The following is a 108,739-nucleotide window of genomic DNA, read 5'->3' on the forward strand; positions in this document are numbered from 1 at the left end:
AGGGCAAGTTAGCGCTAAGTCGAGGGCTTCCTGACATGCCTTGGGGAGTCCGTATAAGTCATTTGCGGAGTATTTCTTATGAAATTCTCGCATGTATTCCATGGATGCACCGAGGAATGGAGGGTGTAAGTTGCGCCGTATTTTGATAAACGGCTCGCGCGGTGGTAATGGAGAAAGTTTCCTTTCGGCCTCTTGTGTAAAGTACTCTAGACGAGCTCTCGTTTCCCCAGGCCGGAGAAGGATCTTAATACGTTTCTCAACCTCCTCAATGGTGGTTTCGAAATCAGCATCCGCTACTTTCTTCCCTTCAGCTAACTCGGTCATGATAGTCGGGGTTGGCCGTTCGCTACTATCTTCCACGGCCTTTTTTGGTTGCCATTGATTGGCCGGGCTGGCCTGCGCTTCTCGTCGCCGAGCCATGCAATCTATCCGTTGACGACGACGTTTTTGGGATTTGGACAGTGCCGTATACAAACCAGTCGGAGAATTGTAACTGTACCAGCGTTGATCCGATGTCCTTGGTGGTTTGAAAGTTTTGCGATCGGCTGGTAATCCCGAACTGTTGGTATTGCGCGAGTAATAATCCTCATTATAGAAAGGTGCGTCGAAATCAAGACGCCGCCTGACCGAGGTCTGGTCTTTCGGCTGTACTTGTGGGCCGAGTCGATCAAACACTTGACGTCGTGGACCTAATCCCTTTGATGATGTTGTAGGGGCCGTGGGTGGTGTTGAAGATTTCTTCCCAGGTTCGACTGGTGTTTTACAATGGTCACATAACACCTTCGATCCACAAGTTCCGTCGGATTTTGACCTTGTCATCGGCTCATCGGCGGGTTGCGCCGATTGTTCCGTTGGTGGTGCATTTGAAAAGATATCAAGCTTTAGTCTTGTTTGACCATTTTGTCGACGGATATGCTGCACCGGGACATATTCGGCCTTCCCTTTGTTTTTGGGAAGGTGAGCATCCACCATACCAATCGTTGTTGAAGGGAAATGATTAACGTCGACCGCCATCTTTTCCGGAAATTTCAACTTTCCTTTTTCAATCCAGCTTTGAATTGTGTCCCGGAACACAACACAATTATTGGTTGCATGCTTATTAGAATTATGATATTTGCAGTATATCCTTCCTTTTAATTCATCGGCCTTAGGGATAGTATGCCCCGGCCGAAGCTTGATGATTTTTGCTGCCAATAACTGATCGAAAATTGCGTCAGCTTTGGTGATATCAAAAGTGTATACTTTTGATGACTTAGCCGTTTCCTCGGCGGTCAAACGTGTTTTGGCGTCTTTGGTATTTACTTGTGCCAAAGCCTTGCAAACATAAGGTTTGTCTATTATGATCTCGGCCGCATCCACACTAGCATACTGAGGGTCTTCACTTTCGGCCGATGCATAGCTCACCGTGGGGTTTTTATACAACGTCCCCCGGGATGGTGACTTTGATATCTTTTCTTCTCGGAGCAGATACTCATATTGTTCGACGTGTTGAGCAAGTTCGTACATATCTCGAATATTTGCCCCCAAAAACTTCTTTTTGTACTCCACGTCTAATCCGTTGAGGGCGATCCTGACGAATTCCACTTCGGGTAGCGGCACTCGGCACCAGTTCCTGGCCGATTTAAACCTTGTTAGGTATTCCATTGGAGATTCATCAGATGCTTGAGCCATCCTGGCCAAGGATGATACGGACATCTCCATCCCTGGCCGATAGAATTGTTCATGGAATTTTTCGACCAACTCTTCCCAACTCTGCACGGAGTTGGGTGGAAGATTAATGTACCAGGCGAAAGCTAAGCCTGTCAGTGAAAAGTTAAACAGTCGTAGTTTGTAGAAATCACTATTGACGTCCCCACACTGCGCTGTGAACCGAGCCACATGTTCTAGTGAGGATAATGATGATTCCCCGGCGAAGAGGCTGAAATCGGGGATCTTAAATCCTCGTGGGTATTCAAACATTTCCACATAAGCCGGGTATGGGTGAATGAATTTTGGAAACTTCGGCCCTTTCTTTAGGGCCGAATCAATCATCCTCTGGACTTCGGTCACGTTTATGGAAGCGACTTCTTCTCCCTGGCTTGGTCCCTCGGATCTATTTCCTGGTCCTCTTCTTTCTAAGGGGACTGGTTGCGGCCGAGCGGACCCTCTCTCGGCTGGTATGGGCACATTCGTCGGGAGCTGCCGCGGTTGGCCGACCTGGCCATCTTCGAAAGCTTTACTGACTAGTAGTTCAAGCATTCTGGTCTGTGTATCGCTGTTACTACGTATTGCGTCTAGCAAATCATTCATCTTCTGACCAATCGACTGCTCGACCTGACGATATTGTTCATCCAGTCGTCTTCGAAGGAATGTCCTAGTTGGTGGATCGGAACCTTCCCCACCATCGTCATCGCAATCTTCCACAATCCCTTCCATGAACATTCCAGCTGTTTGGTTCGTGACTGCGGGGTTGTAAGGTTGCCCGCCGAGACAGACTTCATTCTCTCGGCGTGTTACATTTGTGGCCTCGGGCGGCGCAATTATGATCGGATTTTTTGTAGAGTGCAAATCCTGCCCAAGGCCTTGTACTGGTAAGTCAGTTGTTGACTTTCCCATGGTTGTTTTCTGCTTCGTAGACCGTGTCTCAATGGTCATGAACTCCGAAGGTTTAGCACAATGGTCCCACTGGGCGTGCCAAAATGTTGACCCTAAAAATTACAAAACCTACGTGGCGCGCAGGCCGAGTAACTAATAAGCCAACTACGTCCTTCGGTCGAATGCGGGGCGTGCCAACTCGTCGGCCGAGCCTGGCCGAGGAGTAAAATTTGTTGATGTAGCTTTGAGCGCGTTGCTGACTTCTTTAACTTGCGATTGCGACCGAGGAAGGAACACTCTCGGTCTCTGGGTTCTACAGCCTGAAGACAAGGCTGCTAATTCTGCGGAGTTCACAAATCGTCCGAGCCCGATTCGGTCACTGTGATTATATTCGTGAGAGTATAAGCACGTCGAATCGAGACCAAGGTGTATGGGCACAGGTACTCGAACGTGATATATGTCTTGATGGTAAACGTAGTTCGGCCGTCGGAATGCCGAACCCTGAAACTCACCTGTGAGTATCCAATCATAAAACCACTCGGCGACCAGTACGCCGAGCAATGTAATTCGTAACACCTAACTATGCCGAGAAAGCTTAGTAAGGTGACCTCTGCCAACAAAGGTTCGAAAACCTTTCTCGACCGAGACTTGGATAGATAATCGGTCGACCTCGACGCAGTGTTGTTTATCCAAACTGAAGATGCTTCTCGGTCGGCTGATTCTGCAGCAGCAGTGCTGTTTATCCAAACTGAAGGTGCTCGCTGGGCGCTTCCACAGTGCTGTTTATCCAAACTGAAGGTGTGTCGGCAGAAAAAGAAAAGGAAAAAATCTCAAGATGTTGAGAGGTTTTGCGCAGGGCAATTGTATGCTGATTTTGGAGGTCCTTGAATGTTGCATGATCTCGTGTATTTATAGTACCCCATTCCTTGAAACCTCATCTGATTTGGATTGGGAGTCCTTGTCCCATTTCGATTCTGGTTCGAACAAACCTACTCCCACTGGGATTCTGAATCTTCCTCCTTTTGAGGCTTTATTTCTTGCTGGTCGAGAATCCTGGTCGCACCAGGATTTCCTCAATCCTTCCTACTTATCTGGACCTCTTGAGATAGGATTCGGCTGACCCTGCCAGCTGGCCCGGGTTTTATTATTCGGCCCATAGCATCTGTTATTACCTTGGGCCGAGCACATCTGACTGCTCAGCCTAACCAAAATATTTTGGGCCCAAACAAACATGTAATCGATAAGGTCACTAATTAATGGTTACAAGTTATATGCTTCATGGATTTGATTCCTGTCACTAATGCTCTACCACTTACTTGAACCTCCAGTTTGATTTATGTAATGCATTCATGGCTTGTGACGGGAAATAATATGAGGGCATTGATCTATCATAACTAAAGGAAATCCCCGATACTTGGCGGGGATAAATATGTACTCATGCTGCGCATCAATGTTGAGCAAATGAGCAAGTGATATATATTTGAAGGGTGAAAGCGTTAAAACACAAAATGAAACAAATTGGAATATTTGCTAAGGATCCTTTTGCAGCGAACAGATTCGTCGAGAAGTTCACCGCAGGAATCTTAAGCAGCGAAGAGTTCCCTCTCCCAAAAGTGTCCGACGAGGGACTTTATTATTATTTCACGTTTCACCAAAAAAGGCTCTTGTTGGAAATATTCCAACTTTTTCTTTGTCGTCCCATTCTCGACGTGGATTTTCAACTACGTTAAAAGTCCAAAAAAGGTTTATCCTGGTGCATATGGGTTTAGGAATTTCTACTTATTAAAGGATATTGAATTAGGGTCTGCCTAGGAATCCTTGGTAGAGGAGGGTGTGCAAACCTCTATATAAACAGATACCCTGCACATATGCCAGAACACACCACAACATACTCTCTCGAGTTTTATCAAGGCCTGTGAGAGGACATTTAACTCTCTCTCTCTCTCTCTCTCTGTGCAGTCTTTCGCTCTTGAGGAAAAACCAACCAAAACCGAGCAATGGCAGTCACATTATTTGGCCTTAACTCGGCTGCTGGCCTGAAAAAACTGGATGACTACTTGCTTGATTGCAGTTACATCACCGGCTACTTGCTTGATCGCAGTTACATCGCCGGCTCTCAGGCTTCCAAGGATGATCTCACTGTACATGCAGGTCTTTCTAAGCCACCATCTTCGGAATTTGTGAATGTGTCTAGGTGGTACAACCACATCGCTGCTATTTTTTCTGCTGTTTTTGGAGAAGGATATGGTGTCATTATTGAGACCAGGGACGCAGCTTCTACTTATACTCCTCCTGTAGGCTGCAGCTGAAACAAAGGCAGCTGACGATGATGATGATGATGTTGATCTCTTTGGCGAAGAGTTCGTCGATGTTGATCTCTTTGGCGAAGAGACCGAAGAGGAGAAGAAGGTTGCTGAAGAATGTGTGGCGGCTTTCAAGGCATATACAGAGAAGAAAGAGTCTGGCAAGTCATCAGTTCTGTTGGACGTGAAGCCATGGGATGATGAAACTGACATGAAAGTTCTTGAGGAGGTAATAAGAACCTTGTTCTAACCTTCAACGCATGGCACATAAACTCTCTGTCTGTATTATTACTCAATAATATACTTTTCTCATCATAACCTGCCTTGCACATTTAGTATACTATATATATCTATTTCAGACTTGCAGGCTAAGTTTCTACAATCAATAACCACCCAACTAACCATCCAATCCAATGACAAGTGTCAAGCATCTAATAAGGGTTCCATGAGCTAACAGAATATACACATACCTATTAATTTGGATAACCCTTCTTAGTATCCTATCATTACCCCACCCAAAGAAACAGACCTTGTCCTCAAGGTTGAAAACTAGGAAATCGATGCTTGAAATCTTCATATTCTTCCCAAGTTGCATCGTCCTTAGAATGATTTTTCCAATGAACAGGAACTTCAAGAATCTGAGAGTTGGCCTTAGTGACCACCCGATGCTGAAGAATGGCTAATGGAGTTGATTGTAACAAACCTTCATTAGTGACATCAGGGAGCATAGTAGTAGGGGCCATACCCGCACCCAACTGCTTCTTCAAACATGGCACATTAAAAACAGGATGTAATTTAGAATGAACTAGAAGTTTGATTTTGTAAGCTACTGTCCCAATCTTTTCCAACACCTCAAAAGGCCCATAAAACTTCGGTCGTAGCTTGTGAAATGGATGACAAGCCAAAGACTAGTGCTGGTAAGGAACAAGTCTGAGGTAAACCATATCACCGACTACAAAAGTGCGTTCAGTACGATGTTTATCAGACTATTGCTTCATCCGCACCTGAGCAGCTTCCAAATTGGTCTTGAGTTGAGATAAAATCTGTGATCGAGTTTGCAAACACTTATTGACCATATCCAATTTGGTGGTGCCAGATTTATACGTTGGAACCGCAGGAGGAAGTTGGCCATACACAATTTCATATGGTGTGAGCCTTGAAGAAGAGTGATAAGAGGTATTGTAACTCCATTCAACCCATGATAACCACTGGAGCCAACTCTTTGGTTGCAGGCTACAAAAACAGCGCAGGTATATTTCTAGACATCTGTTGATTACCTCGGTTTACCCATCAGATTGGGGATGATACCCAGAGCTTAGACACAATTTAGACCCTTGTAATACAAAGAATTCCTTCCAGAAAGCGTTGAGGATCACAGGGTCTCGGTCACTAACAATTGTTGCAGGCATACCATGTAGCTTGAAAATGTGATCTACAAAAATCTGAGCAACTGAACGGGCTATGTAGGGATGAGAGAGCGCCACAAAATGTGCATATTTAGAGAACCGATCAACAACCAAAAAAAGAATAGTCTTCCTTTTGCAAGGTGGCAACCCAACAATAAAATCCATGGAAATGTCTGTCCAAATAGTTTGAGGGATTGGCAATGGGTTCAATAGACCTGGAGAAGCCAATGTTTCATATTTATTTTGTTGACAGACTTGACATTCAGCAACCATTCTTCTAATATCAACCTTCATGCCTAGCCAATAAAAAGAGTGAGAGATACTTTTATATGTCTTTAGAAAATCGGAGTGTCCTGCCATCAAGGTGCTATAATGTTCATGAAATATCTTATCCCTCCAATTGGTAGTCGGACTCAACACAATTCTGCCCCTATGCTTAAGAAAACCATTATCATAATGGTAGTTAGAAGAAAATGTATTAGTAGCACCATTCAAAACAGAGGGCTCCTTGAGCTTAGAAATAATCCAAGGCTTCTGCTCCAAGTGTCGGTGCAAGTCGTCTAACCAACCCATGTAAGGATAGGAAATAACACATAATTGAGCCTCTGAATGCAATCAAGATAGTGCATCAGCAGCCTGATTTTCAATGCCTTACTTCTTCTGGATTTCGTAATCGAATCCCAAAAGTTTAGAAATCCATTTTTGTTGGAATGGAGTATGGGCCCTATTTTGCCAAAAAATAAATATATAAATAAAAAATTCGGACTATGATGGTCTGTTCGTATAATAAAATGGTTGCCTTGAAGATAATTTTGCCATTTTTTAATAGCATGAACGATTCCAAGCATTTCCCTTTCATAAGCTGACATAGCTTGAGATCAAGGCCCAAGAGCTTTACTTGTAAAAGCTATAGGTTTGCCTTCTTGTTGTAGTACAGCACCAATGCCCATGTTAGATGCATCTGTCTCGATAACAAATGTCTTCAAAAAATCTGGAAGAGCTAGAACTGCTAGGGACAACATCACTTCTTTAAGCTTATTGAAAGAAGCCGTAACCTCAGAATTCCAGTGGAAGGCATCCTTTTTAGTCAAGGAAGTTAATGGCCCACAAATCCTTCCATATCCTGGTATAAACTTTCGGTAATACCCAGTCAAACCCAAAAATCCCCGCAAACCTTTAATTGAAGCATGTAAGGGCCAATCTTGAATAACTTGGAGTTTTGAAGGGTCCGCTGCAACTCCTTTTCGAGATACCACATGCCCCAAGTGCTCGATATGTGATTTACCAAAATCACATTTTGATTTACCAAAATCACATTTTGATTTCTAAACAAACAACTTATGCTGCTGCAAGACTTGAAAAATTGTAGTGAGATGTAGCAGATGCTCTTCCCAAGTAGAACTGTAAATCAAAATATCATAAAATAAAAAACACCAGAACAAAGGGGCACAAAAAGGGTCGAAAACGCTCATTCATTAAACTTTGAAAGGTTGTTGGAGCATTTGTGAGTCCAAACGGCATCACAAGGAACTCATAATGTCCATTATGAGTGCGGAATGTTGTTTTTTTCTATATTTGCAGGGTGAACTTGAATCTGATGATAACTGGCCCTTAAATCCAACTTGGAGAAGAATTGAGTACCCAACAATTCGTTAATTAATGGAATGGGATATTTATCCTGGATGGTCAACAAATTTAAAGCTCGATAGTCCATACACATCCTCTAACTATTATATCTCTTTCGAACCATCAAAACAGGGGAAGAAAAAAGACTATTACTGGCTTGGATAAAACCAGAATCTAATAACTCCTGAACACATTTCTCGATCTCAAACTTTTGCATAGGATTGTATCGATAAGGTCTTGCACTAGGTGGTTTACTTCCTTCCATAAGTGTGATCTTATGGTTATGAGACCTTGATGAAGGTAAAGTGGTGGGTGACGGAAGATTGATTCAAACTGAGACAATAAATCATCCAATTCAGCTTGTTGAATGTGAGATAAATCTCCCATTACAGTCACTTCAATGTTCGGAGCAATAAGAAACAAGACTACACCAAAAGAACCTTGATTCAGCAGCCGTTCTTGTGAAATCCCGTCCCCAAAATTTCACTATTCATTACGTATCTCGTAATTTAAATTCGTATTTTATGTTTACATTATCTTTATTAGTTAATTTTAATTCCGTAAATTTTGGGAATTAAATCAAATAGTTATCGGGTTTGAATTTTTGTAATTTATCTTTAAAATTTGTTGACCTTTCAAGGATTAATGTTTTTGAATAGATTTCAAAACCATGAGCAATAGGTGTAGGCCATTTGTGAATCGGGCCGAGAAAAAAGACGTTACAGACATTTAGAAGTCTCTTAACTAAAATAGGATTTAATATTTTTAGGGGTTCCTAGTAATTTGGGGAAGAGAATAATTTAAATAAAAAAAAAAACAAAAAAACAAATTAGACGTTGTCTAGATGGCAGCATGAAGATGAGGGGGAAGGAAGGTAGTTGCGGAAAAAGGAGGGAACAGGGGGACGAATCAGAGGAGCAAAGAGGAAGGAAGGAGGCCAATCAGAAACAAGAGAAGGGAGAGAGGTGTGGAACACCGGATCCCGTCGACCCGTACACCCATACACTCAACCCGTTGGACCCGATTAGATTCTGGTGGTTCCTAGCATTTTTTAGGTGAATTGCACTCAACCATCACCTGAAATCACCACCACACTTCTTCTCCTTCATTGTTCAATCAAGATTGGACATAAATTGGGCCAATTTGTGGCGTTTTACGACGGGACACTGAAGGCTTCATCGGTTTTGATCCGCAAATTGTGAAGTTAACTTTGCCAATTACCTCAACCTTAAGAACAAAGCCCAAGTAGTGGTGGTGGCATCTGAGCGAGTATGGAGGTCGAATTGAAGCACACCCAATTCTAGGGTTCCAGCAGTTCGTGGGTGATTTCAGCCGTTTCCCGGCTGAATTGGACTTCAGCCCAAGTATGAAAATTCCTCCCCTCACTGAGATCTACTTGGCTGTAAAATTTAGTAATTTTTGGAAATAGTTGAATTTTCCGGCGAGTCGGGGCTGTCAGCCGCCACGTGCGGCGGCGCGTGGGCCGAGACCCCACCTGTCCTTCCTAGAATAATTTGGATACCATGGTTCCATATGTGACGTTCAATTGACGAAAACCCATCGTATGATTATAGTTTTGACAGAGACCGCCATTCTGACATTATATGAATTGACGATCCGATCGTTGGATCGGCACCAAACTTAAATAAGTTATAGAACATAATATTTGAGGATATTAGGAACTGAAAGATTGGGAATCCAAGTATGGATCTTCCCGGATTGGTTTCCTAAGTTTGTAAAGCTAAACGTTGGCAGCCACGTAATTTTAGCGATTGGCAGAGATCCGACCGTTGGATTTCGATGAAATTTTAGTATGTTATTCCAGAAGCATAATGTGGACTTTGGAAAGTTACGGATCAGAAATCTGATAGGCGGATCTTTCGGTTTATATTCTAGGTTTGTGGACCCTACTCTCGATCTTGATCGACAGTTGAGTTTTTAATGAACTAGATCGAGTTATTATAGCATATCGTTTATCTTAGAGTGTTGTTGAGAACTCATGGAGCTTAGTGGGCTCATTGTGTTGACGTGTCTTTCTTGGTTGACGTGCGTCTCGATTTATGTCCTAGTGGCACCATATTGAGTTATACATGTTTATTAAATGTGATTTCTATTGAATTGTTATTTTTATTTTTAGCCATCGATCTATGTTTATTGATTGTGATTCAACTGTAGCTTGGCAACATTTATGAGATGTGGTTTGATTTGTAAGCTTGGTATAATGTGTATGATTGATTTTATGATGATGTGAACCTAGAATTTTATTAGCAGTATTATGTAGCATTTTTATGCCTGTATGACAAGATAGTTAGTGGTTATGAAAAGTTGATAGTGCAGGTGCCTACGTTGTAAATCATAGGGATTGAGGTAAGGGTAGATTGTGTGCTGAACTGATTACACTAAGTAGCAGTGGTACTTAGATGGTCCTGCTTGGTATATTCGCGATGAGGGACCATACATATTTCAAGGGTGATCATGCTTGGTATATCCGCGATGGGGGACCATAAGTATTCAAGGGTGATCATGCTTAATATATCCGCGATGGGTGATCACTGCCTGCACGATGAGATTATGCCTAGGTTATGTTTGATATATCCATGATGGGGGACCATACGCATTCTAGGGGAGATGATGATTAGTTGTACTTGGTACATTTGATAGGCGATTATATTTTTGTTTTGTTTAGTTAAGTGGTCCGGAACCCGATGTTGATCGATTTTGTTGAGTGGTTTGAAATCCCATTCTTTGGAGAAGTAGACTTGGCTTAACTGTGTCACTCTAGCCTTAGTTTTAGTATATTTGTGAACAATGGTTTTGAGAATCTTGTCAATCGAATTAGAAAAACTGTTGGACGTCTAAGTGACTTCTTTGGGATTTTTTACGATTCGATTATGATTTCATAAAGTATGAATTTAGAAGATATGGATATGATTGTTATTATTGGTATTGTGCTTTGTCGGTTCTTTGATATGATATATGTTGTGAATTGTGGTATTATGTTGGGACATAGTGGTTTATGTGATGAATACTTAAGTGTAGTGAATGGTGAACTACAAATGGCTTGATCCCTATTGAGGGTACGTAGGCAGTTTAACGAGAATGTCAGATGCAGCCATAAAGTATACAAAAAATTACTATGCAATTCGATTCTCGAGTTATGCTTTGCCATATCCCAGGGGCGAGGTATGTTAGACATACGGGTATTTGGTGACGTCACGTGTCAATCCTGGACGTAAGTCGGGATCGAGGTGTGACAATTCTACTTGACAAGCTATTACTAACCTTGGTGCAGGAGGAGGAGAACTATATAAACAATATTGTTGTTGGCCCAAAGTAAATTCCATCTTTAATTTCTTGATTTCCCAGAGAATGGGTCCCAAAATTCTCACCCATTGAGATCCTTAGACAACATCACAACCCTGTAACTGCAAAACATACAAATCTAAGATGTATTCATAGTCTTGAATATTAATTTTGACCTGAGAACAACACCCTATACTGGCAATTGTACCCCCATTGGCAATTATGACATCAAATTTCTTAAGTGGATCTATCATCCAACCCATCTTCTTGGCCAAAGCAAAGTTAATGAAATTGTGAGAGTTGCCCGAGTAAAAAAGAATCATTGTAGGACAATGTTTAATAGACCTTAGGACCTTCATAGTTGGAATACTATCATAAGCAGAGACACCATACATAGCACAAGCAGTAATATGAGCATTCGATAATTCATCATCCCCATCTACCATATGATTAACATCAAGAACCTCTTCAGATCTATCAGACAAATCAAGTAGTAAAAGTTGCTGATTTTGGCAAACACGTCATTTAAACCATTTCAAAGGACAATAATCACAAAGACCATTTTTCCAGCGTTCCCTAATTTCCTCAAATGTCATCTTCTTAACATTGCTCTGCTTAGGAAAATTAACAAAAGAATTGGGAGTATCTGGATCTGTATAGGTTGGTGTAGCCTTATTGCCATCTGAATTATGCCAAGAAATAATTGGGGCTTTCGAGAATGATCTTAGAATCAGCAAGTTTGGCATCGATTTGTAAGGCAATAGCCTGAGCCTCATAAACATCCAGTGGCCACATAAGCTTCACATTGTGACAGAGCTCCGGCTTCAATCCCCTGATGAAAAAACTTTTAAGCACATTGGAGCAATCTTATGGGTCCGATTGGCCAAACGTCTGAACTCTGTGATGTAATCCCTAACCAACCCAGTTTGCTTCAATTGAACCAAAGCTTTCGAAAAATCCTCAAACTTCGAAGGGCCGAACTCTCCACAGAAAATCATAACAAAATTAGACCAATGGGGAAAAATCTTGAGGCAATTCCACCACTGAAACCATTGAAGGGCTTCACGATCAAGATGAAAGGATGCCAATTAAACCTTGCGAGCGTCGACGACTGAGAAATAGTAAAAAAAATGTTTCGCTTTGTACACCGAAGCTAAATGATCGTCACCGTCAACAAATCTTGGAAATTCAAGCTTGATCGGCGGTTGGCGAAACTGAAATCAAGAATTTTGATGGTGAAATCGGGGATCTTGACGTTGGAATTGAAAATTGGGATCAAGATTCTGATCGCTGAAGGTTTCGTTTGAATAAATGGGATTGCCCCCTAATTCCAACGGACCCACACGGTCGCGGCCTTGTTCTTCCATGGTAGCAGAATGAGATTCGACCAACAAGAGACGAGTATCCATTGACTCCATGAATTTGGACATTTGGACTGCGATATTTTGGACCGATTCTTCGATTCTGGAGTTCGAAGCTTCAAGGGCAGTGACGCAAGCATCCATCTTTGTGGCATAAGTGGTTCATCTCGGCATACGCAAGGGAAACGTGGGATCTTACAATTGGCTGATACCAATAATAAGAACCTTGTTCTAACCTTCAACGCGTGGCACATAAATTTTGTAAGTATTATTACTCAACAATATACTTTTCTCATCATGACCTGCCTTGCACATTTAGTTTGCTATATATATCCATTTCAGACTTGTAGGCTAAGTTTCTACAATCAATAACCACCCAACTAACCATCCAATCTAATGACAAGTGTCAAGCATCTAATAAGGGTTCCATGAGCTAACATAATATACACATACCTATTAATTTGGATAACCTTTCTTAGTATATCCTATTAGGAGGCTGTAAGAAGTGTCAACATGGAAGGGTTGCATTGGGGAGCATCCAAACTTGTAGATGTTGGGTATGGGATAAAGAAGTTGCAAATAATGCTTACAATTGTTGACCTGGTCTTTGTCGACACTCTTATTGAGGAACAGCTTATTGTTGAACCAATTAATGAGTATGTGCAGAGCTATGATATCGTCGCCTTCAACAAAATATGATTGGAGATTGCAGATCTATGGCGAGAGACGATAAATATATGCTAGGATTGAATTAGATTGAATTAGGGTTTATGTTGCTAGGATATTTTGTGTCTTGTTTGTTCTTGCTGCAAGATTTGAGACATATTATCTTTGGTTTTGATCAAAATATTTACTCGGTTTTATATGCTTACCGTTTCCTTTTAATATGCATGAAAGGAGCAAGTTCTTGTTCTTGTCGACAAGCAATAATTGAAAATCGACTTAATTAATCGCACTGTAGAAACAAAGCGTAAAATTTTCGAACGTAAAGCTTGATTAGATCGAAAGGTTTGAGCATAAGTAGGGTTTTGAGGAAGAAGGAAAAACTTCCTTGATATGCAAGGGAGTCCAACACTACTGTATATATATATATTAAAAAATAAAAATAAAAAAAAGGAAAAAAACACACTAACTTTGGTTCTATCAACGCTATTGGCGTCAGATAATGTGGTGGTGGCATTGGAAGATTTCATTCTCAGTGGTGATGCGATAGAACCAAATTGTTCTGTACAATCTTCCCTTGCTTCTTGATTGTCTCGATTTTCCAAATTGTTGTAAGCCATTCGACGGTCGTGATCTGTCGGTGGTTCTGAAAAAGCAACCAAAGTTTTTGCCACGTGGCTTGCTGTTTCTTTATTCTCAAGAAGAACAGGCTGATTAGTGCCACTTTTATATCTTTTTTCGTATTTGTTGAGCAAAAAATTTAGGATAAATTACATTTTACCTTTTCAGATTTGGGATCGATTTCAATTCCTTACAGCATCTTTAAAATATTTCAATTTCATACACTTACTATCATTTTATTTCAATTTCATACATCCTCATACATCCATTAGAAAATCCGTTAAGTAAACTGTTAAGTGATGAGTGGCAAATATAGAATCCACATTTGTGCTGACATGACTGCCAAATTTGTCTCACGTAGCAAATATTTTTTTTATATACTTTTAAAATATTATAATAATTTACCCTATTATAAAAAAAAAAATAAATAAAAAAAAATAAAAAAAACCCATCTTCCCCAAGCCCTTCCCCTACCCTGCAACCCAAATACCCCATGCCACCCCACCCCCGCCACCAAGCCTATTCCCCATCCCCAAAACCTAGCCCATTCCCCTTCCCCAAAATTCCATCCCTCCCGCCTACCCAACCCTCCCTCCATTCTCTCTCCATGGTTGCCGCTCAAAATGCAAACCCGGATTGAAAAACCAGATATGGCGCAAGCTCTTGTTCGAGCCATCGTTTACGCCGCTGGTCTCTCCAGAGAAGATGACCGTGTTTCTCGAACTGGATGACACCTTGGTGCACGCACAGGCCGATCCGCTGCTCGAGAAATTCAATTTCATATAGCGACCGAGGATCGATGGAAGTTAGGGGCGAAGAGTGGGTGCAAAGGAGAGAAGAAAGGCAGGGAATTTTAGGGGTTTTGGGAAGGTGAAAAGGCTTAGTGGCGGGGTGGGTATTAGGAAGGGGAAGGTGGGTTGGTTAATCACATTCAAGGGCAACAGTAGAGCAGCAAAAGCACACAAACCTTCGAACCCAAGACCATGACACACTCTCAAACCCAAGACCAAGAGGTATGATGCAGGAGCACTTTCCATCACGGTGGGAAGAGGGTTGGTGGGAACGTGGGTGGGTGAGGGAGGGTGGGTCGGGGGGAAGATGGGTTATGGGTTTGGTTTTTTTTTTCTCTTTTTTTTTTTTTTTTAATAAAAAATTATTTTATTTGCCATTGTCAGCCACGTGGCATATATGTGGTAACCATGTCAGCATTTAACAGATCAATAGATGAAAAATGTAACGTATGTATTATTTTGAAATAAAATAGTACTTAAGGTATGAAAGCGAAATGTTTTGAAGATGTTGTAAGAAATTGAAATAGATCCCAAACCTAAGGTATGAAAGTATAATTTATCCAAAAATTTATGATGATTTGGAGTACTCCAAGCTTTTTTTAAGCCTTAAATTTTAAACGGTTAAAAACATCTGAAGTATGCTATGACATCCAGCGTATATAGAATACCATAGAAAATGCTCAAGTTGTAACTATAAATGACCTCAATATCTCATTTAGAACCAGAAGAAAGCCTCACTGTGCAATTTACTCACTTTAGTTTTGAAGGGGTTTGATTGATTTTCTTTCATTTGGATCACTTTTTTTCCTGTGGCAGATAAACACGGAGTATAACCAATCCACTCATGTTATAATACCGAGCGATTTTGAATCCCTCCCAATTACAGAACCTGACTTTATTTTGATATGGGTGAGCTTTATTTTGAATTTTTTAAAGGAGTGGGAGTCGAATCAATCAAGTTGTGGATGTATGGCTCTACTGTTCTAAAAATTCTCATCTAAGTGTTAACGCCCCATTTATTTTCTAGGCATTTTAAAATTAAGAAAGAACGTCTAGATTGGCTCAAGTGGCCCACCTAAACGCTCGTCTAGGTCGCGATTTTCACTTAAACAGAAAATCGATAACTTTCATTTTGTATTTTATTTATTTCAATAAAATGTAAAAGACTTGTTTAATACTTGGATAACACTCATTATATACTTGTTCTTCATATTTTCAATATGTTCTAATACTATGTAATCTATATGTCAATTTATTTTGCAATTTATATATCCAATACAATTATGTATCTTTTTAAGTATAAATAGACATTTATTTATACGATATTAATAAATTTACTTAAATTCACCTATGCCCCCGTCTAAGCCCTGCCAACCGTCTAGGCGCTGGGCTCTAGCCCACTGCCCGATTGGTGCTTAGCGTGTTTGAGAACATTGGATGGATCATTTGAATATGTGATCAACAGGAACTCCAGTGATGCCACATCTTCCATCGACTTCCAACCAAAAAGAAAAAACAATCCAATTGAATTCGTCATCCAACCAGTCAGTTAGTAATAGCAGCCCCAACATGTGGTCATACATATTCTTGGTGTCTACTTAACAGAGTGGATGTATGAAATGTATAACTGAAAATCATTAACTCACTTGGTGGTCCTGAAGGCCAAGGACAAACACCGGCGTAAAAAGGAAAGGACCGTCAATATTTATCTACTCTTCAATAACAAAGAATCAGTTCTGAACAACCTCATAATTCTCCGCTCCATAAAGCCGCCTGGGAATAACAAAAAACAGGAAGAAATTGTACAATTAGGAAATTAGCAGCAAAATCGGTACCAAAGACCTTAACTCCTACGCACATAATTGACACACTCTTTTGACCAATTAAAATGACACTTACGCAAGATCTATCAAGGATTCTGATTTAATCACAGCCTTTCCTTCTGCAAGTTCAAGGGACGAATGATGCGTTATCATTTCCCTCAGTGTGTGCTTTGTGCTTTTAATGTCATTATCCCACAAGATGCTCTGCGGTCAGAAGTTCAAGAACACGTCAGCATGCCTAGCTCCAGTCAATCATAACATGAAACACTTTGATTGCACCAAAGGGAGCAAGAAAAGAAAACGAAAAAAGGTGGTCAAGAAGACGACCAAACATGAAGGCAAAGGACAACAGAACTCTCTTGAGCCAGAAACAATAATAAAAGATTACACCACCAAGGAGACCCAATCCCGCCAAATGCTACAGAAAGGAATTAGTCTAAACTCTATAGAAAGTTAGAAACAGAAGCCCAAAGGGCTTCCCAGAACTGAATTTCATCCCAAGCTCATAGTCTTCAAGAACTCTCTTATTTCTTTCTGTCCTTTGTGTACTTCCACAAAGAAATCCGTTAACTAGGGAAAATGACCACTAGCTAATTCCATCATGCACAACTAATAAAACACAGCACTAGGAGACACTTACCTTCCTAACATATTCCCTCTTCACGTCTTCCCATGGTAATTTACCTTTTGGACAGAAAATTGAAGCATTCCAAAGTGCTCCTCTTGCAACCATCACAGTTGAAGTACCTTTAGCAATTGTGTGCACCATCAATAATCGTATTCAAGAATACACAGCACATACGCGCTCCTAATCTTTAGTTCCGTTAGGGATGTGAGATTTCAAATCTAAATTTTTGGTTAAGGCTTATTCAAATTACACTAGTATAATCTTAACACTGCATAAAATTTGCATAGGAAGACAGAAGAAATATACGGATTAATTCAACTGAACCTAGGTATCTCAAATAAATTGCATATAGTATTTTTAGGGTATTCTAACTCACGTCAAGCTTACTGTCAAAATCCAAACCCATCTATTACACCTTTGTATCCGAATTGAGCCTTTCTAGATTTTACCATTTTACAGAAATTAGTGCCATTTTTACCATTTTAATGACAAAAAAAATACATAAAGTGCATGGTCACATATGTTGCAGGCTTCTAAGATACTCATGTGATAACAAATCGTATAGATTAAACCCTGACACAAATGATATAAACCCAGCTAGTATAAATAACATGAAGGCTACTTGATCTAAAATCTCAGCTCGGGTATTTCTTTAGGACCAGGATATAAGTATTGTGGTGCAAGAAAGGAAATAACAGAGGTAAGATTTTGTCTCCCCAACATGAAATATGATATGGTCCTAAAGAAATTCTAATATCTTAAGATTACTTGAATAGTCTTATTGCTACCTGTAGCAACTTTGATACGCTGAAAATCTTCATACTCCAAAACATCGCCATTTGCTATAACTGGAATGGATAAGGATGCTACAACATCAGCAATTTCGCTCCACTTAGCTGGATCCCGCGGCCTATCCTCAACTTTTCTGCATTTTATTGAACAGAAACACGTTAGACCAAGAATCATGCAATTGAGACAAGAATATTGATGTTATTTTACTTTTATAGAAGCTGGCAACAAACCCTCCTGCATTAAATAATGTTATGGAATGGAAATATTTCTTATTTCCTTTTATTTTTGGTGACTCAATATGACAGGAAAACCCTATTATCATCACGCAGTCTAATTTTTCCATTCTTTATAATGTGACATGCAAAGCCATAGTGTACATAGACATGCCTTTCTATTTTGTTTAACATTTGTTATATCCAACTTTGAAGCTTGTTTTTATTTCCCTCTGTTGCTACGTATATCATCCCCTCTGCTAATACACTTGTTTTTCATGACCCACTTGAAATTTATGGTTGTCAAAAAGTAGAATTAGGGTAGGCCATAAATGTTCGGTCATAAGTGTTCAGTTCAAAACGTAGGCCCTAGGTGTTCTCATTTTACTTCACTCTCACAAACTCCACAGTTGATACTTTCACTTCCTCACCTACTCCAAAAATTTCTCCTCACTTATGTTAGCAATGTCTCATCCTGAACTTCGCATCCTTCTCCCACAATCCCGGAACCAAATGTTGTCAAAAGACTCAAAGCTAAAAGCACAGGACTAGAATGGTGTTAGTCTCCTAATGATGGACCCCCAACAAAAACTACCATGAAATTTCTTCTTCCTCAAATACGCGCAAATGTTATCCGCCTTTTCCTGTTCTTTTCACTAAGCATTTTTCCTTTTCTTTGTTGGGCCCAATTTTATTAAGCTGTTACAACTCAAGATCTAATCACTTACATACTAACATGTTAGAATGACAACCTCTACGTAGGACAGCAAAGCAGATGTAAATCTTGAGATCTAAAGGAATTTTATTTATATATTTATCCAGGACCCGAAACGAACAGTAACCGCGGGTAAGGATGGCTTGTTTGTTGGTTTCCAATGTTGTTGATATGGTGAGCTTAAATATGGTTCTATTACAGTTCAACTATGGCTTGCATGTTACGGTTAGGAGATAATAAGGCAGGGAAATCATAACAGAAGAGATAGTTAATCAGAGTGCAATTTCATGCATTTATATAGATTCCATCCATAACCATACAGTTGGGCAAGGGCGTAATTAAAATGATAATGTAGAAATGTACTAGACAAAGAGCCAAACTTTACCAACAGGGTATATGAGAGATTACCTTCCATGGACAGCAAGAGCAGTAACTCCAGTTTTTTCAATTCTCCTAGCCAATTCAACAGTATCCTGAGATGATTTTAGTAGTCGAATCTTACAAGTTACCGGTATACTTAGGTTTCGCAATAATGTAGTCAAAATCTGAACTTAGAAAGGAAAAGAGGAAGTTAGAAATTAACTGCAAGCACTCTGCAGATGGTAAGAAAAAGAATCTTAAGTGGATAAGATTATTTACATCATGAATAAGATCTGGTTTGGTCAACAGTGCAGCACCCATTCCTCCACTCACAGAAAATGACTTTGGACAACCCATGTTTATATCCACTGCTGCGACATCTTTACACCTAAAAGAAAAAGGTCCATAAGTATACTAGCCACAGTTGAGACAAGCATTACATTGAGATGGACACAGACCCATATCACACATATGGGTGTTTTGTCCAAAATGAGTATGAAGAATCAGATTGGACATGAGAAGAAACAGATACGCAACAGGTTCCTGTGGGAAGAGAAGATACCAGACCACTGCTATATGAATGAAACCCAAACAAAGATATAGTCACATTTTGAAAACCAATTGTCTGCTCAAACCTGATACTTTCAAAGAAACTAGATCCAAGGTTGATCCAATTCTATCCAAATCTTTGGAGGATTACCATTAAAAACAACCTTATTTATGACAAATCTTGGTAGACCTACCACGGTTATATACATTCTCCCATTTAGTCACATGCATGCATGAGTATGACAAATAAACCAGGCTCAAGCTAACAGAAAACAACCCTAATAACGCTTGCATTGACTACTCATTCACACATTTAGTACTTTTTGGCACCCGCATTTACTAAATAAGGTAGAATAAGGAAAAATAAAATGTGGGTGAAGTTTCCTCTCCACCTGTACAGATTTAGACCATTTCCATATCTTTACCATCAAAATGACAATCTGTTTTCTAGGTGAACAAACACAATATTTTAAAACAAAGGAATATCACTTTTTCTTTCAAATGCATACACAATTCTCATTAATGTATCACTTTCATAAATTTCCTTAATACTACCATGTCCAACATACAACAAAATATGTGGAAGAATCAATAAATGAAAGGTCAAAATCGAAACATATAACTTAGAAACATGATATAGTTATAGCATTTTTCTTCCTTTTTAAGAAAGCATGTTAACGTATAATAACTTAAGCAAAAGTTGTGCAAATACAGCTACTCGATTACTAAATGCTTTAACTTGTTGATTTATAGGCTTGTATGCTGAAATCCATGTATTCATGCAACTACATCCTGATCTACTTCTAAACTTTGCACTGTCTACACAAGTAATAAGTGATTCAATATGAACCCCAAACTCAAATAGCAAACCAATCAAGTCAACACTGAGTGTATGGAGAGCACAGGTGCATACAGTCACTTCCCATACCGATCGCGTGATCCTAATAACTTAGATTGATACCATATTGATCACAAGGCCATTGATCTAAGTTCCACAACCAAAAGACGACAGACTTTCAAGTTAAAGTTCCAACATAATAACTCTGTCTACTAGTACCTAATTACATTTTTACGATAAACACATAAAAATACGAACTTCGAAAGAAAAAGAGAATGACGCAATGCAACAATCAACTCACACGATCTCAGCAGCTTTGAGAGCCCTTACGGCGTTGGAAGTACCAATCTGAAACACCACTCGATTCTTTTCCGCATCGCATGTCCTGAAAACAACACTTCCAGTACCTCTCTCCACAAAATCAACGGATCCTAATTTCTCTAAGCAACAAACATTACACAAAAATTCCCAAAATTAAGCACCCCACAACCAAAATGGGTCAAATTCTTTGCTCCATAAATCTTCAGGAAACAAATATATATATATATATATATATATATAGTAATTTGTGAACAAGTGAGAAAAATGAAAAAGGTTATCATACCATTGAATCTGCGGTCGCATTTGACAAGTTTATGGTCTATAATTTCTTCACCGTAGGTTATATCAGCTCCATATTCAGCAGCTAGTAATCGAAACGGCAAAGTCCCCTAGCCAATTTTGAAGAAATTTGTACGTAAATAACATGAATTAGAAGGTTAATTTTTCACTGAAATTCAAGCAAAAAATAGAAAAGGAAAAAGGGTTTAGGGTTTAGAAGTACTGACGACGCGAACCATGGGAGCGAGGACAAGTTTGTTGCGGTACTCCATCTTCGTCGGCCCCGTCGGATGAGTGGATGGTCTGGATGGCCTTGACCAGGAGAGGAGACCCTGCTCCTCTTTGCAGGAGAATCCGGAGGACCAAATTTGATAAGTGCGCCATTTAACACACAATCTTCCCCCGAATTATTCATTTTCTAAAATTATTCTTTATATATATATATATATATATATATATATATATTTCATTATTTCTTATTGTCCAAAATATTATGGGTAAATTACACTTTATCATCTCATGTTTGGAGTCTATTGTAATCTCATACAACGTCTTCAAAACATTTCACTTTCATATCTCAAGTACTATTTTATTTCAATAAAATACATTTGTTACATTTTTCATCCATTGATCTGTTAAGAGCTGACGTGGCTGCCACATTCTGATCTGGATCAATTCCACACTATCGGATTCTCCGATCCCTTACACTGTTGGTGTTACCTCTGCTTGTGATCTATGGGAAAAATTGGAGTATCGCTTTGCGACGGCATCTCAATCACACATTCATGAACTTTGTTCTCGCCTTCGAACAATTGCTAAAGGCGATTCCACTGCGACTACTTATCTTCAACAAATTGAAGAAATCGTTGATGCTTTTACGACTGCTGGTGCTCCGATTGATGATTCGGAACTCATCTCTGTTATTCTTCAAGGATTACCGCCTGAATATGATGCTTTTGTTGATACTCTTCAGTTTCGTCGTGGTTCAACCACTATTGATAAGTTACACGGCTTGCTGCTCAGCAAGGAGATTCAATTGGCAAATCACAAGAAGGTTTCTCCATCAACACCATTTTAAGCTTACAATTCCTCTGTCGGCATTCTTCCTACACCACTCGGCGACTCCAATTCTCAGGCGTATTATGTTCAACAAAGCTTCAATTTCAATTCTTCACAAGGACGTGGCATAGATCAGAATTTTTCTAACCCTAGAAATTTTCAGCATCGCCACAATAACTCTCGATCCTACAATTCTTGCCAGAATTTCTCTCGTCCAGGTCAACAGAAGAATAATTGTGGCTTCATATCCAATTTCAATAATTTCAACAGAAGAAATTCATGTCAAATTTGTCGTCAATTTGATCATGAGACTATTGATTGTCCGCATCATATGAATGCTAGTTATGGCAACAAGAATTCACAGACAGCATTTCATGCTCACACTTCTTCCACTGCTCCAACATGGCTTCTTGATATTGGTGCCAATTCTCATATGACCAATTCTTACACAAATCTTCAAAGTCCTGAATCCTACAATGGTCCTAAGCAGGTCTATATTGGCGATGGCAAAGGTTTACCTATTACTCACTTTGGTTTTTCTAGTCTTCATACTTCTACTCATACATTTGATTTGAACAATGTGTTGCATGTTCCTGATTTGAAACAAGATTTGATTTCTGCAAATCGATTTATAGTTGATCATTGGTGCTCCATTCATCTATATCCCTTTCACTTCATTGTGAAAGATCTCACTTCGGGAATGAGCCTTTTAAAGGCCCTGTCAAAGCTAGATTTTATCCTTTTCTGGCACCTTCTGTTGCTGGCCATCATCATGCTTATGTGGCCAGTACTAAAGTTTCTCAGGGCATCTGGCATAAACTTTTAGGCCATCCTTCATTCAAGATTTTAAATAAATTAACTTCAAAGTCTAGTATCTCTCTTTCAGATAGGATCAATAAAGTTGTGTGCTCCAGTTGTGCTTTAGGTAAATGTTCTCGAAAATCATTTACCTATGTTTCTTGTAACGCAAGTAAACCTCTTGAGCTATTGCACATTGATGTATGGGGTCCTACACCCATTTCTTCTGTCAATGGATATCGGTATTATCTTCTCTTGGTTGATGATTTTACTAAGTATTCTTGGTTCTTTCCATTGAAGTACAAATCTGAAGTTTTCAGTACATTTGTTCATTTCAAATCTGTGGTTGAAAACATGTTGGGATTCAAGGTTATTACTGTGCGATCTGACTCTAGTGGTGAATTTGTCAATAACAACTTCTCTGATTTCTTTAAAACACATGAGATCTCTCATCAACTCAAATACCCTTATACTCTAGAACAAAATGGTTGTGCTGAAAGAAAGCACAGGCATTTGGTTGAAACTGCCCGGACTATTCTAGCAACATCTCAAGTTCCTCACATCTATTGGGTTGAAACATGTTCAACAGCATTTAATCTCATCAATCGAATGCCCACTGCTGGTAAACCATCTCCTTGGGAACTATTATTTCATAAACCACCAAATTACACAACTCTTAGGGTCTTTGGTTGTAGGTGTTTTCCTTGGTTAAAACCTTACACATCCTCTAAGCTTGATCCTAAAAGCAAACCTTGTGTATTTTTGGGATATAGCCTCAATCATAAATGCTATAGATGTTTGGATGCTCACACTAGAAAACTTTATATTTCCAGACATGTAATCTTTGATGAACACACATTTCCATTTCATCATCACCAATGCACTGTGAATCATTTTCCTCTAATTCAACCTATTTCCAATTCCCCATCCATCCCAACCTCATTAACCTTCACACATTCCTTTAATCCTTCTTCATCATCTGCTTTATTAAACCCACCCCCATAATCCAATCCCTTACCTACTTAACCTACTCCTTCACTCTCAGATTCCTTACCTCACTCCTCACCTATTCACCCTCATCCTCCTATAACTAATATTCATCCTATGACAACTAAGTCTGAGTCTGGTATTTTCAAACCTAAGGCTCTTTTAGCAACCAAACATCCTCTCCCATCTCATCTATCTCCTGATTACACACTTTCCACATATCTTCAAACATCTAAACACTTGCACTGGAGGCAAGCTATACAGGAAGAGTTCAATGCTCTACTTCAAACTAGTACATAGTCTTTGGTACCTCATGATTCCTCTCAAAACTTGGTAGGGTGTAAATGGGTTTTTTGTATTAAAAGAAAGCCTAATGGTTTAATTGACAAGTACAAAGCCCGTCTTGTTGCTAAAGGATTTCATCAGCAACAAGGTCTGGATTACAATGAAACCTTCAGTCCGGTTGCAAAACCTATTACCATTCGCCTTCTCTTAACTCTAGCAACTAAATTTGATTGGTTTATCAATGAGTTTGATGTTAGTAATGCATTTTTGCATGGTAATCTCACTGAGTCTGTTTTCATGGTTCAAACTCCTGGGTTTGAAGATCTTGCTCAACCACATCATGTTTGTAAATTGCACAAGTCGCTGTATGGCCTCAAACAGACTCCCTGAGCTTGGTATGCCAAATTAACAGCTGCATTACACTCTATTGGATTCTCTGGCTCCTAAAATGACCATTCTTTATTGGTCAAGAAAGATGCTTCAGTGGTATATGTCTTAGTGCATGTTGATGATATTTTAGTTACTGGACCATATTCTGCAGCATGTAAAACTGTGATTTCTCAACTCTGTGAGCTATTTCTTGTTAAGGATTTGGGATCACTTCATTACTTTTTAGGCATTAAGGTTAAGAGATCTTCCAAGGGTATATTCATCTCTCAAACTAAATATATTTTGGATCTTCTCAAGAAGGCACACATGAAGGGTGCTAAACCATGTGTCACTCCATTAAGCACAGCTAAATTGGATCACTCTTCTCCATTACTGTCCAATCCAGAAGAATATAGATCCTTAGTTGGAGGGCTTCAATACTTAACCTAGACTCGACTAGACTTGTCTTTTGTAGTAAATCTCGTCTGTCGGTTCATGCAATGTCCACGAGAATCTCATTTCCAGGCTATCAAACGCATTTTTAGATATTTGAAGGGCACTATTTCCCTTGGTCTCTGGTTTCCAAAATGCTCTGCACCTCTCAGTATTCATAGTTTTTCATATGCAGATCAGCGATCCACAGGTGGTTTCTGTATTTTTCTGGGTGATTCACTTATAAGTTAGAGTGCCAAGAAACAACCTACCATGGCTAGATCATCAACTGAAGCGGAATACCTATCTTTAGCTACCACTGCTGATGAGTTAACTTGGATTTGCAAATTATTAGTCGATATTGGTCTTGTTCTTCCTTGTCCTCCTAAACTTTGGTGTGACAACATATCTACTATTTCTCTTGCTAAGAATCCCTTTTTTCATGCTCGAACCAAGCATGTGGAGATTGACCACCACTTCATTCGGGAGAAAGTCTTGGCAAATTCTATAACAGTGCACTTTGTCTGTACAAAGGATCAAACTGCAAATATTTGCACTAAAGCATTATCCAAGGATCGGTTCCTTCTTCTCCGAGACAAACTTTCTCTTCGGCTACCTTAGCTTAGTTTGAAGGGGGATATTAAGGGTAGTAATGTAAAATGATGCTAAGTAGTGTTGTTAGAGTTGTTGTGAGAAGTTTGCCATACCTTACTTAGTCAATAAGGTAGGTAGTTATCCTATATGTAAATGATGGTATATATACCAAAGTGTAACTTTATTCAAGTAATGAAAACATACAACTTCATTTCTCTCTTCTCTCTCTATCTTTCTTATTGAATCTCTCTTTAGATTCTAACACCACCCCCATAAACCCATTTCCCAGAAACCCCTTCACTCATTCATTTCTCCCAACAAAACCACCACACACCCCCATTTTCGATTCCTGAAAGCCTGAGCCTCCATCAATGGTGATTGCATCTTCATCCTTTTCGACCTTCTCCGCCTCCTTCTACCACACCTTCACTCGCATCCCTTCTATTTTCTTCTACTGCCGGAGGCTTAGTCTCGCCGGACAATGGCAACCTCCAATAGGACCTCTTCCACGGCTTCTCGCATCAGCATTGCCGAAAAGGATCGTCGGTGTTCGTCATGCTGCTTGTGGATTCCGTGGGGTCACAAGGCGTAGTCCAAAGGCCCAAGACCATGGTTCAATCGTTGAAGGGGGAGGTGGGGGTGGGTTTTTGGATGAGAGGGGAGGTGAAGAGAGTGGAGGAGAGGGAAGTGGTCGGGGGAATGGGTTTTTGTGTTTTTAGTTTTTTTTTTTTTTTAATTGGGTAAATTATTATAATATTTTAAATGAATAAAAATATTATATTTTTTTGCCACGTGGCATAAATTTGGCAACCACGTGGCATAAATGTGGTAGCCACGTCAGCTCTTAACGGATTAATAGATGGAAAATGTAACGGATGTATTATATTGAAATAAAATAATACTGGAGGTATGAAAGTGAAATGTTTTAAAGATGTTGTATGAGGTTACAATAGATCCCAAACCTGAGGTGGTAAAGTGTAATTTACCCAAATATTATTCATTGTTTTATTTTGGTCCAGAGTATTAGGGCTTTTTACATTTAAGCCCCTTCATAAGGCATTCATACGAGGTTGCAATAAACCCCAAACCTGAAGTGGTAAAGTGTAATTTACCCAAATATTATTCATTGTTTTATTTTGGTCCAGAGTATTAGGGCTTTTAACATGTAAGCCACTTCATAAGGCATTCATACTCTAATACTTTGGAAAAATTAACTGCCTTTGTAACGGGAAAGATATTAGAAATATTATGAGTTTTGATATGTAAGCTCTTGACTGCTTAGAACTCAATGATTGATAGAAGCATGGAGTTTTCCTTATGTTTTTAATTTATTTTGATGGAGCAACTGTTACTCGCAAGAATGTATTTATCTCATTATGAGGTTGTTCATTTGTCTCGCAGCTCATGTCGTCCTATTCTGCTCTAAATAAGATAAGTAAGTTTCACTTCTATCTAATAGAACATGAGAATCTTTGCCCTTGGCTTCTCAAATTTTCCATGTTATCCTCATTTAATAAATTTCTAGTCTCTTGTCATCTTCTTAATTAAGAGCATTTGTTGAGTTTTTAAAATGTTAACCCAAGATAAATTTGCAAAATATATAATGTGTCACCAATAGAAAATAAACTTGTTAGTCAACACCAAAATAATAATACGATCATCAACAATCACATCATATGATTACAAAATTATTTTAAAAAGTTGGTTTCTAGCATTACCCAATTGAAAAAAGAAAAAAAAAATCCAAGGGATGAACTGCTTATTTTATTAGTAGCGAAGAAATTGGATCCATGACGTAAAAATTACTGAAATTAAATAAAAAACAACATCCTTCTAGTCTACTTACTTAAAAAAAAAAACAAAAACAAAAAGCAAAAAAGTCTCCCTGTGTTTGATCTCAAAAGAAACCTGCGTAAAAGAAATGACATAATTATTAAAAAAAAAACTACAAAATTAACTCCCTGTGTAGTTCATATCACAAGAAAACTGAACAATACGCCGACGTTCAAGGGTGAAATGGATTAGACCACATAGCATGGTGGTTCTAACTCCCAAACTGCAGAAATTCGTCCCCAGTGTTTGCTCCAAGCCCCGCCATCTGCTCTTGCGGCTGCTGGTCTTGTGGAGTCATTATCTCCATCGGTGCAGCCGACTGAGCTTGTTGCATGTGCATTATTCTGCCACTAGTCGCTGCTGGTGGTGGTGGTGGTGTTGGTACTACTTGGACATGATTGTTCTCGTTTTGAGCCAGCTCTTTCTGCACTTTCTTCACTTTTCTGTTTATCTCCTCCACTTTGTGGTCAACCACCCACCCTAGGTCATTCAGATCCCCCATATTCAGATCTTGCAGGGACCTCCCAGTTAGACACTGACTCATCAGGATTGACATTTCTTTCTCCCGATTCTCCTTCTTCTGTTTCCTCAGCTGGTCCTTTGCCTTCTCGATCTGCTGCCTCAGAAAAGCCTCCATGTTCAGCTGCTTTTTGGTCTGCTCCATTGACGGCATTGTCCTGAACTTGGCGTATGTGCTTTGTACTCCCGAAGGAGATGGCCAAACCTCAGGCTGAGTATCGTTCTGTCCGTAAACGACAGCACAGGCCTCAACATCACAAAGGGTAGTGATTTCACTCATCTTTTTCATGAAACCCTTCTTTCTTTTTTTGAATGTTAGATTTCGAGTCGGGTGGTTTTGGATGTAGGCAAGCTTCACCTTCTTTCGAGACATCGTGGCTATCTAGGGCACAAGTACGTGCCCTAGGGTTTGCTTAAGGAGGAGCTTTACAGTTTGCTTAATTGCTTGCCTAACCCCAACTCCACTGACCGGTATTTATACTACTTGCAAGGAACCTCCTCATAAATTTTCTTAGATTTACTCCACGTTAGAAAGTTAATGCTCTTAGGTTGCATGATATACAAAAATCAGTATAGACCATTTTGATATATATACATTGGATGTGAAATTTATGACTGCCAACAAATTTACAATGTGAAATTTGGTGGAGGGAATCATATTAGCAAATTAAATTAAGAAAAAATTGTAAAACGTGAGTTTGTTGGATGAGTATTTGATATTATCCACCCTTGGTTTTATATGGAAAGCTTTTCTATTAGTTTCCATGCATGCATGAATATTCATGAATCTGGACATAGATTTTTTCGTGGCTCATTCATTTATTGAAAGAATATTATTATGTCTAACTTTGGTAATTATCATTAACAAGGTAAATCTATCACCATCTTTCTTGTTGATAAGGATGAGAGTTCAATTACAAAGAACACAACAACATACTTATACCAATAACTATTCTAAAAATCCCCGCCTAGTGTCGGCTAGGCGTTAGGCGATTGGTCACCGTTCCGATTAATGCATAGGCGTTTGAAAATTTAGAAAGGGCGCTTAGACCTACTGAGGCGCCCGCTTATACCGCCTAGGCACCTGCCTAGCCCATCCAAACACGCCTAGACACCCACCTACGTTGCAACTCGCTTAGACAGAAAATAGATAACTTTCATTTTGCATTATTTTTTTAATACATTGTAAGAAACTTATTGAATACTAAAATGAACACAAATTATATGTTTGTTCCCCATCTTTTCATTATGTTTCAATACTTCATAATATATATGTCATTCTATTTTATAATTTATGATGTAATTATATATATTTTAAGTATAAACAGACACTTATTTACATAAAATATAACAGATTTACTTAAATCTGCCTAGACGCCCACCTAGGCACCTAAGCGCTAAGCCCCAACCCATTGCCCAACTAGTGCCTAACGTCTTTTAAAACCTTATTAACAAACAAATATAAAAACGTTATTTTGATGCAAACTGTCCCTAAAATACAAGTTCGTGAATAAGTAGCCAAGATTAGTAATAGCACCCACAAGAATATTGACTAATTCTCAAAAAATGTGGCAGCGTGAAAACCGATCGGAAGCTGAGTGCAAAATAGCAGATAATGTTAGAAATAATTAATTTAAGCCTCAAAGAAATTGAGCAACGATCATTCTTTTTTAGAAATTTGTTTTGTTCTGTCACTTCTCTCTAATGATTCTCTCTTTTGTTAACTTGCAAAACCTTAAAACATATCTTTGGATTTTTTTTAATAACAAAAAGTTCTTTTGGTAACCATTGGATTTGACCTCAAGGGTGGAGATAAATTGACATGCTTTTCATGTGTGTTTTTTTTTTTTTTTTGAAGAAGGACGATATATATTTCATAAAGCCAGAAGGCTAACGAGTACAAGGTAGAGAAACATCCTCTAAAAGAAGATCACTAATTATAAGAGGAGGTTCATTGAACCAAGTAAAATCCCCTCCAGTATGGAGGGCATAACGAGCCAGTCGGTGTGCTACCGAATTTGCTTGACGGCGGATGTGGGCAACAGAAGCTTCAGCGATCAGAGTCAGCAAGAACTTGACGTCTTCAATGATAGGTCCCATGGGAGACCGATTCACCGAGGATTCCAACACTGCCAAAACGATCTGAAGCGCATCACTCTCGATATCCATCTTGATTAAACCCCTCTCAACCACCAGTTCAAGATCCATTCTTAAGGCCAAGGCTTCTACCTGTGCCGGAGCAAACACTTCCTCAAGCACACGGGTAGCCGCACCAACAAAGATTCCTTCAGCATTTCTAATCATAATCTCTACACCACCAATGCAATGCTCCTTGTCGCAAGCCCCATCGACATTTAGCTTCATTCTACCAGACGGAGGGCAGAACCCCGAGGGGGAGCCCCCAGATTATTTGGTTGGGAGGGAGAGCAAGTCACCCGTAGGAAGTCTTGTCACCAATCCACGGCTCAACTCATAACGTTCGAGGGTCCGGACTCGGAGTCTTACTCCACAGCTTTGAATTTCTTGCCGTCCAAATAGCCCAAAGAAGCATAAGGACACACTCAAAATCTGTCCGCTTAGAATTCTGCACCACAGTTAAAGCCCATTCCTTGAGGGAGCCACTGTTCCGGTGCGGAAGCCGGCAAGATAATGGTGCTGCTCATCACACGCCAACAGCAAAAGGGCACTCCATCATGAGATGGTAAGTCGATTCCAGTGCCGAATCACATAGAATACACATCTAGTCTGTTGGAACTCTCCGCTGACGGAGGTTGTCAGTCGTTGGGACGATATCCGAAATGATTCTCCATGCCATCATCTTCACTTTGGGAGGAACATTGACCTGCCATAAATTATTGCACATAGTAGAAAATGGGCTAGTAGAGGATGAGGAAGATGCCGAGAGGGCGGGAGGGAGGATCCACAGCCGAGCCACATGATAGGCACTTTTAACAGTAAATTTGCCCTTCTTATCAAAATGCCATATGAGGTTATCACTTTTCATGTCTTAATCGTAACCAATGATATAAAATCTAATGGTGAATAATTATGAATCCTTTGTTACCTGCAGGTGGCCATTATACTTGCATGTTAAATAGCTCAACGAAATACGAGTTAATTAACAGAAGACATCGTAAAACGAGCGACATTGATCAAAATACCATATTGAACTACAAGGCCATTGATCTAAGTTTCACAACCAAAAGACGAAAGACTATCAAGTTAAAGTTGCAACATATTAACTCTGTCCACTAGTACCTAATTACGTTTTTAAGATAACAATTATGCAATGCAACAATCTACTTACACGATCTCAGCAGCTTCGAGAGCCCTTAATTACGGCATTGGAAATTTGGAAGTACCAATCTGAAACACCACTCGATTCTTTTCCTCATCGCACATCCTGAAAACTACACTTCCAGTACCTCTCTCCACAACAAAATCAACGGATCCTAATTTCTCTGTGCAACAAACAACGTACAAAAAGTCCCAAAATTAAGCACTCGATCCAGAACAATAAATCTCCAGGAAACAAATATTTATATATATACATATGCTTATGTTATATATCATAATTTGTGACAAAAACAAGTGAGAAAAATGAAAAAGATAACCACTGAATCTGCGGTCGAATTGAAAAGTTTATGGTCGATAATTTCTTCAACGTAGGTTATATCAGCTCCTTATCAGCAGCTAGTAATCGAAATAGCAAAGTCCCTAACCAATTTTGAAGAAATTTGTACGTAAATAAAATGGATTATAAGGTTAAATTTTCACTGAAATTCAAGCAAAAAATAGAAAAGAAAGAAGAGAGGGGGTTTAGGGTTTAGGGTTTAGAAGTACTGACAACGCGAACCATGGGAGGAAGGACAAGTTTGTTGCTGTACTCCATCTTCGTCGGCCCCGTCGGATGATTGGATGATCTGGATGGCAATTGACCAGGAGGGGAGACCCTGCTCCTCTTTGTAGGTGAATCCGCAGGACCAAATTTGATAAGTGCGCTATTTAACACACAGTCTCCCGCGCACACCACACCCACCCACCCACATATTCTTCATTTTCCAAAATTATTATTTTTTTTTTCGAAAATATATTTCATTATTTTATTGTTGTTCAAAATATCATTCATTATTTTGTTTTGGTCGAAAATATTAGGGCTTTTACATTTAAGCCTTTCGTAACGCATTCAACTGCTTAGAAGCTTAGAACTTAAGATTGAGAGAAGCATGGATATTGTTCGCCAGACTGTATTTGTCTCATTATGAAGCTGCCCATTTATCCTGCACTTCATGTCGTTCTATTCTACTCTAAATAAGATAAAAAGGCTTAACTTTTCTCCAATCGAGAACACGATCTTCACTTTTGCTTGATCTTGGTGTCTCACATTTTCCATGTTATCCTCATTTAATAAATTTGTGGTCTCTTGACATTTACTTAAGTAAAAGCATTTCTTGAGTTTTGGGGCTTTTAGATCCAGGTCCAAAAACGTAGAGTGTTTTTAGGAGTGAATTCAATTATCTAATTATATGTTTTTATTTCTTTTATACTCATTTTATATTTTCTAAAAAATATTAAAATCAATTAAAATCTTCTAATATTATGCATTTTCCAACTCCAAAAAAATATATTTAATATCTTATAACAAAAAAACTATTATGCTAACATAAATTTATCTACAAAACATTATACCCTAACTCAAGTAACAAATATATGAACGTATATAATACCTATACGTGAGATATGTAACCTAATTAAAAGGTAGAAAAAACATAACATACGTACAAGCAAGACACATTAATTTGTGACATGTTGATTATAAAAAAAGAATTTGTCATATAGGTAGATAAATATAATTAATCTGTGATATAGGTTGATTATAAAAATTAAAAATAAAATCTATAAATGGGGTTTAAAGTAGGAGGAAGAACGAGAAATAACAAAAAGATAAATAAAAAGAAATAAACAAAGAGATAATTGGGAAGAAATTTGATTTTTATAATAAATCTTATCATTCAACAGATAACTATTGATAATTAAATAATTAAATATAAAAAATTGGACTTATTTTAATAAACTGGACTATTCCTACTATTGGCTCAAAAAATTGAACTTATATCAAGTTTCCCCTTGAGTTTTTTTTTAAATTTAACCCAAGATCTTTCTTATTACATATATATATATATATATATATATATATATATATTCATGCTAGAAGGAATTTTTTTTTAATAATACGTGAATTAGTAATCGATAAATTTCTTACATAGAATACAAGTATCGATCATAGATCCTTTTTTAAGTTGAAAAAAATGTACTTCTTCGCACAATAATTCTGGAGATCTTTCCTCTCCACTTACTTGTAACAGGCTTTCCCTCTGTAGAAGACTAAAACTATTTGATTTCTTCTGAAGGATACATTCTTTTTATTTTCTCCTTCAACTTTTATGAGAAATACAAACTTGTAGGACATTTAGACCCACACTCCAATCAAGTAGTTCTTTATGCAAAGTGTGGATGCAAATTTCTTCCTTCTTGTTCTTGGACAAAATTGCACCTACAAAACAAATAACACCTTAGGTCAAGGCCAAGAGTCTCACACGCCTACGATGATTTTTTTTTTTTGTTGGGCGGGGGGAGGTGGGGGCTTGGGCCTAAGAACCTCCGATGCCAAAATTAGAATTTTGAGGGAAAAGTATTTGGAGAATTTAGTAAGAGGATTCAACTTGGGTTTTGGAGAAAATGAGGTACTATTTATAGGGGTGTGGCCGGCCCCCTTTGGAGAAGTGGGAACCAGCCACCTTTGGTATTTTTTGGTGTTAATCACCATCAATTAGCTAATTAATAAATTAATTGAGTAATAAATTAATTAATTAGCTAATTATTATAATTTGAAAGAAATAATTTGGGAGTTACCTTGTGGGGAAGATTTGATGAGGGTTGATGAAATAGGTTTTGAATTAATACCTATTTTGATCACTTTTGACCTTGATTGAGGGATGATTGTCTGTTGCTTGCATGTAGAAATCCCGGTGTGCTTTGAGGGTAATCTTGTCTTTTTCACCCAAAAATCTACGCGTCGCCTCCATATTTTTCTTGATTATTTTTGGCTCCACAAATGCCCCCACACCTGTTGGGCTACTCACAAGAAAGGGCAGCAAGTGTAGAGATCTTCTTGCTTTAGGAAATGTAGGATTGTTTCCTATTTTGATATAGATTCCCTCTTTAATTGGAAATTAGATCATTCTAGGAAAGGGAAATAAATCACTTCTAAAGTCTATTTAAGTCTACCTTAAGTAGATGATTAAATCAACTTTAAAGAGTAATTTATTCTACCCTAAAAGAGAGAGAAAGCTAGAGGACACTTGCCCGTGCAAAGCACCGTCTTTCGTTGCTTTATTTGTCATCTCCACACCTTACCAAGGTAAGAAAAAAATTAATTTTCCTTATCTTCTTCTTGGATAGTGTTGTTGCAGGGTAGCCGTTTGGGTGGTGCTGCACGTTGGCTGATAGAGGCTAAGAGTTGGCTCGGCATAGGCGGATGAGGTGTTATGGCAGGGACTACTACTTAAACTGCTCGACTTGGCTAAAGCCAGGGACAACTTGTGTGGCTGGGGCCACGGATTGAGGCGTTGGGGGCAGTGCTAGGCGAGCCGCATGGCTTATGTTCTTTGGGCTCTTGGACCTGACGCTGGCCATGCTGGCAATTGAGAAAAATAAGAAAGTCGTGGGCCTCATGGGCTGCTAGAATGCTTGGCATGCAAGTCTCCTGTCTGCTGGTCTGAGAGAAAAAATAAGGGAAAAGCCAATATGGGTTGAGTTCCCCTGCTAAGTACCGTGAATGACGTTGGTTGCTTAGTCTTATTCGCCGTGAGAAAAGTGGGTTGCTCTCGAGAGATGAGGTAATATGATTAAGGCGGATGTATTAGCTCATCTAATCGTTGTCGTGGAGCCTACTATGAATGAAGGTGGAAAGAAGAGATATTCCCCACCTGCTCAAGAGATGCTGATTGAGAAAAAACTGAAGACTTCTTCTGCTACTCGTGAGGGTCGGCATGCTACTGAGAGGCCTGTGATTGACATGACTTCTTCCAATGGGAAGAAAAATGAGGCTGCTAAATATGAGCATGTGGCGTTCGCCATGTCGAGAATGGCTAGTACGATTGCTGATAGAATTGTTTAGCGTAGAAGCCCTATCACGCCCCTAGTGCCGAAGTATGTACCACGATGACCATTAGGAGTATTTGGTTCACCTTTGGAGAGGCTTGCTATTATGAAGAACAATAAGGTGGACTCTACTGCTAAAGTGGTGCAAGGTCCACTTCCCTTGCTGTTGAGACTTAATCGCCTGCTGGAAAGGAGGAGACTGCTTGCGTGAGTAGCTGTGAGAAATCCACTAAGCCTGCTTCTAGGGAAGCTGCTAAGATCTGTGTGCTTTTGAAACCAGATATGCTTGAAGAAATTGATGTTTTTGCTAAGTTTGTCGATGGCGTTAGAAGGGTTGTTTGCCCAAGTTCCTTTGCGAAGGATACAACTGAGTATAGGAAGACTGTTCTACTTGCCATGAAACAGACGACGACTATTTTGGCAACCAAGTCTATGCTCCTTTACCAAAAGGATACCAAGGTTGCCAAGGAGGTGGCAAAGGCTGTGGCAGCAGAAGCTTATTTTTCTGCCAAGAAGATCAAAAGGTTGGAATCTGAGCTCGTCGCTTTAAAATGGTCTAATATCTTTACCTTCACTTCTCTGCAGCTTGAGACAGCTCGCCAAGAGATTGTTGACTTGAAGACTAGGCTTGACGCGATCCAAGTTAAGTATGAAAGTGCAGATAAGGAGATCGGATGTTACATACCTCAGATTCAAGATCTTAAGCATGCCGTTTCTGAGCTTCGTTCCACTGCTTATGCAAAGGATGAAGAGTTTATTGCTGCTTATAACCAAATAATCTACTTCAAGATGGTCGTTGATAGGCTTAAACCCCAAGTGTTGGAACTCCAAGGTGCACTGAAAATCAACGACAGTTTGAAGAAATAAGTGGATGAGCTGCAGCACATACGTGTTGGTCTGTTCAAAGAGAATGAGCAGCTGAAATGTGAGAAGGCTAGGCTCGAGGCTTTGCTTGTTTAGAGTCAGGCGGATTTTTACAAGTTGGGTTATGTAGATCATCTCTTTAGTAAGCCATCTGACTTCGAGTTTGCTGGGAAGACTTTGAAACCTTCTCTATTTCTTCGGAATGCTTACTTGCCTTTTGTTTTGAGGCCTCCATTGGTGAAGTAGTCAGAAAGGTTGATGCCCAAGCTGGAGCAACCGGGGTGAAGCGCCGGATGATGTTGCTGTTGGGAGCGTTGGGGCTGCTGAAGATGTGGCGACCGAGTAGTTGTGGAATGTCCAAGTTACTGAAGGGTAATCTTCTAGGTAACCTTTAAGATTTTCTTTGTTTTCCTTGTTGCTCTTGTTTTTCTTGAACTCTTTTGGCCTTTGCTAGTCGTTTATCAATTTTGCTAGAAAATTTAATAAATTTACTTCCTTCGCTTTTATCCATATTCACTTCTTTAGTTCATGCCTTAACCTTAGACTTTATAGACCAGTGGCAGGCGTGCTGCTTTTCTATAAGCAGACAGGCTCGCGTAGCCTATGCAGTCATAAGTGTTGGTTTAGAACTTTGCAAAGTTGTTAGCCATATGGTCGGCAACTGGACGCCTTACTTACAGAAGCAAACAAATCCTCATGACCACTAGGCTGTTAACCTTAGCTTTCTCCAATTCCATAGGTTGTGTAGCAAGTATCAGAACACTTTAGGACTTGGTGTAGGTTGTTTCACGCTTTGGCAGAAATGAAGCCCATCGACGGCGTATCATGTCGGCAATGCACGAAGCTTCGTATATGCACGCCAACTTATTTAACCTTTCATAGAAACGTGCGGTTGTATAAGTTTAACGCGTCTTACTGCTCAAAGGGCAAGCTATAGGCAGTCTTCTAGAAACCGTAGGCTACTTTAATGTACTCGGTAGCAACTTTAGGGTTCCAAGGCAGCTATCCGTAGGGCGTACTGCGTAATGTGCCCCCTCCATCTCTAAGGCGATGTTCCCCTAGGATTAGGCCAAGACCCAAAATCCTTCAGTTAGCTAAGCCTTGAAAAAGACCATTGTGGCTACTTTTAGGAATCCCGGCGCAAGTTGTCATGCATCTAGTATACTAGGGCAACCTGGCTCATCCACGTCTGGATATTCGGAGTGTAAAGTTTATCCTCCCCCTAGGAAAGTAAACCCATGTGGATGTCGGGGAATTGGTTTACCCTATCGCACTGGAAAGCATGGTTGGTCCCTCGGGGTGCACAATTCCTGTAATAAGTCCTTAAGAAGAGTGTGGTCTTCTTTTGAAATGCAGGAGTGATCAGTTGTTGTAAGCATGCAGCCGAGCCAAGTTATAGATTACTTCTGAATTCCTCATTGAAAAATGAGTGAAACAAACGAGAACTTAGTTGTAAGGTATGAACTGCATAACAACTGGATAGTCCTCCGCTTGTGAAGTGGTACCCGTCGAGTTGCTTGAGTGTTAGAGTTTTGATGTGGTGGGATGTCACACATGGTACTTCCTCAGATTGTAGGCATTCCACTACTTTTCGATCTCTTTGTCGTTCTTGATGGCGAGGGTGTAACTATCTTTGCAGCCTACTTTGCTGATCTTGTATGGACCTTTCCAGATGAGATCCATCTTTTTGGAGCCTTCTTTGTTGGCAATGATGAAGGATTTTCTTAGGACTATATCTCATGGTTGAAACTGCCGAATCTCTTAATGCTTGGCAGTAGAGTGCTGATACTTGGCACGAAGACAATTGGGAGAAATGATTGTTTTTAAACCAAATGCCAAAGAGAAAGAAGTTTCACTGGTGGCTCGTCATTTGGTCGTGCGATATGCCCATAGACATCCGGCGAGTTCGTTTTGCCACTTTCCCTTCTTGTCGAAGAGGGATTTCTTGAGGTATTCGAGAATCGTCTTGTTGGATGCTTCGGCCTACCCATTGCCTTGAGGATATCTCGATGTGGACATGTGCTACTTGATGTCATACTTTTGGAAGAACTTCACCAAATCTTTGCCAACGAATTACAGGCCGTTGTCGGTGACGATGGATTAGGGATGCCAAACCGGGAAATAATGTTCCTCCATATGAAGCGTTCTATGTCCTCCTGAGTCGTGGTTTTCATGGGCTCAACTTCTACCCATTTGGTGAAGTAATCGGTTGCCACGATCAGTATGCCTCTGCCTTCAGTAGCAGGCAACATTGGCCCTACCAAATTGATTGCACACTGCATGAACGGCCAATGACTTGTCTGCAAGTGTAATTCGCTAGCAGGCAGTACTGGTACCGGCTTGTAGCGTTGGCAGCGGTCGTACTTTTGCACTAACTCCTTAGCGTCTTGATGCATGGTAGGCTAGTAGTAGCCTGCGTTAAGAGCCATCTACCCTAATGATCGGCATTCGCAGTGATTTCCACAAATGTCTTCGTGGATTGTGCTTAGAACCTTAAGGTCGTTAGGAAGCGCTAGGCAGCGGAGATGTGGTCTAATGTATGATCTCTGGTAAGAATGTCATTCCACATGTAGTAGTGTGTTACTTTTATTTGGAGCTTTCTAGACTCCAACCTTTCAGTGGGGAGTGTGTCATTGACCAGGTAGTCTATAATAGAACTTTGCCAATTTGGAGTTGTACTAACCTGTGACACTTCGGCTGCTAGCTCCACCTCTATGCTTGGCTTGTTTAGATATTCCACTGAGATTGAGCGTTTGAGTTGGTGGTCGAGGGCAGAGCCTAGGCCAATTAATGTGTCTACATGGACGTTGTCTGCCTGCAGAACTTGAGTGAAGATGTAAGTCTGAAATGCCTCAAGTTGCTTACGTACTTTCTCTAAGTATTGCGTTATCCTTGGATTTTTGCCGTATACTCCCCAGTAGTCTGGCTGGTGATTAGCTAGGAATCAGAATGAATTACAAGCTTTTTTACTTCCAAGTCTTTTGCCATTCGGAGGCCTGCTAGTAAGGTTTTGTACTCTGCTTTGTTGTTAGATGCCTTGAAGCCTAGAGTAATTGCCTGCTTAAGCATTGAACCGTCTGGGGTGACAAGGACCATGCCTGCTTCTGAGCCTTTGTAGTTGGATACGTCATTGACGTGCAAATACCAAAAGTCTCAATCGAGCGAAGCAGGCATGGCTAGGGCATGCTCGGCTGCCTCCAAAGTGTCTTTGAATCACTTTGTTGCGTCATCTAGGCTAGGCATGAGGGCACGGTACGGAGTCATGGAGCTGGGACTATGTTACACGTAGCAGGAGATGCTCAACTGCCGTATCAGGCCGCTCTAGAGTTGAATTATGGAGCAAATGTCGGCTGGGGCCGTGTTACGTGCAGCAGGAAGTGGTGCTCAACTTGCTGGTACATGTTGCTCATATGTAAAATCTTCTGGGGAAATGAGGACAAAACTTGTTTCCGAGTGTCCTTCTAGTGTTCGTCTGCTCTTAGCATGCTTTTTGAGCTGAGTTATTACGTTCGTAAAAAAAACTTTGCACCGTCAGTGCCTACGCATTTATCGTCACACTTCTGGATTAGGCAGAATAATGCGTCATAAGGATGACTGCATGCATCTGAAGGTATAACTTAAGCTTTCGGGTTACAATAATTGTCGCCAAAGTTAGCTTTTGAATCTCTGGTAGCTGATTTCCGCATCGATGAAAGCTTTTGAACTGTGGAATACAGGTAATTGGGCCCCCAACTCTTATCGTATGAAGGTAGAGCTTATTGCTGCTTCTGATGCGGCTGCTCGTCCAGTCAAATCTTGAATCTCCTTTAAAGTAGTGGGGGACTTCATATTCAAGATCGCTCGAACTTGCCTTAAATGTGCATCGACGAACCTTGTCCCAAAATGCATGATTTTCTGCCAGAGCGAAAGAATCTACCAGAGTTAGATCTTCTTTCATGACAACTATCTGAACAACGGATGGTCTCCTGGGAGTCCTTTTTGGAAGGCTGCTCTAGCTATTGAATTGTTGCATCCGATTGTCTTTGCCTTCTCTACTTTGAACCTCTTCACATAGTCGTGAAGCGATTCTTTTGGGTTCTTCTTGATGTTGAACAAATGGTATGACTTTTTCTTGATCGAGCGATAGGATAAATATTCTTTGGTGAAAACCAAAGAAAATTCATCGAAACTCTAGATAGATTGTGGCGGCAGGGTGTAAATGTGACATCCCACATCGCCCAGGGGAATGATCCTTAAATGTATATTCTCATCCCTACCTAGCACGAGGCCTTTTGGGAGCTCACTGGCTTCGGGTTCTATCAGAACTCCGAAGTTAAGCGAGAAGGGGGCTAGAGCAATCCCATGATGGGTGACCCACTGGGAAGTTGCTCGTGAGTTCCTAAAAACAAAACCGTGAGGGAATGGTAAGCCCAAAGCGGACAATATCGTGCTACGGTGGTGGAGCGGGCCCGGGAAATAATTCGCCCTGGGCCGGGATGTGACATTTGGTATCAGAGCCTAACCTTGGTCGTGGTGTGCCGACGAGGACGTCGGGCCCCTAAGGAGGGTGGATTGTGACATCCCACATCGCCCAAGGGAGTGATCCTTAAATGTATATTCCCATCCCTACCTAACACGATGCCTTTTGGGAGCTCACTGGCTTTGGGTTCCGTAGGAACTTCGAAGTTAAGCGAGAAGGGGGCTAGAGCAATCCCATGATGGGTGACCCACTGGGAAGTTGCTCGTGAGTTCCCAAAAACAAAACCGTGAGGGAATGGTAAGCCCAAAGCGGACAATATCGTGCTACGGTGGTGGAGCGGGCCCGGGAAGTGATCCGTCCCAGGCCGGGATATGACAATAAAACCAATATTGCGCCTCGCCTTGTAGAGTAGTGGCGAATATCTTGCACATGAGATCGTTGTTATTTCGATAGAGGATCATTGCGCTTCAGTAGTGCTCTAGGTGTTTCTCCAGGTCTCCATCCCCTTTGAAAGATATGAAATGTGGCATGTTGAACTTGCATGGAAGCTTTGCCTGCTCGATCTCGTCCGTGAAGGGTGACCTGCTTATGTTGGTCATATCCCATCATAGTGCCTCATTAGTGACCTTGTTGCGTTGGAAATCGCGCAATCGCTCGAGCATAAGCCTTTCTAATTCTTCTTGAATTTGCCTTTGTTGGGGGTAATAGAGCTTTTGGCTACCCCTGGTCATAACCTACTAGTCTAGGCTGCTTTTCTACGTGCTCGGCTTGTCTATGCTGCAGTTGCAGTGCATGTGGTTCGTTCCTAGGAGGTGAGGGAATTCTTCGCAGGCTGCTGGTTGAGCTTGAGTCAGACTGAGTGATTGCTTATCTCTGTCCTTCGTGCTACCTACTTCGATGTGAGGTAAATGATGCTCATTGTGGGCCTAGCCACGAATAAACACTTCGCCTGAAACGTTGCTCATGTTAACTATCGGAGTGTGACCCCAACCGTGAATGTATGTTCATTTGTGGGCCTAGTCAAGAGTGCACGCTCCTACTCGCGCTAAGATAAGAGTATACGCTATCTTGGGGGCCCAATCAGGAGTGTACAATGCCCAAACACTCGGTTCATGGCTGGTCAAGTGTCTACTTGCTGGGACGTTGCTATAGGGGTTCTTCGTCTACCTTTGTCCTACTTTGGGACACCTCGTCTGGGGCACATTGCATCTCAGTGCACTGCAATAGCTAATTCACCAAGGTCGTCTGTTATGCGAGGGCGTTTGTCAATTATATGACTTGTCGAGACAACTGTTGTTCTCCATTTGGGTTGGAAAAGCTTGGAAGGAATGCATCTCCTTGAGCAATGGAAGTGTGGTAGACTCCGGGCGCGAGATTTGATTTGGGAAATGTCAAATTGATGAGAAATGTGGTGAAAATGCCCCTAGTTCAATCGTAGGCCCAAAAATTTAAAGCCGGGACAGTTGAACTAATCTTGGACCGATTTGGGCTGCTTGGAAGGCCACAGGAGCAAACTGGGTCGCGGGAGCAGGCTGGGCCACGGGAACATGCTGACCATGGAAGCAGGCTAGGCTATAGAAGTGGGTTGGGTCGCGGGAGCAAGCTGGGCCATGGGAGTGGGGCTGCTCGGTGTGTAGCACACATGGGTGCAAGGCTAAGGCTCAGCTTGGCAACGCATTGGGTTCACGTCAGGCTTGAGTGGCTCTGGCTGTCTCGCCTTGGGCTTGGGCTCGTGTGGGCTTGAATGGCACTGCTTAGGCCGTGGTTATGGTGCCGAGGGTGGCTACCATGGTGGGCACCGAGGTGGTTGCCACGATGGTGCCCCGTGGGGGTGGTGTCGCCCCACTCATTGTTGTATTGAGCCCCGTAAATCACCGCGGTCCTAATCCTTGAACGTTGGAATTTTCGTTCATCGAGGTTTTCAAATCTTTTGCCATTGTACTTTTCTTTTACGTTTTATCGAAGAATTTTTAAAAATAAAAATTCCAAGATTTGATGAGGGTTGATGAAATATGTTTTGATTAAGTAATAAATCAATTAATTAGCTAATTATTATAATTTGAAAGAAATAATTTGGGAGTTACCTTTTGGGGAAGATTTGATGAGGGTTGATGAAATATGTTTTGAATTAATACATATTTTGATCACTTTTAACCTTGATTGGGGGATGATTGTCTACTGCTTGCGCGTAGAAATCCTAGTGTGCCTTAAGGGTCTTGTCTTTTTCATCCAAAAATTCACGTGTCGCCTTCATATTTTTCTTAATTATTTTTGGCTCCACACTATATTAAATTGAAAAACAAAAAAACAAGGGATGAACTAAGTATTTTATTAGTAGCGACTAAATTAAAGTTACATCCGAGAAATATAAAATTACTAAAATTAGAACAACAACCTCCTCCTGGTTTACTTAAAAAAAAAAAAAAACAAACAAAAAGCTCTCCTAAATCTGCTTAAAAGAAATCACATAATTATTTAAACATTAGTGAGAAACTCATGTGGTTCATATCATAAAAAAACTAAACAGTACGTCGCCGACGTTTAAGGGAAAAATGGAGTATTAGGCCACATGGTCCTGGTTCTCAAAGGGCAGAAAGTCGTCCCCTGTGTTTGCGAACCATGGGGGCGAGGGCAAGTTTGTTGCCGTACTCCATCTTCTTGGGTCCCGTCGGATACTTGGATGATCTGGATGAACAGAGATCCCAGCCGATTCTCACCTCATCAAATCTTAAGAATCGAAAGATACAGATCGTTGAAATGTGATCCAATTACTACAAACAGGGAGTCCACTAAAAATGATAATAATTGTAACCGTTGAATTAAATTTCAACAATCTAAATCTCAAAATCCTTAGAACTTGATGGGGAAGATCCGACTGAAATCTCTGTCCGATCTTGATGGCCTTGACCAGGAGAGGAGACCCTGCTCCTATTTGCAGGAGAATCCGCAGGACCAAATTTAATTACTGTCTTCATTTATTAAATTATTCATTTTTTTTAACTATATTTCATTATTTTCTTCTTATCCAAAATATTGTTCATTGTTTTATTTGGTCCAAAATATTGGGGCTTTTTACAGTTAAGCCTTTCATAACATTCAACTACTTAGAACTTATTTTTATAACAAATTACATGTCGGTTTTGACTAATGCGACATAAGAATGTATTTGTCCCATTATGAAGCTACTCATTAATTCATCTCGCATCTCATGTCGTCCTATTCTGCTCTAAATAAGATAAGAAACCTCACTTTCATCTAATAGAACACAAGAATAGTCACTTTTGCTTGATCGAGGTGTCTCATATTTCCCACGTTAACCTCATTTAATAAATTTATGATCTCTTAACATCTACTTAAAGTAAGAGCATTTGTTGAATTTTTAAAAACTTAACCCAATATCTTTATATTTTTTTTTTTAGTACATTGATATTTTTACATTAAAGGGAGGGGGTGTTCAGCTAAGCCGTACAATGGGCAACCTAATTTGGTATCGAATTCGTGATCCACGATATTCGAACCTAAGACCTCTCACTTTCAAGTGAAGAGGAATACCACCAGACTGTACTACTGAGAGATAATCCAATATCTTTTTTATTATATATAGTATACATTCTTTTTATATTCTCCTTCCCTTTCTATGAGAAATAGAAACTTGTAGGACGTCTAGACCGACACCCCAATCAAGTAGTTCTTTATGCAAAGTATGTGGATGAGTCGATATAATATTATATATTTTACTTTATTCTTAGTATTAATTTATTGGTTATTTTGTGAGATTTTTGATACTTTAAATTATATTTCCAATGGAGGACATTCGACTTCCTCTTAAGCAAAGTGTGGTCAAACAGATGAATTTGGAGTGATTCCAATTGGAGTATGTTTTTGAGTCTTTCAGCTTGATCGTGTCAAAATTTCAGATTTTTCTACCAAGCGGTGTGTTTATGGCGATGAAATAAAGGTTTAGCGCATAGTGCTGTCAAAGTGACGTTTCATGCTTATTTGGGCTTTTTGACGTCCAAGATGATGTCTTTTGGGTTTGGAGCCTTCTGCAATTATGTTCAGGACATCACAAGCTTTAATTCTAATCATTTTGGGCCTGTTTTGAAGCCCTAAAGATCCAGAAACGTGACTACTTTTCGGCTTAGCAGATTTCCCAAAGTTAGAATATGAATTTATTTCCTAGTTATCTTGTTCTATTATGTTTCCTAGTTTTTAGAAGATCTTTTCTAGTACGGATGTTATTTTGTAGTGGTATAAATAAGACTTTTTAGCCATTAGGGTTCTTAAAAAGGGGAGAACAATGCATTATTTTAGAGAATTCGGCTTAGAGAGCTTTTGGCTATTTACAAGGTGTTTTATATCCTTATTTTTAATAATATTTTGTTTTATAATTGTTCCTAACTAATTTCCGTTTGCTAGGGCGAGGCCACGAGCCTGAGTAAGAATATGTAGTTTCTTTTCAATTTGCTTATGATAGTATACATGTAGGTTTTGAATTATTAATCATCGTGTTTAAACTATCTAATTGTCTTAATGCTTGATCACCATTAAGATATTTGGAAAAGTAATTTGATGCAATTTTGGTCAGAGGTCGGTCCTTGAAATTGACGAAGGCTTCTTATGGTTAATATGTGCAAGTTCACTTAGGATGAATACCATGTCTTAAGGGTTGTATGGTTTTTCAAAAGGTTTCACAAAACTAAATGAGATATGCATGTTTAGATTTGATTTGAATATCACAAACTAAGATTGCATGTTTGATATAAGCTCCATGTTGAGGTCCAAGTAGACACATATTAGGAAAACCTAACTTTCAAAATATGAGTGTGTAAGTCATAAGTAATTGGAAGAATTACGTATGATTGTTAAGATGACAGCGGAAGCATAGTGCATTTACAATTTAACTTTCAAAAACCGTTTTTTTTTAGTTTATTTTATTTTGTCGATTTTTTTAATTATTTCTATTAAATTCGTTTTTATTATTTTAAATCATAAAATCACCTTTTTCTTAAACTTTGATTTAAATAATTAATTAAACTGTGCTAGAGGCAACTATACTACGATTACCTTGTACTCTTTCAAGTATTTTTTATCTCTACTTTCGTAGATAGTAAAAATCTTATCATATGTTAATCTGAAAAACCACAAAAAAAAAAAAAAAAAAAAAAAATCATTAACAATGGATGAACTGCATATTTTATTAATAGCGACTAAATTAAAGTTACATCCATCAAATGTAAAAATTACTGAAAATAAAACATCCTCTTTCTCGTTTACTTACTTAAAAAATCAAACAAAGAACTCTCCTTGTGGTTGATCGAAAAAAACACTGGATAAATGAAATCACATAATTATTAAATTAAAACACTGCGGAAACACCATGTGGTTCATATCATACGAAAACAAAACAGTACGTCGCCGACGTTTCAAGGGTAATATGGAGTATTAGACCACAGAGCTTGGTGGTTCTGGTTCCCAAAGGGCAGAAAGTCGTCCCCGATGTTTGCTCCAATTGCTGCCATCTGCTGTTGCAGCTGCTGGTCTTGCAGGGTCATCATCTCCATCGGTGCAGCTTGAGACTGAGTTTGTTGCATGTTCATCGTTCCACCACTGATCGCTGGTGGTGGCGGCGGTGTTGGTACTAGTTGGACTTGATTGCTCTCATTCCAAGTCAACTCGTCATTCACTTTCTTCACCTTTCTATTGATCTCCTCCACTTTGTGGTCAACCACCCACCCTAAGTCATTCAAATCCCCCACGTTCAGATCGTGTAGGGACCTCCCAGTTAGACACTGGCTCATCAGGATTGACATTTCTTTCTCCCGGTTCTCCTTCTTCTGTTTCCTCAGCTGGTCCTTTGCCTTGTCAATCCGCTGCCTCAGAAAAGTCTCCATGTTCAGCTGCTTTTTGGTTTGCTCCATTGAGGGCATTGTCCTGAACTTCGCGTAAGTGCCTTGTACTCCCGAAGGGGATGGCCAAACCTCAGGCTGAGTATCGTTCTGTCCATAAACGACAGCACATGCCTCAACATCACAAAGGGTAGTGATTTCGCTCATCTTCTTCATAAAACCCTTCTTTCTTTTTTTGAATGTTAGTTTTCGAGTCGTGTGGTTTTGGATGTAGGCAAGCTTCACCTTCTTTCGGGACATGGTTGCTAGCTAGGGCACAAGGAGATTCCCTAGGGTTTGCTTAAGGAGGAGCCTTACAGTTTACTTGCTTGCTTAACCCCAACTCCACTGAGTGGTACTTATACTACTTACAAGGACCCCCCTTCTAAATTTTCTCAGATTTAGTCCACAACAGAAAGTTAATACTCCTAGGTTGCAGGATATATAAAAATCAGTAGAGACCATTTTGATATCTGTATACATTGGATGTGAAATTTATGACTGCCAACAAATTTACAATGTGGAATTTGGTGGAAGGAATCGTATTAGCAAAGTAGCAAATAGTGATTTAAATTAACAAAAAATTGTAAAACGTGAGTTTGTTGGATGGTTATTTGATATTATCCACTCTTGTTTTTATATGGAAGGATTTTCTATAAATTTCCACGCATGCATGAACATTCATGTATTTGGACACAGATTTTTTCGTGGCTCATTCATTCATTCATTGAAAGAATTTAATTATGTTTAACTTTGGTAATTATCATTAACAAGGTAAATTTATCACCCTCTTTCTTGTTGATAAGGATGAGAGTCCAATTACAAAGAACACGACAGCATACCTACGTACCCAACAAACAAACAAATATAGAAACATGTTTTGATGCAAATGGTCTGTGAAATAAAATGAATTGAGCAGCCAAGATTAGTTAAACATCCACAAAGAAATTGGCTAATTCTCAAAACATGTGGAGGCATGTAACTAATTAAAAAATTTGGAGGAGGAAATTTAAGATTACTAAGGAATTTTAAAATGACGGAATTTTTTTTTTTTTTTTTATAAGGATTTTGTAAATTTTTTTGTTTGGTTAACCTAAAAGAACAATGAAATTTGAAACGAAATTTGATATTTTTAAACTCTCACTTACACTATGTTTGGATGAGGGAAATAAAATTGGAATTTAGATAAAAGTTAGAATTTATAAATTGACATATACCAATTCCCTTATTCAGATTCTTAAACATAGAAATTTAGAATTTCCGTGTGGGAAAAAAACTAGGTATTTGGAATCTCCAATTCTCAAGTTTAAATTTCATGTAAATATGCGTCATTTCCTAATTTTTATGATTAAGAGTTTAAAAATAACAAATTATGTATTCAATTTCATTGTTCTTTTAGGTTAAGCAAACAAGAAAATTCACAAATTCTAGAAAATAAAATCTAGTCATTTTAAAATTTCTTAGTAATCTTAAATTTCTTCATCCAAACATAGTGTTATGGAAATTCGGAAATGACCCTATTTACATGGAATTTAAACTAATTGGAGATCCCAAATTCCACATTTTTTTTTCAACACGAAAATTCTAAATTTCTATATTTATAAATTCAAACAAGGGAATTGGTGCATGTCAATTCATAAATTCTAACTTTTATCAAAATTCTAATTTTATTTCCCTCATCCAAACATCGTAAGTGCAAAATAGCCAATTTTAGAAATGATTAATTTAATCCTCAAGGGAAACGAGTAAGGACGGTTCTTTTTTAGAATTTTTTTTGTTCTGCGTCTTCTCTCTAATGCATATCTCCTTTGTACTCTGAAAACCCTAAAACCTATTTTTGGATTTTTTTTTTTTTTTAAGTAAAAAAAAGCTCTCTTGGTAAACATTGGATTTGATCTCGAGGGTGGAGTTAAATTGACGTTCTTTTCTTCATGTTTTAATCTTAATCCATGATATAAAATCTAATGGTGAATGATTATGAATCCGTTGTTACATGGTGACCATTATACTTCCATGTTAAATAGCTCAACGAAGCAGGAGTTAATTACCAGAACACATAGTAAAATGCTTAACATGGATCAAAAGTAGACATACGAAGCACATTTCAATCGAACTAAGAAAATTAGGATGAATATGATATATTTGTTCATCAAACCTTTCCCTTGTCGGAGGTAATGCCGATTGCAAGTAGTTTAATCCATTTCTACTGTCGTTAAATATTACATTTTGCAATGAGGGCAAATAATGGCGGGCAGCCATGCATGATCATACACGCAGACTGAACATCCTAAAATATGAAAGACGAAACATTTGTTATTGTTACCTCAGTGCAAAGCTTTGCCCCTCGTCTGTTCGTCCGTAGGCCTTCAGAAGAGTGAAAAATAACCGTCTCAGTTCTCTGCAGGCGACACCTCAGATTCAGCAGCTAGTAAATAACATGAAAGAAGGTTAATTTTTCACTGAATTTCAAGCGAAAGATAGAAAACAAAGAAGAGAGCACTCACAATGATAGAAAACAAAGAAGAGATCGAGCACTCACAACGCGAACAATGGGGGCGAGGACAAGTTTATTTTCCTAGTCCTCCGTCGGCGTGTTGTCGGATGATTGAATGATCTTGATGGCCTTGACCAGGAGAGGAGGCCCTGCTCCTCTTTTCAGGGTAATGTCCGTACGCAGTACATACACACAGTAAAGAAAAAAAATTGGTCAATGCACCTAGCAAAATTTGATTAGTGCGCCATTTTATTCAACGTCTCGTTTTTCAATTTTGTTGGTTAAACATTTGTTCCTTTTAATACTTTAATTAAAAAAATTGATAATTTTATTAGAGGTATATTTGCTTATATTGGTACATTTAATTACCTATAATATTGGTACATCTGATTTTATGGTATATTCGTATTTATGATATATTTTGTTTATTGGTACATTTAAAATCTAACGTACCAAAAGGCACGTTTATTTTCAAATGTAGCATAAGTTTTATATACATTTTTTCTTATGTAATTTATCTGTAAAATTTTAACAACTTAATGAAGTTTATGTATGAAGGGATTAATGACTTTTTTTAATGACGAAAGAGACTAATAAAATATAACAACATAAATAAAAAGTTACTTTTGTTTAGTGATAGTGAGGAATTAGTTAAATTTATATTTTTTTAATAAGGCACAAATTAAAATTTTCTAAATTGTAACAATTCAAAGTATCAAAATCTCACTAAAATAATTACCAAAAATAATACGAATAAGGTAAAATATATAATATAAAATTGACTCAACAAGTAGCTTCTCTGTCTGAGGGATTCCTTGACCAATTCTCCAAGATCTTACCAAAATGTCTCCTTTGTACTCTTATCCAACCCACTTGAGGTGTATACAAACTAATTACATTGAGGAGTTCTTGTCCTAGCATAATTTTGATTGCTATAATTCTATCCTTGACCCTCTTAACATCTACAGCATATTTTGTTAGTTTTATCCATGATGATGTCAACATCATTTCTCAATATGTTTGTACCCGAATACCAAAGTTGTATTCGAGATCTTTCGCCTTAAGGCCAACCCACTTAGTTTCATCGAGGCACATAATGTGGAGTAAAAAATAATCAAGAAAATTATGGAGGCGACAAATGGACTTTTGGGTAAAAAGATAAAATTACCCTCGAGACACACCGAGATTTCCACGCGCAAACAGCAGACAATAACAGCTCAATCAAGGAAGAGTCAAAGGTGATCAAAATGGTATTTATTCAAAACCCTCACATCACTCCTCATCAAATCCCCACTCAAAAGGTAACTCCCAATTCCTTATTCTAATTGGGATTAATTACCAAATTAATTGCAAGATATTATTTGACATAATATCTTGCAATTATATTAAAAAAAACCACCATAAGTGGCCGGTCCCTATTTCTCCAAATAGGGCCAGCCACACCCTTATATATAGTCCCATTTTTCTCCAAGCACTACACCACACGATCATACACCAAGCACTAGCACTTCTCCAAGCAATGAGCCATACGGCTCGCCTAGCACTGCCACAGCGCCTCAATCCGCAGCCCCAGCCGTACAGCTGCCCTTGGCTCTAGCCAAGCCGAGCAGCCCAAGCAATGGTCCCTGCCACAACGTTTCTCGGCCTATGTCGAGCCCACTTCTGGCCCCTGCTAGCCGACGTGCCACACCACCCCGATGATTGCCCCGCAACAGCACTATCCAAGAAGAAGACATGGAAAATTAATTTTTTTTTACCTCAGAACGCCGTGGAGAAGACAAAGAAAACAACAAAAGACGGTCCTTTGCACGGGCAAGTGTAGAAGATTGCTAGGGGAGGGAGAACAAATATCCTCTAGCTTTCTCTCTCTTGTAAGGTAGAATAAATTGCTCTCTGAAGTTGATTTAATCATCTACTTAATGTAGATTTAAATAGACTTTAGAATTGATTTATTTCCCTTTCCTAGAACGATCTAATTTCCAACTAATGTGGGAATGTACATCAAAATAGGAAACAATCTTACGTTTCCTAAAGTAAGGGAAGATCTCTACACCTACTGCCCTTTCCAGCGAGTAGCCCTACATGTGTGGGGGTATTTGTGGAGCCAAAAATAATCAAGAAAATTATGGAGGCGACACGTGGACTTTTGGGTAAAAAAACAAAAATTACCCTCAAGGCACACCGGAATTCCCACGCGCAAGCAACGGACAATAACGGCTCAATCAAGGAAGAGTCAAAAGTGATCAAAATGGCATTTATTCAAAACCCTCTCATCACTCCTCATCAAATCCCCACGCAAAAGGTAATTCCCAATTTCCTTATTCTAATTGGGATTAATAACCAAATTAATTGCCAGATATTATTTGACATAATATTGTGCAATTATATTCAAAACACCACCATAAGTGACCGGTCCCTATTTCTCCAAATATGGCCAGCCACACCCTTATATATAGTCTCATTTTTCTCCAAAAAGCTAAGTCCATTCTCTCCCTAAATTTTCTAAACACTTTCTCTCTCAAATTCTAATTTTGGCATCGGAGATTCTTCGGCCAAAGCCCCCCCCCCCCCCAAAAAAAAATCATTGTGAGCGCATGACGCTGTTGACCTTGATCTTAGGTGTTATTATTTTGCAGGTGCATTTTCATCAAAGGAGAAGAATGTGGAAATTTGCATCCACACATAGTACTTATTGTTCTCCTAACCATAACTTCTACTACTTCCATAGATTTTTCCCATTTACATTCCTATATTTCACATTCCTAAACGCATTCTACTCTCTTGAATCCTACCATCATGTCCTAACTTCTTTGGCCTCACCCATCCAGTAAGATTAAATACTTCTTTTGCATGTCTTGGGTAAAGTTGATGCCAATAGATACTTCCAAACAACTTTGAGGGGAGTCATTCAAACAGAAGTTTTTACAGTGCCTTTTCTCGTTTGACACTGCATCCGTGCGCCGATGGAGATACAATGACCATTGTGCCCGAGCCACACAGCGTGTCACTTCCGAGTAACATCCTAGTTCTAGCACAATTTTGTTTAGGAATCATATCATAAGGATTCGACGTGAAGATCAAAATGTTGGCTGTCAACTACCCAACGCACTCCATCTCGTCCTTTATTTAGGCTTAGAACTGCCAGTGTAAGATAAACTTGCGTACAATAGAAGCATTGATCATATATCATTTCTTTTTTTCTTTTTTTTCTTTTTTTCTTTTTTTTTTTCTTTTTTTTTTTTTTTTTTGAATAAATTGTACTTCTAACAATGACTAAAATTATTCAATTTCTTTCTTAAACCTTTTTTTACATTCTTTTGCTATATAGATCAGATAAAGTTGATTAAGGGTTGAAGTTCTCCTTCAACTTCTATGAGAAATATAAACTCATCTTTCAAAATTATTGGATTCTAGACCAACACCTATTTGAAGTAATTCTTAATTCAAAGTATTTTAAATTGGAAATAATATAAAGGAAAGAACTGCGTATTTTATTAATAATGACAAATTAAAGTTACATCCATGAAATGTAAAAGTTATTAAAATTAAAACATCCAACACCATGTAAAGTTATTAAAACATTGTAGAAACTTTATGTGGCCATATCAAAAGAAAACAAATTAGTACATCACCGATGTTCAAGGGTAAAATGGCGTATTGGACCATATAGCATGGTGGTAATGGTTCCCAAACGACAAACACTCATCCCAAGTTTTGGTTTCAAGCCCCACCATCTGCTGATGTTGCTGATGGTCTTGTTGGGTCATCATCTCCATGAGTGCTGCCTGAGCTTGCTGCATGTTCATCATTCTGCCGCTGATCGCTGGTGGCGATGATGTTTTTACTACATGGCTTTGATTGTTCGTTCTGAGCCAGCTCGTCATTCACTTTCTTCATCTTTCTATTTATCTCCTCCACTTTGTGATCAATCACCCAGCCTAGGTCATTCAGATCTTCCATGTTAAAACCCTGCAAGGACCTCCCAGTCAGACACTTGCTCATCATGATTGACATCTCCTTTTCGTGATTCTCCTTCTTCTGTTTCCTCAGCTGGTCTTTTGCCTTCTCGATCTGCTGCCTTAGAAAAGTCTCCATGTTCAGCTGCTTCTTAGTCTGCTCCATCGACGGCATTGTCTTGAACTTCATGTAAGTGCGTTGGACTCCCGCAGGGGATGGCCAAACCTCAGCTTGAGTATCATGTTTTCCATAAATGATAGCACATGCCTGAACATCACAAAGGATAGTGAGTTCAGACATCTTCTTCAGTAGTCCCTTCTTCCTTTTCTTGAATGTCAATTTTCGAGTTTGGTCATTTTGGATGTAGGCAAGCTTCACTTTTTCTCTAGTCATTGTGACTCGCTGCAAACTAAGGCACAAGGAGGAGCCCTAGTGTTTGCAAACTAGGGTGTAAGAAGGAGCACTACGGTTGCTTGCTAACTTGCTTGCTTTAACCCCAACCCCACACTGGTATTTATATTACATGCAAGGACCCTCCTTGTAAATTCTTTCAGATTTAGTCCAGAACAGAAATTTAATGCTCATAGGTTGCAGAATGTATATACAAAAATCAATAGGACATTTTGTTATGCATATACATTGGATGCAAAATTTATGACGGCCAACAAATTTACAATGTGGAATTTGAGGGAATGGATCGATTAGCATATTTTGATTTAAATTAAGAATATTTGTTAACCGTGAGTTGGTTGGATGAGTATTTCATCTTATCCACTCTTTGTTTTATATAGAATGGTTTCCTATAAATTTTTCTTGCGTACATAACATTCACGTATTAGGACACAATTTTTTTTCCGTGGCTAATTCATTCTTTGAAAGAGAGTTATTATGTCTAACTTTAGTAATTCTCATTAACAAGGTAAATCAGACACCCTCTTTCTTGTTGATAAGGATGAGAGTTCGATGATAAAGAGAAATCCTGAACACAAAAACATATCTAATCCCTAGAATGAATAAATATAACTGAAAATATGACTTTAGTCCTTAAAACTTATTTTTCTCCACATAAAACCCAACATAAGTTTTTTAAAACCCATTGACTAGATTCCACATCAACAAATTCATTAATTATATTTGATTTTACACATTTAAAAAATTTCGATGCCCAAAACACCCCGATTTGAATGTTTGATTTACACAATTAATTCCATACAAATTGTAAGGGAGAATTAATGATTTTACAAAAATAAAAATAATAATAAATTCATTGCATAATATATAATAACAAAAAAAACATGCCTAATAAATGTAGTAATACATGCTTAGTTAAGTCAATAAAATTATATTTTACATATGAATGTAGGTAAATTATTTCACACACACACACACACACACACACACACACACACACACACACACACATATATATATATATATATATATATATATATATATAACAACCAAAAAAAACATGCATGATATACATAAAAATTCATGCAAAATAATTTACCTACATAATAAAGCAAACCCAAATATATGAAAAATAATATACCTACATAAAAAAAATGTTATTATTTTATTCAATACTAGTTTACCTATTATTTGTACATATAATAATAAAATGTGCCCAATATATATGATGATACATGCAAGATAAAATACCCACATAATGAAGAAATGTTATTTGATTCAAAATTAATTTACTTACAAAATAAAGCAATTGTATTTTATTCAAGATTAATTTACCTATTATTTGTACATATATCTTATAACAATAAAATGTGCCAAATATACGTAATAATACATGGAAAATAAATTACCTACAAAATAAAAGAATGTTATTTGATTCAATTTACCTACAAAATATATGTTATTTGCTCATAATAAATTTAAATATAGGTAGATTAATTAGTTTAATATGTTTGATCATATATGTAGTACCGTGCATGTATATGTGTGTGTGTGTCTATACATACATATATATATATATATATATGTGTGTGTGTGTGTGTGTGAACATATAGTAGTATTATATATATAGGTAAACTATATATATAGTACTACTATACATTCATATAGGTAAACTATATATGTGTACATATATATATATATATATATATATATATATATATATATATATATATATATATATATATATTAAGCTTATGGTAGTAATATATACATTTGAAGTATATATGTGTGTGTTAGGGGTAATAATATGTGCAATAATTATATTTTTTATTGTAATTAAGGTGAGTAATAACATTTCTTGATTTTATTTTGAATATTGTGGTACAAATTGTAAATATTTTGTAATAATAGGCCAATTACTTCTATACTTGGCAATCATTTTTAAATTTGAGTTTTGTTTAGATGTTTATAACTAGGTGGGTTTTTGTCTAGAAAATAAGAGTTGCAAGGGTCAATATCCAAAGAACCCTAAATATAAAGACATTTTTTATGCGAACGGTTTTAAAAAAAATACAACTTTCCAATTGACTAACCAAAATTAGTAATAAATTAATGCTAAAGAGGTTAACTTTTTTGACCAGTTTTTGTAGACCACATGAAGTGATAGTTAATGGTTCCATTCTTCTTTAAATTATTAAAAAGTGAGCTCAACCATCAATTGCCACATCATGTGGTGTACAAAAGATGGTCTAAAAATTTGGTATCTCCAGCATTTTCTTTATTAATAGCATTTTCAAAAAAATTGGTTTCTGTCAGATCTAATTTGCACACTTCCACAGACGGAGGTAAAATCCAATCGAAATTGCCTATAATCTCCGATGATGGGAGAATAGTAGGCCTAGCAATTCCTGACACGACACGAAATTAATAGGTTCGGGTCAACACGATAACAAATCGGGTCGTTATCGGGTAACCCGATAAGCACCTGTTAAGATAACATGTTGGTTCAGGTATACACGTGAGTAACACGATATATGTAACATCCCACATCACCCAGGGGAGTGGATCATGTAAGCCTTATAAGTATATTCCCATATATACCTAGCATGAGGCATTTTGGGAGCTCACTGGCTTTGGGTTCCATCGGAACTTCGAAGTTAAGCGAGTTCGGGCGAGAGCATTCCCATGATGGGTGACACACTGGGAAGTTCTCGTGTGAGTTCCCAGAAACAAAACCGTGAGGGTGTGGTAGGGGCCCAAAGCGGATAATATCGTGCTACAATGGAGTCGAGCCCGGGATGTGGGAGGGGCCCGGGCCGAGATGTGACAATTTGGTATCAGAGCCAATCTATGGCCAGAAGTGTGCCGATGAAGACGTCGGGCCCTAAGGGGGGGTCGATTGTAACATCCCACATCGCCCAGGGGAGTGGATCATCTAAGCCTTATATGTATATTCTCATATCTACCTAGCACAAGGCCTTTTTGGGAGCTCACTGACTTCAGGTTCCATCGGAACTTCGAAGTTAAGCGAGTTCGGGTAAGAGCATTCTCAGGATGGGTGACCCACTAGGAAGTTCTCGTGTGAGTTCTCAGAAACAAAACCGTGAGGGTGTGGTAGGGGCCCAAAGCGGACAATATCGTGCTACGGTGGAGTCGAGCCCAGGATGTGGTGGGGGCCCAGGCCGAGATGTGACAATACACGATAAGCAAAATATTAATTTTATAATTTTATAACCCTAAAAAAATATTATAATAATTATATATATTAATTTAACAATTTTATACCGCTAAAAACTATAATAATTATATATATATATATTAAATATTAAAAATTGGTGACCATTTGATCGGCTTAAATATAAATACCATTCAATTTCTTAAATGTTATACGTACAAAATAAATAAATTTAAATCTACTTAATATATATACACACACACCATTGAACTTGATGGGATACAAATTCTACAAAACTAATTTCAACAATCCAACTGTCAAACTTGTTTGTATATGCTTCAAGATCGCATCAACAAAAAATCGCAAAAAAAAAAAAATTTAGAGATCAAGTAACGGGACAAAACTTTTCGACTATTATCAACGAAAAATCACGATTTAACGGTTATTTTAACTCCGATTTTGATGATTTTTTTACAGTTACACTCCTTGACCCCATATGAATACAATTAATGAACTCAATCTTCAATTTAAAATATTTACACTAGTGGATACCACAAAATCTTATGTTATACTTAATGAAAGTATGAATAAACTCTTAAGTGTAAGTGAATCTATCGTTTTGATGGGATATGCATTCTACGAAACTAATTTTAACGATCCAACCGTCAATCTTGTTTGTATATGCTTCAAGATCGCATACGTTAAAAATTGCAAAAAACAAATATTCAAAGATCAAGTAATGGGATAAAACTTTTCGACGGTTATCAACGAAAAATCATGATTTAACAGTTACTTTAACTCAGATTTTGATGATTTTTTATAGTTACACTCCTGGACCCTATACAAATACAATGAATGAACTTGATCTTCAATTTAAAATATTTACACTGGTGGATACCACAAAATCTTATGTTATACTTAATGAAAGTATGAATAAACTCTTTAAGCGTTAGTGAATATATTGTTTTGATGGGATACGCATTCTACAAAACTAGTTTCAACGATCCAACCGTCAAACATGTTTGTGTATACTTCGAGATCGCATACACCAAAAATTGCAAAAAACAAACATTCAGAGATCAAGTAACGGGACAAAACTTTTCAACGGTTATCAACAAAAAATCATTATTTAACAGTTATTTTAACTCCGATTTTGATGATTTTTTACAGCTACACTCCTTGACCTTATATGAATACGATGAATGAACTCGATCTTCAATTTAAAATATTTACACTAGTGATGTTATACTTAATAAAAGTATGAATAAACTCTTAAAGTGTTAGTAAATCTATTGTTTTGATGGGATACGTATTCTACGAAACTAGTTTCAATGATCCAACCGTCAAACATGTTTGTATATACTTGGAGATCACATACGCCAAAAATTGCAAAAACAAACATTCAAAGATCAAGTAACGGGACAAAACTTTTCGACGGTTATCAACAAAAAATCACGATTTAACGGTTATTTTAACTCTGATTTTGATGATTTGTTATAGCTACATTCCTTGACCCTATATGAATACAATGAATGAATTTGATCTTCAATTTAAAATATTTACACTAGTGGATACCACAAAATCTTATGGCATGATGATCGATAAAAATTGAGGATTTTGTAAAAGGAATAGCATGCAAGCTTTGAGTTCCATTGTCAAGGTTTAAACTTTTGGGAAAGGCTTCACAACCTTGAAAATAAAAACTCTTTCATTTTGCATATCCTTGCACATTTAATATTTTGTAATAGACTAGTAATGTATGGATGTTTGTTTATTAGGCTCTTATTTTCGACTGTAGATGTAGTACTTAAACGACAAATATGTTTTAATGTTTTGAAGTAATATTTATGTGGCAATGTGTGGCATGTGCAAATTTAAGAAGTAAAAAATATATTTTTCTTAACAGGTCATAACGAGTCGGGTCACTTTACCCGTTGGGTAAAATGACCCGACATGTTAAGGACCCGTTAAGATAACGGATGTGACACGACACGACCCGTGAAGATAACATGTGTTACATGAAAACGACACAAACATGACAAACACGGCCTGTTTGCCAAGCCTAGAGAATAGGGTTAATTAGAGGGTGTGATTGAATCCAAATTAAACTGCCAACACATCTCTTGAGTGGAGAATCAAATCATTGGTGTAATTCTAAGAAATAATGGTGTGATGTGAAATACATCGTGATCCATCCTTGACAAATAACCTATGACGGGGTGTTAAGGACTTCTCCGTACACGTGTTTATTCATAGAAGGCGACGTATCTGAGAGACGAGTCTCTGCTAGGCAATGGAGAATATAAAAGAAATGTATCTTTACTTGTGATTGATCAAAGAATCCAGAGGAGTGTCCCTTAATAGATACTCAGGCTATAGTATTTATAGAGATCTTGAGAATCTTTATAGAGAGAATGATCCTAATTAAATTGGGAGACTATCTAGGAGATATAAGGATAAAATATCTCATCCTCCTAGGATTACGTTGTCTGATCTCCAAGAGATTCTAATTTGACTTGAATTAGGGTTTCCTTACTTGGGAAACAAGTAATATCTATAATAGGCTTAAGCCTAACTCGTCGGACTATGCTTCATGGGCTATGGGCATTCTGGTTCTTCTTGCCACTCAAGGTGCCACGTGTTATGGTCTAAAAAAATTATGGTTTTATAGTTGCCCCTAACTATGCTTCTGAGATTGCGCTCCACTTTGAAGATGGATGGTTACCAATGAACCATGAATGAAACATCCTAGAATAACTTTTCTAAAATACGCATTTGAATGACCTACAAAATTCTTGTTGATCTGGATATGGCCAAGTTCGGTTAATCCTACTTCCTTATCTCTCAAATATTCGATCTTTTAGAATTCTATACCATATTGTAAACATTGGTCGAAGTTCTGGATGCATAGCTAAACACCTAGGTGCGAGGTGGAACGTACATATATATTCTTAGAAGAACTTAGATGCCTTAGGGAATGTTTTGCTAAGTGTATTTTACTCAAGTCATTAAGCCTACTAGAGTCAAACACTTAGAACTTTTTATCCTTTACTTCCTAAACGCGAAATGTAGTTTAATCTGACAATCTTTTCGAAGTAAACCAACTTAGGAGTAACAAGTACTAGAGCGAAATACAAGTAGAATTGTAAGCCTGGGGGACAGAACTTGAAGACCCCTTAGTAATGTTGATTCGAAAAAACATCACCACCCAAGCTTAGTGTTTATAAACATTTTATGGGGTAATCGGAGTACCACTTTACTCCAACACCTAGTACTAAACCCATGAGAAATCTTTTGCCCCATGCTTGCTTTCATGTATTGATCGAACAAAGGATGAGAAAGTGACGAATCATATCTAGAATGACCTCCATATCTCAATGTCAGTCCGACATGTTTAAGCTACCTTGTTTGTTTATAACACTTTCAGAAGATTAATCAAGTGTTGTGAAAGGTTGAACATAACTCTAATTTTGTTTGTTCTTTCACCTTGCCCAATTCTAGGTCTAAGTATTTTACGTGTCACCAAGAAGGGGTTTCTTTCCCAGTTCAAATCGCGTGTCCGTCCCTAGTGAATCTTAAACAAAAGTTTGTTCGTGACTTGGTCGCTTGCATGCAGGTCAGAAACACTTATGAAATCCTTTTGTCGGATCCTATATGTCGAACCTGAGCATTTCCGATCAAACTACACTTAGCTTACTTGCATAAACATTTACATGTATCGGAGCTGCATTAGAATAAAATCTTCTTGAAGATTTCTTAGTCTGGATGCCTCCTCCAGACTTGCATTAGACACATGGTGCCGCTAAACGTACTTGACTTAGTGCACTGGTCGAAGATAGAAGTAATCCTACTCAGGGTCGGAGTTTAGAGCCACCCCTCGAATAATTTCTAGATCACCTTTGATTATTCCCTTGAATTATGTAGAGTCCATGTTTGAATATTAGAAGCCACAACCCTTAGGTTGTATAAACTTTTCGAATGCCAAATGGTGGGTTGGACTTCTAGAATTAGTGCCCATGTCCTTGTGTTTGTAGCCCACCTATCGTAATCGCGCTTAATATAGCTCGAGACTTCCAAGCTGTTAACTGAACACTAGGGAATGGGCAAAATAAGACTCTTCTGACACAATCACTTTGAATTATTAGACTTTCAATTATGAAGTGTGTTATTCTAGAATTTAGGGTATTCAATGTACCGAAAGGAATGGTGTAAGAAAGAACAAACAAAGTCACGCAAGAATCTAAACAGATCATTGCGGTATCCTATCCTAAATATGCATTTAATCATATATACAAATAAAAATAATAGTAAGTACTTATCTTTTGGAGTACTACCATGGTTTGGACCAAGGTTTTTCATCCGTCGGATGGACCTTCGAGTTATTTTCCTCGTTCAATTTTGATGAAGCATTATGTGAGACCCTAAAATTTTAGAAGTGTTTTTATGAACTTTGGAGTACCTACGAATTTTATAATTTATAGTTCATTTTAAATGGGTGATAATTTTACTTGAGTTCAAAGATTATTTTGAGGTAAAGAGATGAAAGTGGACGTCATTAAGAGTTCGTAGCATTTTTCGGATTACCTTTTAGAACTAAGATGAATTTTTAAGGTGATTTACATGTTAAACCAATGAGTAAGGGACACATGGCAGCCACAAGTGATGGAATTAGCCATGTGTAGATCAATTTGACAGCCACCTTCCGCAAGAGAACCTAGTAGCTTATTCATGGTTATATATTGATAAGCTCCACCATGCTGCTAATTTATAAGAATTATCAAGAGCCTTGTTGTCAACTTTGCATGGCATGCTGATCACTAAGCTATGGACCATTTCAATACGTGTTGCATGCATGGAATAAGTTTCTCCCAAACCTACACGCAGGAGCTTGTTGAAGAACTAGATAGGTCCATTGGTTTTATCCTTGCCATCACACCATCCAATCGAATTACATTGGTAGCCGCCTTTTTACCCTATAAATAGGGACTTCATTCCTTTGGTTTTGGTTACCAACTGGTGCACGGGTTGGACCATGTGTTGAGATACATGGTTACATGCAAGCATGCATGTTAAGCCTTTGCAGAGAAGAAAATTTCTATTAATCTTTTGAAATTCGTAATTTTCAATCCGGGTTTCCGATTGAGGAACGGTTTTCGCCTACATGTTCAGTGAATCGAACTCAACATTCTAAAGTAAATTTTGAGGAATTATTATTTAGGTTTGAATAATTCGTTTAGATTGGGTTTATGACTAATTAGGTTTAAATCTTCGATTCAAGCTTGTATTGGTGAGGAATATTGCTTGCTTGGCTTGGAGACCAAGTAGGGGGATCCTCACTTACCCTAGTTATGGAATTTTGTGCACGTATGTATATGTAAATATATCAATGCCTGTGAAAGCTGCATATATTTGTTGTGATAGAACCATGAGGAAAAATGGTTTTATTTTATATCATGATATGCATGATTGTTTTATGCTACAAATTAAAGTGATGACTTGAGAGTGAATGGGGCATAACGACCGCCTTGGGTTTCGATCCCCTAAACCACCGGAGGGGCTACTATGAAGGGATTAGTATCGCTACCTTTCTAGAAGAGGTACTAGGATATCTAAGAGTAGAGCATTAAAGGACACTCTCATTACACCTTACCATAAGTATGTTCGTTCGGAGTTGGTCCAGGTAAGGGGGTAGTTGGTCATTAGACCGGTCATCAGGCATGTAACAATTTATTGGGATCCCTATTTTCTTTTTAAAAGGAAATTGTGTGAGCATACAATCTATATTCAAAACTAAACAAAGCTTTTGTTGTGCATCAATCATTTTCTTATAGTATATAAAGTGTCATATACTATTTTCAAACCTAGCTGGGGTGGATTCCCTGAGGGGGAGCAATGAACGTTTGTGATGCTCACCCCTACTTTATTACAGGACCAGTGCACCTACAAATAGACATTCTGGACTAAAGTCGGGACAAGCGTTGTTTGTTACTTGTCAACTTCTCGGTTGTTCATTGCCTCACCGTCTTAAAGGGATTTTTGTAGCCAAACTCAACGTTTTGCATTTTCAAATTGTACCAAAGAGTTGGTTTAGTACGATGATTACCTTAAACTCTTTGGTTTTGTTGTAGATTGTGAAGTTCTTTTCCTATGTAAAAATTTTATCCAAATTCAATTGCCCTTTTGTTCTTCATTTTACCAAAATGATTTCCGCTTCCATATTGCTTAAAAATATATTATTTTATTCCCCTCAAATAGCTTTACGTTCTATTAGGAATGTAGTGTTACAGTGTTGGATTTTAACACTATAGTATTGCGTTACTAATAAAGTGTGGTACTGTTACCTGCCCCTTTTTGGGGCATGACACATTCAAGAATCCCATAAGATATCTAGGAATAGATATTGCATGGGAATCTAGATCGAACTTCTTCATGTATAGAAGTCCAGATCCATAACTGTCATGTGGTGTAGGAGTCATTTGGATTCATGAAATTTTTCTTCTTACTCCAGATAGCATGCCCTCTATCCTTTTCCTTTACAAGCTAGTAGTAGAAGAGGACAAGTGTGGAGTTGTCACGCTGTGCTTTGCTAGTGACATTAGTTTTTAGCTTGTCGGAGCGGACTTGCATTGGTTGGAACCCTTAGGTTAACCGTTAACTTGATCATGATTGTGTATATTTTGAACTCATAGGTTGTTACGGTGTGTTGTACATCATTTGATATGAGTTAGGAGGAACAACTTGAGGAATTAGCAGAGAATTCCAATCTCCACTATAAGTGGTAAAACGACTTTTCACGTAACTCAGAATTGAATTCTGCAAAATTCTACATAAAGTTTTCATGCGTATCTTCAATATGGTGTACGGAAAAAAATAAAAAAAATAAAAAATAAAAATCTAACTCACTCTAAGGAAGTACAGTTTAGCCTGTCACTTGGAAAATTTTGTAAAAATAAGAAGATTATAGCTCTACTTCTTAGCTTTCTAGGCATATATGGCATGTCACTGGACAAAACCATGAAGGCTCTGAAATCTTCGTTTCGTCACAACTATGCAATTCTGACGGGTATGCATTGCCTCCAGAGCTTTGCGAGCACTTAACCCAGTCAAAGTGTTCGAAAGACTTGGGATAGGTTGCATGAATAGTTGATTGTAGACTTCAGATGAGAGGTCTACGAGTCAAACTTGCGATGAGGTGTTGGTTCGCATTTTGAACTCTTTATCTCGAAGTTGTGGGTGTTCCACCTATTTGCTTCGTTGATGTCTACCTCCTCGACCTTTCTTTGCAAAAAGGGAAGAGTCCTATGGCGATGAAAAAAGGTGTTGCCATAAGTTGTTTTGAAAAATAATAAATACAACTTCTTCTATGATAATTTGGGCGAGCATAAGTAGAAACCCGACTTTGCTTCTTGGCTTGGAAGTATGATCGTTACTCTATTTTGAATTGATGTTTGTGCTTTTTCTATGGGTGCTTTGCCCCCTAGTGAATTTCTTCTCATGATGGAGCTTTGTTATATTCGTCATAGCAGTTGTGTTGTTGTCGGAATTACTGGCTCCACCATAGTGGTGTTAAAACGAGTTAGTCCAACGATGCAAACTTTTCAAAGCAATAACATATTGGAAGAAATAACTAAGGGCATTAGAAACCGTCTTTTTTTGTGTCTTTCTGAAAAGCCACAATCATTGATTACGAACAATAGTAACAACAAGTCTACTAAAAAAGCATTCTTCATGTGAGTCGTTAGAATAGGTGGTTATTACAAACTGTGAGAGATTTGTTCTCTAGAGCTAAGTCAAAGCTTCATTCAAGATCTTATAGTTTTCTTCATCGCTCGTGGAAAAGGTCGCTAACCGGGGAAATATGAGTTCACTCTCAATAAAAGCACCACTTAGTTGGAACCAAATTTACCCACATCCGCGGACGGAGGCGAAATCCAGACATAATTGCCCATGATATCCAGTGAGGAGAGAATGGGGTTGACTGGGGGTGTGATTGAATCCGAATTGGACTACCTATATATCTCCAGATATAGAAACAAATCACTGGTGTAATTCTAAGAAAGAATGATGTGATGCGCAATACATCGTGATCCATCCTTGACGAATAGTCTATGATGGGGATGTTAAGAAGATGAGTTCTCCGTGACTGTTTACACGTAGACGGCGGTTATATGAGAGGCAAGTCTCTATTAGATGTAGAGAGAATGTAAGAAAGATGTATCTTCAATTGTGATTGATTACAGGATCTAGAGATGAGTCCCTTGATAAATCCTCAAGCTAGAGAATTTATATAGATCTTGAGAATACTTGTAGGGAGAGTAATCCTAATTAAATCGGGAGACTATCTAGAAGTGAGTTTTGGCTAAGATATCCAATCCTCTTAGAATTATGTTGCCTAATATCAAGACACCCTAATTTGACTTGAATTAGGGTTTCCTTACTTAGGAGACAAGTAATATCTTTAGTGGGCTCAATCCTAGCATGTCAAACAAAGGTTTTCAGACTACGCTTCTGGGCTATGAGCATTTGGTCCTTCTTGCCACCCAAAGTGCCACGTGTCATAGTTCCAAAAAATCATGGTCCCACGGATTCTCTTAAATACGGCATCATAGAACTGATTAATATCAAATTGAGTGCAACTTGGCGTGTTTTAGCAATAATTAATTTAAGCATCCAAAGACCACTTTTCAAGAAGTTTTTTTATTTTGTCATTTCTCTCTAATTCATATCTATTTTTAAAACTTGGAATACCCTAAAACTTATATTTGAATCTAAAAAAAAATTGGTCTATTGGTGACCAAAGAATGCATTGTGATTCATTATTAACTTCGATATTAAGGGTGGAAATAAATTTATGTGCATGATATATTTGAACTAAAAATTAACCATTAACAAAATCAGGAAACAACTGGAATGCACAAATATTAATGATACAACAATGAGGACTCCCCTTTCCTCCATTTCCCTCTTGCCTGATGTGATGCCGATTAGTTTACGTCGAGGCGTTAAGAAGATGATTTCGCCATGGATGTTCTACACATATACGTAGCGTGGTGCATATGGAAGATGATCCTCTATTAGGTGTAGAAAGAATATTAGAGAGATGTATGTTCAGTTGTGATTGATTAGAGAATCTAGAGAAAATACTCATGCAAGAGTATTTGTAGAGATCTTGAGAATCCTTGTAGAAGAGTAATTCTAATTAAATCGAGAAACTATCTAAGAGAGAATCAATGATAAGATATCCAATCCTTTTAGAATTACATTGCCTAATCCCATGATATCCTAATTTGACTTGAATTAGGATTTTCTTATTTGAAAGACAAGTAATATCCTTAATGAGCTTAACCCTAGGCTGTCAGATTATGTTTCACAGACCATGGGCATTCCGATCCTTCTAGCCACCCAAGATGCCACATGTCATGGTCCCAATAAATCAAAATCCAACAATTTCTCTTAAAATGCGGCAGCATGAAAGTAGCTACCATTTTTACAGAGAAGTTTTTTGTTTTCGTCCTCGCTCTAATTCATATCTGTTTTGTTAACTCTGAACACCCTAAAACCTAATGTGGATCTAAAACAATGTTCTCTTGGTAATCTGGAGACCAAGGAATGCATTGTCATTCACCGTTGAATTCGATATCAAAGGTGAAAAGAAATTCATGTGCCTGATATATTTCCACTACAAATTCACCAATAACAAAATCAGGAATCAAACGGAATGCACAGAATTTGGGATACAACAATAGGGACTCTCATTTCCTCCCTTTCCCTCTTGCCGGAGGTGATGCCGGTTACAAGTAGTTCAGTCCATTTCTACATTTGCAATGAGTGCAATTAACGGCGGGCAGAAAAGAACTGAACTTCCTCAAATATGATACAAACAAACATTTCTTAAAGTTGCCTCGGAAAGCTTTGCTCCGCATTTGTCTGTCCATAGGCCTCCAGAAGAAGAGTGAAAAATCACCGTCTCAGTTCTCTGCCGGCAATTCATCAGATCTACAGATATCCCTGCGACAGAGAGGGCATACCCTGCACACAACATACAAGTTAGACTTTTCCATTCGAAGAAGCACCAAAATATATGAATACAAACTGAAAATGTCAGCAACTAGTAGCACTGATACTTCAGGCACCATCAGTTAGCTTATCAGTTCGTAATTGTATTAGTTAGAGCGGTGGCACGAAGAAACAAATGGCTCTTGTAATATCTATGGTGTTCGATAAAATCAAATGCAGAAATAAAATACAATCCCAAGGCATCTTTTGAATGTACTACATTTAAACTTCCATTCTATATTGTTAGGCCAAACAAGGAAAACTGGCTGCTGCGACATGTATGAGAATCAATGACCAAGAATTGGGCAGATGACGCTTTACCGCAATGACGGAAAGCAATCATGCCTATGCATCCTAGTGCAGGTTCATCCCAATCCCCCTAAAGACTAATAATTTAACTCAATAACGCTATCGTTTGTCAAAACTGGGAGGACTACAAAACTTATCATGGAAACCAAATAATGCAGCTAATCAGTGTTTCATTAGTTGCGATCAACAATCAGACAATCAGTGGCAGTGAGATACATAGGACTTGTGTTTCCAAGAAAATTATTTGAGCGCCGAGTTCAAGTACAGCTAAAAGAGGGAAATGAAAAAGTAAATCAAGAAAGAAATTATCTCCAACTATAAAACATATGAAAGAAAGACCCATTGGAAAGGAAAGAGATGTTAATTAGAAAGCCGCCAGATCAAACTAGTGTTTTAAAAACCGCGCCTATGCAGCATTGGAGGTGGGGCGACAATGAAAACGCCTCTGTCCAGCAAGAGTAGGCTTAAACTTGCCTAGACGTGGTCGAGGCGCACCTGAGGCCGTTGACTGGGCATCATTTTTGTTTAAAAGTTGCTGAAATCTAAAAGTTTTAATTGCAGAGACGTTGCACTTTAAGAACATGAAGAAGACGGCCTCGTTTGGAGTTTTTTTTTTTTTAGCTGATTTTTCATTTTCTTATTTTTTGGCTGAATTTTTGGTTTTCTTTAAACTGATCCACTGACAGTTATTCAACACATTCCCCAAGTAGTCCAGCATATTCCTTTCATTAGACTTTTTCTTTTTAATATTATTTTAGAGATCAAACTTAAAATAAGACATTTCTATAAAAGCATTTTATATCCTTAAATTATTCTTTCCTTAAAACAAGACAAAAAATATCTTTTTGTTTTTATTTTTTGTTTTGTAGCTATATATTATTCTCTTCTTTTTTAAGTTGTATTATCCTTGTTATTCTCTTTTTAAGACTACGTTATAAGGATAATTTAACATTTTTTAAAAAAAAAAAGAATAATATATAACGTTACATAAAAATAAGTATCGACCACGTTTTTAAGGAAAGAATAATATAAGGTTATCAAATGCTTTTATAAAAATGTCTTATTCTGAGTCTCTTAAGATCTATAAAATAATATTAAAAACAAAAGTCTAAGAAAAAGGAATATGCTGGAGAATATAATGGGAATATGCTGAACAACTTGGAACAACTGTCAATGCGACAGTTTAAAGAGATAAAAAATAATAATAATAAAGAAAACGAAAAAATCAGCAAAAGAAATCACTCCAAACAAGACTCTCTTCTTCATGTTCTTCAAAGTGCAGCGACTTTGCAACTAAAACTTTTCGGCAACTTTTAAACAAAAAGGATGCCCAGTCAAACGCCTCGACCACGTCTAGGCAAGTTTAAGCCTACTCCCGCTGGGCAGAGGTTTTAATGGTCACCCACCTCTTAAGCCTCCTAGGTGCGTCTTAAGGTGCGCTTTTTAAAACACTGGCAGCTCCTCAACAAGAAAAGAAGTCAAAAACCCATTTGGCTGTGCAAAGCCTGAAAACCTCATGATGAATAATACACTCACCTAGAAGAGCTAAGGGCTTGTTTGAACCATTTGGTTTTTGGTCAATAGTATTCTTTTTTTTTTACTTTTTTTTTTTTGGCTATAGAAAGGGGAAAAGTATGGAGGAGAAAATATGAATGAAGAAGTTGAAGAATAGTTGAAGGAATGTATATGGAATGACACACAAATGAATAAAGAAATAATTAATGTAACCTAAAATTGGAGCGTTAATGGTCAGTTTAACATATCAAAACAATTTGTTCAAAAAAAAAAAAAAAAGAACATATCAAATCAAACAAAATGGCCATTCCAGCAACAACTGAAAGGAATTTTCATTTTTATTACGACAAGATTTGAACCTAGGACCTAAACATTTCCCCATCCTCCCAATGCCACTTGAGCTAAAGGTCTTGGGCATAATATGCGTTCTCATCATCGTCAGGTTAACTTCAACATATTACCATGAATAACCACCATTTCCAAATTCAAGCTTATGTTACCAAGACCAGCATGTATCAGATCACCAAGCACCAACTACCATGCAAGCACTACTAATTTACTAAACACGCAAAAACCCAGAAGGACAATTTATCCAATGATTTATTCTTTTCCAACCCAACTAGTACAATAAATTTAGCAAAACCCCCTTCAACATTATCATGGCCAGAACATATAAAAGTATACTTCAATAGCACTCATCACAACATGTTATTCAGGTTAATAAAGAACGTGTCTGTTTAAACTGGTCATATTAGAATATTCAAAAGCAGAAAATGTATTTGAACCTGTGAATCTCCTTGAGCCACTTGTCGATACAAGTTTTATGAAATTCATGATGGCAAGGCAGTATTCTCATTCTGTCTCCTTCTTCATACTCCACAAGGCATATGTAGCATCTGTTGCATTAAAGGATACACAAAGCAAAAGTTATTAAACTCTTTCTATATTAAAGGGATGCAACTTACATTCCTTTTCTTAACCTAAAAAAATGCCATTTTGGAAACAAAAAATCAAACAGAGATATCGAAACCATGTTATAATCAGCCCATAAAAATCGTCTTTCTAAAGACACTTCATTTTGCTAAAAATAGAGAGATAATGTACCTACAACAACACACATATCAAATTATAAATGTAATACCAACATCCACATGTTTACACAAGTTACTAACTATTTTTGGGTACCATTTTCTAAAAACTAATGTTAAGTCAAGTAGAGACGAGCAAGGAAAGATAAAGATAAGTTCATAACCTAAAATATATAAACCATTGCATTAGGAACGTCCTCTCAATCCACTAATTGACAGTCATCTGGATGCTCCATAGGGATTGCAAATGAATTTGTACTATTTTTGGCTTGCTTGACAAGCTTATCCATTATGGCAGTTTATTTCTTGTAAAAAAAAATGAGAATAATCTAAAACAAGGAAGTAGAACTCGACTCAGGAGGTTCAAGTATTAATTGCAAGACAATATGCTTCTTGTGATTTAGAATGCTTTTTCAAATGGACATATACTGAGATTCCATATATTTTTAGGCACTCAGAAGCCACACAGCACTAAACAATGCTGTGATAATAGCCGTTTTCATGCTTCTAGTGATTTAGAATGCTTTTCAAATATGGATAGAAACTACTGAGGTTCTACATATGGTTGGGCACGTAAGAGCCGCTCAGCAATGAATAATGCTGTGAAAATCTACTCTTATTTTAAATTTTTATATATACACAAGCTCTACTCTTATGAACTAGCACTATGAAAATCTATGTAAAATTCTTAAATATTTTGTTCAGTGATTAAAGAAAGTAGTGGAACAGATTTCCTTAGCTAAACATTCATTGCATCTCAAAAACGGAAGCAGATAGATTCTTTTACTCTGTCAACACACTGAATCAGGCCAGCCACATCCTTAAAAGATATACAGTGAACTGAATGTTGAACATCAGATAGACTTAGATACTTACTGTGCAGCCTCCTCATACTCATTTTTTTGCAACTTCGAAAACAATTTGACAGGCAAAGATTCCACAACTTCATTAGGAGCAGGAACAGATCCAATTGATGATACAGAAGGTCGGGAAGATAAAACCACGGATTGCTGGTGAATTTCATCCAGAACCTATTTAAATTACGTTCAAACGGTTCAAGTTATATAATTAGTAAGGAAACACAACGACAAAAAGGTAATCACATATTAACATTACCTCAAACAAAGCCTCAGCTAACATAACTATTCTTGATATGCTAGCCCTAGCACTGTTGTCATCATTTGGACCGGCATCTCGATTACTCGTACGACATGTACAACGACCTGTTCTCTGTTGACCAGATAAGATACAAGACCTCTCATGTCCAGGCACGTTTTCAAAGCGGCTCCCCAACCGCTGAAGTGCACGAACCTACAACATATACATGTGCATCAGCAAACCAAAATGTTACAGAAAAAATAAAAGAGTGAGGAAAATGTATCAAGAACAGATTGTAAGAAGTTTATATGGTCCCTTTAACAAAGTTATGAACAAGTTATACCTATAAACTAACCACCAGGAACATTGGGCATAATAATGTCCATAAAAGGGCAGCCAACTGGTTGGTGCATTGGATTAGCAATAAGCGTAAGGTTGCAATTATTAAACATCCGTTTAGAAGATCATGAGCCCAATTACTATTCATTGTTCCATTGAATCTCACTCAAAGCAGCAAAAATTACTGTGTGAAAAAGAAACAAACCTGAGATCGTATTCTTCTCCTCCGCTCTAGGAAATTTGATCTGTGTTCAAGTAGATCATGATACCTAGCCTCTCTTGGTCTTGATGTTTCCACTCCATAGTCTTGAATGCCAAACAATGAACTAGAAATATTAGATGGATAACCAGACCCATTTTCGGAGTTTACAACATTACCTTCAGGTTCCAAACTCCGTGTATCATCTCCCTGATTTGTATCTCTCACTTCTTGTTGCAAAGAAGAAAACGTTAAATCAGATAATGATGATCGACGAAGTACCCTGTCACGAAGTCTTCCAACACTTAAGGTTCTGCTGAAACGAACATTCCGTTCAACAGGTTCCCGAGCCCCCGAACGTCTATCAGAAGGTCTAGTTCTGCTGCTTCCTGTTTCATTATGAATTCTAGGAGAACACGAGTTTACACCAACGCCCATTATTGAACCATTAGCATTTCTACCAGCATCACGTCTTGAAGGATTTGTTTGGTTAGCTTGCAAGAGGCCAGAAAAACCAGATCCCAGAGTATTTAATCGTGCATTGCCAGAAGTGTCGTTATAAATATGTGCTGGCATCCTATTAACCTGTGATTCTGGAAGAAAGTCATTGGTTTGTTGGCTTTCATCTGTATCTATCAAACTGTTAGCGGGCCTTGCATGTAGATGAAGCTCATCCTCATTGTTCGTGACACTTGTCGAAGATAGAGGATAAGACCTGGATGACCCTAAACTTGTTGCCCGGCTTAACCTGAAGCTTACATTACCTGGAATGAAGCTAAAGCGAGAAAGGAAACGACTTGAAGGGTTCATAGTTGAAGAAGCAGAAGGTTGGGCAGAGCTGCTAGCAGTTCTGGAAGCAGTATCAGTGATACTAGCCTGACCCCATTCATTCAGCTGAACATTTGGAGATATACAAGGCATTTCATCAGGTTGTTCAACTTTAACCTTCCTGAAATATTCAATGTTTGCATGATCTGGCACTGTGTCATTCAGGCTTCCACATGGAGCATTATCCCTGATTTCTTTGTTCCGATGATCACAAACCTAAAGCATGAGTCCAATTTAGTTCCTTAAATAATTTGTGGCCAATTAACACCAGCCATATAAAAAAGATTCAAATTTCAAATGACAACATATCAGAAACATTTCCAAATACCAATGTTTGGTAGCAGGGAAAAGATAGCAGTCTTGTATAGGAAAACAGAAGCAACCATGAATAAAGAAAGTCCCACGTGAAAAGCCAGCTACTTTTTTTAACAGTTAAAGGTTTACAAGTAAAATGTGATTGCTGCTGGTTTATAAAATACCCTATATGTACGGCAGGCATGCTCCTCTTTGAAATACATCTTTGGTGAGAAACTTTACATAGTACCCATGGATATTGGGATTCAATATGTATTTGGATTTCATTCCGTAGTTTCTTCGCTTGCTAACAAGATAGAAAAGCTAAAAGCTTTGATGTCGGTGAACATTGTTTAAGGGTTTGGAGGTGTAACGTTTAATAGATTTCCAATCATCACATCTGAAGGTTACTAACTACAAATTTATTCTTTAAGGTTTGGGTTAGCATTGGTAAGCTATTAAATTTTTCCTCACAATCCTAATTTATACTTCAGAAAATAAATTCAAATGTCTTGTTTCCTGAGGTTGAGTACAACCTATAAGAACTGTTCTCAGATTGTTTATAACAGGTGAGGTTAAGGAGATGACTGTAAGTTCTTACACAGGTTGTTTACAGGGACGGTGGTGGGGAGGAAGGATGACCCAGGTTGGAATAGAAAGGACTGCTAGGTTCTATACAGATTCTCATCACGAGGAGAGAATCTCTCATGCAAACAACATGTAGTCCTACTAGCGTCACCGTCCAATAAATTGGTTACATGAGAGAACCACTCCATCATGAGACCTAAATACATCCGAGAGTAGATGTGTTTTCTTACTACAAGAATGGAACGTTGCTAAAAAGGGTAGCCACCTTTCACAACGCAGCCTTGGAAGAGATTGCTACATTATTGATTTTGGAAGGAACTTTCTACATGGGAAAAGTTAATTCAGCTTCACAAGAGCTGAGGCAACATAACAAGGCTAAATTAGAAAGAAAAATAAAAAGCAAAACCCTCCTTTTACTTCCATATTTTGACTTTATACCAAAACAAAACCAAAAATGGTTTAACAATAACAGTGGAATACATTTCTTAAAGCGAAACGCAACTCTCCGATCTTCTTTTCCACCATTTTAATACTCTTATCCAAACCTTGACACCGGTCCAGAACCAAAAGTACAACTAAAGCTTTATTTAATTAACATGTATATAATTAAAAATAATAGTTCAAAAACTCGTACTTTTAGGCAGCATTTTACAAACCAAGAACAAAAAAAATATTTTTTTTTGTCTTCTGTTGCTAATAAAATAGGAAGTAAAATTAAAGATTGTGCTCCAAAATCCCAATGAAAATTCAGACATGGATGCTCAAACTCAAAGAAAATTAAATAAAATTTCAAATGCAGGGGTAAAACAGGAATCAAATTTAAATCGAAAAACAAAGAGGAGGGACCTGGTGTTCGTCGTCGCTGTCGTGAGATCGAGATTTGGTTCCGAGTCCCAAACAAGAATACGATTTGAACAGTCTGCGGCATTTGGATTTGGATCGACACCTCCGGCTCCGGCCATTTCCACCAAACGACGACGTCGAGGAAGATAATGCCGCCGCCGACGACGACGTCGCTTTGCTGCCACTCGATCCCATCTTCTTCCCTCCGTCCGGCCAGGCGGGTCCACTAGTCCAATGCCCTTAAGACTTGACCCTCCAAATGTGATTCAAATTACATCATGAACCACGCATTTGAGATCTGGAATCATGGAGCGGGGGAAGCTGCGGGGAGGAGAAGATTTGGTTTTCAATAACATTTTCACCTTTTTATCGATATAACAAAAAGTGATAAAATTTAGAGAGAGAGAGAGAGAGAGAGAGAGAGAGAGAGAGAAGAAGTTATACTTTCTTGCAGGGGAGGGGAGAGAGAGAGGGAGGAGGAGGAGGAGGAGGAGGACAGAGAGAGAGAGAGAGAGAGAGAGAGATGGCAGATGTGGAAATGGAGGTTTCTGGCTTTTTTTGGGTGTGAGTGACTGACGACTGACTCGTCTTTTTGAGAGGACGACATGAAAGCAGAGAGAGTGGCGTTCCCTCTGCCTCTTTTTGCGGGATTCAAAATTGGTTTTCACCCCGTCTTCGTCCTTGGGCCTTGGGCCTTGGGTCGAGCCCGACTTCTTTCTATTATATTTTGCACAACTCAAAAACCGTCCATCTAAACTCAAACGTGAAAATTAAGAAATAGAAAGAACAAAAGACATGTGCACCAATTTGATCTCCTAAAATTTATAGTCTTTCTTACGTTCATGACGTGACAAGTGCCAACATCACATTAAACCTCAATCCCACATTGACCAACTCTACAAAGTTGGGCTAAAGTAAATGAGCATGATCAAAGGTGTGGGAGCTAAAAAAATTACTCTTCCACTAAACAAGCAACTAGCATGTTAAACATGGGGAGTGAGGCTAAAGTAAATGAGCATGATCAAATACATCCACGAATGTGAAACATGGAGAAATATAAGGAAAGCGGGACTTCGAGCCCAAGGCTTGAATGCATACAAAAGGCCAACAACTCCATCAGCATGGAGGAGGGAAGAGAAAAGTATCAGATCGCTTTACAATGTACTACAACCATTTTGAATAAAGACTGACTTGAGGTCGGAATGTTTTCTTACAGGTTCCCCTCCTCCCTTATTGATGGTGAGCAAAGATGGTGTCTAAAGCTTCTCAACATGGTTATAAGGTTTACTTGTTAGAGGATTGGAGGAACCAAATTTTTTCACTCCAACCTAGGATACCAAATTTTGAAATCAAATTTGCAAACCAAGTGATGTGTCACAAATAGGAAACAAACACATTAATCAACACTTAAGTAATAGTTCAATCATCAACATCCACATCATTTGATTCACAAAATTTGGTTTAGAAATTTGGTCTCCTTGACATTACCCTTTATAAAAGGAACTGAAAACTCATTCTTACAGGGGGTAATGATGGGGGGCCAAAATTTTCAAACTAAATATGCAAACCATATGATGTCCAATTAATTAAGTGCCGGTTAACATACTTATCTCTAATTAGTGACAAATCATTTGGTTTGCAAATTTGGTCTCTCTAGCATTATCTTTTTACAGGTAATCATTCATTCTCAAACACCACCATATTACCACTAAACACTGCTCATGCCCATGTGACACCCTACGCAAACTTTGCTAATGTTGACGCTAAAAACTGTTATGGTTATCAAAAGATTATGATGGTCAAATAATGTTACATGATCGTTGTAAACGAGAAATTTAACACTAAGAGCAGTTCCACCCCTAACACAAATGCGCCAGCACCCAGCGCATTTATCCACTCAGTGAACAGTGATAAATCTCAATGAACAGTAATAGGCCAAATGTATCTTCACCCCTAACAAAAAATAGCCTAGTCAATTTTATTAAAATATTATTATTTTTTATTATAAAATCGCAAAGCACACCATCCCAAAAAAGTGGAAGTTCCCCTTCCCGATTCCGGGAAATTTTCTTTGTAATTTTGTTGCATTTCTTTCCTCCTTCTCTTTTTGTTCCTTTGATGCGTCCTTACCTCCTCAGCTTTTGTAAATGGAGTCGGAGCAACACAATCCTATCACAAGCTGAAATTTGAAAAAAAAACAAAAATAAAAACTCAATTCAAATTTTCCAGTTTGCCAATCAGGTGTTAAACTTAGAAAGAAATGATGTGGATGATGGGATTGAGCATTCAGAGCTTACTGGATTTGGCAGTGGTCGAAGTTTCAGCGATGGTTGGTTTGGGGATCTTTGCATTTATTACTTCTATTCTTTGCTCTGCCACTTTCTTCCACACCGCCGAGGACATTTCTTCTTGATCCACCCCTCGTGCCACCGGGCAATCCACTCCCGGTGTTCGAGTCCTCCTGTTGGAGGTTGAAGGTTGTGGGAAGAGCTAGCGTCAGCATGGCGTCATACAGGCCAGTCCCAAGGTCTGTCAATTTTGGGATGGCCTGGAGACCAACCTAGGCTAAGTGCCGGGCCCTTTTTTTGGCTGTGTGCCGGCCTATCCCACCTTCAGTGGAACTGCTCTAAAAGATTACGTGATTCACCTAAAAATTGGGGATACGTCAACTGAGAAGCTATAAATAGTTACAAAGTATCAAATGGAGAGGGGTTGGGGGACCTTAATAGATGTTAATAGCCAATGAAATATTAGGTCTCTCTCTCTATGTAAAACACAAACTTTCTCATAAAGTCTCTTGCTCTTTTATATGCCGGCGGGCGCCTTTTTTTTACCAGAATTTCTTTGCCGTGTTTTTAAAGATTGAAAAAAAAACAAGATAGAGAACCATATTTAAAGAATAAACAATGCTAGAAACTAAAATGGTGTGACCAAAGAAGAATTTGGTATTCTTAGTACTATGGGCTAGTGATATTCATCTTCACTAATAAGTAAGAGGTATTAGGTTCGATTCTTACCAAAAACGAATTTAAACCACATTATTGATAAGTCATCGTAAAGCTAAGCCTCGTTTGTTCAAAAAAAAAAAATTGGTGCGGCCTTATCCACAACTCGAAAAAGCTTCAGCATATCCCGTCCAAATGACCACAAGACCCGCAGAAAGCAAATCCCACATATTCGGGCAACAAATTCGTAGGACTTCTAAACTGATTTTAGAAAACTAAGCAGTACTGGTGATGATGATGATGGTAAAATAGACATACTCAGCCGTCAAACACTCCCAATTAATCACATCAAAAGCCATATGGCTCACAAAAAATTAAGGTCCAATGATTGTGCGACACGACAATGCCATGGTTAAAAAGCATATTTAAAGTGTAAAAGAACTAAAAAATTATGAATTTTAAGCACGAACTGGTGGCCCAGTGGTAAATGGCAGATTACGAGGCTTCCTTAAAAATTAGAGGTCTTGGGTTCGAAACCAGCTGCTAGTGTGGAAGCCAGACTTGTGGGTAAGGGAGGTTGAAATGCCTCTATGAGTCTTTCCGGTCCTCAGAAAAAATGGATAATCGTGATTTGCCACCAGTATAAGATCCTCTTCGGATCCTTTTGGTGGGAATCCTGAGAATCTGTAAATCGTGTCCGTTCATTGTACATCATGCGATCAATTTTTATCAGGTATTGTTTGTATTGAATTTTAACTAAAAATATTTAAAATGATTTCTGATCGCACGATGTATGATAAACAGATATAATTCACGGATCTTCGGGATCCTCACAAAGAGGATGCCACAAGGAACCGGATTCTTTTATTTGAACTCAAATATTATCTCAAATTAAAAGTTTGCCTGTTAAACTTCCCATTTTACCCTAAAATGTAACTTTAAGAAACAGACGAAGAAACTCCACTGAGCACGATCGCAACAACCGCCGTCGACCTTCTATCCTCTCTCGTTGTTGTTCAGTTTTTCTAAGCAACCTCCATAGGGCTGGATCTTGTTCCGATCTATTTTCTTTTCTTCAATGAACTAATAATTAAGCTCGCTAATTGTTATCTAAAATTGCCTTTTTCTATTAGGGTTCATGGTTACAACGAGAGACCAAAATTGAGAGAGAAAGAGTGGTGACCTGCTACTCGACCGTGGCCGACAAGGAGGAGGTGGAGGCTAAATTCTAAGACCAGCATTCCATTCAATGGAAAACAATCAATTCATGCTTATACACTACAATTAACTACCAATTTATGCTCATACACCAAAATCGAACGACGACCAGCAGCAGCCATGGAAAATTGGAAAGCCAAGGAGGTGCACGAAAATCAGGAGCAGCCATGGAAATTCCTTCTGCAATTAACAACAGCAGCCAGTTCAAAATTAATTCAATCCTTTCCTGTCCACGGAATTCAATCCTACCCTTAATATCAACTAAATTTAATCTGGTATTAATAACAAAAACCCCCATAAACCAATTTAATCTGCCCAAAAACCCATCGAATTGATGCCAAATTCATCAAAACCCACCAAAACCCAATACCCGAATCCTAAAAACAACTACAATTTCAAATCTTGGATTCAATTTGAGGAGAGGATGACGCTGGACTTAGCTTCCGTCGGTGACGGAGACGGCGGCGTCAATTAAATGTGAGATCTCCACTTGTGACTGCGAGGGTGAGATGCGGTCATGCAGAGCAGAGAGTTAAGAGTTAGAGAGAGACGAGAGAGTGAGACGCGAGAGGAACACGAGGGATTTCCCAAAATTTCTCAAGGTTACCCGTGAATTATACGGGTTTTTACTTTTTAGGACCCTGAATTCAGTTTTATTGTGACACTAAGCTTGCTTTGATTGAATTGTTTTCAGCCGTTGAAATCAGATCCAACGGTCCGAATTTGGTCGGCAAGCAAGGTCCGGAAAAGGTAGTCCGCACTCAGAAATGGCGGTAGGTGAGAGACCCTACTTTTTTTTGGAGAAACTGGAAAGGTTCGTAACCAAGGCCGGAGCCAAAAACACAGGGAGGCCTACCAGAAGGCAGCAACCAAGGAAACAAACATAGAGCAGAGAAGAGGGGAACAACGGCTAAAGACGCTGCAGAGAAGAGGTGGCAGACCCTACTTTTGGCGGCTGGCCTTGAACGATTTTCAAGCCCAAAATTAAAAGAAATGACCTTGCTTACGGTCCCGCAAAAGTTACACTCATAAGTCGTATTTCATTGAATTGCCCTATAAATTGTCTTTTGATACTGAATCAAAGGTGGAAGAATGTGGATACAACCGAGATTTAATGACCAATTACATAAACAATGAGGGAAGACACACCCGGCACACAAGCTTCTGTGCCGTGGTGGCCTTGCCGTTATTTTCGTACTACTTGATCAATGACAATTTTCTTTTCTTTCGTATTCGACATAATTAACTTGACCTATAAATCTAGCTAGTAAAAATGAATATATATGTGTCTCACAAATTGATAAATCTATTTTCTATGTTTGATATACCTTTCTCGACATTTTGGCGAAATTACTGTGTTGGTGGTGATTTGGATCAAAGTTACGGTTATGGCAAGTGGGATTGCAAGGGTAAGGACAATCAATCTTTTGAAAGGGAGTTCGGTCATAGAACCAGTCTCCAACTGCCTTTGCAATCGTCTGCAGATGAAAATACAGTTTTAACAACAAATTAGAACTAATGTATAGCAGTAAGTCATGGAAGATGCATGAATGAAAGCTGTGTTTGATGTTTACCGTCTTGTTCAGTACTGGAGAGTCGGGCATTAACCATGTCTCCTGCAGTTCAGTTTGGCAGTGTGCGTAGCAAGAGTCTATGAACATTCCTTTTGATCGAGAGCCGCTCACACCACCAATTGCACTTAAAAACTGCGCCCTGAAATCTGAAAACGAGACAAAGTATTCAACCAGGATCAACTAATTTCTGTTTCGGCTTGAAAACTTCTGAAGGCCGGATGGCCTTGGCCTGTCCGTTGATACTGGCTTAGTTTTCTGGCGTTTATAATTACGTACCTTGCATGGTTCTGAGTTGAGTGGGTTTACAATGCGTTATGTCAAGCTTGCAGTTCTGCCAAGTCCCATGGGGATCGGCAACTCCAGGTGCCAAGATGTTCTTTATCTGGATGGACACAATCAGATCAAGTAATAAGAGGAAATCAGAAGGAAAAATAGACGACGAACTGAAATATAAGGGAAGCAACTTAGCAGAGTTCGTAACAGAAAGAATAAGCTAACCTGCCATGAATCGTAGGCTGCATTTACATAGAACATTGGCGTCCGGATTTGTGAGGCAAAATATTGCGGGAAAAAGCACTAGATTATTGTTTCAAAAGTATCATTAGAATTTACAAATGAAAAGGATATAGTTGCAATTGAAAATCTTTACAAATATCAAATACTTACCAAACCTGGACTCAATTTTGAAGTGCAAGATGGAGGCAAATTCTTCCCCGAACCCTACACAAAGATTGACAATGAGAAGCAACGTGGATTAATATTTGAACCACATTAGGAAGGGCTGACAAATAAGGGAAACTCTCTTTTCGCATCTTATATAGAGAGAAGGAGAGAGGGAATACATGTGTTGCAACCACTTGACTAAAAAACTGTTCAACGTGTCGTGCTCCAGAAACATCCTTCCTGCAATTCATTACCAGGTGGATAAGCAACTCTCGTGTAGTTTGGGAATCGGAATACAAGGTACTAAGCGTGAGCTTACGCATTAATGAAGTAACCAGCGTCTGAAACACATTTCACTTTAGCTCCAACAGGTAAGAGGGCATGGAAGTTGTCACAGTGAAGAATGGATGCCAATCCACCAGCAGAACAACCAGAAAGAATAGCCTGCAGTAAAATGTGCTAGCAAGTCGTCAGAGCTGATGACAACAGAGCTGAAATGGTTGACAGTTAAGGGGTCATACATTTTTAGCCTTCCCCATTCCTTTTGCTAATAGATCTTCAATGACGGCACGAAAAATCCTTGCTCCTCTGAAGAAAAGACCGGTGGCCTGCTCAAATTGTTATTTCATTGATAATCCCACAATCAGAAATGAAATGAGAGACCCAGATTCAGGACAAATGGTGTCTGCAAACTCGGACTGCTACTTGGAAGGTAACTTACTAGGTTTACAGCTGCAACATCACCAGTGAATGATGCCCCGTCGCAATACCTAACTTTGACTCTATTCCAGTTGTAAAAGTCTGGCATGGAATATGGACTTTTAGTTCTACTGGTAAAAAGCAAGGAACTCAACAGACAAAAGAAGAATGAAAGCTATATCGATCAACTATACTACTAAGCTTTTCATCGTAAAAAAGGAAAATTGTTTAAACAATGGCAAGAAGTACTAAATCTTGATTAGCGAAAATAGATATCAAACCCGGATTAAACATATGCCTGCCGTTCAGAATCCCTGAAAATGCAATTTCCTTGAGCATTTTCTTAGATGAACCTAAACGGTTGTTTTTACGGACAAGACAAGTTGTGATATTGTTACACCATCCTCCTCCCTAAGAACAAAACATAAGGAAGAAGAATTACGGCATCAGAAATTCACGAGCTATCAAATACACAGATTTCATGAAAACTGTCGATATACCTTCTTCTTTTTGTTCCTCTTATCTTGTGAAAGAAACTGTACTGGGAGCTGAGAGAAAAGGACAAACCTCAATGTGAACCAACCAATTGTTAATTCCTGAACCATATCCCTTATCAAGGTGGTAGGCTGGGGGACTCCCATCCAAGCAAACTGCACAACATGTCAAATTCCAAATCCTAAATCAAATATTTGTTTTGAAAATGAAACTCGAAAAAAAGGAAATTACTCTCATCAGCGTATTTGCACAAGAGTTTCTAACCGGCTCCTTTGGCAACCGCACTATGAACGTAAGTTATTCCCACAGGTAATCCGGCTGCTTTCAGCAGCATGACTGCACATACTAGAACAAACAACCATTGGCCTAATCTTGCACCAGCCATCTGCCTATACGAATAAAGAAATCAATATACTAAAAACAAAATCGAAGGAAAAAAGAAAACACCAACGACACCAGAGAAATTCATTTAGAGGCATAACCAATTGACAAAATCAATCAAGAATCTACATCTACTGGGACAATCATCGATATATTGTGTCTACAACATGCATACATACATACGTAAGTAAAAGAAAGGGAATCTAGTTTGCAGGCTTTCCACCATAACAAAAAATAAAAAAATCCCAGAATATCTAACTAGAACCGATCCTCCTTGAATGATCCAAACCAGTTTAATTCTCAGCTTTCGTATTGCTTAATGGTCAAGGATAAGCATTAGCAACAAAGAGCTTTTTCCAACTTTTGCAAGGTATCAAGATTTCAAGGCCATAAAGTTGGTTCTTTTCAAAACTAGGTGGCTCCTTTTACATCAAGCCAACATTATACACTCGGAAAAGGTAAAGTTACCAAAATAATAATAAATTATATTAAAGAAAAATAATAAAAACAGACTCATCAATCATATTATATATGCAAACATTTCTAAATCTAAATGCTAACAAAATCATTCAGAAATCTATTGGCTGACATAAACAAATGGATTTTTCTCAGAAAAAAACAGAAACCCAAATGGAAGCATTGCAATCCAATCTAACCCAACAAAAAAAAAAAAAAAAAACCCATCTTTGATATTGCTTCAAAGTACCCAACTCACCCTTGGCCTTGGTTCAGTGGAAAATCCAAGTTCAACTTCAACCACACAAAGAAATATACATATATTTTGATATACACACAGAAGAATTATTAATAGCTCACTTAAACACTCTCTTAAACTCTCTTAAAAAGGAGAGTGCTAACTGAAAAAATAAAGACGGCAATGCCAACGTGCTGACTGACATTAATGAATATACACACACACACAGAGACATATATAAATATATAATGTGGGTTGTTGATGCTGTTAAGCATACAAACAAGGAAAAAGTGGATCCAAATTTATGAAATAAAAACGTTGTTTACAACAGAAACAAAATAGCTTATTATTATGGCAAAACCAGAAACGGCATAATGTACCTGAAATGAAATAAAGAAAGAAAACCTCCCAGTTGATCAGTTTCAGTAAATGGATGTCGAAAGTCGAAAGTCGAAACAAAAGATCGAAATTGATGGGTTGGAGGAGTGATGCAATGGTAGCCAAAGGAAAAGGATGGAGAGAGTGATGAGAGTTCGTTTGCAAAGTTTTTGTATATATATGCAGAGAGAGAGAGAGAGAGAGAGAGAGAGAGAGTTTTCTATTGAGTTTTTGGAGCAGCGAACCCGAGAGCCGACACTTATTTTCGTTCCCTCCCAACCATTCCCCTAAGAAAAGGGTTAATGATTGGATATGGACTCGGGTTTGGGCCTTTCCTCATCGACTATGACCCGACCCAGATGACAAGGAAAGCCTCCACTGGCGACTGCTTACATCTGCTGCTGCAACGAACCTTATCGTATTACGCTGTGTTTTATTTGAGACAGAGATAGTGTCCATAGGGCGGAGAATCCTCTACCTGTTTCTTATGAGAAGAACCCTCTACTTGTTTCTCAGTGAATGACAAGAAAATGAAAGTTTAGGGCGGTTGGTGAGGTTATAATTTTCTCTCGAAAGAAAACGAAAAGCCACGACAACAAATTCCACTAAAGAAGAGATTTGTCAACATGTTTTCTTGAATATAAAATAGTACACCACATATTATTATACAAGTGGAGAGTTATTTAGAAAATAAAACTTTCATCTGCTTATATAATTACATATGATGTACTATCTGTATGCCTGCATACTGAGCCTGACTGCCAGGCATATAAAGCTTTCATGAGGCAAAACATTAATTCAAACTTGCAAATCGGGTTTTTTACGCTTTTTTTTCTTTTTGAGTACCTAATTCATCATATTTGGTGACTTTTTAAGGAAGCAATTATAGTTAGGCTTTTTCCCCAATTAAAAGAAAAATTAAAGATCGCCACTACAACCATTGATATGAAGTTTCAAATTCTAGATGCACTAGTAGAAGGTAACACTCTATCCACTATAATATTAAACCACATGTCAAATAACCAAGTTTTTTGAGCAAACTGACTATTATCAATTGTCGTTGTAGTTTGAGTTTACTTTTGTAACACATTATCAACATTACATTATGTGTTAATCGCACATTTTTTTTCTCCTTGAGTTGGATTCTGGCATGACCAAGATTCGTAGCAACAATCTCAATCTTAATTCTACATGGTGCGGGTGTTGCAAGTTATATATTAGTTAAAGTGTAAATAGTAGTCTGTTGTCTCACATTGATGAAGTGCATATGTAAAACCAATTGTAACTCCTATATATACTTCACTTTGGAGATTAATGTATATATAAGAAATTCCCAAATATTGTCATATATATTGTTGGTACTTACCATGTTTAGTTTAATATGGCATCAAAGCAGTTCGCTCTTGGTGACTTGTGTGCTTTAATTTTGTGTCCCACCTTGTCGTAATTTCCTTCGTTGGAAAAAATAAAAATAATAAAAAACAGGAAGCAAGTGAATAGTGCCGCGCTACAGTACAACCCTTGCTACAGTGTCATGAACGGTGGCCTGCTACAGTGTTCGTAAACAGTAATCTGCTATAGTGCCGTAAAACAATTATCTGCTACAGTATTGTGAACAATGATCTGCTATAGTGTTCTGATAAATTGTTTTCATTCCACTGCGTATCTTTTGTGCCTTTATTGTTCATGATTTACTTCAATGGCTCAATATAATCGTAGTGTTGTTATACATCTTGGTGGAACAAATAATTGGATAATTGATATTGGGGCCACTGATCATGTAACTAGTGACCTTAGAGTGTTTGATGAGTTATGTGACTATGTTCGTGATCTGTATATTATTATTACAAATGGAGCACCTTCCCCTGTGAATGGTGAAGGCACTATCTCTCTTACTCCGACCTTATCATTGGTTCATGTTTTACTTGTTCCTGATGTTAAGTGCAATCTTTTGTCGGTAGGAAAACTACTTGATACCTTATATTGTTATGCTCACTTCTACCCTACGTATTGTTATTTTCAAGACATTCAAACTCAGAAAATAATTGGTCGTGGTAAAAGAATAGGAGGTTGGTACATCTTAATTATGGAGGATACTGTTGTTTCCGGTTCAAATAATCATCAAGTTTTAAGTGCTAAAGTGGATGACAAACATCAAATTTGGTTGTGGTATCGACGATTGGGACATCCATCATTCAGTTATATGAAGCATCTATTTCCTTCTTTGTTTCGCACTTGTAGTGATTTAGAGTTCAAGTGTGAAACGTGTGTCATGACTAAGAGTCATCGTGCTTCCTTTCCCATAAGTGATTCTAAAGATACTTTGCCATTTGACTTAATACATTCTGATGTGTGGGGTCCGACGAAGGTTACTTCTAATGGATTCCATTGGTTTATTACTTTTATTGATGATTGTACTCGATTAACTTGGGTGTTCTTGATGAAGAATAAGATTGATGTTCCTTTGCTTCTTCAAGAATTTTGTACAATGGTGTCTACTCAGTTTTAGACGAAAGTTAAAGTCTTTAGGTCTGATAACGGAGGAGAATATATGAATCACACTTTGGCATGTTTTTTTCGTGATTAGGGTATTATTCACCAGACGACTACTCCATTTACACCCCAACAAAATAGTGTGTCTGAACGAAAGAATCGTCAAATAATGGAGGTTGCTCGCTCCTTGATGTTGGATAAATGTGCTCCTAATCATTTGTGGGGTCTTGATGTTTTGGCTGTTGTGTATTTGATAAATCGTGTTCCAAGTAAGGTTCTTGATTTTCAGACACCTCTTGATGTGCTACAAAAATATGTTTCTCTTGTTTCTGTATCAAAACTTCCTCCGAAGCTGTTAGGGTGTATTGCGTATGTGCATGTCTACTCTTATCAGCGGAGTAAACTTGATGCATATGCTCTCTGATGTGTATTTATTGGGTATGCTAACAATCAGAACGACTATAAGTGTTATCATCCTCTGACTCATAAACTTATATTATCATGGATGTCACCTTCCACGATGAAGTTTCGTATTTTGTGAAGCCATCTTCCGACTCTTCACTTCAAGGGGAGAGGGGGAGTAAAGTGCAGATTCGAAGATATGGTATGGATGATGTGTTGCAGGCATAGTTGGGGCTAGAACCTATTATATTGTGTGATATTGATCAGTCGGCTATAGATAGTGATCGGTCACCTGTCATTCCCAAAACTATTTCTACTGACGACAGATCAAATGTGCCCAACGAGTTGCCTGTTAGTATGTCTGATGAATTACCTTCTGATGATCGGTTACATGCTTCTGGTATGTCTAACAAGTTGCCTAATGATGGTTCGTCCAGTGACTTTGGTACAAGATAGTGACATACATGAGGTAAATTTTGATGATTCTTCTACTTATCAGTTGCCTCCACGAGCTAATCGTGGAAAACCTAAAGTACAATATAAGCCTGATATACATGCCAAAGCCAAATAGCCTATCAACAATTATGTGTCTACTCATCGTTTGTCCAAACTATATGCATCTTATATATGTCAGCTATCTAATGTATCAATCCCAACAAAATTGCACGATGCTTTGTCTAACCCTAAGTAGGTTATTGCCATGAGAGTTGAGATAGAAGCCTTAGAAAAGAATTCTACTTGGGACTTGGTTCCTTTACCAAACGAGAAGAAAGCTATAGGATGTAGATGGGTGCTCACTATTAAGCACAAGGCAGATGGTTCTATTGACCGGTATAAAGCCAAATTAGTTGCTAAGGGTTATACATGGACTATCATGAGACTTTTGCTCTTGTTGTCAAACTTAATATTGTGCGTGTTCTTCTATCCTTAGCAGCAAACCAGGATTGGCCTTTGTTGCAGTTTGATGTTAAGAATGATTTCCTTCATGATGATCTCAATGAGGAAGTTTATATGGATCTCTCACCTAGTATCAGACCATCTCCTGGAAAATGTGTTGTATGCAGGTTGTGAAAGGCTTTGTATGGTTTGAAACAATCTCCTAGAGTGTGGTTTGGAAGGTTTACAAGTTCAATGAAGAAGTTTGGGTATGTCCAGAGTCATTCAGATCATACTTTGTTTCTAAAGCGACAAAATGGTAAGCTAACTGCATTGATTATTTATGTTGATGACATGATAGTAACTGGTGATGATCAGAGGAAGATACAACGCCTTCAAAAGTACCTAGCTACTAAATTTGAGATGAAAGAATTGGGTGAATTGAAGTATTTTCTTGGAATCAAGGTTCCATGATCCAAGCATGGTATTTTTCTGTTAGAATGGAAGTATGTTCTTGATTTGTTAGCTGAAACAGGTATGTTAGATTGCAAACCTGTTAATACTCCGATTGAGCAGAATCATCGTCTGGGCTTATTTCCGGATCAAGTTCCTACTCATAAGGAATGGTATCAGATGCTTGAGGGGAGATTAATTTATTTGTCTCACACTTGCCCTGACATTGCTTATGCAGTTAGTGTGATAAGTCAGTTTATGCACTCACCTAATGAAGCTCATATGGATGCAGTAATCCGTATTTTAAGGTACTTGAAGATGGCTCCTAGCAGAGGCTTGGTTTTCTCCAAGAATGGTCATTTGAATGTCGAAGGGTATATAGATGCAGATTAGGCAGGTTCTATCACTGATTGGAGATCTACATCTGGATACTTTACGTTTATGGGTGGTAATCTAGTTACGTGGAGAAGCAAGAAACAAAAGGTGGTGACTAGGTCAAGTACTGAAGCTGAGTTTCGTGGTATGTCTCATGGTGTATTTGAGTTGTTGTGGTTGAAAAAATTGTTGAGAGATCTTGGATTTAAACTTAAGGGTGCTATGAAACTCCATTGTGATAACAAGGCTACTATTGAGATTGCTCATAATCCAGTGCAACATGATTGAACAAAACATGTGGAGATTGATTGACATTTCATCAAGGAAAAATTGGGTCCTAGGATTATTATGTTTCTATTTGTGGGATATGAAGATCAACTCGCTGATGTACTTACTAAGACTGTGTGTAATAGTGTGTTTTCCAACTCGCTTGACAAGTTGGGCATGCATGACATCTTTGCTCCATCTTGAGGGGGAGTTGCGAGTTATATATTGGTTAAAGTGTAAATAGTAGTATGTTGTCACACATTGATAAAATGCATATGTAATACCAATTGTAATTCCTATATATACTCCACTTTGGAGATTAATGCATATATAAGAAATTTCCAAATATTGTCATATATATTTTTGGTATTTACCAAGTTTAGTTTAATAGCGGGTGTGGCTAAGCTCTTCAAAATTGGTTGGCTTAAAAGTCAATTTCTATGGTGCATTTTGTGAAACAAGCAAGAATGGTGGCTTTTAAGTAATGAAGTATGTTTTGATGAATGATTATTAATTTCATCCTATTGCCTCTACTTAATTGGAGAATTGATAATTTATGTGTTAATTGTGATAGCTCGTCCCGGACTTTTCGTACCGTAAGGGTGAAATGAGGATTTTGCCCCTAGCATGTTTGTTTCGTTGTGTGGTTGTTTTGGGTTTTGTTTGGCTGGTTTTGGACCACACACACACTCCCACACTCCCTCACCCATTTCCCTGTCCCTTTCCCTCTCTCTCTTCCTTTTTTATCCCCATATGTACGGACACACCCAAAAACCATTGAAACCTTCACAGATCGAGGAAACAAATTACATATTCGTGCTCGTGAGGTCCTTAGGAGTTCAACCATACCCATTTCAGGTAAGGATACCTTCGTTTTCACGTCGAACTCGGGATACCCCGATTTGGTCACTGTTCATGCACACGTTAATTCTTGTGTTTTTGGGAATTTCAAGCTTTTAGGAAGCTTGGTGAGGTCCTTAGGAGGCTCGGGGTGGTTCGTTTGAAGGTTTTGGACGTCAGGATCATGAGTTACAAGCTTGGCCGGAGTTGGTGGTGTTTTCCCGACAAGTTTCCGTGGGTTTTAGTGCTTGAAAGTGGTATGGATTTGTTCCTCTTGTTGTAAGCTTCATTTTGGGACCAATTTTGTGAAATTTGGTTGAAAAACGAAGAAGATACAAGGTTTTAAAGTTTTCCCGGTTTTCCGGCGGCGGCGACAGCGCTGGAGTTTGGTCGGAGAAGATGACGGAATATTCCTAACGGCGTTAACGGCATTAGTTAGATTTAACGGAATATTCCTGACGGCGTTAACTGACGCCGTCAGTGTGCCAGGCACGTACCTGCGAGTGGGCGGCGCGTGCGGTGTCGGAAAATTTTTCTAAAAATATGGGGATGTTCTTGAGGTTGAGTAGATCACGTTGGTGTATTCATACACCCCATTTGAGCATTGTATGAGAAGTTATTTCGTGATGTTGGTTATGTGCTTTCAAATTAACGTTTTTATAGTTGTTTCGCATATAGGTGAGACCTATCCCGAGGACGAGCACGGTCGCTCAAGGCAAAGGGGTTACGACCCTTCTACATACCAGTGAGTTGGCTTTTGGTTTTCCGTATATACCTATAAACTTACTTTTTCCCAGGAAGTGAATGGAAACGTTTATACATTTATATGACATGCATTATGTTTGCCGTTTGTTATGTATTATTAGTAGCATATATATGTTTGTATGTTGGTGCTGCGGGCGCACAGGTAAGTGCCAGGTGAGTATGTTTTATGCTTATATTCAATAGTGGTTTGAGATGCATAGAGAGCTCATAACATGCACCCCCGGTGTTAGTGCTCCCGCCTAGAGTTGGGCACAGTCCTTCACGTGATGTTCACCTCCCGCACCACACGCTCATCTTGGATCCAAGTTAGGTGCACATTCCTGTCGTACAGACCACTTTAGGTGGTTCCGACTAGTGTGCAGGTATAGTTAGTGAGATGGAGATTTGAGCTCTAGATTCAGCTGTACAAGTCACGTTAGGTGACTCCGGCTGACAGATTACATGGCATTGATTTGACATTTCCTGAGCACTTGCATTTTATTTCGAGGCATTTGGCATGGCATATTTCTGAGCATGACTTTTATATATATATTCTATTTTTCTGGGAAGTATACAGGTTTTACGGCGAGGGGTTAGAATCTTGTTTATGAAATGGTTTTTGAAAAGCTTTGTTTTTACCCACTCACGCTTTCTGTTTTGCGCCCCTCCAGGTTCTAGTTGACTAGCACTTGTGGTGGCTCCCCAGAGGATTTTCCCGGCATATCTGACAGATCATCACCAGTGTAGGACCACCTTTGGGTGTGTTTTTGTAGTGTTGTTTCTCCCGGACTGCATTAGGTCTTCGTGCTCTGAACTTTGTTTTCACATTTTCGCTTGCACATGTATGTTTCTACACTGTGTATAGCTGGTTTTTATTTATTCGTACTTTTATTATTTATTTTATTAGCTTCCGCACTGTGCACATGGTTACATCACTTCCACGTGATGGCCAGCATGCCCTGATCTCGGTCGGGATGTGTCATTAATAGATTATATGCTACTGCTATATCTCAAAAGTGACTCTAAGGGTTTATAATGTTTCGACTATTATTTAATAAACATGAGTTTTCTCTCTATTTTCCTAGTGGACTCTAAGGCTTGCTAGTGGATTCTATCTTGAGAATTTCGTTCGATTTCCCTTGTTATATATCTTGCTGCATCAAAATAACAATTGGAATTATGATTGTCAGAATCATAACCCAAAAGCTTGACAATATTCAATAGGGGTATTTGTCGTTTCCCCCCCCTGAACTTGTAAGGAACTGCCAATTTCCCCCTATACTTTAATTTTAGCCAATTACCCCCCTGAACTTGTAAAATTGGCCAATTTACCCCCTGATGTTAGATTTGAGAATTTTCCATCCAATTTTCCATCCAACTCAGTCACATGCACAGCACGTGCCAATTTTTTTAGGGTAAAAAAGTAATTTTATTCATAATGTGGACATTCTATTTTTCTTCTTCTCTTCCGCTAGTTCACTTCGAACAATTTTATCTAAATTAACCATAAAAGTCTAATTAGCAACTGCAAAATATTGGCTCAGCGCCCAGTTTACCAAAATGAAATTAACGATTCTTACTACAATAAAGTTAACAACATCCACAAAAAATATGCAACAGACTTGCACCTAGTGCCAAAACCAATAAAACCTATCAATTTTATAGTTCTGCAGCATAATCCCATTAAAAGAACAACTTAACCTCAACACCAAAGATTTTCATTAACAGTACGAAAGGCCCACCAACACATCATAGTTACACTCTCCATGGTCTTGCTTTTTTGGCAACATGTTGGGGTTGTGATGCCATTTCATTAGCCTTCCTTGTGACTTGATTCACACGACCACCTCGGTTCACCTATTTCAATTCAACACGGAAGCAACAAAAATGTTAGCAAACCCAAAACAACAAAAATTAATCTATAACAATTTTTTTTTTAAATTAAAAAAGACAGATTCTTGTTATTACATGTAGTTTAGAAGTTCCTTGTGGCCTAGTTTGAGATGGAGCAGCCCATGAGTGGTGATGTGCACCAATTTCCTACATCAAAACCATTTATACCCAATTAGTAATTTCATACAATTGCATATATAGTAGAGTCAAACACAATATAAGTATTTGATACAAGTCCAATTTACAATTACCTTTGCAACTGTGGTCAATCCTTTTGCTTTTGAGTTAAGACCACTTATTGTGTTATTTCCTTTTGGCGTTTTAGGTCCTTTTGCATTTGAGCTAGACCCTTTAGATATGCTTGTACCGACTGTTCGCCCATGACTCTACATTATTTATGTTCACTTAGCGACTAGATAAGTGATATAACAAGACTCAAAATAAATACAATCCTTGTTGATCAAATTACCTCTTTTGTGAGTCCAAAACCTTGTTGTGATTGTAGTAGCCCTTGTGGACAACTTGTTTTGTTGTGTCCTTCCTCTCCACAGGTTTGGCAATGCATTACAACATCATATTTCCTTAGCTTTGTTGCCCCCTTCTTTATCTCATCTGGTGCTTTTGTTCTTTTGCCTTTAGGTCTTCCAGGTTGTTTGTGGTAAAAAGGAGGTTTAATAGGCCTAAGGTAGGTTCTCTTCCACTGTTCTTTTTCAGGCATATGAGCAATATACCCTTCATAACACCTATCATAAGCTGGCCTTTTGTAAAGTGAGTGAACAAACAATTGTGGACTAGCCTCCTTCCTAGCAATTGCATATATAGCATGGGGACAAGGAATGCCACATAGCTGCCACTTCCTACAAGAGCAAGTGTGCCTTTCCAAATCTACTGCAAACATACTACCAACCAAAGTATGCACTTGATATTGACCATTCCCTGAATAATTGGCAAAACAACTGAAACTATCCATTTGATTTTTTTCAACAATCTTTAAAATTCTAGGTCCAACTTGTTGCGTCCACTTAGCCTCTCTTAGCCTAGCCATTCTCCAAATATTTTTGAATCCTTTGTAACATCGTAATAATCGGTTTATCTCTTGCATCTAAAATTGCAGAATTAAATGACTCACACATGTTATTCAATAACAAATCACACTTTACCGATGTTCTGAAATAAGATCTGCTCCAATGGCAAGGTGGCTTATCAGCTAGCCATTCCACTGCCTTATCAGATTGATTATTCATCACCTCAATTTCAGCTTCAAAAGCATGTACAGTAGTTGCTCTTGCTGCTGCCCACAATCTCTGTTTTAAGGCAAGTCCAGTGTGACCTGCACTTCTAAAATTATTATGCAAATGTCTAACACAATGTTTGTGTTCTGCAGTTGGCATCAGACTCCGAATAGCATCGTCTAGTCCTTTTTGTTTGTCAGTGATGAATGTCCAAGCATTTCCATTCTCAATTCCCACATCCTCGAAAAAGATCTCCAAAAACCAAGTCCAAGTCTCCCTATTTTCCACCTCCACAACAGCAAATGCTATTGGAAACATGCCGTTATTGGCATCAACACCAACAGCACTTAAGATTTGACCAGGATGGGGTCCCTTAATATGACACCCATCAAAACCCACTATAGACCTACAACCTTGTTGAAAGCCTTTCTTCAATGCAGCAAAGCTTATGTACAACCTTTTAAAAATAGGGTTTTCACCTTGGAAATCTGTTTTTACTTTGATAGTACTCCCAGGATTTCTCACTTTCAATTTTTCCAAGTAATCCCAAAGCTTGGCATATTGCTCATCTATACTACCTTCTGTCACTTTTTTGGCAATTCTCTTTGCTTTGTAAACTTGGTTTTTTGTTATGTCAATACCATAATGCTTTCTCACAAGTTCCATGAAACCAGTCACACTCATATCGGGTTTCGATCTAAGCTCCTCATCGAACCGATCAGCTAACCAAGAGGAGGTGGCAAATTTAGAATGCTCATCTCTTACACAAATGTGTTCAGGATTATAGGTTTTAATTCTAACTGTTGGTCCCTTCCCCACAAAAGAGGCATACAATTTCCATTGACAAGGTACTGCAGCTTTTCCTAGACACTTGATCTGTAATCTGTTGGAATCATTCACTGCCCAATCTAGCGGTCGACAAACAGACACGCCATATGCCCTTACTGCCTCCCTGCATTGTTTCATGTTTGGAAATTCCAACCCTAGATGAAGAGTGTGATTGATTTTATCTGACTCTCTCCTATATTGAGGTAGCTTAGGTGTTTTGAGTCTTCTTCTAACCCTCACATTGGCTTCATGCTCTTCAGACTCAGACCTAACACTATCTAAATCTTCTGAATTGTATTCTTCAGTGGAGATCTCACCAAGTTCTCTGTGTGTTTCTTCAATAGAATCACTCGCTACAATCTGATCAAACAAGATGTCATTTGCCTGTACATTTTTTGCACCTTTATCAGCATCTTCCTCGAATTGTTCATAGTCAGAATCCTTGAACTTAAGAGTAACCTCATCGTCATCTTCCTCTTTTTCTGAATCTGTAAAATCTTCATCTATTCCTTCTACACTGTCTCCAACAACCTCCACACTCTTATTTTCTTCATATTCATCATCCGCATTAAACCCCTCAAACTGAACATCCATATCAACAAATGTAGCTGCACACGGATCACTCGCAAGATTGTTTGTGATTTTCCTTAAGTCAACCAAGTATAACAAATGCAACCTAACTTGAGGAGATATGAGTGAAACCCACTGAAACACATCTGCATCGCATTCAATTTGCAAAAAAACCCTTTATTTGGTGCCAATAGTAAAAACCCACAGTCTCTTTATTATACCCAAGCACTATAGCAACCTCATACAGATCAAGCATGGACATATAATCTTTAGTATAATTGTCAACCCACTGTACAATACCACCCACATACTGCCCATCTTTAAAGTGACCACCATGGTGTATTTCAAGTGTGAATAGGTCATGATTACCTACAACAAATGCATTAAAATATAATCAAAATGAAGATGGTTCACCCAATTAAATGTGTCTTTTATGTTGACAAAAGTGTGAAGCAATCCCAACCTGGACAATTACAACAACACCTAGAAAGCTTACGTGAGGGATAGACAGAGAGAATAATTTGATAATTATTTGCTTGGTCTGTATCTTGGAGGAAATTGAGAAGGAAAAATTGAAGACTTACTGTATCTTGGAGGATGTCCACCATCTCTGACCACCATACTCATCATTCCCCTGCTTCTTGATTATCTTTTCTCAAATTGTAACCCTAGGATGCGGCTTGCGTTCCCCTGCTTCCCCATATACCCGACATCGATTAGGTTTGTTGTGGTATATGATTACCTTTTTACCCTCACACCATTAGCATGTGCCAAGCATGTGACCAAATTGGATGGAAAATTGGATGGAAAATTTTAAGATATAACGGTAGGGGGTAAATTGGTGAATTACACAAGTTCAGGGGGGTAATTGGCTAAAATTAAAGTTCAGAGGGGGAAATTGGCAACTCCTTATAAGTTCAGGGGGTAATTCGGTGAATACCTCTATTCAATATAGTACAATCAATACTAATATGACACAGTTTAGTCAATTCAATACGATATACCAATCAAAGCCTCGTGCTTCTTATTAAATAAAGAAAAACAAAGAGTACTGCTTCAATATTCATACTTACATGAAGATGTAACATCATTTTGCTGTAAAAAAAATTAAAATCAAAATCATTCATTCTCTTTATCATCGTTTAAAGATCATCACTAGAATATTTCATTAAATTTGAAGACCTTTTAATAGTTGATATAAATCAAATGATTGTTATTCATGAATACCATAATCAAAATGAATTCCATGGGTGGTTCTAACTACTAATAGACCGGTGAATCGTTGGGGCGGGAGGGGACCCAGTGAGTTGATGAAATTTGAAGATAACACGTGATTGGCGGTGTTTAGTGGGTGAAGAATCCAAATCGTTGGGGTGTATGTTCACAATGCACAATTGCACATGATGAATCAGTGGGTCTTCTGCTGCTGCTGCTGCTGCTTCCTTAACTAGCACTTTTCATGGCTGCTTACTTCCAAAGCTGTCTGTCACCCAATCCAATCAGACCTTATATTATATAATTTCAACCATTAAATAAAATAAGTTTAATTAAATAAATATTAGTAAACAAGTGGTGGACTTGTCACTTGTACCATGTCCTCTATTTTGTAGTGCGTTTTTTATTTGTGAGATTATATTTATTTAGTTCAGTAGTAGGGATTAGGATTATTTCCTCTTCTCTTTCCATCATTTTCTATCCTCCTCTCTCACATTTTCTAATTTTGTTTTTCTCTTATCATAAAAAATTAATATAAGATGTTGACGTGGTTTAACCGTGACCGTTCAAATATGAGGGGATGAAAGGGGAGGGAAAAACAGAGGGAGGAGAATCCTACTCCTAGTAGCAGACATTCGAACTTAGCATTTGGTAATTGGTACGAGATCCATGTTAAATCTAGGACTTCACACGTTGCTTAGCACTAATCATTTGTTAACTTGACACAAAAATAACTGGTTTCGTATTAACTTGTTAACAAGTCGAGTCATTGTTGAGTCATCCGTTAAGAAATTGTTAACGAGTTAGGTCGTTATCAGATCACCTGTTAATAACCTAATAATATATCGTTTGTCAGATCTAGACATTAGGTATGATAATTTTTGTATCATTCGTTAACCCGACACAACCTGTTTACGAATCATGGTTGTTATTAGGTCACATGTTAAGAACTCATTACAATAGCGAGTTTGACACAACATAACCTATTAAAATAACAAATATGACACGAACACAACTTGTTTGTTAGATCTAATTGGGAGAGTTGGAATCATTGATTCATTTACTAGAGGGACAAAAAGAGAAACGTAGAATTGGTGGGAGAAATTTTTTGAAAGCTGCTAGACTCACCCCGTTGTCTTATTTCTCCACCCACGTTATATTTACACCCATTATAAAAAGTTAAAAAATTAAAAAATTATTTTCTCACCCACTATTATTCCTAAAATAACCCTATATATAATTAGAGATAAATTTCTCTTAAAAAAAGAATATAAACAAATAATATTACTCCCTTCTAAAAGCCAAAAAAAAAAAAATACTGTTTCCTTTCCAAATTCCAATTGGGGTGGGAATGAAGAATTATGGGTTTTCATTCTTTGCTTTTCCCCTTTTGCTTTCTTTTTCATATGCATTTTCCATTTTTGCCACATACGTTGGAGATTCTCTTACTTTGTCGCACATTTTTACTTTTTGGGTTCATTCTAGTTTTGTAAGTTCTTGGTTAATTTGTTCAAAGTGATATGTGAGCAATGGTTTCGAGCTTTTGGTCACACCTCCTCCTTCATGCCCTTCTTCTTCTCTCTCCTCTCCCCTCTATGTTTCTCACTCTAAAATACCAAAAACGAAATTAACCCACAAACCCCCAATGTTGTTGTTCCTCTACATGTAATCTCATCCTAAACCCTTTCTCTCTTCTCGATCTCCCCAAAACCATGTCTTTGGAATCTTCACTTCCTTCGATCCTAGCTGTCCGATCCTTGCCGGAGCCCAGCAGCAAGAACAACCCCTTTAGAACGATAACAAGGCATCGGCCCCGGCCCCCACGCCTTCTTTGTACAGGAGCAACCGCCCCTCCTACGCCTACACCCTACATTTCGCCGCTCGAATACAGCAGCAGTAGAACCACCCTGCAGAGAAACAGCGAGATGTTAGCAAAAAGGAATAGCAGCAGCAGCAACAGAGAGACGACGAGCGGTCGCCGCCACAATGCAGCAGCGCCAGCAAGATTGTGACGCCACTGGTGTCCCCCGCCCTTGCTATTGCCTCACTGGACCCTCCGCTCTATGTGGGAATTGGCTTCCGTAAACAAATTTACCCTAACTTAATGAAAACGAATTCTAGGAATTCTCATAGGAAAACGTGAAACAAATTGCACCCTAACCTAATGCAAATTCAAATAAAAAGTCACAAGCTATGCTTCAATTGTACGATGTCGACAAATCAAGATGACCCACATAAAATTATCTTTGACCTCTTCAACGGAAACATAATCATCTACTTCTTCTATAGAAACGTCATCTTCTAAGTTCATTCTTTTTACTTTCTCTGAATGATTTTGCTTTCTCTAAATGAAGGAGATGGGAATGATGAGTTAGGGTTTAAGGGAAACAAATTTTCTAAACATAGCATGAGAGTTATCATGCCTAAACTTTTCTTTTTCTTTTTTATAAATAAAAATAAAAAAGTAATGCAAAAGGAGGTAACTAAGGTCTTTATTAGTCATTTTACAAATGGACAAATTTGTAATTAAAAAATTCATAAAAAGGTGGGTGGGAATAACACCTCTCAATTTTAATTTTTTTTAATTTTTTTTTTTAAATCAGATGATGTTTAGGGTCGGAATTGGATCTGCTCTAGACCTTAGTGTTCGGAGTTAAAGATCAATCCATTTGGGCCGATGATTGGTGTGTAAAAGAAATCAGAGTTATTGGTTTATATGTGATGGGCCAAGAAAATGAGTTAATAGAAACTGTTGGATTCAATTTGTGCGGTCCAAATTAGTTGATCCTCATGCTCTGGACACTAAAGTCCGGAGCGGATCCAATTCCTTTAGGGTCGCCTATGGATGAGACCTTAAAAAAAACTGTGAAATTTAGTTTTGTATGAATTTATTTTATTACCCATGATTTTATATTGTGGTAAAAGACTAAATTGTCTTTTCACCATCTTTTAGTTGACAAAGATGGTTTTATTAATATGTAGTTCAGATTTATTACCATGTAGTTCAAATTTACGGATTCTATTACCATACATAGCAAATAACAGTTCCAAAAACTATAGTTGAGGAAATTAAATTACGTAATCAAATACAACATTCACTAACGATACCCTAGATTAGCAAAACCATCGAACCCTCAATCGTATAATTGAAGCATGAGCAAAGAAACAAAGAAGTAGCTAGTCAGCCATTACTTTCGAATTATTGGTGGGATAAGATTCAACTTAAATTAGTGATGAGTAAGAATTTAACATATCCACTAGGGATATGAAAACGAAAGTTTAGAGACACAAATCATAGTTGACTGGTCATGTAAATCTCATCTTCGCTGTTTTGGATGGAATTGAATGCGGACGCACAGCAGCACGGTGGCCAATTTTGAGTTTTGTGGTCGGACAAAGACATTTGAATTATTGGCTCCAATGGGAAGACATTTTCATCAACATAAAGCTCATGCATGTCTTGATATATAATAGGGGAAAATAATTAAATTTTTTTCTCAAAAGGGGACTAGTTGGTATCTTTGCCACGGCAACTCATCTTTCTGGAGGCCGAAAAAATTCACAGAGGCATTTTAACCTCTCTTGGCCACCCGTTGTGTGATTAACCAGCGTCAATAATCGAATTCAGGACGTGCCGTGTGAAATATGGGTCTGAAATGCTTTTCCAGCCACAATTGGCTTAAATTTAATTCTTCCCGCAAACTATTATACATAGAGAAATGTTTATACACACTTACTTTCACCATAAGCACAATTTTGTGTAGGGCGAGTAAATAAGGTGTGGAAATCATTTTCTTCTGAATTTGGGAGATATCAAACGGAGCTAACGGACATAAGAAACATAGAAATACCAACCAGACCATATCTGCTTTTGCGCCATCACAGTCTCAAATTAATCAATGGACCTAGACACATTACTCCAGTATTAACCAAAGATGCAACGTTACGAGTCATATGATCATCATAATTATAAGGAATTTGTGATAAGCACGTAATTAAAGTATGGATAAGCTTGGACCAATGCCAATATGCCATTGCCACCACCAACATATCATGTGAACCAGAATTTGCTACACGTTGTTATCTCAAAATCCATGACATGAAAAAACAAGACTAAATGATGTCGTATCAAAGTTTAATAGTTAGTAATGCACCTCTAGGCGTGGGTGGATGTATATTGGATCAAGGTGGTCTCAAGACTACATTGAGTTTGAAAAATATATATGTGAAGGTTTTTTGAGTATTTTTTGAATGTTTGGTACAAGTCTTTTTTGTGATCAACAAGTGTTTGAGGTAATGCATGCTAGCATATCTTGACAGGTTGCGTTGACAGCAGTCGACATATTCTCTCGATATCACTCATTAGATTGTTTCGGCATATGTCGATATTTATTGACATATACCCAATATAGTGTTGCTGACAACAATAACTTACTAAATGTTCAACGAAACGCCTCACTGATTTTTTTTTGCGTGCTTCCCGCTCTGTTTGTATTTAAAAAACTAGAACATTTAACAGTGAGATCCCAAGCATTGCAAAAGCATGTAGGAGGAATTTGCAAAATCCTACTTGGGGGTATCATCTACAAAGCACTCACACATGCTTTTGCATTGCTCATAGAGGGTTTCTCAAATTCCCTCTATATCACATTTTTGTGATCCATTTCTTCATAACTTGACATCGATTCCTTAGGTCTTGTAAATCCTCGTCCAAACATACCCTAGGTCTAAGAAAAGGGCATATTAATTAATATGGGATACAACTGACTTTTAAATAAATATATTTGGGTTAATTTTATATTTTTCTCGGAACTTTTTTACTTTAATCCTTCAAAGAATCAAAGTTATTGAACTTTTGAAAGTGTGTTTAACGAGGGTAAAAGTCACATTAAATTTCCTTATTGCATGGTAGACTCTGGGGTGTAAAGTGGCACGAAAATGTCAGCCTTATTGAATTTCCCCGACCGCTTTCAACTTTTGTATATGGTGTCATTGTTGTCGTCGTTTAATGTATAGTGTACCACTGTTTATACGTGAGGTGGAGATCGAACGATGTGAAGTTATATTCGTACCTAAAAGCTTTGTACAATCGTATATCATGTGTTAGACGTGGTTTGAAAATGTTTTTAAAATGACTTAAAAATGTTTTGATGAAAATGCTTTTAAAACCAATTCTCAGTAAAAATACAAGTGAGTTCTGGAAAAAAGCTCGAAGTGCTTCCTGTAAGAAATACATTACTGGTACTTCTTCCAAAATACACTTCAAGTGCTTTTAAAATCCATAAACGATTTCATTAATTTTAAAAGTACTTCTACAAAATCCCAACCCTACTTCTTTAGTGGGGTAATTTTACTTAGCCTTGGGCTTTTTGGATGCTTTATTGGGGACTAGGCTTTATTTCGGCCTGCCATGCCTTTGCTGGCTTCCTTGTTAGGCCTTTCTTCTTGGGTTCCTTTCGTATTATACTTTTTGATACAAAGTGGTTTTGTACCAGAACCGAGCACAGAACCTCAGGTGCATGCATCGAACGTAGAATCTCCGGTACAACCGAACATAGAACCTCGATTACAGTTGCAAATGGCCGTAGTCGTTCGAACTGTATTGTATGTATGTATAGAATACTGCTAGATGAATTAAGCTAAATCAAAAAGGGAAAGAGTTGCCTCCCAGTAGTGACCATTTACAACTGCACTTTTAGGCGAATAAGACAATTCCATTCCATTAATTTGGAGTAAACGCATCGCCGCTGATCTTTCTTTTCATACTAATATGCAGCGAGAGGAATTACAAACATAGCATTCATTACATCTGACTTTGAACTATATACCAACTACCCTTTCCATTTTCTAATCTGAAACTGCACCGGAATCATTCGACACACGTGTTGGACGACACCACACAATGAAGTTTATGTTGTTACATCTTTCTTTGGTCCGGTCCACAATTATATCAAACCTAAGGACATATTTATGAGACTTTTGAACCCTCTGCTGGTGCTTTTACCCCCGAAACCATCATGTTCTATTTCATTTCACCTTGGAAGATATGAGCCATCAGCAGTTGAAAAGTCCATCCAGGTGTTCTAACAATCCGCCCATGGAATACTGAAGTCTACCCTTAACACGATACTAGATCTTCAGCTCTCTCACCTGAAAAACACAATTGCAAAATCGTTGTAAGATTAACGCTGATCTTTTCTTTATGAAATTTATACGCCATTACAAGCTAACATAAAGGTTAAAAACCAGATACACAGAATTACCCAAAAAAAGGGAAATACAGATATTAGCAACTGCCGCTAAAGGTAAACTCAAACATGATCAGGGAAAAGCTATAGCTAGGAAAAGCACTATCATGAAGTGTGTCCAATCATCCATATAATTGCTCAACAAGAAGATTATCGTAAATCAAGCCAAAAGCGTAATATGTGATGCATTTTAGGGGCAATCACGCCTTTTCCTTTCTGTATCTTTGGCAATCACAGAAAATTATGTAACAATGTTTGTAGGTCACAAAGTTGCCAATGCAAGTCATTACAAATCAAAGAAAAATGCTTCTTAGAATTTAGAATTGTCCACACTAGAAAATGGGCAATTTCAGTGCAGTCTAATTGGCAAGAAACCATAAAAAAACCATTACATGGTGTTCCTACAGCACATTTCGAATTCATGTTGTCAGCGCAGTATTTTGTTAATAATGATGCATTGAGTTAAGTATGGATAACTACCCAACCTTTTGGGGTGATTCCAAATTAGTCTCAACCTTTTAAAACATTCCAAATAACTACCTAACATTTTGAAAATTTGACATGTTGGATCACCGGCATTAAGTGATGACTTTACCAACATTAAGTGATGACGTTACTAGCATTAAATGATGAGGTGGACAGATGATACAGTTGATTTTCACTAAGTGCTGTCTTTGGAGCTCTAATTCCTCAAATCGACCCCTTTTAACAAAGTTAGACCGTAAATTTGCTTGGCTAAAATGCGTCGATTTGGAGATTCAAAGCTCCATAGATGACTTGAGAGTTAAACAGGCTTTAATATTTGTCCAAGTCATCAGTTAATTCAAAACGTTAGGCAGTCATTTGGAGTGTTTTAAAAGATTAGGATTTAGGCACCAATTTGGAATCACCCCTAAAGGTTGGGTAGTTATCTTGACTTAACCCACTCACTTTTGACATTATTATTTTAGGGCCGCAAGAAAGTATAAAAGGCATTTTCTAGTGTGAAGGAAGAAATAATGAATGAAAAAGCAAATAAAAACTAGAATATCTGAGTTTGATGCTAATATGCCCTGTTCAAACATTACCGTTCAAAAAAACTTATCAGAAAACACGAACACCCATCAAATTTATCAAGAAACACCACCAAATTGAATTTTTCTGACCAAATCTCTCATTGCTATGTGAGAATACTTACCATGCATGCACTTAATGAAAAAATCCAACTCAGGAAAGCAAATTGTGCCTTGAACTAGAGGAGATGGCTGCTGGTATACGAAAAATGAAAAATGGTGGTGATCAGGATCATTTCTTGGCTTCACCATCTCAACTATTCTCATGCACCCTTCTCTATCATAACATGAAAGTGCATTTTCCCCAGCTACAGTCAATCCTCGATCCCAGGCTAAATTTAAAACCTGTAGAAACAAATGAGAATCTAGCATCACACAAATTGATTACAGACAAACATATCCACATAATCAAACATTATATTGAAAAACTGCCTACTTTAAAACTTAATATGTGCCTTTCAATTTTTCAAACACCAGGAAACTCTAGGGGTAATACTTAGAAACTGAAGATCAAGTAAAATGTGAATTAGACAGGTTGGTTTCCAATAATTTATGAAGGAGATTCTCATATTCTTACGATTCAATTAGACGTTACATCTAAAAACATACGTTTTGTGGTTGACACTATAACAGTTAAAGAGCCCAAAGAGAAGGGATATCAGCAAGGGCCTTTACCTGCCAACTCAAACCTTCCGGATCAGCCAGTGCTTCATTATCCTGAATAGAAATATGCGGACCTGAGCAAACAAACTTCACCGTTGCTAAATGTTTCTTCAGAACTTCAAGAACGGGAGAGTACCCATCCTGGTTTGTTGGGTTATAGTACCCAGAAGTTAGCTCCGCTGCATGGCTAGTAGTCTTATACCACCAAAAAACTGAAGGAACCTACCCATTGGCATATTTTAATTAATTTTTCATTATGTACCAAGTTCACCATAGAGCACTTTAAGAAAAACATCACAACCATGCACCCCTTGATTCAGTTCTAGGTACACATGATTATACGTAATAATAAGGTTAATGAACATCAGACAATTTAAATATAACCAATCACTATACTACTTCCAGGTTTGATGCTGGGATTTCTCAATGTAACTAATCTTTATGGCCATTTCTAGGTGGGACGCTAGTGTAGGACTACACTGAACATAACAAATCTGTAAACCATTTAGGGTGCGTTTGTTGCACCAGACTATTTCGGACTAGACTAACTTTCGAGACTAAGCTAGACTTGCTTAGACTAGACTAAGCTGGACTGATTTAGTGAAGCATTTGGTGCAGTATCGGATTAACAAGCAGCATAACTAACAAACTCTAAAATTATATTATTTTAATGCATATCTAGAATTTTTTATAATTAATTATTCTTTTTTTTTTCCTTCTAGAAACCCTTTTTCTAGAATGCTCCATCTTCTCTGCCTCTCAACTCCCCTTTTTTCTACATCCGTAACCTCAATCCTCTCTGCCTCTTGATTGTTTCCTTCATCAAGCTTGGCCTGAACATCTGTTGCTTTCATGGAATCCGTTTGCAAAAAAATCAACCAACGAAACACCTTTCAAAATCCCATTTCCTTTCATGCAATTCCCCAGTTCTTACTAATTGCCATTCCATTTTCTTTTGTTTCCTTCTCTCAATTTTCTCACCATCCAAACAACTTTCAAAATCCCCAATTCCAAATAATTGCTCACCTTGTCTGGCATATCGGATTCAGATCATGGTCCGCTGAAAACGACAAAGTCGGAAATTGAATTCCAGCAACGGAACGGGACTGGTGGGGGAAGAATCAGTAGAAGCGGGGTGGTTGGTAAGTGAGAAAATTAAGGGCGTTTCTGAGAGAGAGAGAGCGATGTGGGTGTGTGCGAGATCTGAGATGCCAAAAGACCCAGATGGTGGAAGACCCCAAATCACCGACCCAGATGACAAAAAATCCTTATTTCCGAGGATTGAGATCTTGTAAGTTCGAACGAGGCACAAGGTTTGGACGAGCCAAACGAAGCAGCGCGGGGGTCTTAGCAGTCCTGGGATATTTGGGGGGTCTGGCTAAGGACTTTTAGTGAGAGAGTCAGACTTAATCCCATTAAACCTAATCCTTCAGCCTAACAAACATGGGACTACAATAATAGCTAGTCCAGTCCAGTCCAGTCCAAGGAGAGTTAGTGAGCCCAAACAAACGCACCCTTATAAGACTAAAGGAATGATTTAACAAATCCTAATCATGCATAATCTGCATTTTATACCTAACATCATGTAGACCGACAGAAACCACAGAGTTTTTTAAGGAATCATGAACCAAATGTTCAAAGACTTCGACACATGTGTGCTTGCGATGAAACTGAAAGTGAAAGATTATCCTTATCCAACAGTTAAAAACCCGACTTTCCACAACATCATAAAATATGGTTTAAAGGTAAAATTTCAGCCCTTCAAGTTCTATCGTTTACATATCACTCTTTGTTTTTTTGGTTTCAGTGTCCTGTGCTGGTCATAATCACATTCAAAGGAAGAGGAAGACGAATTCATTGTCCCATGAATGCATAACAAAATTATGGATTTTCTTTGGAACATAGATGGTGTCACAGAAGGATTACTTCATTTCACTGGATGTTATACAGAAACAGAAGGAATCAAAGTTTCTTGTAGTGATCAATATGTTATCCAACTTATTTACTTCTCTCTCGGAAGTTGATCGTTGAATTAGAAATTAGAAAATTTACAACAGATTTTACATTCTATCAACCCTTCCTTTCCACTTATAAATTCTAACACAAAATTGGGGTCATAATGGAGTGCATATTCCTTTATAACCAATCAACTCCGCCCTATTAAACACTAAAACAAAGGAACCACAATGGTCCTGCCTATTTTTCCTTTTGATCTAAACGCACTGTTAGTATAACATTGCTAATCAGAGGAGCAAAACCAGAAGAAAAAAGAAAGTTAGAAAGACGAGAAGTGAAGAGAACATAACACCATCTAGCACAGACAGTAAAGGGTGGGGCATAGACCAGATACATACCTTGACAATTAATTTGGTTTCATCAAAGGCAAGGCTTGCAAGAGACAGTACACTATCCGCATGATCAATTAACGACTGTGCATACCAATGAAGGAAAAAGCGTCCATAATAACTATCATAATCACCACGTTCACAGAAAAAGCCAGTTTCATGTGGCCGAGAATTGTATTCCCCAGCATTCTCAGGTCCCCTGGCCCAGAATGAGTGCCCACGCAATTTAGCAGCTCTCTGCAGACTCTCTTGTAAATATTTATCATAACACTGCAAAGAAGTGATCAAATGTTATTCAGCACAATTGCAATGCGAGTCTACAATTTGAAGGAGCATGAAGGAGCAATCTTCTTCAAGAACCAACGGTAAATAAATGCCACAAACTGTCTAAAAACATCGCCACTACAATATATGCAAAGAGGGAAATAGTTCGAGAAAAGAGAGAGTACTTTCAAATAATTATTTCTTTATCTCATCTATTTTAACCTGAAGAATATGGGGACAGAAAGACTCTAAATGGATATACAATTAGCTCCTCCAAGAAAAGAGACAAATGGATGGCATGGTTTAGATTTAATGGATACCTGAAACTCACCGATACCAGGATACCTCCACCCCATCCTTTCTGAAAAGGAAGGATACTTGAGCTCCCCAGATGCTCCAAGTCCAATTTCCACAGCAGAAATGAGACCCTCAGCAAACAAGTCGTCAAACTCAGTACGAAAACTTCTCATAAAATCAAAATAGACCTGCATAAAGAAACCAATTGAACAACACAGACAAAAGGTAAAGAAGTTTCAACTTAAAACAAGGCCAGACAGAACAGGGATAAATATATATATATATATATATATATATATATATATATACAGACAATTGAACAACACAGACAAAAGGTAAAGAAATTTCAACTTAAAACAAGGCCAGACAGAACAGGGATAAAAAAAATACACACACACACACACACACACACACACACACACACACACACACATATATCAATTCACCATAAAAGAAGAAATGGTACAGAGGCACATAGTGGAGGACATAATATATGATGAAGTAAATCAAAACAAAATGTGGATGGAATAGTTTAATGTTCCAAGCTAAAAGGCAGCTCAACATTCTGTACATATTTTCATACCTCGACACCAGTTCTTCCTTGTAAAACTCTTTCTTTATCAATCCCCAGAGATAGACATTCAGTGTTCCTCCTTCCTTCTCGATCTGTAAAGAATATGTCTGGGTTTTTCTTACCAATCTCTAAGATCCATTGTGGAAGAGGGATGAGGGCGTCACCAGAGTCACTTCTTCCATACTCATGAAATGCCATTACAACCTTCAAAAGAATGATTTCAGAAACTACTCGTCAACAGAATGTCAGATGCTCTAATATAGCATATGAAGTGTTAAAAAAAAAAATTCTTAAAGTTACAAGATTAGAATGTAACAATAATGCATCTTAACAAAATACATTCTCCCTTGTTTGACACCACAGTAGATTGCGTAGGAAGACATAAAACTAAATGGTACAAGTAGCGATGCATTTTCTACCACTCAATGTGTTCAAGAAAACTTGAGACAGCAATAAATAAATTCATAAGGAAAGGCACTGAAAATAAAAAATATTTTCGTAGTTCTAGCCATAGCTTCATTAAGCTTAATTCAATCGTTTTTTATTCATAAAATTGTGCTTTCCTAAGCTTACTAATTTGAAATGTCTTGAACTCATAATCTAGCAGATACTATAGTTCTACATATGTCCTTAGAGCATCTCCAAATTCCAATGGAGTAGGCAAACTCATTTTAATGAGCCACGTAGGCAAAACCTAGCTCCAACGGTATAGGCTATAAAATGGGTAACATAAGTCAGGTAGAGGTACCTGCAATTTGAGCTTGAACTCCCGGACGATGTTAAAAAGAGCTCTGTAACCAGACCAGACATATTTCTGGGGGCTCCAGCCTTCGACAATCCCCCACCAACAATCCACAACAACACCATCTATATTCAGAGATTGCACATGAGCTAGCTCCTGTCTCAATCCTTCAGGATCAACCAACTGACAGTAACTGTTGATGAACCCAGTCTGCAAAACAAGCTCCAAGAATTGTATCACTTAAAAAACCAAATTTTACCAAAATATGAAAATACAGGGAACATGGGTTTCTCTTAGAATCAGACAATAAGCAACGAAAACAAAATGCAAAGCGAAAAAGAGACTGAAAATTTGGCTCACGGCAAGGGCAGCATAGAGAGGAACATAAGCCAAGGCAGTGGTGGGAATGCCATGGTCCCCGGAACTGATGGAATTGGAAAGGTGACGCATGAGCTGATCACCAGCCTCCATTTCCAAGCATTCAACGGAGTTGTTGGTGGCGGCAGTGACCGTGGCGGTGGCTGTGGCTGTGGTGTCTCTCTCTGCAATTACTACAGAATCAAGGGATGCCGGTGACAAGCTCTCATCAATTCTCGCCATTGATGATGGGTTCGTTGCTTTTACTCCTGATGAAACTGGGCTCTCCACCGACCTCATCCCCATGGGGTTCTGGTACGCCGCTGCCTGTCACCATTTTCTACAAACTTTGAGTCCTTTAAATTGACCCTAATTCCGAAAATAAAAAAATGAATTACTTAGAAATGGGATGTACGGACCATTTGAGAGGGAGGAGGAGTGTGGCGGTAAGTGGTGCCATCGGGCTCGACGACCCAGCCAGCCTCACGTGCGAGGGCTGCGAGCACATCGTTCATGTCCGCACGCGCAGGCAGCGGAAAGTTACCGTACTGGCGGAGGCCGGCGAGCATCCGGCTAGTGATGGATCGACGGAGGCGTTCTCGAAGCTTGGTGCGCTCCTTCTCCTTCTCCCTCTCCCTCTTGCCCTTGTTAGTGGTGGGGGTGGAGGAGGGACTGGTGGGACCCGCTGAGCCAGCCGCAGTAGCGGCGAAGCCACGGGGACGGCGGGGCTGGGGCTGGGGCTGAGGGTGGGATTGTTGGGGTTGGATAGGATGGGACGAATGGTGGGGGTGAGGGAGGTAATCGGAGCTGTGGTCGCTTTGTGGGTCCAGATCGTGGCGGAGACTGTCGTCGTCGTTCATGTTTTTGAGAGGTGAAGGCCGGAAAAGGGCATATAATTTGAATGTGCACTTCTCAACGCTAAAAGTTATGTTCGCTGCTCAGTCGCTGATCCAGCTTCTTCGTAATGTGCTTTTCTCCGAATTAACTCTCTTTTCACTCGAAGTGCTTCCATGTGTTTGTGCTTCTTGAACTCCTTCGAAGTTATTTTTCTAAAATTAATTTATATTTTTACTAAGAATTAACTTCAAAAATCACTTAAAGTATTTTTATAAGAATCATTAAATTTGTGTTTATTGCATGAAGCACAGTACTTTTGAGCTTCAAAATATTTACTTTAAAAGTGTTTTCAGTCATTTAAAAATAATTTTCAAACGGCCTTTAATAATGTGATCTTTTTTTTTTTTTTTTTTGAAAAAATAGGTGAATTTCACTTTCGAAATATGGTTGCAGATATAATTAGCATTTTTGCAATAGGATAATACTTGCATTCCTCTTTGGGGATGAGCTCATTC

The 108,739-nt window shown here is 38.3% G+C and overlaps 6 protein-coding genes and 6 pseudogenes across 12 annotated transcripts; 3 read left to right on the top strand and 9 right to left on the bottom strand.

Annotated features, from left to right (window-relative positions):
- The first annotated feature begins 4,571 nt into the window (after positions 1-4,571).
- On the top strand, positions 4,572-13,360 carry LOC137711721 (elongation factor 1-delta 2 pseudogene; annotated as a pseudogene).
- A 2,598-nt stretch (positions 13,361-15,958) lies between these two features.
- On the bottom strand, positions 15,959-21,585 carry LOC137711428 (Aldolase-type TIM barrel family protein). Of its 4 annotated transcripts, XR_011065056.2 has the most exons (10): positions 21,393-21,585; positions 21,170-21,275; positions 20,867-21,005; positions 19,458-19,566; positions 19,227-19,363; positions 17,888-18,024; positions 17,112-17,218; positions 16,548-16,675; positions 16,295-16,421; positions 15,959-16,143 (listed from the first exon to the last, which is right to left on the bottom strand). XR_011065056.2 is itself a non-coding variant. In XM_068450669.2 (9 exons), exons 1-9 carry the CDS (start codon positions 21,435-21,437, stop codon positions 16,379-16,381), a joined length of 942 nt encoding a protein of 313 aa, XP_068306770.2. In that variant the 5' UTR covers positions 21,438-21,585; the 3' UTR covers positions 16,154-16,378. The 4 variants fall into 4 exon arrangements, 3 of the variants coding, with proteins under 3 accessions (XP_068306770.2, XP_068306771.2, XP_068306769.2); XM_068450669.2 differs by lacking the exon at positions 15,959-16,143 and having other exon boundaries at positions 16,154-16,421; positions 20,867-20,996; XM_068450670.2 differs by lacking the exon at positions 15,959-16,143 and having other exon boundaries at positions 16,154-16,421; positions 19,227-19,291.
- A 5,992-nt stretch (positions 21,586-27,577) lies between these two features.
- LOC137711253 (agamous-like MADS-box protein AGL80 pseudogene) lies at positions 27,578-28,470 on the bottom strand (annotated as a pseudogene).
- Positions 28,471-29,931: 1,461 nt separating this feature from the next.
- LOC148696473 (uncharacterized) lies at positions 29,932-30,405 on the bottom strand. Its single transcript, XM_088695225.1, has one exon. It carries the CDS (start codon positions 30,403-30,405, stop codon positions 29,932-29,934), a length of 474 nt encoding a protein of 157 aa, XP_088551351.1.
- A 4,540-nt stretch (positions 30,406-34,945) lies between these two features.
- LOC148696474 (uncharacterized) lies at positions 34,946-36,165 on the top strand (annotated as a pseudogene).
- Positions 36,166-45,954: 9,789 nt separating this feature from the next.
- LOC137711252 (agamous-like MADS-box protein AGL80 pseudogene) lies at positions 45,955-46,677 on the bottom strand (annotated as a pseudogene).
- Positions 46,678-52,515: 5,838 nt separating this feature from the next.
- On the bottom strand, positions 52,516-53,260 carry LOC137711251 (agamous-like MADS-box protein AGL80 pseudogene; annotated as a pseudogene).
- Positions 53,261-66,099: 12,839 nt separating this feature from the next.
- On the bottom strand, positions 66,100-74,249 carry LOC137710987 (uncharacterized). 2 transcript variants are annotated; one of them, XM_088696083.1, is made up of 7 exons: positions 74,055-74,247; positions 73,614-73,931; positions 71,064-72,101; positions 70,538-70,732; positions 70,298-70,452; positions 69,119-69,229; positions 66,100-66,482 (listed from the first exon to the last, which is right to left on the bottom strand). In XM_088696083.1, the coding sequence occupies exons 2-7, from the start codon at positions 73,803-73,805 to the stop codon at positions 66,422-66,424; spliced, it is 1,752 nt and encodes a 583-aa protein (XP_088552209.1). In that variant the 5' UTR covers positions 73,806-73,931; positions 74,055-74,247; the 3' UTR covers positions 66,100-66,421. The 2 variants fall into 2 exon arrangements, with proteins under 2 accessions (XP_088552209.1, XP_068306276.1); XM_068450175.2 differs by having other exon boundaries at positions 73,614-74,249.
- A 1,556-nt stretch (positions 74,250-75,805) lies between these two features.
- LOC148696475 (uncharacterized) lies at positions 75,806-76,023 on the top strand. Its single transcript, XM_088695226.1, has one exon. It carries the CDS (start codon positions 75,871-75,873, stop codon positions 76,021-76,023), a length of 153 nt encoding a protein of 50 aa, XP_088551352.1. The 5' UTR covers positions 75,806-75,870.
- A 1,747-nt stretch (positions 76,024-77,770) lies between these two features.
- On the bottom strand, positions 77,771-83,187 carry LOC137710402 (pectin acetylesterase 8). 3 transcript variants are annotated; one of them, XM_068449409.2, is made up of 14 exons: positions 82,660-83,187; positions 81,469-81,593; positions 81,277-81,359; positions 80,991-81,120; positions 80,732-80,811; positions 80,532-80,618; positions 80,330-80,454; positions 80,190-80,250; positions 80,014-80,067; positions 79,846-79,923; positions 79,624-79,729; positions 79,348-79,493; positions 79,102-79,251; positions 77,771-77,953 (listed from the first exon to the last, which is right to left on the bottom strand). In XM_068449409.2, the coding sequence occupies exons 2-14, from the start codon at positions 81,587-81,589 to the stop codon at positions 77,858-77,860; spliced, it is 1,317 nt and encodes a 438-aa protein (XP_068305510.2). In that variant the 5' UTR covers positions 81,590-81,593; positions 82,660-83,187; the 3' UTR covers positions 77,771-77,857. The 3 variants fall into 3 exon arrangements, with proteins under 3 accessions (XP_068305510.2, XP_088552210.1, XP_088552211.1); XM_088696084.1 differs by lacking the exon at positions 77,771-77,953 and having other exon boundaries at positions 78,794-79,251; positions 81,210-81,359; XM_088696085.1 differs by lacking the exons at positions 77,771-77,953; positions 82,660-83,187 and having other exon boundaries at positions 78,794-79,251; positions 81,210-81,385.
- Positions 83,188-91,206: 8,019 nt separating this feature from the next.
- LOC137724783 (uncharacterized) lies at positions 91,207-94,343 on the bottom strand (annotated as a pseudogene).
- A 6,195-nt stretch (positions 94,344-100,538) lies between these two features.
- BMY2 (beta-amylase 2) lies at positions 100,539-108,407 on the bottom strand. Its single transcript, XM_068450835.2, has 9 exons — positions 107,807-108,407; positions 107,391-107,714; positions 107,037-107,240; positions 106,298-106,492; positions 105,738-105,902; positions 105,163-105,423; positions 102,821-103,030; positions 102,271-102,490; positions 100,539-100,995 (listed from the first exon to the last, which is right to left on the bottom strand). The coding sequence occupies exons 1-9, from the start codon at positions 108,245-108,247 to the stop codon at positions 100,964-100,966; spliced, it is 2,052 nt and encodes a 683-aa protein (XP_068306936.2). The 5' UTR covers positions 108,248-108,407; the 3' UTR covers positions 100,539-100,963.
- Between the last annotated feature and the right edge of the window lie 332 nt (positions 108,408-108,739).

Source organism: Pyrus communis, chromosome 6 (genome assembly GCF_041283825.1).
Source record: "Pyrus communis isolate YQ-2024b chromosome 6, ASM4128382v1, whole genome shotgun sequence".
Classification (NCBI taxonomy): Eukaryota; Viridiplantae; Streptophyta; class Magnoliopsida; order Rosales; family Rosaceae; genus Pyrus; species Pyrus communis.

Coding starts and splice junctions, on each gene's coding strand:
- LOC137711428 (XM_068450668.2), bottom strand. CDS start 21,437: ATGGAGTACCGCAACAAACTTGTCCTCGCTCCCATGGTTCGCGTC. Junction 18,025..19,226: donor GCTCTTGCTGTCCATGGAAG/GTAATCTCTCAT, acceptor AATAAAATGCAG/AAAAGTTGAGGATAGGCCGC. Junction 17,219..17,887: donor GCGTATCAAAGTTGCTACAG/GTAGCAATAAGA, acceptor CAATTGCTAAAG/GTACTTCAACTGTGATGGTT.
- LOC148696473 (XM_088695225.1), bottom strand. CDS start 30,405: ATGAAGCTAAATGTCGATGGGGCTTGCGACAAGGAGCATTGCATTGGT.
- LOC137710987 (XM_068450175.2), bottom strand. CDS start 73,805: ATGGGATCGAGTGGCAGCAAAGCGACGTCGTCGTCGGCGGCGGCATTA. Junction 70,453..70,537: donor TAGCTGAGGCTTTGTTTGAG/GTAATGTTAATA, acceptor TAATTTAAATAG/GTTCTGGATGAAATTCACCA. Junction 69,230..70,297: donor GAGTATGAGGAGGCTGCACA/GTAAGTATCTAA, acceptor TTAATGCAACAG/ATGCTACATATGCCTTGTGG.
- LOC148696475 (XM_088695226.1), top strand. CDS start 75,871: ATGATGTGGATGATGGGATTGAGCATTCAGAGCTTACTGGATTTGGCA.
- LOC137710402 (XM_068449409.2), bottom strand. CDS start 81,589: ATGGCTGGTGCAAGATTAGGCCAATGGTTGTTTGTTCTAGTATGTGCA. Junction 81,121..81,276: donor ATTGGTTGGTTCACATTGAG/GTTTGTCCTTTT, acceptor TTTTGTTCTTAG/GGAGGAGGATGGTGTAACAA. Junction 80,251..80,329: donor GCTGGTTACTTCATTAATGC/GTAAGCTCACGC, acceptor AATGAATTGCAG/GAAGGATGTTTCTGGAGCAC.
- BMY2 (XM_068450835.2), bottom strand. CDS start 108,247: ATGAACGACGACGACAGTCTCCGCCACGATCTGGACCCACAAAGCGAC. Junction 107,715..107,806: donor CTCCTCCTCCCTCTCAAATG/GTCCGTACATCC, acceptor AAATGGTGACAG/GCAGCGGCGTACCAGAACCC. Junction 103,031..105,162: donor AAACCAAATTAATTGTCAAG/GTATGTATCTGG, acceptor GCCAATGGGTAG/GTTCCTTCAGTTTTTTGGTG.